Here is a 144179-nt window from a genome sequence, read left to right as displayed (position 1 = left end):
CAATAAGACTAAGCTGATTCCCTACGATGCAGCAGGTGACCTGTTCCTTGTGAACAGACCCGCCTTCGTCCTCAGCTAGTCTGAACGCAGACCTATAGAATAAAGGGAGGGGTCCCTAAAAGAACTAAGGACTGGGACAAAATTGGACACCTCCTAGCAGATGTTGTAGCGGAGCAAAAGACAAACAGACAAAAAGTACTTAGAGGTCCAAAGGACCAAACGAACTAGAGAGATAGGTACAAAAGCACCTGGCTAGATAGACAGTCAAATAACACTGAAGTCCAGCAAAGCCAGAAGGGCAGAGCTGGAATAAATAGGCAGCAGGTCACGTGACCAAAATAGAAAAAAACTAACAGGAGAGTTCTAACAGTGACCTCTTCCATCTTGCCTTCAGGAGCAGCTCCCAGGCAAGAAGTTTCCACCGGTTCCCGGTCCCGCCATGGCTTGAGCAAGTTCACATGGTATACTTGGTGCGGCTTGCTTCAGCCAGGCTGGTGGACTTGGTAGTTCACTTCACTGAGTTTCTCCACCACCTCATACTGGCCTTGTCACTTGACCAGGAACTTACTTTCGACAGTGGGAATGAGAACCAGGATGCGATCCCCAGGCTGGAACTGTCTCTGCCTTGCTAACCGGTTATACATCCTCTCCTGGGCTTCCTGCTCCCGGAGGAGATGTTCCTTCATGATGGGCATCACTTTCGCCATTCTCTCCTGTAACTGGGCGACATGTTTGATGATGCTCCGGGGGGGGTGACCTCGGCCTCCCAGGTTTCCTTGGCGATATCTAGGAGATCCCTTGGATGCCGGCCATATAGACGCTCAAACGGAGAGAAACCAGTGGAGGCTTGGGGAACTTCCCTGATGAAAAAAAGTAGAAACGGAAGCAGGTAGTCCCAGTCTCGACCATCCTTCTTGACGACCTTTTTGAGAATTGCTTTCAGAGTATTATTAAAGCGCTCCACCAGGCCATCAGTCTGCGGATGGTAAACGGAGGTTCGCAGCTGAGTAATTCAAAGCACTTTACACAGCTCCTTCATCACCTTACTCATGAATGGGGTTCCTGGTTTTGCCAGGATTTCCTTCGGCAGGCTGGTCCTGGCAAAGATGTGAATAAGTTTCCGAGCTATGCTCCTACTGGGCAAGTTCCTTAAAGGTACCGCTTCGGGGTACCGGGTCGCATAGTCCATGATGACCAAGATATATTGGTGGCCCTGGGCCGATTTAAATAAGGGGCCCACAGGGTCCATGGCAATCCTCTCAAAGGGAACTTCTCTCACAGGTAGTGGATCTAAGGGGCTACAGAAGTGGGAGGTGGGCGCGGTTATCAGGCAGGTGGGGCAGGACCTACAATAGTTTTAGATCTCCCGGTAACATCATGGCCAATAAAACCTCCTCACTATTCTCTCCTGGGTTTTTTCCACCCCTAAGTGTCCCCCCAGAATATGGGAGTGTGCCATATCCAGTACCCTCCGTCGGTAGGGTCCCGGCACTAACAGCTGTTCCACTGTCTCACCGCCCCTTAGATTAGCCACCTGATAAAGCAACTCCCCCTGAACTGCAAAGTGGGGGAATCTTGGGCAACCCCATTACATACACTAACCTGGTCAAACGCTCCCTTTAAAGTCAGGTCCCGAACTTGATCAGTCCCAAAGTTTTCTCCAGACACATCTAGGTCGGCCTCCTCGGTCACCGTCTCGCCCACATCGCTGGCAAGGATGCACAGTGGGAACTCATCCACTTGAGACTTCGTTGGGGGTTCTTCTCCAGGTACCTGTTTTTTCCCCATGCTACTTAGTCCGGTTCCATTCCCACACAAGTCCCAAAATAAAGAAAAATCACGGCCCAGTGCTGTAATGCACACGCCCGGGCTGAGCGGCGTGTGCGTGTGATTGTAGTGATTCCACTGGACCGTGCCGGAGAGTGAATGCCTGGAGGGGCGTAACTAGGTATTCACCCGATCCGACCAGGGTCGCACGACGGCATACCACGCCAGTGCACCAAGGAGGAACCGAGCAGAGGGACCAGGTGCTACTCCAGGACAGACCCCGGACACGGCTGTTGACCCACACAGGGGAATACAGGAACAGACTGGTAGGCTGGCACACAGACTGGTGGGTATAGGACCCAGTACACATTGGGACTCAGGAACAGAACCACAGATGTGGCGGACAAACACAGCAGAGTGAGGCCGCCCAGAGAGGTGAGCGAGAGCAGGGCAGGACGAGGCCGCCTGGAGCGGTGAGCAAGAGTAGAGCAGGACAAGGCCGCCAGGAGCAGTGAGCAAAGGGTCAGAGCTGAGCGAGACTGCCGGAGCAGTGAGCAAGAGTAAAGCAGGACGAGGCCGCCTGGAGCGGTGAACAAGAGTGGAGCAAGACTGCCGGAGCAGTGAGCAAAAGGATAAGAGCGGAGCGAGACTGCCGGAGCAGTGAGCAAAAGGGTCAGAGCGGAGCAAGGCTGCCGGAGCAGTGACCAAAAGGGTCAGAGCGGAGCAAGGCTGCCGGAGCAGCGAGCAAAGGAGTCAGAGCAGGCTAGAACCGCCGGAGCGGTGAGCAAAGGAGTCAGAGCAGGCTAGAACCGCCGGAGCGGTAAGCAAAGGAGTCAGAGCAGGCTAGAACCGCCGGAGCGGTGAGCAAAGGAGTCAGAGCAGGCTAGAACCGCCGAAGCGGTGAGCAAAGGAGTCAGAGCAGGCAAGGCTGAGCAGGGGGGACAGGGCTCTGTTCACACGGAACAGACAGGAAGGGAAAGGCAGAGCCAGATACCCACAGGGTACTTGCAGTGAAGTAGCGAGTGGACCACAAACTCACAAACGGGAGAACAGAGACAACAAGCAGGAGTTAGGTACGAGTTCAGACTCTGCAGAAAAAGGAAGGGAATGGACATAGAGGCAAAACAGGTAAAGGATAGGAGAGAGTTCAGACTGGAACTGAGTGTACGGAGGAGACTGAACACTGCAGCGGAATACAGGAGCGGGTCTGGGAATACGGCCCCCAGAGAGGCAGGACGAACAGGCAAGGAGCGTGTTCAGACAGGACAGACAAGATACAGGAGCGGGTCTAGGTAATCGGCCCCTAGAAGGCGGGAGGAACAGGCTGGGAGCGTGTTCAGACAGGACAGACAAGATACAGGAGCGGGTCTAGGTAATCGGCCCCTAGAAGGCGGGAGGAACAGGCTAGGAGCGTGTTCAGACAGGCCTGGAATTACAGCCTCCAGGATAGGCAGAGAAGAGAACACAGACAGGACTCAGTTCAGACACGGGAACTGATACCGCAAGGCAGGAGACATAGACAGGACTCAGTTCAGACACGGGAACTGATACCGCAAGGCAGGAGACAAAGACAGGACTCAGTTCAGACACGGGAACTGATACCGCAAGGCAGGAGACAAAGAACGGGACCTGGCACCTTCAGAGTGCAAGCACACACTGAATGAAACACTATGCTCAGGCAGGGATTGATTGGGGCAGCTGGGTTATATACCAGGTGACAGACAGCAATAGGCTGAGGACGCACAAGGGGTGTGACCCACAGCAGGTACAAAAAGCAGGAAGTGATCGGGCGCCGCCCTTAAGCAGCAGAAACAGACACAAGCAGACAGCATGGAGGGAATCCAGAGAGACATTCTGGACTGGAGATCAAGTGCGCGCTCTTGCACAGTGGGAGATGGACCACTATGCAAGGACGCCGCCAGGTATGTTACAAGTATGATGGGATGTAGCAGGTCCTTAACCAACCCGACCTCATGGGACTGGGCGCCACAGTCTGTTCCCACTGTCACTGTGGCCACGGGATAGTCCCTGGCATCTCCATGGATGCACCGAACGCCCACAATTTTGGAAGGGATCAACTGGTGGGGAATGGTAGATCTGATTAAGGTCACCAGACTCCCAGAGTCCAACAGTGCAAGCACTTTTTCTCCATTAATGGATACGGCACATGCCTGTGGCCCCTCGCCGGGTAAATAATCCGCACTGCAGGCTGGATAAGCATAATAGGAACCCTGTCTTCCTAGGCTGCAGTCCATGGGTTCAGGGGACATATGACACCGGGCGGCTAGGTGTCCAGGGTTGTGACACCTCCAACAGACTATATCTTTAACAACAGTCCATGTGGCACCTTCAGTGGGATTGGGATGCCCCCCAGTGGTGGCTCTGGACCCCTTCCGTGGTAAACCCGTCCCCTTGTGATTATCCCAGTACAGAGAAGTGGCTATATCCGGTTTCCCGAGGGATTTCTCAACCACTTGATACCTCTCCACTAGGCCGATGAAGTCATCTGCGTTCTGGGGATCGCCCTGGGCAACCCAAGTCTCTTACGACTTGGGAAGGGAGTGCATGAATCTATCAATCACCACCCATTCGATCATCTGGTCTGGAGTGGAGGACTCTGGCTGCAACGACTTTTGAACGAGATGCAATAAGTCAAACATCTGCGAGTGAGGGGGTTTGTTGCTGGCATACGCCCAGTGGTGGACTTGTTGGGCTCTTACCGCCATATTCACTCCCAGGGTGCTAAGATCTCTGTCTTTAGCTTGGCGTATTCCTTGGCATCCTGCAGTGCCAAGTCCTTCTATGCCTTTTGGGGTTCACCCGACAAATATGGCGCCATAACCTCTGCCCACTGTTCTGGTGGAAGTCTCTCCCAATCAGACACCCTCTCAAAGATAGTCAGAAATGCTTCTACATCATCCCCAGGGGTCATCTTCTGCATAGACTGTCTTACCGCCTTCCTGACATGGGAGTCATCAGTCGGCCCTGTGGTTGAGGCGGCTGTCCTGCCCTGGATGGCGTCCACCAGACTCTGATTCTGCTGCTGCTGCTCCTGCGCCTTTTGCTGCAACTGGATCTGTTGCAGCAACAATTTAGTCATCTCCTGGTGCTCCTGCTGCATGCTCTGCAGGTGCTGCTGCTGGTACTGTGTCTGCTGTTGCTGTAGCTGCTGCTGGAACTGCGCTTGCTGCTGCTGGTGCTGAGTTTGTTGCGCGTCCTGTGTCTGCAATAGATCCTTAAGCAGGACCTCCATGTTTCTGGACATCTCTGGCTGGCGGACTGCCTTCACCCAGGACATCCACCATTCTCTGTGACAGGTACACATGTTCCTGGAATCTTGACAGCACCCTCACACCAACTGTGGTAGGACGACTCGCTCGGCCACTTCCGGAAGTAGACTCAGGAACCCGTGTTTTCTTTGTGGGCTTTATTAACCAGCATAAAGCTCCACACTCCAGCAAAATATATACAGCCTTACATGGCAAAACAACAAAACAAAAGATAAACTGTAGGACATTTCGCCCACACAGGTTATGTTCAGCCTTCAGTTCCCTCCTGAGCTATGGCGGTCCAGTCTGGAGACCTTGCCTCTCCAAACACAACACAGAGGAAAAAAAACAGGACTGAACATTTAAACGTTGCTCAGCCACACCCTGAGGTGGAGGTATGGGGAATGACGTCCCTCCCATCACTATGTCATTCCCCTAAAACCACGCCCTTTAAGTGAGTTATCCCTCCAGCATATAACATGCTGGCAGAAAGTTTATTGGCTTCAGTTCACACAGGCTAGCAACCTGTGTGACACATACCTCCCCTCATAAATCATACCAGTGACTCTGTCACACCAGGCATTCACTGTGTACCTTTCTATAAGGCACTCCTGTTTCATTTTAATTGGTTTTAGATGTGTTTTTTTTAATAAACATATCTTTTCGTACTATTTCATGGTTTTCTTCTTTTCATAAAAAAGGTATTTATATCCCTAGATTGTGGTTTATTCTAGCTCTATGGAAGTGCCATGTATTATTGATGATTATTCAAAGATTCTGTCAGTAAAAAAAAATTGGTCATCAGCACTGCCTCATGGAATAACATTGGTATAAAAATCAGATAGCACCCTTAGGGTGAATTCATATGATGCAGTCTGGAGGAAGCAATATGTGAAACACACGTCGGGTCATGGGTGGCTACCTAATTCTCAATATACCTCTACTCTGCTGCATGCTTTTACTTATTAACATTTTTTAGTACCACTTTGATTTATATGTAGTCCATGCCTAAATCTGACTTCACCGTAGCATGTAAAAGTTTGGGCACCCATGGTCAAAATTACTATTATTGTGAACACTTAGGCTATGTGCCCACGATGCAGACTTGAAGGAGAAAATTTCCGCATCGTTTCTGCATGTCCTTGGCGGTAAAAATGCTAGCGCATTTTACACGCGTTTTTTAAGTGTTTTTGCAGCGTTTTTACATGCGGATTTGACTTGCATTTTTCAAATGCATTGTGACCTCAAATCCGCATGCGGAAACGCACAAATAATGGACATGCTGCAGATTTTTCAACAAGGAAAATCCGCTGCGGAAAATTCCGCAGCATGTGCACAGAACATGCGGATTTTCATTGGGGACCATGGGGCATGGATTACCAAGCGGAAATTCCGCATCAAAAACGCTTGAAAAATGCATAGTGGGCACGCAGCCTCAAGCATGAAGATAAAATGATCTCTAAAAGGCCTTAAGTTAAATATGATAAAGATTTCCTTTGTATTTTAGGCAAAAAATATATATACTTTAATCTTTTACATTTTAAAAATTACAAAAAGGATAATGGGCCGTTACAAAAGTTTGGGCACCCTTCATGGTTAGTATCTAGTAGCACCCCCTTTTGAAAGTATAACAGCTTGTAAACGCTTTTTGTAGCCAGACAAGTGTCTTTCAATTCTTGTTTGAGGGATTTTCATCCATTCATCCTTGGAAATTTCTTCCAGTTCTGTGAGATTCCTGGGTCTTCTTGCGTGCACTCCTATTTTGAGGTCTAGCCACAGATTTTCAATGATGTTCAGATCAGGGGACTGTGAGGGCCATTGTAAAATCTTCAGCTTGTGCCATTTGAAGTAGTCTATTGCGGATTTTGATGTGTGTTTAGGATCATTATCAATTTGTAGAAGCCATCCTCTTTTCAACTTCAGCTTTTTTACAGATGGTGTTATGTTTGTATCAAGAATTTGTTGAAATTTCATTTAATCCATTCTTCCCTGTACCCATGAAATGTTCCCCGTGCAAACGGCTGTAACATGACCCCAAAGCATAATTGATCCACGCCCATGCTTAATGGTTGGCGAGATGTTCTTTTCCTGAAATTCTGTGCCCTTTTCTCTCCACACATACCTTTTATCATTGTGGCCAAAGAGTTCTATTTTAACCTCATCAGTCCGCAGACTTGTTTCCAAAATGTATCAGGCTTGTTTAGATGTTCTTTTGCATACTTCTGATGCTGAATTTTATGGTGAGGACTTTCTTCTGATGACTCTTCCATGAAGGCCATATTTGTGCAGGTGTCTCTGAACAGTAGAACAATGTTCCACAACTCCAGAGTCTGCTAAATCTTTCTGAAGGTCTTTTGCAGTCAAGCGGGGTTTCTGATTTGTGCTCTAGCAATCCTACGAGTAGCTCTCACTGAAATTTTGCTTGGTCTTCCAGACCTTATCTTGATCTCCACTGTTCCTGTTAAATGCCATTTCTTAATTACATTTTGAACTGAGGGAAGGGCAACTTGAAAACGCTTTGCTATCCTCTTATAGCCTTCACCTGCTTTGTGGGCCTTCACCATTTTCATTTTCAGAGTGCTAGGCAGCTGCTTAGAAGAACCCATGGCTACTGTTTTTGGCACAAGGTTAGAGGAGGCTGGATTTTTATAAAGCTGCGAAATTTGCATCACCTGGCCTTGCCTAATGATGATAGTGAACAAGCCAAAACTCTAACAGGCTAATTAAGGTCTGAAACATTTGTCAAAGTTATCTGAGCACACAAATTTCCAAGGGTGCCCAAACTTTAAAATATAAAATATGACAATATACAGTATTTGTTTACTTAAGTAAAAAGGAATTGTGTCATCTTTAACTTTAGGATTTTTAAAGATCATTTCATCTTCAACTTGCTTAACTGTTCACAATAACAGTAATTTTGACCAGGGGCGCCCAAACTTTTACATGCCGCTGTATGTATATTTACATTTAATGTAGTGTGCGCTGCTTGGACTTGTCTCCCTTTCTTGCTTCATCCTTGTGCAATGTCATTTTTGTATATCTTTTATGTCTCAACAAAGATTGCTTTTAAGATGGTAATAATTCTGTGTCTTATGCCTTTTCTATCTATGGTGTTGACTTCATGTCTTACACCTTTTTGCATTAATTGCATATTGAGCATGTCAGTTTTGTAGGAGCTTTATTATTAGACTTCGCTTTTTTATATGGTTGCATAATCTGAGCTGAACTTACATGCTTATGAGATGATTGGGAAGAATTGCCAAAAATGCAAAATACTCTAAAGAAATGGGTTTATTCCACCTTATACACCTATCTGGAAAGTGTCATAAACTGAAATATTTTGGTGTAAATATATACCAGTTATGAGATAGCATAAGGAAGCAAAAAATATCAGTGAGCTGTGCCAAGTCTATTATGTCAAGTCCACCATTCTAATAAATTTGCAGCAATGTGCATCAACCTCTATGGCACTATAAAGAGAGATAAATCCTTTTCGGATGCATTTTATTGGTAGTATGATTTTCTGATATAAGCAATGTTTTATTACCATCATCTCCAAACACAATTCTCTAGGCTAGAAAAGTTAGAAAATGTGTAGGTATGTTGGGTAAGTGCCAAATATCTCTATAAGTGCTGACAAGAAGTCTTATGTAAATCGATGTGAAACAACTTATGTAAATTGTGCTCACAGAGACACCTTGTGTTAGGATATGTGCCCACGATGCAGAAATACTGCATATTTTTTACGCTTCTCCCTGGCAGGAAAAACGCATGCGTTTTTTACATGCGTTTTTCCCGCCAGGTAGAAGCGTTTGTCAAGCGTCTTTGCATGCATTTCTGCATGCGGGTTAGCAAGCGCTTTTCCAAGCGATTTTAGCATCACTTGGAAAGTGCTTGACAACTTGTTCGCACTATATAAATCCATGTAACCGGCATGGATTTATAGTAGTGTGACCAAGTTAGTTAAAAAAAAAAGAATAAGAATGGTAAAAAAAAAAAAAAAAGATTATACTTACCTTCCGGTGCCCTCCCGGTGTTATCTCCGCCATGTCCGGGCTCTTGCACTGCTCGCGGTGGTATGAAGGACCTGCGGTGATGTCATTCAGTCATGTGTCAGGTCACAAGACTCAATGACGTCATGGCAGGTCCTTCACAACAGCGCGAGCAGTGCAAGAGACCGGACGGAGCGGACAAAACAACGGGAGGACACCGGAAGGTGAGCATAATCTTTATTTTTTATTTCAAATTCTTTTTTTTACAGTTTCTATGGTACCCAGGTCTGGATGAGAGTCTCTTCTCCTCCAGACCTGGGTACCATCCGCACATTGAACTGTGTGATATCCGCTTATCCACATGTAGTGATGCGGATGTCACGCGGTCCAATGCAAGTCAATGGCGGCGATTACGCTGCGTGTCCGCAAAATTAATGGACATGCTGCGCATTTTTGAAAAATCCGCAGCATGGGCATTGACATTGCGGCTTGTCATTGGGGACCATGGGGGACGGATTACCAAGCGTTTCCCAAGCATTTACGCTGCGTAAATTCCGGCAGCATAAACGCTTGCAAAATGCTTCGTGGGCACGCAGCCTTATCTCCTGGCTGTACATTGACAGATGAACCTCCGCCTAGATGATTGGGAAAACGTGAGTGTGGTGGAGTCATGACTAGTGTTGAGCGAGCACTAAAATGCTCGGGTGCTCGAAGCTCGGGCCGAGCTCACCGTGATACTCGGGTGCTCGACCCGAGCAACGAGCCCAATGTTAGTCTATGGGAGACCCAAGCATTTTTGCGGAGGCACCCCCGGCAGTCTGTAGAAAGCCTAAAAAGTGCCCAAAACGATAGTGACAGTGCTCAAATGACATGGGGACAGCATGGGGATCGCCCCAGTAAGCATTTCTGACCCCCAGGTCACTGCTGTCAACAACGTGGTCAGAGGTATTAAGCCACATTTATCAGCTCACAATAAAACGCTCAAAAACTAAACTGAAACTGCTTTCCTGTGAAATATGTTAAGGAACATCCTTTCCATGGTAAAGACTTCTGTATAAGGTAAAATAAATAACCAAAAACAAAAATACTCCTCCACACCTTGGGCTATGTTCACAAGTAGCATTTTTTATGCATTTTTGCACTTTTGTATTGCTTTCAACTGTGACAAATGCATTCACCGGGAAATGTCATTTTAACATTTTACAACCTTATCTGGCCATGTGCTGTGTGACACATGCATACAGTGCTGAAAAGACATGGGAACAGCATGGGGAAGACCCCTGGAAGCATATCTGACACCCAGGTCACTGCCTAAAAGTGTGCCCATCAGAAGTGATCCTTGCCGCATCAGAAGATGCAGACTTGCAACTATCCCCGTGCAAGTCCTTGTCCCAGGGCAGTGTTCAATTGTACCTCCCCCATTCCTTGCAATGCAAGCGCAAGTATGCAGCCTGCCACCCACCCACCCCCAGGCTACAATGCCATACTGCTTGCTTGCATTTGAAATTGGGCCTTTTAGGCATGTGGAGGCGGAATCTGGCCACCACGTCATGGCTGCGTTGGCGGCCTGCTATCCATACTCAGTCCCCAGCCGCCCGGCGGCCGGGTGTCCACGCTTGGTCGCCAGCTGCCAGGGGGCGGCCGGGTGTCCACACTCGGTCCCCAGCTGCCCCGCGGCCGGGTGCCCACACACGGTCCCCAGCTGCCTGGGGGCGGCCGGGTGTCCATAAATGGTCCCCAGCCGCCCCTATTTGAAGGACAGCCTAACCACAAACACGTGGACAAGTGAATATGGCCAGGGATGGTCCATCTGACTGGCGCCGTCACACTGGGTTAATATTGTGGAAGCCGGGACACAGTTGGACACTGGGATGCAACACGTCCTCCAGACATAGAGGATTGCGGGTCCTGGGTCAATCAGGCTTCAACACAAAGTTCAGAAGGTAGACAGCAGCAGTGGTCGGCCTCCTACACAACGAGTAAATTATTCATGATAATGAGGCCATCCTTCTCCTTAGCTTTCTGTTCCTTGGAATGCAAGCGCATGTATGTAGTAGCGGCTAGGCCTGAGGTGGTCAGCGTTTTGGCGCATATCCTACCTCCTCCGAGGATTTCTGGATGTTTTCCTGCTACTATCCCAGTTCTATGACTCCCGTTAAAACAAAGCTTCAGGTGATGAATGATGAATGAGGTGGTGGCAAAGGAGAAAGAGCAGGAGGAACAGGGACCATTCACATCAATATCAGGCCAGTCAACCACACATGTCTTGTAGGATATGTTTCTGTACCAAAAGGACCAGTTCGGGTACACAGTTATAGGGCATACAGCGAGTGCAATGCCTACCTACCAAAAATTTCGAGGCACTTCAATGGCCCTCGGAAGTGACATGGAGGTCAGAGGGCCTTAACTAAACCGTTTTTTCCATTTATAGCAACTGGGTCTCCTGTACACTGTTGGCCTAAGCAGTGAATGGAAGGCTTTCTAAAAATTATGAGGAACTGCAATGCCCCTTGAAACAGACGTGGATTACAGCGTACTAAAAACCTTCTACTCATTATTGGGGAGTGGGTCTCCCTTAGTGTTCACCTATGCATTGAAAAGCAAAAGCTGACTAAAACTAGGAGGAAATGCAATGCCCGTTAGAAGAGTCGTGGAGGATAGAGTTAATTAAAAACAACATTTCAATGCCCCTTGGAAGATCTGTGGAGTTCAGAGTGGTTTGACAAGATGCTTTTAATGCACCTTGGAAGGGACGTGGAGGTCAGAGTGGTTTAACAAGACGGTTTTAATGCCCCTTGGAAGAGACGTGGAGGTCACAGTAGCTTAACAAGACGGTTTTAATGTCCCTTGGAAGAGTGGTGGAGGTCACAGTAGCTCAGCAAGACAGTTTTAATGCCCCTTGGAAGAGTGGTGTAGGTCACAGTAGCTTAACAAGATGGTTTTAATGCCCCTTGAAAGAGTGGTGGAGGTCACAGTAGCTTAACAAGACAGTTTTAATGCCCCTTGAAAGAGTGGTGGAGGTCACAGTAGCTTAACAAGACGGTTTTAATGCTCCTTGGAAGAGTGGTGGAGGTCACAGTAGCTCAACAAGACAGTTTTAATGCCCCTTGGAAGAGTGGTGTAGGTCACAGTAGCTTAACAAGACAGTTTTAATGCCCCTTGAAAGAGTGGTGGAGGTCGCAGTGGAATAAAAAGACAATATCAATGCCCCTTGGAAGAGTGATAGAGGTCACAGTAGCTTAACAAGACGGTTTTAATGCCACTTGGAAGAGTGGTGGAGGTCGCAGTGGAATAAAAAGACAATATCAATGCCCCTTGGAAGAGTAGTGGAGGTCACAGTAGCTTAACAAGATGGTTTTAATGCCCCTTGGAAGAGTGGTGGAGGTCGCAGTGGAATAAAAAGACAATATCAATGCCCCTTGGAAGAGTGGTGGAGGTCACAGTAGCTTAACAAGACAGTTTTAATGCCCCTTGAAAGAGTGGTGGAGGTCGCAGTGGAATAAAAAGACAATATCGATGCCCCTTAGAAGAGTGGTGGAGGTCACAGTAGCCTAACAAGACGGTTTTAATGCCCCTTGGAAGAGTGGTGGAGGTCACAGTAGCTTAACAAGACGGTTTTAATGCCCCTTGGAAGAGTGGTGGAGGTCACAGTGGAATAAAAAGACAATATCAATGCCCCTTGGAAGAGTGGTGGAGGTCACAGTAGCTTAACAAGACAGTTTTAATGCCCCTTGGAAGAGTGGTGGAGGTCACAGTGGAATAAAAAGACAATATCAATGCCCCTTGGAAGAGTGGTGGAGGTCACAGTAGCTTAACAAGACGGTTTTAATGCCCCTTGGAAGAGTGGTGGAGGTCACAGTAGCTTAACAAGATGGTTTTAATGCCCATTGGAAGAGCTGTGGAGTTCAGAGTGGTTTAACAAGACGGTTTTCATGCCCCTTACAAGAGCCATGCAGTACAGCATATTAAAAACATTATTCCCATTATTGGGGAGTGGGTCTCCCATAGTCTTTGCCTATGCCTTCCAAGCAAAAGCTGCCAAAAATTAGGACGGAGGAACTTGCAATGCTGGCAAACAAGAGCCATGCAGTACAGCATATTAAAAACATTATTCCCATTATTGGGGAGTGGGTCTCCCATAGTCTTTGCCTATGCCTTCCAAGCAAAAGCTGCCAAAAATTAGGACGGAGGAACTTGCAATGCTGGCAAACAAGAGCCATGCAGTACAGCATATTAAAAACTTTATTCCATTATTGGGGAGTGGGTCTCCCATAGTCTTTGCCTATGCCTTCCAAGCAAAAGCTGCCAAAAATTAGGACGGAGGAACATGCAATGCTGGCAATACGGACCACGGTCACCCTGGTGGTATAGTGGTGGTAGAGGCTGAGGATAAGGAAAAGAGCAAAATACAGCCAAAATGAGGAAGCGTATACCCATGTGTGGGTGTGAAGCGGTGCATGGGAATACACCTCCCGAAATAACGCAGTGGATTTGACTTTATGTTACTCTGCTGTCATTTGGTGGTGATGAGAAGTCTGGCCCAATCCAGCCCTTGTTCATTTTGATAAGGGTCAGCTTGTCAGCATTGTCAGTTGACAGGCGAGTGTGCTTATCAGTTATAATTCCCCCAGCGGCACTAAAATCACGCTCCAATAACACGCTAGGGGCAGGGCAGGCCAGGACCTCCAAGGTGTACAGAGCGAGTTCATTCCAAGTGTGCAGCTTGGATACCCAATAATTAAAAGGCACAGAGGAATCACGGAGGATGCTAGTACGGTCGGCAAGGTACTCCCTCACCATCTTTTGAAACTTTCCACTCCTTGTGAGAGTACCCCATGCCTCAGGGCCTGTAAGCTGGGCGGGTCTCAGAAAACTGTCCCAGAATGTTGACAGTGTTTCCCTGCCTCTGCTGCTGAATTGGAGTTGCGTCTCTCTCGCCTGTACGCCTTGGTTGGTCAACGAACTGTGACCTCTGCCGCTAGCGTGTTCAGATGGGAATTTTTTTAACAGTTCTGCAGCAAGGGCCTTCTGGTACTGCCCCATTTTTGTAGACCTCTCCACCTCAGGAATAAGAGAGTGAAAGTTCGCCTTGTAGCGGGGGTCTAAAAGTGTCACCAACCAGTAATGACTGTCACCCAACATTTTGACAACGCGAGGGTCACAGTTAAGGCAGCGTAACATAAAGTCAGCCATGCGTGCCAGACTGGTAAAGGGCAAAACTTCCGTGTCCTCACCAAGATGACGACTGACCATGCTCTCCTCCTCCTCCTCCTCCTCCTCCTCCCCCCTGTCCTCAGGCCACCCACTCTGAACCGACGGTATGAGAGTTGTACAGGTACTACCGTCTACAGCGCATGATACCTGCTCCTCCTCCTCCTCCTCTCCCTCATTGTCCCTCAATGCACATTATGAGATGAAGCTGGGCTGTGTGTTATAGCCCATTACGGCTTCTTGATCCATCTCATCATACTCTGGCTGCAATGCCTCCTCTTTAATTCTCTGCAGAGAGCGTTGCAAAAGACAGACAAGTGGGATGCTGATGCTAATGATGGCGTCATCGCCACTCACCATCTTGGTGGACTCCTCAAAGTTTGTCAGGATGGTACATATGTCAGACATCCAGGTCCACTCCTGAGGTCTTAGGTGTGGAGTCTGACCTGAATATCGACGGCCTTGTTGCAGCTGGTACTCCACAACTGCTCTCTTCTGCTCACAAATCCTTTGCAACATGTGGAGGGTAGAGTTCCAACGTGTGGGGACATCACACACCAGTCGGTGTGCCGGAAGCTGCAAACGCTGCTGCAACACAGCAAGGGCGGCGGAAGCTGTAGCCGACTTCTGAAAATGAGCTGACAGGCGGCGTACTTTGACGAGCAGATCTGGCAACTCGGGGTACGATTTAAGAAACTGCTGAACCACGAGGTTAAGCACATGAGCCAGGCATGGTACGTGTGTGATCTCGCCTTGCCTCAGAGCCGCCACCAGGTTATGGCCATTGTCACACACGACCATGCCTGGATGTAGGTTCAGCGGTCTCAGCCACAGATCTGCCTGCTCTTTCACAGCTGTCCACAACTCACAAGCAGTGTGAGGTTTATCATCTAAGCTTATGAGTTTCAGCACAGCTTGTTGACGCTTAGCTGAGGCAGTACTGCAGTGCTTCCAGCTTGTAACTGATGTGGTGATATCTGAGATGGAGGCTGAACATGAGGAGGAGGAGGAGGATGATGCGCAGGAGCTGTACACTGTGGGGGCAACTCTGACTGACATAGGGCCCGCAATCCTCAGTGTGGGGAGGATGTGTTCCGTCCCAAGGTCCGACTGGGTCCCGGCTTCCACTATGTTTACACAGTGTGCCGTCAGGGAGATGTACCATCCCTGGCCACAAGCACTTGTCCACGTGTCCGTTGTCAGGTGGACTCTCCCAGTAACTGCGTTGTTGAGGGCACGGCAGATGTTTTGGGACACGTGCTTGTGTAGTGCGGGGATGGCACACCGTGCAAAATAGTGTCGGCTGTGGACCGAGTACCGAGGGACGGCCACCGCCATAAGGTTGCGGAAGGATTCCGTCTCCACCAGCCTAAAAGGCAGCATTTCCAATGCAAGCAGTCATGAAATGTGCGAATTTAGGACTGTGGCCTGTGGGGCGTTGGCTCCAAATTTGCTCTTTCGTTCAAAGCTCTGGGATATGAACAATTGAACGCTGCGGTGGGACGTGGACGTTGATGCTGTTTCTTGAGAAACTGCCATAACAAGTGAAGACTGAGAGGAGGGGGCATCTTTGCATGCACAACAGGGGGTTCTCTTACATGCACAACAGCGGAAGAAGCAGTGGTGACACCCGCTGACACTGGTCGTGGACCCTGGGGTTCGCCCCACAAAGTCGGGTGCTTTGCTGACATGTGCCTGATCATGCTGGTGGTGGTCAGGCTGCTAGTTTTGTCACCCCTGCTGATGCTGGCATGGCAGATGGTACAAATGGCCTTTTTGGGATTATCAGCAGAGTCTTTAAAAAAATTCCAGACTCTGGAAGACCAACCGGTTGTCCTGGCAACGTCCCTCGTGTTCGTGTTACGGGGAACTGTTGCCCGCCTTCTGTGTGCGGCCACCACACTGCTTCTTCCTGCCTGTTGGGGTACTCTGCCTCCCTCCCCCTGTGTGCTGCTGGCCTCGCTCTGCGTGTCCCCCTGCCACATTGGGTCAGTTACTAGATCATCCACCACCTCCTCCTCTTCCACTTGCGCACCACGATCCTCCTCCTCACTTCGTGGCAATTGTGTCTCATCATCATCCACCTCTTGTGACAAATTGCAAGCGTCGACTTCCTGTGGCCGTGGCTGTTCAAATATTTGGGCATCGCTACATGGGATCTCCTCTTCCACCACTTCAAGCGGAGCAGGCGAGGGGCACAAATATGGAAATGGACCAGTGAACAGCTCTTCAGAGTGTCCAAGTGTGGGATCAGTTGCTGTCTGACGACACTCGGCATGGCGGGAGGAAGGAGCATCAGGGTGAGGAGGAGTATGTGGTCGAGACTCACGGCTACTAAAACTTGACCGTGTGGAAGACAGACCGGAGGTGGTGGTGCCCAGGTAACTGGAAGCATTATCTGCTATCCAATTAATAACCTGTTCACACTGATCTGTTCGCAATACTGGTGTTGTAGTGTGCTTCCCTAGTAATTCGGTCATGAAGTGGGAGCGAGAAGATGTGGCTGTTGGTTGTGGCACATTTTCACCTTGGCCACGGCCCCGTCCTCTACACGCACCATCACCAGAACGTCCAGTTCCACGTCCCTTGCCACGCTCCTTGCCCATTGTAAATTAAGTAAAATAGCTTACACTCGCACTATCAATGGAAAAAGGATAATAAAAAGGAGATTAGAACCGTGGAAGAGAAAAACCACAGTTCTTTTTCTCTGGCCTACACCAGAATCTTTCAAACAGATGTATTTGTGTCTGAACACTGAGCGAGACACTCAATTTTTTTATTTTTTATGTAAAAAAGGCAAAAAGGTGGATAATACAGAGATTTGAACCGTAGAACTGCAAAACCACAGTTATAGCTATGTGGCCTACCCAAGAATCTTTTAAACAGATATATTTGTGTCTGAACAGTCAGGGAGACACTTATTTTTTTTTTTTTTTACAGAAAAAAGGCCAAAAGCAGGATAATACAGTGGTTTGAACTGTGGAACTGCAAAACCACAGTTCTAGTTATCTGGCCTACACCAGAATCTTTTAAACAGATATATTTGTGTCTGAACAGTCAGCGAGACACTATTACTGTTTTTTTTTTACAGATAAAAGGCCAAAAGCAGGATAATACAGAGGTTTGAACCGTGGAACTGCAAAACCACAGTTCTAGTTATCTGGCCTACACCAGAATCTTTTAAACAGATATATTTGTGTCTGAACAGTCAGCCAGACACTATTACTGTTTTTTTTTACGGAAAAACGGCCAAAAGCTGGATAATACAGAGATTTGAACCTTGGAACAGCAAAACCAAAGTTCTAGTTATCTGGCCTACACCAGACTCTTTTAAACAGATATATTAGTGTCTGAACAGGCACAGACACACTCAATTTTTTTTATTTGGGGGGGGGTGGATACCAAAAGGTTAATAAGACGCGTATTTGTACAGTCTGACTGAGGGAAAAAAAATACAGGATTTAGATGAAAAAAAAAAGGATTTTTCCTGGCCCCTGAGACCGGGGGATAAGTCTAGCAATTTGACCAGCAGGAGCACACAGGACTGTAATGCAGTGTTTGTTGGTATAACCACTGCGTCTCCTATACAGCCTGCCTGCCTGCCTAATATCTGGGATGGATATTAGTCCTGAGAAGGACTGTTTGTTTGCTTTGGCAGGCTTTAGAGACCCTACACTACCTATTTCGCACTATATATCTCTCCCTAACTCAGCAGCACTGACCCTACACTGTCTGATCCCGGGTTTTAAATACTCGAGGTGACGCTGTGCGGTCAGCCAATCACTGTAATGCCCACAAACAATATGGCTGTGGCATTACAGTGACTGGCTGGCAATCCCTGCATGTTCATTGGCTCTGTAAAGAGCGCCAAACGTGCAGGGCGGAGACCCGAGCTCCCGCCCGAGTAACCCGGAAATGCTCGGTGCTCGCCGAACATCCCGAGTAGTGAGATGCTCGGGCGATTACCGAGCAGTGTCGAGCATGCTCGCTCAACACTAGTCATGACGTATAGTTTAGCAGATTGCATATGTATCTGTATCTCTCATTCAGATGCAGGTATTCGGTAAGTAATGGTTCACAACTGATTAGTACATTCTCAGTTCTTCATGTGAATCCTATTGTGATGATAAATTAGTTGGCAAAATGAATCCTGAATTGTTTTGTGTGCTACGTTTTACTAGGACTCACACAATTAGATCAGTTTACAAAGTTTAGCTATAAAAGGAACCTCTGAAATCTTTTTTGCTGCCCAGTTGGAGCATAACATAAAGTCGTGACAGACATGTGGATTAAATCAATCAGTCTGTTACTTATGTGTATTTGTGAAGAAGTTATAGAACTTTCCTAAACTTTGTAGCATGAGCTCAATACTGTGAAGACAGGAATCATATGTATTCATGAGCTGCAGGCTCGCTTTGCCTTCCAGGGCTCGCACTGACAAAAATCCAAACATGATGGATTTGAAAAAGGCCATATTCACTATCATCAACTGATAATTTATGGTGACGTCCATTTAGTATTTGACATAAACTTATGAATTGGGGAGCCCAACTGATTGTGACACCTCACTACCAAGCTTTGTTATCGGCCCTACTAGTCACTTCTAAGCTCACCTACCTGGGTGAACCTCTTTATGGTTTCTTTCTAGAAGTATCCACACATTCAAGCTTCATAGGGTTTGCTTTTTTTAGGACTCAACGTACCAGTAAGTGAAATTATGGGAACACAGTAGAAATAACAGTAAACAGTTTTGTCATGACTTGATTACAAAGGTTCCAAATTAATTACATATCAATGCCTTGCTTACAAGTTATTTCCTTAAACTCTAAACTAGTTATTTCCCAAAAGAGTAACTGATTGCCAGTGTTCCAAATGCTGTGCCCTCTAGTGATTTTGAGAACAAGGCTCTTGGACCTGAAAACTGGGGTCTGTGTTACTCATCTGTCCGGGCTCTACATCTTTCGTCTTGGTTTGCTGCCCTCTGTTGTACTCTGCATCTGGTTTTGCAGTTTGCCTGGTGTGGCTTGGTGACGTCACCTCCCTAAGGCTGCATGCACACAATGCGTTTTTCATGCGTTTCCGCTGCGGAATTTCCGCAGCGGAAACGCATCAAAAACGCATGGTAATCCGCACCCCATGGTCCCCAATGGCATTCCGCAATGTCAATGCACATGCTGCGGATTTTTCCGCAGCGTTTCTGCAGCGCTCATAAATCCGCAGCATGTTCATTAATTTTGCGGAAGCGCAGTGGAAGCGCCGCCATTGACTTGCATTGAGACGCATAATATCCGCGTCTGTACATTTGTACAAGCGGATATCATGCGTCTCTAGGTGCGGATGGTACCCAGTTCTGGAGGAGAGAAGACTCTCATCCAGACCTGGGTACCATTGTACCTGTAAAAAAAAGAATAAAATAAAAAATAAAGTTATATTCACCTGTCCGGCGGCTTCTCTCTGCATGCCGGCAGCGCTTCTCCTTCCAGGACCTGAGATGACGTCGCGGTCATGTGACCGCAGGCTGTCTCGCGATAGCCCGGCAACCCGGAAGAAGCCAGGACGAGCGCTGCAGCACATGCCGGGGCATAGGGGGTGAGTATAACTTTATTTTTTTATTTTTACGGTCACACTGTATAAATCCATGCCGTTTGCATGGATTTATACAGTGTGACCTAGTTGTCAAGCACTTTCCTAGTGATGCTATCGCCTGGAAAGTGCTTGTCAGTGCGCATGCGGAAACACATGCGTTAACGCATGTGGATACGCATGTGAATCCGCATGTATTCTGCAGGAAAAACGCATTCACAATCTGCATGCGTTTTTTCTGCCAGGGAGATGCAGAAATGCTGCAGAAATTTTCTGCTTCATTTCTGCATCGTGGGCACATAGCCTAATACTATTTAAGGCCCACTAAGACACACACCTGTGTCTTAGTATTAAGACTAGTTTCCAGTGTTTGGTGAGCTCTACCATTTGTGCTCCAACTCTGATCATGCATACCCACAGCTCAGCAGGTTAACCATCCTTTTGCCATCTCTACATTCACTCTTGCTTTGTTCCACTACACCTATACTTCTGGTCCTGATTCTCCTGTTTGGGATGAGTCCTTGCCTCTAGCATGCCTTTCCTGCCTGCTGCACCAGGGCCCATGTGCCCACCCGAACCTGGGGTTTGGAGGATCATCCAGGTCTGTGGAGTCCCATTTCACATGGAGTAAATGTGCTCATGCTTGACTATCAATCCATTCCTTGTCTGTGGAACTGGCTGGAAATAGCTCTGTGTTCGGCTCCATTGAGGTCACCTCCATTCAAGACAGGGTTCTGCAGTGCCAGGTTTAGATGATTGCAGTAAGCTGATCTACAGTGAACAGTTAAATAACTTACTATTTTGAGAATATTCTGTTAGGTGTCCATCGCCTCCTTTGATTTTTGACACCTGACCTGTTATAGTGACAATCCTCTTTTAATTCCAGCAAGCATGCAGAAACAGCACCTTAGGTCAATTTCTATAAGTGCACCCTTTAGTACCATGCCACTGTAGCGGGAAAATGTAATAGATGCATTGACAGTAGAGAATATATAATAATAAATAAAGGGCTTCCCAATTTCTACCACAGTTTATAAGAAATAATAGCATATAATACATGCACAGGATGTCTTTAATGAAGTTGTATCTAAGGACTACGATTTCCAATGTTAATAGAAGAGTGCAGATTAAAGCCCTGAGTATATTCAGGACAGGTTGTGCCCCTACGAGACCTGGAAAGACTGGCATAATTGTAACTCAAGCAAAACACATTTTGCAGAGTCATAAAAAAATATTGGCTGCTAAAATGCAGAGTGTTTGTTTACTACTGTCTAGATTATTAATCGAAGTAACGTAAAACACGGCAGTGGGGAATAATATTATGGATTACATTGCATTATTTTTTCATAAAGGTATCAATTTAACATGTGTTTTGCCAACAACAATAAACACTTATTATAGTGCCTGATTCCATTGTGCAGAATACTCTAGCAAGAATGATTTACTGGTTTATTCTGCATATACCCTTTAATTTCCCATTGATGTTAATGGCTTTTTGATAGCTTTGCTATATCCAGTGCATTTCTTCATGAACATAGAATTAACTGATTAACATGTAACCCTTAATTTATTTATTTTTTTCATTAAATGGTTTTCTGAAGATCTTCCATTCATTAAAATTAAATTATTCAGAGGTTATAGGATTAAAAATGTAACTCGCTAGAAACATTTCTGCTGGATGTGAATGTAATTGCATCATTTGGATGTTTTGAAAAAGACACGAAAAGATCCATTGACCGCAGCCTTCTATATTTACAAACCCCAGTTGATCCGAAGAATGGCAAATTTACTGTTATCCTCAGTGTAAAAGAAAGGTTGGGTACATCACCATTTTGTTTTTCTTAAAATACATAATTTCCAAGAAGGGGCAATCTTTTTCTTAAATTAGGATAAAAAAAATAGTACAACTACAAGAAGAGAAAAACACATCCAAAGTAAAAAAGAAAAAAAAAAGAGAGTTGCTATCACAGATAGGAACAATGTACAAGAAAGTTCAACTATGTATACCATCAGTAATGAATAGGGGTACCACATGACAAGGGGCCAAGTGTGAAATGTATCTGATTCTCTAAGTGTTACATGGATTGATATATATGTTTCTGTGCATTTGCTCAAGAAGAGTGAGTGCATGACAAGCTACTCCATAAGACAGAGCAACATCTCAAAAACATTCCTCTAAAGAGGAAGGGCTATTACTTTTTCAATGAAAAGAAAGTTGAAAAGGCTGTAAGGTGTATAGAGCAGTACCAAGGTTATTTAGAAGAGAAAGTCAGGATACATTGTAAATCATCATATCTCGTGCGAACATGCAGAGCATTATTCCTAGAAGACAATGCTACTAGATGGTGTCCTCCACAGGTCACTAAACTTTCACAAATCACTTGCACATACTGAGGTCTGAGGCCCAATACCAGTCACAGATAATGTTACATTTTGTTCCCTGATCTCCTGTGGAGATGACCATTTTCATGGATATGTTGTTATAACTTTATATAATTTATGAAATATTAAAAGTGCTGAAATATTATGCTAGATATCACCCAGAAACATGACTGGAAACAGTGGTTATGATTAAGGATGAACGGACCCATAGAAGTTCGGATTCTGGTACACGATCTGAACTTTAGTCCAAAGTTCTGCTTGGGTACCAGAACTGCACCCGAACTTGAACCAGAACCCGAACCCCATTGAAAACAATGGTGACCAAACTTTGGAGAGGGAAAATTCTCTCTCTCTCTCGTCTGTCTCTCTCTCCTCCCGGACTTCCCCCGGAGCTCCAAACATTAAAACCAGAAGTCCGTGTTCGAACTTTAGCACCGGACCCTAACTGTCCGGTACAAACCCCGAACTTTTAAATTTGGGTTCGCTCATCTCTAGTGATGATCATTACTCTCAACTAGAGATGAGCAAAGAAATTGGCAGGACTCTATTCATGTGGCTATATATCACTATTCCATGGTCTCTATCCAGGAGCACTTTAAACTGCCTCCTACCTGCTGGCACCCCCAGCTCTTCAGTTGAGTAGCCAATCTGGCATGACATTGTGTGTACGTCATGCTGCAACAATGACATCTCGCCAGGACAGCTAATTAAAGCAGAAAAGAGATGATTTCAATGCGGAAAAAGAATATAGCAGCATTCACCATTGTAATAGAAATTCTATTTATTCCAATGCATTAAAACATATTGGCATATTGGAAGTATGCAAGGTGCAGTCAGACGTCGACTGTTTCACGTGTTCAAATACTTCTACAGGTTCACAGGTTGGTTCACAGGTCTTCGATCCAGCGGCCCTAGAGTACTGACATGGCCGCTGGACCTGGGTCCTGCAAATCGATTCGCACATCTCTACTCATAACAGTTATTCAACTAGTCAAAGCTGATTTAACGTAGAGGTTCATAGACAACACATATCAAAAAAAAAAATGTTGCAGAAATGGTATGTAAACATTAAGTTTTATTTTAATTTGTGTTTTTCAGTTTTTCAATACAGTATGCAAATAGCATCTTCAGGTCTTGAACTTTATCCTAAGTCATGTGGCAAGAGGATCGATATTGATGAGGCTTTTTTCATACTTAAATTCCCACAGGACCATTGCTTGGTCTATAAATCTCTTTACAATAGCCAGAAACACATCCACAAATGGAGCCTCTGGTTTGGCTTATTATCCCAAGTCATGTGTTAAGGTTCCTTAAAGGGTTGATATTGACTTTTAGGATTGCTACTTCCAATAGGTGGCGTAAGAGTTCAAATCCTCTTCCATTCTGAAGAGGCAATTTGTGTATTTAAAGTCCCAGAGGAGCATTGCATGGCCTATGAGTAAGTTAGTGTGAATGTGTTAATAAACTCACCTACTGTTGCTCTCTCCTGTGTACAGCGCCGTTCTACTCCTATTCTCGATGACATCCCACAATTGCGACTAGCCGGCTCACTCTATGTGTGTGATCTGGAAGTCTCTTTTACAATGAAATCCTATGGAGCCTCATTTTGACACTACAGTCATGGCCAAAAGTATTGAGAATGAGACAAATAGTAATTTTTCCAAAGTTTACTGCTTCATTTTTTGTAATGGCAATTTGCATATACTCCTGAATGTCAAAGAGTGATCAGCTTAACAGCAATTACTGTACTTGCAAAGTCAATATTTGCCCAGAAAATGAACTTTAACCCCCAAAACACATTTCAACATCATTGCAGTCCTGCCTTAAAAGGAGCAGCTAACATCGTTTTAGTGATTATTCCATTAACACAGGTGTGGGTGTTGATGAGGACAGGGCTGGCGATCAATCAGTCATGATTAAGTAAGAATGACATCACTGGACACTTTAAAAGGAGGCTGGTTCTTGGTATCATTGTTTCTCTTCAGTTAACCATGGTTATCTCTAAAGAAACACGTGCAGCCATCATTGCACTGCACAAAAATGGCCTAACAGGGAAGAGTATCGCAGCTACAAAGATTGCACCTCAGTCAACAATCTATCGCATCATCAAGAACTTCAAGGAGAGAGCTTCCATTGTTGTCAAAAAGGCTCCAGGGCGCCCAAGAAAGACCAGCAAGCGCCAGGACCGTATCTTAAAACTGTTTCAGCTGCGGGATCGGACTACCAGCAGTGCCGAGCTTGCTCAGGAATGGCAGCAAGCTGGTGTGAGTGCTTCTGCACGCACTGTGAGTTGGAGACTCTTTGAGCAAGGGCTGGTTTCAAGGAGGGCAGCAAAGAAGCCACTTCTCTCCAGAAAAAAATCAGGGACCGACTGATATTCTGCAAAAAGTACAGGGAGTGGACTGCTGAGGACTGGGGCAAAGTCATTTTCTCTGATGAATCCCCTTTTCGATTGTTTGGGACATCTGGAAAACAGCTTATTCGGAGAAGAAGAGGTGAGCGCTACCACCAGTCTTGTCTCATGCCAACTGTAAAGCATCCTGAAACCATTCATGTGTGGGGTTGCTTCTCAGCCAAGGGAATCGGCTCACTCACAGTCTTGCCTAAAAACACAGCCATGAATAAAGAATGGTACCAGAATGTCCTCCAAGAGCAACTTCTCCCAACCGTCCAAGAGCAGTTTGGCGCCCAAAAATGCCTTTTCCAGCATGATGGAGCACCTTGCCATAAAGCAAAGGTGATAACAAAATGGCTCATGGAACAAAACATAGAGATTTTGGGTCCATGGCCTGGAAACTCCCCAGATCTTAATCCCATTGAGAACTTGTGGTCAATCATCCAGAGACGGGTGGACAAACAAAAATCAACAAATTCTGGCAAAATGCAAGCATTGATTATGCAAGAATGGACTGCTATCAGTCAGGATTTGGTCCAAAAGTTGATTGAGAGCATGCCAGGGAGAATTACAGAGGTCTTGAAGAAGAAGAGGCAACACTGCAAATATTGACTTGCTGCATTAACTCATTCTAACTGTCAATATAACCTATTGGTACTCATAATATGATTGCAATTATATTTATGTATGTGATATAAACATCAGACAAACACTAATAAAAACCAGAGGCCAGCAGATCATGTGAAAATATAATTTTGGTGTCATTCTCAAAACTTTTGGCCATGACTGTACATAGGCTTACATTGTAAAAGTCACTTCCGGGTCATGCATTGTGACCTTGTGTGTCTGCACATGGGTGAGTCACTAAGGACGTGCTCAAATACAGCAGTAATGCACCCTCATCAGTGGCACCAATATAGTAGTAACATGTACCTTTTCTTCCTCATACAATAAAAACGTCCAGCTTTTATGCCTTGATACAGTTAGAACATCCCAAATTGTTGCCTCATAAATTAATAATAATGTATTATTAGTGTATTGGGCTACAATTAGGGGCACCATTAATATTCTCCACTGTGGCCCACATACATTAATAAAGTCTTTAATTGAATCCCCAATTGGCACCCAAATAGTAATAATGTCCCCCGTACTGGCCTTAATATAGGGATATTGTCCTTCATTCTGGCCCTAATATAGCAATATCCCATATTCTGGTCCCGATGTAGTAATAATGCCTCCCAATCTTGCCCCAATGTAGTAATAATGTCACATATTTTTGCTCCCATATAGGTATAATGTTCTCCATTCTTGCCCTAATACAGTAATATTGTTCCATATTTTGCCCCTCATATAGTGATAATGTCTCCCATTCTAGTTCCTATATAGTAATAATATCCCCCATTTAGGTCCCCATATTGTAATAATGTCCACCATTCTGTTCCCATTACAGTGATAATGTCCCCCATTCTGTCCATCATGTAGTAATGTCCACTATATTATCCCAATATAGTAATAATGTCCTGCATTGTGGACCCCAAACAGTATGATGTCTCCCATTATGGCATTCTTCACATAGCGAATAAACAAAATAATAATAAAAAAATATATTCCTCTTACCAGCCCTCGCTCTCGCCTTCTTCTTTTTCCTTCTTCTCCTAGCAATGCAGTGACGTCATTGCACCATTTACAACAAGATGTCGATTTCAGTTGTGCGCCTCTAATAGGCCATTGGCATGTATAAGTATTGCAGGACAGGGAACTACCGACTTTCTGCTCCACAAAATTTTGCTGGCAACAGTGAATCCCCTCTGCTCTGGGTCCAGTCACACCATCTGCAACCACAATTATGCTCAGGAGCCCACCAGGGATTCACTCGTAACACCGGTGGGCCAGTCTTTGCCTGAATGTACTTAACATGCAGTAAGTATGAGATACTATATACACATGACATTCGATAAACATTGTTGTATAAGTGTTATGAAAACGTAACCTTTATTTTCTTACTGCCCCATTATATGCATACCAAAGTGATTGTATAATTGTACAACTTGTGTAAGCTTCTTTTGTAACCTTAGTGCTTGTATAAGACACGACACGTGTGGGGTAATGTTAAGGGGCGTTCCAGAAAATTCTTGTGTTTATGTAAGGCTTTTAGCTATGTATTTCACAGTTTAAGTTTATACAATATAACTCATCATAAAAGTTGATGTGTAAGGTGATAAAATCTCTGAATATTGCAGATCATTAAAATATTCAGAAATTAAGCAATATTTTTTTGCTGAAAAAGTTTTTTCAAAAGTGACTTGTAATTTAAAATACTATATCAATCAATTGTCAGAAAAATCTAAGTCAGGAAACAGTACTGTTCAAAGCCAAGCGTGCAAGCAATAAACACCTTAAAAAAAGAACAGGAAACAAGGAACCTTATTCATCAGGCATGTTTTAGCAATTCTGACCAGGTTTAAAGAGAATCTGTCACCTGGTTCTTGTTACCCCATCTGACAGCAACATAAGACCCTGATTCCAGCAATGTGTTACTAATCCTGGCCAGTGTCATAAAGCTGTGTATCACACCACATACAAGGTCCTGAAGAAATCTTTGCAGGACAAAAAAGTTGTGCAATTTTTTTTTCCAGCTTAAAAAACTGATTACAACTAGATCTGTTTTTCTTTTTTTACTTTGAAGTGTATGGAAAATGGATATGCATTTCTTATGTGTACAGAACTACACAGTGTCAGAACCTTGTTACCAGTTAGCAGAACCCAAAAGGCAGGAGAAGTCGGGAGTAAGGAGAGATAAGTAAATACCTGTTTTTTTTTGCCTGACCTAGGATCCTCTTTATTTTGAAGGTTTAAATAATTTAGGCATTTTGGTTTTAAAGGGGTTGTCCAGTCCAAATCGATAAGTCTGTAGTCACTCTGCGGGGATTCGTTGGTTTCTGAACTGGGGGCCGGAGGGTATGTATGAGTTATACATACTCCCGGCCAGTCGGCCCGGCCTCGCTTCCATACACTTGTATGGAGCGAGGCTGCACCCTCTAGTTGGTCCTACTGGACGGCTGCGTGACTAGATGGGACGTGGCCTCACTCAATGCAAGTGTATGGAGCAAGGCCACACCCACTAGATGGGCTGTGGAGTGCAGTGTGACTGCAGACTTGGACCGGACAACCCCTTTAACTTAGCCGTCTGATCAGGGGTCTAATTTAGAGATTGCGTTATAGTCTGAACTGCAGTCTGATTGAGGGGCCTAGTCTGGGATCTAAATTAATTGATTTTTTTTTCTGAGATCTAAATTAAGGGTTTAGTATCACACATTTGATGGGTGTATGAAGTCAATTGTCATTGCTTGTCAAAATGGCTTTGTAAACTGGGGTCTAAACCCTTCCTGCAGATGGACAGATCCAAATTGTGGTGTTCTAAAAGGAGTTTTCCACTACTGGACAACTCCTATGTGAAGACACGGGAGTCAGTGGGTGCTCTTGTCCGCTGGCCCGGTTATCTTTAGAAAGACCGCATGGGCCAGGCCTTATACCACTGAACACTCGCTCTCTTTTACTGTGGTCACAACACTAGTCAGACAACACATGTTGATAAACAGTGTGGTAATAATTTATTGAACCACCAGCAATCAATAGCATATAGAACAGTCCCAGCAAAACACAAAATGGTGCAAATTACAAAGTCTCACCCTTCTGCTGGCCTGCCGGGTTTAGGGCAGTGAGATATGTGGCCAGGTGACCTGATTGTCCCAACCTGGATTCTTCACATCGTCTGAGAGTTCAGCAATGGTCAATAGAGCAGTTCTGTATTTTTCCAGCCAGGGCTGTGGTCCCTTAGGCTGTCAACCTGTAGTGTCTCTCAGAACAGACGCAGAGACCCCCTTTTTATTGTTCACATTTGTACTTTCAAGCCATCATTCACAGGTCAAGAGTCAGGGATCATGATATTAATTTACAATGCTTGAGTAGCCACAGCTCAGGCCCCAATGTTGACTGGCAACCACCCTACAATAGCATTTAACTTATCTAGCCAACATCCATTGTTCAACAACCCTGAGTCGCTGTATTGCAAAACTGGCAGACAATACATTGTAGATAACAGTCATTCATCAATTACCAAATATCAACTCAAGTGATCAACATTCAGGATTATTCAAACAATAGCCTGTGTTGACCAACCAAAGAAGAAAACAAGTTCAAAAGCCAACATAAAAATATGGTATGTATGTCTGGCATAATTAAGAAGAAAAGCTGTGTCATCACACCCTCCTTAATTGTTTCAGGAACTCAATTAAAATAAAACATACAGACATGCACTACTCTGTTACATGCCCATAGACATACACAGATGTTACATGCCCATATAGACATACATAGCTCGGGTACATGCACATAGACGTACAGAGCTCTGCTTCATGCCCATAGACATACACAGCTCGGTTACATGCCCATGTAGACATACACATATGGGCATGCAGAGCTCTGCTACATGCACATAAACATACAGAGCTCTGCTACATGCACACTACATGCACCTATAGACATACAGAGCTATGCCACATGCACACTACATGCACATATAGACATACACAGCTTTGTTCCATGCACTCTACATGCACATGTAGATATACACAGCTCTGTTGCTACATGCACACTCCATGCACATATAGAAATACACAGCTCTGCTGCATGCACACTACATACACATATAGAAATAAACAGCTCTGATACATGCACACACATACATACACACATATTATACATTACCACATCCTGCAGTTTCTGATCAGGACCTGTACGGAGACTGCATGAGCTGAGCATTTGCAGGACCTTGCACTTGATTAACTGAAGCCCTTTCAAGTCATGTGATTAATCACATGACCTGAAAGGTCCTGGAATTATTTGTGCAGAAGGTCCTACACCTGCTCAGCTCCTGCAGCCTCCGTTCAAGTCGGTAGCTTCCTCTACTGCTCTGCGCCAATCACATAGATCAGTGTCAGACAGGAGGGGAGACAGCAGATCTCTGTGATCGGGAAGGATGTCGTGTCAGCGTCCCCCTCCATCAAAGGAAGCTCCTCTGGACTATAAGACGTATACACTTTTTAACAAGTTTTTCTTGTTAAAAAATGTGTCTTATTCTGTGTGCACAAGCTGCCATTGTTCTTGGCAGCACATGGACTGTTTACACAGGATGATGTGCTGCCAAGAATGATCATTTTCAAGCTTGTTTAAGAATCATTTCATCCTACAAATGAGAGTTTTTCCACATTTGTTGGGCAATCGACATCCTTTTTATACTGCCGGATTATTATAAAATGAGTGCTCATAAGAATGTTCGTTCACCACGATCGGCTAGTGTTAACCTAGTTTAAGGCTGGATTTTTTTTGCAGTGTTCCTTTTTGCTTTACAATTAAACAAAACTGATTGAAAATTTGATGACGGATATCAGTTTCCAGTCATTTTTCAGTATGTCAGAGAACCATCAAGTATGCTGCTATAGTCAGTATAGACAAAACTGTCAGAGAGAAATGATAGCTTTGACTGCTATATTATTAGACGCACAATAGCAGATTCACACACTGAGAATAAACTGTATGAAAATGTAACTTTATTTCAATATCAAGAGTCTTATTTAAATCTAAATATGCATTTAAGTTTTACTATAGACTAAAAGTGTCTTAATACCAGTCTTTTGTGGCCCCTAATTCTAAATGATATGCTAACTTATACTGTAAAATTCCTGCTGTAGATCTTATTTTCATTTTGTCTGACAACGAAAGAACATTATCCCTTGGAGGACAATTGTTTGATTCTTTAATCAACTGCTCTTTTGGCTTTAGATTAACTTGATTGCTTAGTGTGTTGAATTATCTGATCACTTAACTAGATATATGTGCAGATTAGGGTGCCTCCGAAAATACATAGAGTGTGGATGTAGCAACCTCTGAGCGGAGAAAATATCCTCCGAAAAGCAATTCGTTTTGTGATAATGTTTGGCCTACAGACACAGGTTCACAATGTTCTGATGAAGCAGAACAATGTTCTCATTATCGGGAAACATCTGCATTGCAGTCAATAGCTTGCAAAGAATCTCAATTTAACCTGAGTATTCAACTAATTTAAAACAAAAAAAGTGTAAGAAAAAAACATTAAAACTATGAAAAATATAGAGCAACAATGAATTTTATATTCCAAATTTCAAATATGGAAAACACAAGCATCAATAGATTGCCTAAATATAGTGTCGTAAAGTGTGGGGGGTGGCTCATGGGGCTGTTGCCCAGGTTGTCAAATTCCATTGTGGCTCAAAAGTTCTTCTTCCACTCTAATGCCGCTTCCTTGGAGCAGTGCGAGGTTGCAGTGAGTGTCCACCCAGCAGCCAGCAAAGTAGATAATTAAAGTAGCCTCTGTATGTGCCCAGATTCTTATGCAGAGTGAAGTAACTTCACGAACTTGTGATTTTCCGTTTTTGCGTTTTAGTTTTTTGCTCCCTTTCTTCCCAGAGCCATAACTTTTTTTATTTTTTGTCAATATAGCCCTATGAGGGCTTGTTTTTTTGTGGGACTAGTTGTACTTTTGTATGACGCTATTGATTTTACCATATAAGGTACTCGAAAATGGGAACAAAAATTCCAAGTGCAGTGAAATTGAAAAAAAAATGCAATTCCACAATTGTTTTTTTTTTTAATTTATTTACCATGTCCACTAAATGCTAAAAATGACCTGGCAATACAATTCCCCAGGTCAGTACAAGTACGCAGATACAGGAGTTTGTAGAAAAATATATGGTATGTTCAGTCCCTGTGATGCAGTCCATGTATCTAATCCTGGCACATGTATCTAATCCCAGCATGTCATACAGCAAGCTGCACTAACTAACAGAATCGGTGCTGTCAGCCATCCTTGGTGACACTGTCTACATCTTGGTATCACTTTGCAGTCACCAACAAAAAGTCCTTGTGTTGTGATCCTAAACTTCATCCTCCCCTATCCTTTTGCGAACCCAGAGAAGGGGAGGAGTGACATCACACACATGTGAGCAGATTCCGCCCACTTTTACTGCAGTCGTAATGCGAACTAGCCGTACACTAGATTTTCATGGCAAATTTCAGCAGCTGCTCCACCCATTGTTTAAAAGTGGAAAATAGCAAACCTTTTAAAATGATTTTTCATATTTTATATCATTTAAAAAAAAAATGTAAACATTAATACTTTACATTTTTTTTAATTTTTGAAAAAAAATTTTGATTACACATTTCCTGTAAATGAGTTTGCCCTGGCTGCTCCGCTGTGCAAAAGCAACAACCAAGATGACAAATCTCTCATTATGAGAGTGGGTCAGTGAGCATTGTCATCTTGGTCCCTGCCTATGCAATAGCCAAACATATTGATTCCTGTGCTATGCAACATCACATTTCTATATTTATTATTGCTATATATGAAGGGTGTACCAAAAGTCTAGACACAGGAATTCTCATTAAAGAAGTTGTCCACCACTTTTATATTGATGCCTTATCCGTAGGATAGGGCATCAATGTATGATCGGTCGGGGTCCAGCACACGGCACCCCTGCCGATTAGCTACTATCGGTGCCGGCGGCTGCCGGCCGGAAGTGCTCGTCTGCGGGGCTCCGCTGTCATGTGGTAGTGGCCGCCGCGGTGTACTGCACATCCGCCTCCTATTCAATTGATAGGGCATCAATGTAAAAGTAGCGGACAACCCCTTTGACTAGAATGAATTTGCTAAAATTGATGACAATGTGGATTTATTACATTTAGTTCATGTGAATTTTGCAAATAGCATCAACCATTTCATCGTAAATGATGGAAATCATATTGAAGAAGTTATTTAATACTTCAATTTCTTAAAATTTTGTTAATACATTTAATTTCTTGAAAATATGTATTTTTGCCTATGTGTCCAGTCTTTGCCTTCACAGTTTAATTTTCACTTTTACGCTTCAATTTTTCCCAAAGCCATAATGTTTATTATTTTTCAATTCACATAGGGTATTTTTTGTGGGATGAGTTGCAGTTTTTAACCACTTCGCGCCAGAGCCTGTTTTTGCCTTCGTGACCGGGCCAATTTTTACAATTCTGACCACTGTCACTTTATGAAGTAATTACTCTGGAACGCTTCAACAGATCCCCCTGATTCTGAGATTGTTTTTTCGTGACATATTGTACTTCATGATAGTGGTAAAATTTCCTTGATATCACTTGCGTTGATTTGTGAAAGAATCGGAAATTTGGTGAAAATTTTGAAAATTTAGCAATTTTCAAACTTTGAATTTTCATGCCCTTAAATCAGAGAGATATGTCACAAAAAATAGTTAAAAAATAACATTTCCCACATATCTACTTTACATCAGCACAATTTTGGAACCAAAATTTTTTTTTGTTAGGGAGCTATAAGGGTTAAAAGTTGACCAGCGATTTCTCATTTTTCCAACAAAATTTACAAAAACATTTTTTTAGGGACCACATCATATTTGAAGTCACTTTGAGGGGTCTTTATGACAGAAAATGCCCAAAAGTGACACCATTCTAAAAACTGCACCCCTCAAGGTGCTCAAAACCACATTCAAGAACTTTATTAACCCTTCAGGTGCTTCACCGGAATTTTTAGAATGTGGAAGAAAAAAATGAACATTTAACTTTTTTCACAAAAATATTACTTTAGACCCAATTTTTTTTATTTTTGCAGGGGTAACAGGAAAAAATGAACCCCAAAATTTTTTGTGCAATTTCTCTTGAGCGCGCTGATACCCCATATGTGAGGAAAAACCACTGTTTGGGCGCATTGCAGGGTTCAGAAGGGAAGGAGCGCCATTTGACTTTTTGAATGCAAAATTTGTTTGAATAATTAGCAGACGCCATGTTGCGTTTGGAGAGCTCCTGATGTGCCTAAACAGTGGAAACCCCCCACAAGTGACACCATTTTGGAAACTAGACCCCTTAGGGAACTTATCTAGATGTGTGGTGAGCACCTTGAACCCCAAGGTGCTTCACAGAAGTTTATAATATTGAGCTGTAAAAATAAAATTTTCACATTTTTCCCACAAAAATGTTTTTCATCCCCTAATTTTGCATTATCATAAGGGTAATAGGATAAATTGCACCATGAAATTTGTTGTGCAATTTCTCCTGAACACGCCGATACCCCATATGTGGGGAAAACCATTGTTTGGGCGCACGGCAGGGTTTGGAAGGGAAGGAGCGCCATTTGACTTTTTGAATGTAAAATTTGCTTGAATAATTAGCGGACGCCATGTTGCATTTGGGGAGCCCCTGATGTGCCTAAACAGTGGAAACCCCCCACAAGTGATACCATTTTGGAAACTAGACCCCTTAGGGAACTTATCTAGATGTGTGGTGAGCACCTTGCACCCCCAGGTGCTTCACAGAAGTTTATAATATTGAGCCGTAAAAATAAAATTTGCACATTTTTCCCACAAAAAATGTTGTTCATCCCCTAATTTTGCATTATCATAAGGGTAACAGGAGAAATTGCACCATTACATTTGCTGTGCAATTTCTCCTGAGTATGCCGATACCCCATATGTGGGGTAAAACCACTATTTGGGTACACTGCAGGGTTCGGAAGGGAAGGAGCGCCATTTGACTTTTTGAATGTAAAATTTGTTTGAATAATTAGCGGACGCCATGTCGCATTTGGGGAGCCCCTAATGTGCCTAAACAGTGGAAACCCCCCACAAGTGACACCATTTTGTAAACTAGACCCCTTAGGGAACGTATCTAGATGTGTGGTGAGCACATTGGGAGACATAATAAACAAATCAGTAGCAGGTGAAGAATTGGTTTCATTTATTTTTTACGCCGTTTTTACTTTATTCTTTGGGTCGGTGTGATTACAGAGATACCAGATTTATATCAGGCTTTTATGATTGACAGCTGTCACACACTAAAAGACGCTTTTTTTTGCAAAATCTAGTTTTTGCATCGCCATATTTTGAGAGCTATAATTTTTCCATATTTCGGCTGACAGAGTCATGTGATGGCTTGTTTTTTGCGGGATGAGTTGACATTTTTATTGGTACCATTTTTGGGTACGTGACATTTTTTGATCACTTTCTATTCCGTTTTTTGGGAGGTAAAATGAACAAAAACCAACAATTCAGAAATTGTTTTTTGAGGTTTTTTTTATGCCGTTCTGCGTGTGGTAAAAGTGATAAGGCAGCATTATTCTTCGGGTCAGTACGTTTACAGCGATACTACACTTACTGTATATTTTTTTATGTTTTGGCGCTTTTACACAATAAAAAATTTTATAGAAAAAATATCACTTTATTCTGAGCGCTATAACTTTATTTTTCGGCTGATGGAGCTGTATGGTGGCTTTTTTTTTGCGGAACAAGATGATGTTTTCAGCGGTACCATTTTTATTTCCATTTTGCTTTTTGATTGCATTTTTTTCCACTTTTTGTTTGGCGATATGAGGAAAAAGCATAGTTTTTTGCCCCATTTTTTATTTATTTTTATTACGGTGTGCACAGAAGGAGTTAATTAGTGTGACAGTTTTATAGCTCGGGTTGTTTCGGACGCGGCGATACCAAATATATGTACTTTTTTTGTTTTTGCATAAATATACGGATTTATCAGTTTAATATTTTATTTATTTATTTTTATTTATTTTGTGATTTTTTTTTAACAGTTTCAAAACATTTTTTTGACTTTTTTTTTACATTTTTACTTAGTCCCTGTATGGGACATTAATTTTTATTTTTCTGATCACTGATCTCATCCAATGTAATAGACATATATTACATTGTATGAGACCAGTGCTGACAGTTTCACACTGTGTCTCCTGCTGGACTCAGCTTGCAGGCTGAGCCTAGCAGGACACCATATATGGCAGATCTGGAGGCGGTCATGTGACCTCCAGCTGCCATAACAACGCCAGGTCCTGGAAGTTATCAGGGGTTGTCGTAGAGGTAAGTAGATCGCGGCATATAGAAAATAGTAAAGGGTTAACATCACTGGGACCTGATCCAATCAGGTTCCGATGATGCTCCCTGTCAGAGCTATCGCTCTGCACTGCACCTGCAGCGCTTGCAGGACCCTCGGGGTCCTGAGCGCTGTGGGACCACCCACCGTTTTTAAACATCGGCGCTGCACAGAGCCCAGGCAGCACCGACGTTTATCTACAGTGGGCGGTCTTGAAGCGGTTAATGAAACCATCCATTTTACCATACAATATACTGAACATGGGAAATTGTTTTCAAATGGTATTAAATGGTGAAAAAAAATTAATTACGGTACTGTTCTAAGGGTTTCATTTTTATCGTACTCATGGTATGGTAAAAATGACCGTTTTCCAGGTCAGCGCAATTACAATGATACCAAACTTGCAAAGACTGCTATTATGTGGTGAAACAAAATTCAGGAGTTTGTATAAAACAAAATATGGTATGCTCGCAATTTTCTGAGACCAATAGTGTTTTTATTTTTCAATAGATGGAGCTATGCAAGAACATATTAATTTTGTGGCGAGCTTATGGATTTCTTGATGGCAATTTGGGGTGCATATGATGTTTTGATCAATTTTTAATGCATTTTTCTAGGGAGATGTGGAGACAAGAAAATAACTATTATAGTGATTTAATTTTTTTTTCACCTTATGGCATTTACCAAATGCGTTAATTCATTTTATATTTTAATAGACCAGACTTTTACAGTCATGGGGATACCAAATATGCTTTCTGTTTTTTTTATATCTTTATTTTTAATAGGGAAAAAAAAGGTGATTCAAATTTTTGATGTATTTTTTGACTTTTTTTTACTTTATTTTTTAGTCCTTTGCAGGTTGATAGCTGTCTCGGACTGGCCACAGGAGAACAGGAGAATCCTCCAGTGGGCCCCTGTGCAAGAGTGGGCCACCACCCTCTCATATGAGTAAGACTTGGCACTACACACTTGAATCACTATGTACAAAGGCAGCATCTTATTCATTCAACAATCTACCCAGTTCATTGTTTTTAACATTTGTGATTGAGGATAATGTCACATTTGCATGAAGCTGAAAAGTGGGATCCTGGAGTTGGTTACTGGTGGGCCCTTTTCACCCCAATAAAACACTGGTTAATAATGTTATGAAGGTGCCCGGCCACCATACTGAAAGTGCGGCCCATGGAGAAAAAGAACTTTATTGCTCCCGGAAGCCATTTGCTTTCAGTCATACAGGCATGTCGGAGCGACAGCTATAAGCACACCCCAGCATTTTGACAACTGGCTCAGCAGTGCATCAATACAGAGCTGGCTGTCAGTCAGTGCTGTGGTGTGCTTAAAGTTGTCACCCACAGTGCTATGAGTGATGACTGTGGCTGCATCGGCAAACCTGTGTGATTCAAAGCCGGCGGCTCCCAAAAGGAATAAAGTTAATATTTTCATGGGTGCCGCACTTTCAGTGCTGCAGCTGGACACCTACATAACGATATTGACTTGCAGATTAACCTTATTTCTGAAGGTTAAGAGCCTTATTCTATCTGACATGTTCCCTTGAACTGACTTGAATCTGCAATAATCTGATTGCTTGTACTTTACACTGCAAAACTTATTGCAGTATATACTGTTGTGAAAATTGTAGTCTCCTATGAAGTTCATATTCTAGAGTTTCATTATGCACTATAGCCAATAAAGTAATACCTCACTCCATTAAAGAAACATATGGTTAAAAATTATTTGTGCCAGATTCATCAAGGTGTATGTAAAGGAGGGTGGCGGGCTGAAGAAGACTCCGTGGCAACATAGGTTGTTTGTTGCAAGTTATATTTTATTAAGTGTGTTGTGATGTTATTTGTTTGTGTGATAAAAAGTGAGTTAAATGCTATCCCTATAGCCGGTGTTGTATGTCAGTTCTCCTCTAGGCTTTGCCTTAAGACTGTCCCTGGGAGGTCTGTCCTCTAGGGGAACCATACAGCAGATAGGAACATAGTTACACACATAGTATATTAGATAGTTAACAGTTGGGATTAACATATAGTGTGGGAAGGGCTAGGACAGTTTGAAACATAATGTTTTTTCCAATGAGGAAGTCAGTTGGTGAGAGTCCATGATTTGCACAGCACATGATCAGTGTGGGACCTGTAAAAGAGAGTGGAGTGGGAGAAGCAAGGCTGAACAGCAGGAAAACATGTTTTTGGAAGCGGCTGCGGTACGAAAAGAAAGTCTTCTGTTGGTGTGCGTTTTCTGAATAAAATGGTGACACATTTGACACTGAATCTGGACACCAGGACAGTCTTGGGCTTGAGGCCCGGAAGAGGGTCTGAGAAATAGACCTCTGTCCCCCTGATGAGGAAGATGTCAGCCGGGTCACAAAGAAAGAGGAAGATAGTAGATCTAAGGATAGGATGGGGACAAAGACTGTTAGGACATGGTACCAAGGGAATATCATCACAAAAGACTCTGTCTTAATCTGTATGCTGCAGCCCTGTGTAAATGAATTGCACAGTCAAGACAAACCTGCTAATCCGGACCCAAGGTCTCCTGTTTAGTTTGCAGCTAGTTCCGGTCTTAAAGACAGGGAGGTAAAGAGGACTCTCAAAGTAACAGTAAGTAAAGAACAAATCCCATCACACAGTACACTGCACTCTCATTCCTACAGTGGTGGCCAAAAGTATTAGCACCCCTGCAATTCTGTCAGATAATACTCAGTTTCTTCCTGAAAATGATTGCAATCACAAATTCTTTGGTATTATTATCTTCATTTAATTTGTCTTCAATGAAAAAACACAAAAAGAATTGTCCTAAAGCCAAATTGGATACAATTCCACACCAAACCTAAAAAAGGGGGTGGACAAAAGCATTGGCACTGTTTGAAAAATCATGTGATGCTTCTCTAATTCGTGTAATTAACAGCACCTGTTACTTACCTGTGGCACCTAACAGGTGTTGGCAATAACTAAATCACACTTGCAGCCACTTAACATGAATTAAAGTTGACTCAACCTCTGTCCTGTGTCCTTGCGTGTACCACATTGAGCATGGAGAAAAGAAAGAAGACCAAAGAACTGTCTGAGGACTTGAGAAACCAAATTGTGAGGAAGCATAAGCAATCTCAAGGCTACAAGTCCATCTCCAAAGACCTGAATGTTCCTGTGTCTCCCGTGCACAGTGTCATCAAGAAGTTTAAAGCCCATGGCACTGTGGCTAACCTCCCTAGATGTGGACAGAAAAGAAAAATTGACGAGAGATTTCAACGCAAGATTGTGCGGATGGTGGATAAAGAACCTCGACTAACATCCAAACAAGTTCAAGCTGCCCTGCAGTCCGAGGTTACAACAGTGTCAACCCGTACTATCCATCAGCATCTGAATGAAAAGGGACTGTATGGTAGGATACCCAGGAAGACCCCACTTCTTACCCCAAGACATAAAAAAGCTAGGCTGGAGTTTGCCAAAACTTACCTGAGAAAGCCTAAAACGTTTTGGAAGAATGTTCTCTGGTCAGATGAGACAAAAGTAGAGTTTTTTGGGAAAAAGCATCAACATAGAGTGTACAGGAAAAAAAAGAGGCATTCAAAGAAAAGAACAGGGTCCCTACAGTCAAACATGGCGGAGGTTCCCTGATGTTTTGGGGTTGCTTTGCTGCCTCTGGCACTGGTCTGCTTGACCGTGTGCATGGCATTATGAAGTCTGAAGACTACCAACAAATTTTGCAGCATAATGTAGGGCCCAGTGTGAGAAAGCTGGGTCTCCCTCAGAGGTCATGGGTCTTCCAGCAGGACAATGACCCAAAACACACTTCCAAAAGCACTATAAAATGGTTTGAGAGAAAGCACTGGAGACTTCTAAGGTGGCCAGCAATGAGTCCAGACCTGAATCCTATAGAACACCGGTGGAGAGATCTCAAAATGGCAGTTTGGAGAAGGCACCCTTCAAATATCAGGGACCTGGAGCAGTTTGCCAAAGAAGAATGGTCTACAATTCCAGCAGAGCATTGTAAGAAACTCATTAATGGTTACCGGAAGCGGTTGTTCGCAGTTATTTTGGCTAAAGGTTGTGCAACCAAGTATTAGGCTGAAGGTGCCAATACTTTTGTCTGGCCCATTTTTGGAGTTTTGTGTGAAATGATCAATGATTTGATTTTTGCTTCATTCTCTATTGTGTTTTTTCCTTGCAAGCAAATTAAATGAAGATAATAATACCAAAGAATTTGTGATTGCAATCATTTTCAGGAAGAAACTGAGTATTATCTGACAGAATTGCAGAGGTGCCAATACTTTTGGCCACCACTGTATGTAGTAAAGGGGTTTCAGAGCGAAGAGAATACAGTTTCGGCCCACAGCAAACCGGCCCTGTGCCCCCCTTCATGTGCACCAGAATCTTGGGTAAAACACCCTGAAAAGTTGTAAATTTTGTGTAATTCGAAACTGAGCAAATGTTTTGCAACTTATGGCATTTTTACACCAAAATTTGCAAAGAGATGTGTGCCTCTTATTGAATTAGTCCAATTCTACTCCTGCAGTGTTTTAATTAAGAATGGCATGCAAAACATCAGTCTTAATGAATCGGGCGTTATGTGTGAAATCACCCCAAGATTATGTTCTTATATGGTGTCCGAACAGCAGAGAATCTGCTGAGTTTTACAGTAACAGGATCGTAAATGAGATTTCACAAAATTTCAGTTTACAAACTGAAGAGAACATCTGTAGCATGATTGTTGTTGAAGTCAATGTAGTTTTAAATCTTTGTAAAATCCACAAAATTTCCACAACAATATCCACTATTTCTGTTTTAGATTTGGTTGTAATTGTTATCAATACATCTTTGCATTATTTGGATTTTTTGGTTCTTTCTTCTTTAGTTGTAAATTCTGGGGTGGACATTCATTGGTTGAACCTGCATAGAGGCCCAATAGAAAAAGGAGCCCACTTGCACCTCCAAAACTGCAGATATAGGTGGGTAACTTGATGGACTGTGAAGGGCCCATATACAGTTTTTGCACAGGGACCTTCTTTCATCTGTGTCCATCCCTGTGTAAATTAATAATACATGAAGAAAGCATCTACATATATAGAGCCCAAAAAACATGTGAATACAGCTTAAGGGTTTGTTCACACTAGTGTATAAATAATCAGTCCCATTCTCATCCAGAAAAGTAGGATGAGTGAAATCCGTATGTTATTCCGTATGTCATATGTGTGCAATTCAAGCATGCGATTTTTTTTCTCGTATAACATCTGCATGACATATATATGCAATGCCTTTTTAATCCATCTTTTTCAAATTTAAGAGCCTATTATTGATGGGCCTTTTAGATTGCTAACCCTATGAAAACACCATCACAAAGGACAGATGCTGAGCACATCCATATTTTTTGGGAGATCCCCATATCATATTATTCTTCCTGCAGTTGTTGTTTATCCTACCTGCAGATATACCCATTATTAATTTGTCATTCAATACAACTGAATGAGTCCTGTTTAACTGCCTGCTGTCCCATGAATTTGGGACAAGGTACCCAGTCCTCACTGTTCTGAGGAGGCATCGCAGAGTCTGGGTCCATCCTCTCCTCAATTTGATACAAGAGGCTATTTTGTACATATTGTAACATCCCTGGCGGCGTGCTTGCATGGTGCACCACCTCCCACCATGCAAGACCGCAATCTTACCTGTCAGTCCATGCTGCACTCTTTGCTCCAGTACCTGCTGTGTCCATGTCTCTTGTCTGATTGCTTAGGGCATTGGCGCGGCTTTCTGCTTGTTTCTTATAGCTACTGTGTGCACAGTCCTAATGCGTCCCCAGCCTATTGCTGTGAGTCACTGGATACTTAAACCCCCTCCACTCAGTAGGAGGGGCCTGAGCAACACTTTCTCTCAGTTTGTGTTTTGCAACTGAGTTGCCAGGTCCTGTTCTGTATCTAGTCTGTTCTGCCACCCTGGGGGCTGAGAACACAGGGCCGCTACCTGTACCTCTGACTTTTAGTCTGTTCCCGCCACCCTGGGGGCTGAGTACCCAGGGCCGCTACCTGTACCTCTGACTTCTAGTCTGTTTCCACCACCATGGGGGCTGAGTTCCCAGGCTCGTTCCTATATCTTGCTCCCGGTTCAGTTCCTGTCTGAACAGTGTCCTAGCCCGTTACTTGTTTCTCTCTATGTCTGTACCTTCCCTTTTACTGCAGTGTCTGAACCTGCACCTAACTCCAACTCATTGTCTCTGTACTTCTGTTTGTGAGTTTTGTGTCCACTCGCTACTTCATTGTAAGTACCTTGTGTGTATCTGGTTCTGCTAGTCCCCTTTCCCTGCCTCCGTATCTGCCTCCTGTGTTCTAACCATCTTCCTGTATTTTCCAGTCTGTTCCATGTGAACAGAGCCCTGTCCTGTCTGCCTTCACCTTCTGCTCTGTTCTGCTCTGCTTGTTCACCGCTACGGCGGTTCCGCTCTTCCCGCTTGTTTACCGCACCTGTGGTTCTGTTCTGCTCTGCTTGTTCACTGCTCCGGCAGTTCCGCTCTGCTCCGCTTGTTTACCGCACCTGCGGTTCTGTTCTGCTCTGCTTGTTCACCGCTCCGGCGGTTCCGCTCTACTCCACTTGTTTACCGCAGCTGCGGTTTTGCTCTGCTCTGCTTGTTCACCACACCTGCGGTTTTGCTCCGCTCTGCTTGTTCACCGCACCTGCGGTTTTGCTCCGCTCTGCTTGTTCACCGCACCTGCGGTTTTGTTCAGCTCTGCTTGTTCACTGCACCTGCGGTTTTGCTCCACTCTGCTTGTTCACCACACCTGCGGTTTTGCTCCGCTCTGCTTGTTCACCGCTCCTGCGGTTTTTCTCCGCTCTGCTTACTCACTGCTCCTGCGGTTTTGCTTCGCTCTGCTTGCTCACCGCACCTGCGGTTTTGCTCCGCTCTGCTTGTTCACCGCACCTGTGGTTTTGCTGTGCACTGCTAGTCAACCGCACCTGCGGCTCTGTTCCTGTATCCCAGTCTGTACTGGTCCCTATCCAGCCTGCATTCATACCTGCCAGTATCTGCCTGTCTGCATTCCAGCCGTGCCTGCCAGTACCCACCTGCCTTCATACCAGCCGTGCCTGCTAAGTACCCACCTGCCATCATACCAGCCATGCCTGCCAGTGCCCACCTGTCTGCATGCCAGCTAACCTACCTGTTCCTGCATTCCCCGGTGTGGGTCAACAGCTGTGACCGGGGTCTGACCTGGAGTAGCACCTGGTCCCTTGGCTCAGTTCCTCCCTGGTTCACGAAGTCGACTGAGCCGCTGTGCGACCTTGGTCGGACCGGGTTGATACTTAGTTACGCCCCTCCAGGCACTCTTCGGTTCATGGTCCAGTGGGATCAATAATCACACTCACGCCAGTCAGTCCGGGCGCGAGCGTAACACATATGTACGGGGAGTTACGCAGGAGCCAGACTATTTTTTGCTTACTGCATCCCGGCCTTCGACCGGCTATTGGAGGAGCTTCGGTGAGGCATCACTTACCAGAACACACGTTTCAGGCAATGTATTGAGGCCGAAGAGCGACTGATGGTGACCCTGAGGTAATTGAATAATCCATGCAGTTATTTTTCTTGTTATTACTGTTAAACAATGATGTTACATCCATGTGGTGCTATTTTTGTTATGCGCTTTGCAGAGAGACCCAGCAAGACTGGCACCAAACCAGCAAAGGAGCAGCCACAAATGCACTTGGCACAAGCTCCAAGCTAGGCGAGCTCTTGAGGTCCTAGAATACTCTTCACCCAGCTCCCAGTAAATGGAAGGGGGACTTTGCCAGAGCCCTTCCCAGGCCCACTGTCGCCGGACAGCTGGCATCTGGTGACGCGGTCGGTGCCTAGTCAAGAATCAGATGAGTACCTCTGCAAGAACCTCAGGAAGTGTAACTAGAAGAGAAAAAGGGAAAACCCTTGAAAAGATAGCAACACTATGCTACCAACACTCACCATATAGCACATAAGAACTGCAATAAACAGCAAAGGATTGAGCAGGGAGCAGGATTAAATAGCCCACCTAATGATCAGGTGTTCAATACCTCCCATTCATCCCCAGACAGTCACTCACTGCTAGCTTAAACAGCAGAATGAACAACATCCCAACACAGCATAGTGGCAGACAAAGCAGTGTCCTGCGTTGCCTGGCAACCAGAGAAATCAGTAAAAGACACTGCATTGTGCATCCTCACACATCCTACAACACCAGAGCTTGATGCTCCATAAGATTTGGACAGTCTTTGTGCACACATTTTAGCTCCGCCTTCAGTGTCAGGACAATGGCGGCGCCCGCGACCAGAGTAGCATAGCACCGGACCTGCTCCGTTCCCCGGTGGGAGCACAGAACCATGATTCCTAACAATTTTTCCTTGTTGAAAGTTTGTTGATTTTTTGGGAAATTTTGTGAGAATGAACTTATGTTGTTCCGCTTACAATACTAGAGGGCTCGTTATAGTGTTTGTGATTTTAGCTTTAGCCATAACTTCCATGTTTTGGGACTCACATCATGCCTCTTGTATTTGCTAAACTGGCTTCCAGTGCAAAATTCTGTCCTACCACGTTTAAAACTGTAATAAAATGGCTTGGCCTTTTTTTTCGCTATCATTACAGGCTGCATGTTTATTGGGTCTGCTTTCATACTCTCAAATGTGCAAATGTGTGTTTTGCATTTTTTAGGGGCAAATATTAGTTTTTTAACGCTGCAACTGAGACCTTTACTTAATTTAATTAGAAAGTCAATTCATACAAGGACTGCGGCAACAATCAGTATACCAATACCACACGTTATATATTTCCCAGCTATGAGCCTCTTTCAGCAATCAGGATGGTAGTGGTGCTATTGCTCAACAAGCATGAAAATGAAAACAAGTAACAAAAAAGAAAGAGCAGCACTCTGGACACAGGAACCCATAAAAACACTGGAAGGGCGCGAAACTGCCATAGTCCATGAGCACTCCTCTTATCCCTCTGCCTGCCGCATAGATGTCCAAAAGACTGATGAAATAAAGGATGTTTTAATTTTTGTATATCACCGCATAGATGTCCAAAAGACTGATGAAATAAAGGATGTTTTAATTTTTGTATATCAGGAATGGTGAGTGCTGCTCTTTCTTTTTTGTATCTTGTTTAATTTAATTAGACATCTCTGCCTGTTTATATTTTCCTTTGTGTGTTAGAGATTTTTGCTAATTTTTTGGCTTTCATTTTCCTCTTTGGATTTCTTTCTACTGGCCTCTCCTTTTTGGCACTGCCTTTGGGAGTTTCTTCTCGGGAAATTGACTGTCTCCGGCATCGTGCAAAATACCTGCCAGCAAATCTGGGACTGTCTACAGCCCAAAGTCATGCGTGAGCCATCCCCTGAAGACGGAGTCCATATTTCCTGGGGATGTATACCATATGCCAATTCCCTAACTGTATTGGAGCAGTTGCCGGAAATCTCATTCGTGTAAAGAAACCACTGAACTCAGGGTCCCAATGCTATAATTACAAACAATATTTTTTGGTAGTGCTGTTAGCCTTGGTTGACAGCAACTACTGGTTTGTAATTGTAGATATTTGAGCCTATGGAAGAACTGGAGACTTGCAAATCTTAAATTTTCCCTTAATGGGCTAGTGGCTCCTGAAAATGAAATGGGTGTGCCTCCCCACGGATACTCCCTGGCTTAAGTGGAGAAGCTGTCACGTTCATCCTGGTTGTGGATGAGGCGTTAGCTGAGCCGTCATGTGATATGGCCTTATCCCGACTAAGGTAAGGACTGGTGACAGCAGTTTTTTAATTATAGGCTTACTAGGGCCATAATTATAGGCCATCTAGTCGAGTGCGCATTTGACATTTTGTGCGCTAAATGGAGGGTATTGATGAGTGCCTCCCAATTAATCGAGTAAAATGTGGGCACTTGGGCCATATGCTGTCTCCTGGTGGTGGTCCCCCAAACAGGGACATATGGATGGTACTGTGGGCCATGGTGCCATCCTTTCCCTGGGTTGCTGGGGTGGTGCTGCTTAGAGTGTCCAGCATGGTATCCATGGGAAGATGGTGGTGGTAGTGGCTGGGAGACAATAGTGCTGGCTGGTTGATGCTTATGGCCACATGTCAGCTGCTTGTGTTCTAGCTGTTATGTTCTGCAACTTAGAACTAAGGAATAGGAGGGAAAAGCTGTCCCTGCACTGAGACTCAGCTTTACCCTACGCTGGGGTGGGTGCCCGATTCCTTATGAATAGCCCCACCAAAACTCCTGCACTGAACTCAAATAAAGACCTGTAGGAAAGGGGAAGGGGTCCCTAAAAGATCTAAGGACTGGGAGCAAAAGCAGGAGACCTCCTAACAGAAAAGTTAGTTGCAGAAACGAAAATTACAGGAAACAAAACTGGTGGAACAAGAAGTCACAGGATAACAATAGTCCAAAGCAAGAAGAACTAAACAAGGCTACTTAGCCAGAGCACGAGCGTTACAACACTGATGTCCAGCGGAGAATGGGAGCCAGGTGCTGAGTAATAAAGAGTGCAGAGATCACGTGACCAAGAAACCCAGCACCAGAGGAAAAAACTAGAAGCCTGCAAACCACAACAAGATGGCCGATAGTAAAACAACATAGATTCTAACATCACCTCCCCTTTTACGAGGATCCTCCGGATCCTCTAGGCTGAGCCTTACCAGGAAATCTCCTGTGAAAAGCCTTAATTAGCCTTGAGGCTGAGACGTCCTCGGCCTTCACCCAGGAATTATCCTCGGGGCTGAAACCTCTCCAGGATACAAGATACTGTAATCTTCCTCTATGCCACCTGGAATCCAAAATGCAAGAAATCTCAAATTCACCGTCCTCATCAACAGGAGGAACAGTAGGCTTCGCCTGCTTATCAAGCATGTCCGTCTTCTTAAGTAACATCATATGAAACACAGAATTAATCCTCCAGGACGAGGGAATGCCCAACCTCACCGCTGCCGAGTTGACAATCTGACCCACAAATTTAAGCCCCAGTTTTTTAGAAGGAATTTTCAAACGAAGATTCCTAGAGGACAACCAAACCATATCCCCAACAGCAAACAAGGACTCCTTTCTTTTTTTGTCAAAATACCTTTTTGATCTCCTGTTAGCCTCTTTAAGGTTCAGGCGTACACTGGTCCAAACCCTCCCCAAATCACCAGAAAAATTGTCCTCCTCCGGTACAGCAGCCCCAACTTTGGAAAATGGACCAAAAGATGGATACCTGCCAGTACAACAAAAAAAGGAGAACAACCAGCCGAGGAAGAAGTATGATTATTAAGGGCAAACTCCGCAAGTGGTAGAAATTCTGACCACATTTCCTGATTGTCTGCCACAAAACATCTCAAAAACTGCTCGACATCATGGTTCTTCCTTTCAATCTGTCCATTGAACTCTGGATGATACCCCTACGAGAATAACAAATGAATTTTCAATCTGTCACAAAAAGCACGCCAAAAGCGAGCTACAAACTGTGGTCCTCTATCAGAAACAATGTCCGTGGGAACACCATGGAGCCTGACAATCTCCTTTACAAAAGCCCTAACAAGAGTCTTGGCGCAAGGTAACTTGTTGAACGGAATTTTTTTTACAGGATGAAAATGGTGAAATGGTAAGAAAGGTTGTTGAGAAGGCCGAACTTTTTAATTCCTATTTTGCATCAGTTTTCTCTCAGAAAGAAAATGTAACATCAACTGATCTTCACTGTCCTATTAAAGGAATAGAAGAATCCAGGTTATCTGTGAACAGAAAGATTGTGAGGAAATATTTAGCTAGCATAAATGAGTTCAAGTCTCCAGGTCCAGATGAATTACACCCCAGAGTACTGAAGGAGATCGTAGAAGACATTTTAGAACCACTCTATATAATCTTTGAAAATTCTTGGAGAACAGGAGAAGTCCCAGAAGACTGGAGAAGAGCAAATGTTGTTCCTATCTTCAAAAAGGGGAAGAATGTGGACCCAGGGAACTATAGGCCGGTGAGTCTGACTTCTTTACCAGGAAAGATATTTGAACAAATTATTAAACAACATGTATGTAAGTACCTGATTAACCAGAGTCAGCATGGGTTGTAACTAACAAGTCATGTCAGACTAACTTAATTTCCTTCTATGACAGAATCACTGACTGGGTGGATCAGGGAAATTCTGTAGATATAGTATATTTTGACTTCAGCAAAGCATTTGACAAAGTATCTAACACCATCCTTAATGAAAAAATGACCAAGTATGGAATGGACAAGGCAACTGTTAGGTGGATTCATAACTGACTTAGTGATCGGACTCAAAGAGTGGTCGTAAATGTCTTCACATCCAGTTGGATGAATGTCTCAAGTGGGGTACCACAGGGCTCTGTCCTGGGACCTGTATTGTTCAACATCTTTATCAATGATTTAGATATTTAGATGAGAGAATTGAGGATAAACTGATTAAATTTGCTGATGACACAAAGCTAGAAGGCATAGCTAACACTAGAGAAGAGAGAGAGAGGATTCAAAAAGACCTAAATAAACTGGAGCAGTGATCAGCAACTAACAGAATGGTTTTTAACAGGGAAAAATGCAAAGTACTACATCTGGGCAATAAAAATGAAAAAAGCATATACAGAATGGGAGGAATAGAGCTAAGCAACAGTACATGTGAAAAAGACTTAGGTATACTAATAGATCATAGACTGAACATGAATCAACAGTGTGATGCAGCAGCAAAAAAGGCAAATACAATTCTGGGATGTATTAACAGAAGCATACAGTCTAGATCACGTGAAGTCATTATCGCACTTTACTCCTCTTTTGTCAGACCTCATCTGGAATACTGTGTCCAGTTTTGGGCACCACATTTTAAAAAAGACATTGATAGACTGGAGCAAGTTCAGAGAAGAGCGACCATAATGGTGACCGGTCAGCAAACCATGTCCTATGAGGAACGATTGCAGGATTTGGGAATATTTAGCTTGCAAAAAAGAAGACTGAGAGGAGATTTAATAGCTGTCTACAAATATCTCAAGGGCTGTCACATTGTAGAAGGATCATCTTTATTCTCATTTGCACAAGGAAAGACTAGAAGCAATGGGATGAAACTGAATGGGAGGAGACACAGATTAGATATTAGAAAAAACTTTTTTACAGTTAGGCTATGTGCCCACGATGCAGAAATGAAGCAGAAAATTTCTGCAGCATTTCTGCATCTCCCTGGCAGAAAAAAACGCATGCAGATTGTGCATGCGTTTTTCCTGCAGAATACATGCGGATCCACATGCGGGTTCACATGCGTTTCCGCATGCAGATTGACAAGCACTTTCCAGGCGATAGCATCACTTGGAAAGTGCTTGACAACTAGGTCACACTGTATAAATCCATGCAAACAGCATGGATTTATACAGTGTGAACCGTAAAAATTAAAACAAATAAAGCTATACTCACCCCCGAGGCCCCGGCGTGGCTGCAGCGCTGCTTCCTGGCTTGTTCCCGGCTGACGGCATATCGCGAGACAGAGTGGTGAAGGGCCTGCGGTCACATGACTGTGACGTCACCGCAGGTCCTTCAGCGCTGCTGGCATTCAGAGAGAAGACGCCGGACAGGTGAGTATAAACTTTATTTGTTATTTTATTCTTTTTTTACAGGTACAATGGTACCCAGGTCTGGATGAGAGTCTCCTCTCCTCCAGAACAGAGTACCATCCGCACATAGAGACGCATAGAAGCCGCTTGTACAAATGTACAGTCGCGGTTTCTATGCGTCTCAATGCAAGTCAATGGCGGGAGTTCCGCTGCGCTTCCGCAAAATTAAATGACATGCTGCGGATTTTTGTACGTAGCATAAACGCTGCGGAAAAATCCGCAGCATGTGCATAGAACATGCGGAATCCCCTTGGGGACCATGGGGTGCGGATTACCTAGCGTTTTACAAGCGTTTCCGCTGCGGAAATTCCGCAGCATAAACGCTTGAAAAACGCTACGTGGGCACACAGCCTAAGGGTGATCATTGAGTGGAACAGGCTGCCACGAGAGGTGGTGAGTTTCCCTTCAATGGACGTCTTCAAACAGAGGCTGGACAGATATCTGTCTGAGCTGATTTAGTGAATCCTGCTTTGAGCAGGGGGTTGGACCAGATGACCCAGGAGGTCCCTTCCAACTCTACCATTCTAAGATTCTATGATTCTATGAACCAGATGACACATTTTACTAAACCGGTCCACAACAACCCAGATAACAGAAAAATCCTCCGATAAAGGCAGATCGGTGATAAAATTCATGGCAAGGTGCATCCATGGCGAATTAGGAACTTCCAAGGGGAATAGCAACCCCGCAGCCGGAGCGTGAGAGGCCTTCAACCTAGTGCACACCAGAAACACCGACCGATAGACTCTACGCACAAACAATTTACCACACGGAGCTCCTAGGATGCTATTCTCCAGCTCAGAATCCAATGCGGCCACCACCACCCCTCTCTGCAAAATACACTCCTCCCTCTCAGCATTCACCGCTGGAGAGAAACTACGAGACAAAGCGTCAGCCTTAACATTCCTTGTCCCCGGGACAAAGGTTACGGAAAAGTTGAACCGGGCAAAAAACAGTACCCACCTAGCCTGACGGGCATTCAAACGTTTAGCTGCGTCCAGATAAATCAAATTCTTATGATCAGTGAAAACCTGTATAGGATGTCGAGCCCCCTCCAAAAAATGTCGCCAATGTTCGAACACGAGTTTAATAGCCAACAACTCACGATTCCCAACATCATAGTTGAGCTCTGTCTCAGAAAATGTATTTGAAAAGAAAGCACAGCGATGCACCCCATCCTCACCCTCCTGGGACAGAACTCCCCCTACGCCTATAGATGAGGCATCCACCTCAACCAAAAATGGCTTGGTCTCATCCGTCTGGATAAGAACAGGAGCAGAGCTGAACCCCTCCTTGAGATACTCAAAAGCTTCAATAGCCTCAGTGGACCATTGGACTGTATTAGCACCCTTCTTGGTGAGATCAGTATTGGGTTTAGCGATGACAGAGAAATTCTTTATGAATTTCCTGTAATAATTGGCTAACCCCAAAAACCTCTGAATGGACTTCAAACCCTCAGGCCTCGGCCACTCCAGCACAGACTGAACTTTCACGGGGTCCATCTCAAAACCATCACAAGAGACAAAGTAACCCAAAAAACTAATTTTCCGGACAGCAAACTGACACTTCTCCAATTTAGCAAAGAGTGTGTCATCTCTTAGTATCTGAAGAACTTTGCGGACTCTCTGCCAATGAGACTCAAGATCCGATGAATAAATCAAAATGTCATCCAGATAAACAATAACACTCCTACCGATCAAGGGTCTCAGAATGTCATTGAAGAAATTTTGAAAAAATGCAGGAGTGTTAGTAAGCCCAAAAGGCATCACCAACACTCAAAATGTCCTTTCGGGGTGTTAAAAGCTGTCTTCCATTCATCTCCGTCCTTCACCCGCAGAAAATTATATGCCCCATGAAGGTCAATCTTAGAAAACCATTTAGCTCTGGTCAATTGGTTAAACAAATCCGGAATAAGTGGTAACGGTTAAGGATTGCGCACAGTGAACTTATTAATCTCCCGAAAATCCAGACATGGCCTGAGACCCCCATCCTTCTTTTTGACAAAAAAGAACCCAACCGTTACAGGAGACTTAGAGGGTCATATGTGACCTGCAGCTAAACTAGTCTGAAGGTACTCCTTCAAAGCCTCCCTCTCAGGAATTGTAAGATTAAACAACCGACTCTTAGGGAGCTTAGCATCAGGGACGAAGTCAATAGCGCAATCGTAATCTCTATGAGGTGGTAAAGCTTTCGACTCCACCTCTGAAAAAACCCTCCAAAAATCCTGAATGGGTTCAGGTAACTCCCCCGTCACAACAGCCGCAATGTGAACACTACAACACTTACCATAACACCCCTGACCCCAGGATCTTATGGAACCAGACGACCAGTCCACCAAAGGATTATGCACTTTTAACCATGGCAACCCCAGGACAACCGGGGAAGGCAACTTAGCAAGTACAAATAAGTCAATCTGCTCCTGATGTTCCATATTCATAGTAAGCTGAAACCCAGTGACCTTTCGAAGAATGCTCCCATGCTCCAGGGGAGTATTATCAATCGCCACCACAGGAAAAGGAGATGACAAAGGTTCAGAATCAAACTTATACTTTTCAAGAAATTGTTGATCAATCAAATTAAGTGCAGAACCACAATCCACCATAACCTGAAACTCAATCGAACAACCCTGACAGGTGGTATTACCAGGAAAAAATACCCCAGCAGAACGAAAAAACGCAATTCGAACGGAAGTGTTATTTCTACTGACCATTTTTTTTTCTTTCCTTAAGCGAACCTCACATTGCTTTAAAAAATGATCAGCCTTACCGCAATACAATCAAAGTCCCTCAGAGAACCTCCTGTCCCTCTCCTTGGAACGGGATGACATAGCCCCGACCTGCATAGGTTCCCCAGTGTCGGCAGGAAAATTGTGAGAAACAGAATCCAGCAATACAGGAAACTTCTCATTCTGTCTAGCCCTCAACCTTCTATCCACACGGATAGCTAACTGCATGGCATCTTGCAGAGTATCAGGTGCAGGGAATGCAATGAGCAAATCTTTAACCCTTTCACTCAAGCCTGCCAGAAACTGAAACTTGAGTGCAGGGTCATTCCACCTGATGTCTGCAGACCATCGTCTGAACAAGGTGCAATAACTCTCAGCATCAAGAGAACCCTGTTTGAGCGTCTGAGCTCTGCCTCAGCTGATGTAACCCGATCAGGATCATCATATAGCAAACCCATGGAATCAAAAAATGCCTCCACAGAACTCAAACAATAATCATCAGGAGACAAGGAAAACACCCAGATTTGAGGTTCCTTATGCAATAGAGACATAATAATTCCTACACGCTGTAGTTCACTACCAGAAGATCTAGGTCTGAGCCGAAAATACAACAAACAAGCATTTTTAAATGAAAAAAAATCCTGTCGTTTCCCCAAGAAACACTCAGGTAATCCTACCTTAGGTTCTTCATAGCGTTCTGCAGGGTATTTACGCACGTACTGCTGAAGATCGGCAACCTCCAGAGTCAGCCCTTGCAGGTGTTGAGCAAGCTCCTGGATGGTACTCATACTGAAGAAAGTCCAGGAAGAGGAGAGGACAAGAAACCCCCCCCTTTTTTTTTTTTTAAACATGGCTGGACATACTGTTATGTTCTGCAGCTTAGAACTAAGGAATAGGAGGGAAAAGCTGTCCCTGCACTGAGACTCAGCTTTACCCTACACTGGGGTGGGTGCCCTATTCCTTATGAATAGCCCCACCAAAACTCCTGCACTGAACTCAAGCGAAGACCTGTAGGAAAGGGGAAGGGGTCCCTAAAAGATCTAAGGACTGGGAGCAAAAGCAGGAGACCTCCTAACAGAAAAGTTAGTTGCAGAAACGAAAATTAAAGGAAACAAAACTGGTGGAACAGGAAGTCCCAGGATAACAATAGTCCAAAGCAAAAAGAACTAACAAGGCTACTTAGCCAGAGCACGAGCGTTACAACACTGATGTCCATCGGAGAATGGGAGCCAGGTGCTGAGTAATAAAGAGTGCACAGATGACATGAGCAAGAAACCCAGCACCAGAGGAAAAGACTAGAAGCCAGAAAACCACAACAAGATGGCCGATAGTAAAACAACATAGATTCTAACACTAGCACCTAAAAGACATCCTGGGGATTGTTGGGTAGTATAGCTGTGTCGATGAGGAGCAGCATGGCCGACTTTAAGCGGAGCTTCATATCTGAGGGGACCTCGCTCAGATGTTGTGCCATACAGCAACAAAAGGCCTCCTCTCCATCATCATTCACAGTGCAAGAAAAATAGTCAATGACTCGACTACCTCATGGTGTGTGGTGTTGAGGAAGGGCTCCCTCCTTTGCTGGGTGCGGTAGGTATAGGGGGTCCTGACTCCTCTTCTGATGAGTCTACAATGTCGGACCCATATGGTGTGTCTCTGTCCCGTAAGTTGGCATCAGTTCTAGAATTGAAAATTGGCATCATAAGTAACAATAATATGAGTAAAAAGCACATTTGCAAACAACAGCACTGAGGTTTCAACTTATGGTCTGAGCTCCATGATGGGCATAAGGAAATTGAGTCTATCCATATAGACATAGGGTCCTTTTTTTACGGGCTCCATCTCCACTCTTGGCTTGCTGCTGCCGCTCCCTTCTATACTGATCCCTGCAGCTGCGCCATCATCCTGTCACATCAGTCACTGAACTGGGTACAATAGAAAACACAAAAGATCAGGACTCCTAAACTCCAACATGTGTAGGTGTTTTGTCCTAATGTGTATATTTGACAATATAGCAATTATATGAATACTCTTTGTTGTACCTTATTTTAGGGCGGAAATCAGATTTCCCGATTGAGGATTCCCTTAGGCAAGAATTATTGGATGTTATTTTTTGAAAAATTTGAATTTCAGCCATAAATTAAGGGAGGAAAGAATCAGTGGTTGGTCATTTGATAACATGCGACATTACAAAGACAGAATTTTTGAAAATTTCCGACAGAAAAATTACATATGAAAGTCTTTATGCAAGTTATCTGGCCCAAAAAAAAATACATGTCGGGGTGCATGAGGTGTGTACGACTTGTAGTATGTGTTATGATCTGCAACATGTACTAAGGAAAGATAGGGGAAAGCTGTCCCTACAGTAAGACTAAGCTGAATCCCTACGATGTAGTGGGCTGCCTGTTCCTAGTGAACAGATCCGCCTTAGTCCTCGGCTAGTCTGAACGAAGACCTATAGAATTAAGGGAGGGGTCCCTAAAAGAACTAAGGACTGGGACAATAATGGGACACCTCCTAAACAGAGAAGTTGTTGCAGAACACAAAAAGACAAACTGACAAAAATGTACTAGAGGTCCCAGAGGACCAAGCAAACTTGACAGAGAAAGGCACCGAAGCACCAGGCTAGCGAAACAGTCAAACACTGAAGTCCAGCACAGCCAGAAGGGCGGAACTGGAATATAAAGGCAGATGGTTACGTGACCGCAAAACACAAGATAGAAAAAACAAACAGGAGGGTTCTAACAGTACCCCCTCTTTTATGAGGATCCTCTGGATCCTCCAGGCCCAGGCCTATCCGGAAACCTCCTTTGGAAAGCTTTAACAAGCCTCGGAGCAGAGACATCATCCGTCCTTACCCAGGAGTTGTCTTCGGGACCGAAACCCTTCCAGGAGACAAGATACTGTAATCTCCCTCTATGCCATCTAGAATTCAAGATACAAGAAATTTCATATTCGCCGTCTTCCACCACAGGAGGAACTGTGACAGTGGCGTCCCTATCAGATACGTCAGCCTTTTTCAACAATGAAACATGAAACACAGGATTAATCTTCCAGGAAGTAGGGACATCCAGCCTAACAGTAGACGGGTTAACAACCTGAAGCACTTTGAATGGACCCACAAACTTAGGACCCAGTTTTTTAGAGGGAATCCTCAACCGCAGGTTCTTCGAGGACAACCAAACCATGTCACCCACAGTAAACAAAACCTCTTTACGTTTCCTGTCAAAATACTTCTTGGACTTCTTGTTAGCATCTTGAAGGTTACAACGTACATTAGTCCAAACTCTCTCCAAATCACCAGAAAAATTCTCCTCCTCCGGCACCGCCGACCCCAATTTGGAGAACGAACCAAAAGATGGATGTCTCCCAGTACAATGAAAAAAAGGAGAACACCCAGCAGAAGAGGATGTATGATTGTTAAGAGCAAATTCTGCGAGAGGCAGGAACTCCGACCACACCTCTTGATTGTCCGCCACAAAACAACGCAAAAACTGTTCAACATCCTCGATCTTTCTTTCAGTCTGTCCATTAGACTCAGGATGATAACCAGACGAAAATGACAAATGGACTCCCAACCTGTCACAAAAACCATGCCAAAAGCGAGCCACAAACTGAGGTCCTCTATCAGAAACAATATCCGTGGGAACGCAATGGAGCTTGACAATCTCCTTAACAAACGCCTTAGCGAGTGTCTTGACGCAGGGCAACTTAATGAATGGAACCAAATGACACATCTTACTAAAACGGTCCACGACCACCCAGATGACAGTAAAACCCTCGGACACAGGAAGATCAGTAATAAAAATCCATTGTGAGATGAGTCCAAGGCGCACTAGGAACCTCCAGAGGGCAAAGCAACCCCGCAGCAGGAGTATGTGAAGCCTTTAACCTAGCACACACAGTACACTGACGCACCCACTTGATGACTTCCTTCTGCCATCCAGGCCACCAAAAACTGCAACTGATAAGTCTCTTAGTCTCCGAAATTCCTGGATGACCTGCCAACCGAGACTCATGACACTCCACAAACAAATCTCTCTTAAAGGCTCTAGGCACGAACAACCTCCCATGGGGAGAGTTAGATGGAGCATCATCTGGAGCTTTCAGAATCCCATTCTCCAAAATGGAGTCCAAAGCCGCCACCACAACTCCTTTCTGTAAAATGCTCTCCTCCTCCTCGGCACCGACCGTAGGAGAGAAGCTGCGAGATAAAGCATCTGCTTTAACATTCTTAGTACCAGGGATATAGGTAACAGAAAAATGAAACTGAGAAAAAAAAAGTGCCCACCTAGCTTGACGTGCATTCAAGCGCTTGGCAGCATCCAGATAGATCAAATTCTTATGATCTGTGAAAACCTGAATAGGAAATCTAGCGCCTTTCAAAAAATGACGCCAATGTTCAAACGCAAGTTTAATAGCCAGCAACTCCCGATTTCCAACATCATAATTCAGTTCGGTTTCCGAAAATTTTTTCGAAAAGAAGGCACAAGGATGTACTCCACCCTTGTTCTCCTGAGACGAAACTGCTCCGACCCCACCACCGATGAAGCATCGACCTCGACCAAAAAAGGCTTGGTCTCATCAGGCTGCATAAGGATAGGGGCAGAACTGAACCTCTCCTTGAGATACTCAAACGCTTCAATGGCCTCAGTAGTCCACTGGGCCGTATTCGCACCTTTCCTGGTGAGATCGGTTAGAGGTTTAACAATTACAGAAAAATTCTTAATGAATTTCCTGTAATAATTGGCAAAACCCAAAAATCTCTGTATAGATTTCAAACCAATAGGCCTAGGCCATTCCTGCACAGCCTGAACTTTCACAGGGTCCATCTCAAAGCCCTCGCTGGAGACAATGTAGCCCAAAAAACTAATTTTCTGCACAGCGAACTCACATTTCTACAGCTTAGCAAAGAGTGAATTATCACTCAATAACTGCAAAACTTCACGTACACTCCGCCAATGGGACTCTAGATCTGGTGAATAAATCAAAATGTCATCCAAATACACAACCACATTTTTACCAATCAAAGGTCTCAGGATGTCATTAATAAGGTTCTGAAAAAATGCAGGTGCATTGGTAAGACCAAAAGGCATCACCAGATTCTCAAAATGACCTACCGGAGTGTTAAAAGCAGTTTTCCATTCATCACCCTCCTTCACACGTAACAAATTGTATGCCCCCCGGAGATCAATTTTGGAGAACCACTTGGCTCCCACTAACTGGTTAAACAAGTCAGGAATTAACGGCAATGGGTTGGAATTGCGTACTGTAATCTTATTAATTTCACGAAAATCCAGACATGGACGTAAACCACCGTCCTTTATTTTAACAAAGAAGAATCCAACTGCCACAGGCGACTTAGAAGGTCTAATGTGACCAGCAGCCAGGCTAGTCTCTATGTACTCCTCTAAGGCCTTTCTTTCAGGGATAGTCAGATTAAACAAGCGACTTTTGGGAAGAGTAGCACCCAGAACAAACTCAATGGCGCAATCATAATCCCTATGAGGAGGTAAAACTTGCGACTCCTCCTCCGAAAAAACCTTCCAAAAATCTTGAATAGGTACAGGTAATTCCCCTTTTTCCACAGCTGCAATACGACCATTGCAACATTTATCATAGCTCTTCGGACTCCAAGACTTAATCACATTAGTAGACCAGTCCAATAAAGGATTGTGCAGTTTTATCCAAGGCAATCCTAGAACAACTGGAGAGGGCAAATTATCCAAAACAACCAAGTCCAAAATTTCTTGGTGAACTCCATTGATAGTGAGGGGAAATGCAGAAACCTTGTGAGTAATACATTTCAAAGGAGTATTATCAATTGCAATCACAGAAATGGGTGATGACAAAGGTTTGGATTTCAATGTAAGGTTTTCCAAAAACCGTTTATCAATCACATTAAGTGCTGAACCACAATCCACAAATACCTGAAATTCAATCAAATCTCCCTGCAGAGTAGTACTCCCAGAAAGAAATGCTCCTGCAGAGCGCAAACAAGCTATACAGGCATAACTGACCTTTTTTTTTCTTTACTTAAACGACGCTCACAATACTCAATCAAATGGTCAGCTTCACCACAACAAAGACACAATCCCTTGGCGAACCTCCGGTCTCTTTCCTGAGAGCGGAGCAACATCCCCCCAACCTCCATCGGTTCCCCGCCATCAGAGCAGATTTTCTGGGGACTAGGAACTGACATTACAGGAGTCTTTACCTCATTGAGCCTGCACCTCAGTCTCCTGTCTATACGATCAGCTAACTGCATAGCATCCTGCAGAGTCTCAGGTGCAGGGAATGCAATTAGCAAATCCTTAACCCTTTCACTCAGACAAGCAAGAAATAAACATCTCAACGCAGGATCATTCCACTTAACTTCTGAAGCCCATCTCCTGAAGTGTGTGCAATAATTTTCAACATCATCTGACCCCTGATTCAAACATCTAAGTTCTGATTCAGCAGATGAGATTCGATCAGGATCGTCATATAATAGCCCCATAGCAGAAAAAAATTCTTCAACAGACCTTAAACACGGATCATTAGGCTGGAGAGAAAAGGCCCACCCCTGTGGTTCATTGCGCAAAAGTGACATAATAAAACCAATGTGCTGTGATTCATTCCCAGAGGATCTTGGTCTCAAATGAAAATATAACAAACAAGCATTTTTAAATGAAAAAAATCTTGCTGTTTACCATAAAAAACATCAGGCAGTCCTACCTTGGGTTCGACAAAATGCGCTCCAGGACAGCTACTCACGTGTTGCTGAAGCTCGGCCACCTCCAGAGACAATCCCTGCAGGCGTTGAGCCAAATCCTGGTTGGAAACCATACTGATCCCCGAATTTCTTTCCTTTTAGTTTTTTGGGCTGGACTTACTGCTATGATCTGCAACATGTACTAAGGAAAGATAGGGGAAAGCTGTCCCTACAGTAAGACTAAGCTGAATCCCTACGATGTAGCGGGCTGCCTGTTCCCAGTGAACAGACCCGCCTTAGTCCTTGGCTAGTCTGAACGAAGACCTATAGAATTAAGGGAGGGGTCCCTAAAAGAACTAAGGACTGGGACAAAAATGGGACATCTCCTAAACAGAGAAGTTGTTGCAGAACACAAAAAAACAAACTGACAAAAATGTACTAGAGGTCCCAGAGGACCAAGCAAACTTGACAGAGAAAGGCACCGAAGCACCAGGCTAGAGAAACAGTCAAACACTGAAGTCCAGCACAACCAGAAGGGCGTAGCTGGAATATAAAGGCAGATGGTCACGTGACCGCAAAACACTAGATAGAAAAAACAAACAGGAGGGTTCTAACAGTATGATGTTGGATGTGGCATTAGATAAGTTTGCCCAAATATACGCAAAAATGGACTCAAACGAGATATGCTGCCAGAAAAAAATAACATATGTGGGACAGAAATGAAAGTAGCAAATAATACAGTAAATAAATGAAAGCAAAATTGCTAATTCCAATTTGGACATCCTGTGGCCTGTCGTCATACTGCGGCTACATTTGTCTGCATATTTACGTTCAGGAGGCATCCTGCTTCTGCTTATCATTGTACCCCAAGTCTCTGATGTCCCATAATTCTGGCCGCTCATAAACAAGGACCAGGAGCATCTCCACATTGATAGGCCAAGACATCCTATTTTCACTTGATCTCCATAGAGACGTGTATGTAATCAATTGCCTCAGGTTTGTAAAGGGTGCCAACACTTCCTTGTGTGTTGATTTCCTGTCATGGGATGATTGAATATCCTGTGTCTTTTTGATTTACGATGCCTAAAAATTGGACGCCATATGGATACACTTGCATTGGCGTGTCTCGTCTGATATACACGGCCACTCCCAGCATGCTGTGATTCTTTCCTCATGCTGAATTCATCTGGGGAAAAAAATCTCAGATCAGTACTGAGTCATTGAATAACATTGGTCCGAGTGCAATCTGATTTTTATTGAATTGCGCTCGTCCATTTTATACACTAGTGTGAGCGAGCCCTTAAACAGAGGTCATCAATTTATGGCATGAGTGACATATTTGCGCACCCCACACACATACACAAGTACAGTTTCGCAGATAAATTGGTCAGAAGAGGGATTTTCACATGGGAGAGTTATACGAATGCCCAAGTCCCTGCTCTCCACTGGGACACTGTTTGCTTTTATGCCTTACATAGTTGTCAGCCTATATTTGTAGCTGGTCACAACAAGAACTCAGAACCTATGACATGAGGGCCCATGAACAATTAGTGACCAACTGTTATGTACATGAAGATTTTTCTCTGCCTAGAAGCAAGATCTCATATAGTACAATATATGTAAAAAAGAAAGTTGTAACTTTTGAATATGGGATTGGGATTGTGCCTTCTGAACAAATACATTACTAAAATTTAGTAAACGGATTAAGTTACAGATTTTGCAACATAAAGTTTACATATTGCACCTTATAGTATATTTCAATCTTTCTGTAGCTCATCTCCAGTATGCTTTGGTTTCACTGGTGTGGGATATAGCATACCATTTCTTTATCCTTTAGGATTATTGGGGTATTATTATATGGTGTCCTCTATATGCATTATGCATGGCTTAGAGTAATTCTATGTACCATTGCTAGCAATATCTACAAAAAACTGTGTATTATTATGCTGTTATGTCTACCTTTTGGTATGTCATCTTGGTCCATGTTCACACCTATGTGGGGTTCAGGCTGTTTCATTGATATTTTATATATTTTTATGCTTGTACACCAATAAAAGTTGTTTTTATTTAGGTGTGCTCATCAATAGTGTATTTCTTTTTTCTCCCTCATCCCATTCAGATTTGAATGGATTGTCACTCAAACCTGTCGCTCAAACATTAGTGTAATGTGTATAGTGACTTTAAGGCTCTGTTCACAACTGCATAGATAATGTCTGCACATGTACCTTATTTTTCAGACTATAAGACGCACTTTTTTACCCCAAAATTTGGGGGGAAATGGGAGTGCGTCTTATAGACAGAATGTAGCTTACCGGGTGGCCGCAGCAGCAGGAATCGGGCGATACTGTTGGCCCTGGGCTGGGAGGAGGTGTGTTCAGAGGTGCAACATTGCGGGGCTATGCTGCAAGCCCAAGCAGGTGCTAGGCGTTGCTTGATGCTGTGGGGTGATGCTTCAAGTCCCATCCCAGGCTGGTAGAAGGGGGTGTTCAGCGCTACTCAGTGTTGCGGCAGTTCCGCCAAAATTTTATGCAGTGGTCTCCAGGAAAATGGTCGCTGGAGGTGGCGCTTCTACAGATTGAGATCTCAGGAGACAATATCTCCACCTCCAGCGGCCATTTACCCAGACACCACCGCATTGAAACCATGTAAGTTCCGGGCTTTCACAAAATGTCGGCGGAACCCCCAAACCACCAACTACCGCCGAACACCCCCTCCTACTCTTCTACCAGTCTGGGATGGGACTTGCAGCATCACCCCGCAGCATTGCACGTTCTGTAACCCTGCTCCATTACTGCCGCCACTCCCCCTGCCAGTAAGCTGAATTCGGACTGTAAGACGGACCCTCATATGACGCATTAAATTTTTTCCCCTATTTTCCTCCTGAAAATTTGGGGTGCGTCATATGGTCCGGTGTGTCTTATGGTCCGAAAAATTTGGTATATGCGTAGGTAGATACGGAAGGGACATGACAGTCGTGGGTGCCATACACACATCCTGTATACTTCACTGTCAGTTACCGCCTCTGGATGTGTAGACAGAGGAGGAGATGTTCAGTTGTGTATACAGTGTTTAACACATATTTCACTCTCAGCATTGCATGAAATGTCAGGCTACTGATGTCATATCTGTATATCTTCTTCTTAGCTTATGAATGCCATTTCATAACATTTCAAAAATCTTATCTACAATGCTGGAACTGTAATATGTAGCAAATTAGCCTCGTGGAAAATTTGCAGCATATATGACCCATATTATTATTATTATTTATTATTACAGCTCCATTAATTCCATGGCGCTTTATATGTGAAAAAGGGGTATACGTAGCAAACAATAAGTACAGTAGTTTGAACAAAAACAAGTCACCGACTTGTACAGGAGGAGAGAGGACCTCCATATTGCATAGTACAATGAATACTTCAAGTATCTTCTTTTTTTTTTTTAAATCGTCACTCCACACAAAAAATAAGGTGCCCTTAAAGGGGTATTCCCATCTCCAAGATCCTATCCCAATATGTAATAGGTGTAATAATAGTAATATTAGCAAATATCTCCAATTAGAAATGTAGTATATTTTTTCTGATTTGCTATCTCTTTCCTCATGTGCAGGCATTGCAGGACCTTAGGATCCATGGTTACGTCCACTGATAAAGTCACAGTTAGTTAGCTAGTGGCTAGTGGTCGTAACCATGGATACCTAAGGTCCTGAGATGCCTGCACATGAGGTAAGAGAGATAGCGAATCAAAAATACTATATTACATTTCTAATTGGAGGTATTTGCTAATATTATTGTTATTACACCTATTACATATTGGGATAGGATCTTGGAGATGGGAATACCCCTTTAACTGTAACTAGCTTGCACTCACATCCACCTGCTTAACATCAGAAAAACAATGAAAACATAAAAGAACGTCTTTATTTAAGTGTAAGCATGTCAGCCCTTTCATGTCTGTAACACGACACATTTCACACTTCCTGACAACTTCATCTGTTTGCTTGTATCATTAATGCAGCCACCTTGCTGTTATATATTTTGTTTGGATTCAACAACTAGAAATATTTGGATGGCAGCGATTGTTCGTTAGACAGAAACATATGTTATATTCCTCTTCTCAATATAAAAGGTTGGAGTTTCGGCTGTAACATTTTCCGTGTAAGACAATCTAGACAGCTCGCTCAAGCTGCAAATTTACATAACTCGGCGTGCTTTAATGTAATATGGCTGTTAAATGGACCGTGTTATACAAGTAAAATAAACACGTATCAGGGGAAATCTTTGGCATCAATCAGCTTATTTCCAATTTTCATCATGTTTCATATCAAAGGGACTGAAAATTCTTGCAGATAGACTAAAAAAGGCTATTATTAGGGAACAACATTTTGAGCAATTCCCTAGTTCCCTAGTTTAATGTAATTACCATTATTTCATCCTTTAAAGTGCTGTGGGAGATATTAAAGTGGATTTCTCTGGCCTTTGATTGACAGGTCACTGCTGAGATTTCAAACAATGGAGGCCCGTCATTCACAGACCGGAGGCAGCAAAGGGGCAGATGAATCACACATGGAGAGGAGAAGACCCCGTGTACAGTCCGGCCCCTGTGTACCAACATCTAATTAAAAGAAAACTTCAAATGGTGTTTAAAGAAGAAACACAAAGTGGATTTCTTCACCAAAGGTATCAATGTAATAGTCACTTCTGCCATGTTTGTACTTTACATTACAAAATCGTTCTGACAGGTTTTCTTTAACTATTGATATTGTGGGTGAAGGCCCTTGTCTAAGACCTACAAGTGCCATGAAAGTAATGGCTCTCTTAGGCTCCCTATACATACTGAGACAGTTGGGAACGACTGCAACAAAGTGTAAACTGAAGGAAAGAAGGAAGCGATGGCAGCAGATATATGTTCTCACCCTTCAATTTTGTTGGATTTAAAGGGATTCTGTAAGTAAGATCAACCCTCCTAAATGGTCTATATGGGTATGTACACTGTAGGTCATACAAAGTTGAATAAAATGTTTGAAATCTGATGTCTTATTCCAGAGAAATCCACATTTTGATTAATATGTAAATGAGCTGTTAAGATCTATGAGTTTGACACAGATTTCCCCTGGAATATGTCTCTATAGCTTATATTAAATTAAATGGGGTGTTACCAGTGTGAAACATGTAGACTGTCAATCATTACCTTAGAACACAACCAAAAAGAAAAATGGAGCCAAAAATCCCCAATAAAAAGAGGATGTAAAGTATGTTTTATATATAAAAGTATAAATTTTATTATTTCATTATTAAAACATATTCTAGTAGTATCATGTAACAAGCATGGATGTTTGTAAGGTGAAGACACAAGGATAATATGACAAAACAGGCGAAAAAAAAAAAAATATATATATATATATATATATATATATATATATATCAATACCAGGTGGCTAAATGGGTAAATGATCATATAAGAGATGTAGCATTTAATAAGTATTCAACACCCAAACGTGTTGGAACAATGATATCTCTTTAATAGGATATTTATTCAAAATGATTACCACATAATCACAGGGGGAACTTGTTTCCAAGATGATATTACTAAAACAGCTTTTTTTATCCAAGTCAAAAATAAAGTGGCAAGTGCAGGCATATAGACCTAGTATGAAAGTAAACTAACAAAATGGAATGGGTGATAAATGTACCCTATAATAAGACCATCCTTACCCATATATGAGCAAATTCGTCCTGCGTGTCAGACTGCCCCGATGCTCATTTCGCATGAGCTGCTTCCTCAAGGGACTTATGTGTGTCATCTGTGTCTGCCTGTATATATACCCCCCAGTATTCATTAAATTTCCAGGTGTGTCCACTAATGTGCAGCACCGCATCAAGCCGGCGCATGTGAGCGGGACAACCAGCGAGGCACACGTCACTTCCGGCGGATCTTGGACACCGTGCCTTCCAGGAAGTATACATTCTGTGACGTCATGTGGAACGCACGGCTCCATTCAGTTACCCTATATGACGGGAATCAAAGGAAGTCCTATTGCACATGCGCACCCAGCGTCAATCATTACATGTCTCACACTGGTAACGCCCCTTTTAATTAAAAATAAGCTCTGGAGGCAGATTCTCAGGGAGATCTGTGTCCGGCCCATAGATCTTAACAGCTCATTTACATTTAAAGAAAAATTTGGATACTGTGGAATAAAAGATTGGATTGCAGATATCAAGCTAACATTTCATTCAACTTTCTATGACCTGCATGCCCTACCCCAAAAAAGTACTTATATGTACATTTACCACTTTCAAAGACAAGTCCAACAATACCTTTACATGGCTAGTCTGCTTGACTGACAGTCTCTATGCTGTGTGATATTAGGCAAAGGAGGAGGCAACGCTGGGCGGGAAGTAGAGCTGGAGTGACAGATGCTTTAGAGCTACAATACCATTTGCATATCAATTCAAAACACTGATTTCTCAGTAGCAGGGGAATGGAATGTCCATGTAAAGGAATTGCTAGACTTCTTTTTAAAAGAGCTACATGTGCATATAAAGAGTTGGGGAAGGGGGGTGTAATCCTGCAAATTTGCCTTTCCACTCAAAGCGGTATTCCCATCTCCAAGATCCTACTCCAATATCTAGTAGGAGTACTAATAATATTAGCAAATAACTCCAAGTAGACATGTAGTATGTGTAGCATCGGCGTCTCTGCCCCTTGCTAGGCAGAGACGCCGTCCCTCTCACCTCCCCGCTCCTGGCGCGGCGTCCTCCCGCACTTCTCTCCCCGCTGCTTCCGGCGCGCGCTCCTTCCCCGACAGTGTGCTTAGGGCGCGCGCGCTCCCCCTCTCTTAAAGGGACCGCGCGCGCCGTCCTAAGGAGTCCCCGGCCAATTGCCGGAGGACCTCCCATATATAAGGCATCTCCTCCAAAATGGAGGTGCCCGAGCAAAGTTGTTTGCACTGTGTCTGTTCTTAGCTTCAGCCCTCAGGTTCCGCTGCTAGCCTGACTCCTAGTCCTGTCTGCCAGCCTGTTATCTGCCCGTTACCTGTCGAGCCTGCCAGCCAGCTCACCTGGAGCGCTCAGCTGTTACCTGCCTTGGCTGGCTGTCCGCTCACCTGGGAGCACCCGCCTGTTATCTGCTGTGTCCGTCAGCCCACTCACCTGGGAGCGCCCACCAGTTACCTGCCAGTTACCTGCCTCGTCTGTCTGCCCGCTCACCTGGGAGCACCCGCCTGTTACCTGCTGTGTCCGTCAGCCCGCTCACCTGGGAGCGCCCACCAGTTACCTGCCTCGTCTGCCTACCCGCTCACCTGGGAGCATCCGCCAGTTACCTGCCAGTTACCTGCCTCATCTGTCTGCCCGCTCACCTGGGAGCACCCGCCTGTTTCCTGCCAGCCTGCCTGGAGACCCTGCTGTCACTTTCTGTGACCACCTTCCTGGGAAACCTAAAGACTGCTACTTGCCCGGCTTTCTCGAACTGTGACCACCTGTCGGCTACCAGAGACTTCCGCCCGCTTGCCGTGTCCATCCGCCATACCGGTCAGTCCCAGCCATCTGACTCGTGGGAGCCACCTGCTCTCTTACAAGGTCGTCCCCAGAGTAGCACCTGGTCCCTCAGCCTGGATCCTCCCTGGTCACGGTGTCGTTTGCTGCCGTACGACCAGAGTCGGTTCGGGTGGATACTTAGTCACGCCCCTCTGGGTCCCTCCTTGCACCTCGGCACAGAGGTTCCACCACCCGGACCCGTAACAGTATGATTCTTCTGATTCGCTATGGAGGTTACCCTATATGCAGGGCAATGCAGTAGGTAGCTTAGGTATACATGGTTACGACCACTAACAACTAACTAACTGCCACTATATCAGTGGTCATGACCATGGATACCTAAGCTACTGCAATGCCCTGCATATGGAGTAAGCGACATAATGAATCAGAATCAAATACCTACATTTCTAATTGTAGGTATTTGCTAATATTATTATTATTACACCTGCTACATATTGGGATAGGATCTTGGAGATGGAAAAAATACACCTTTAAAGCTCCTGCCACTAGCTGCTCTGTTTGCAGAACGAGCGAGATTACCCCTATATTCCTGATAGGTGGATGCCCCAGTGTTGGGACTCATATTTAGAAAGTATTTGTGGTATATTCTGTGGAAATGGTTAAAATCGAAAAACCCTTTTTGGCCCCTAAAATCATCTGAATTCCTTGATTTTGGCAGACCATCAATCTGATTTACATTGTCACCTTAACTTATTTTCCTATTATAATGTGATTTCTGAACCATCATTGCATACAGTATATGGGGAGTATAATTATTTATTATTATGCACTATACTGTTTCCTATTTCTATCTGTTTTAACAATAAAAAATAATTAAATTATTTTAAAAAACTCCCTTTAGTTACCATCTAATCAGGAAGCTATATTATGTAAATGACAAGTTTTTGTCTTTTCTTACCTACAAATATTTTTACTGTTACACAAGTGGAGCTTATTGCCTGCAATAAAGTGAAGATCAGCTATTGATGTTTCATAAGGCTCATTACTACTTGAGTACAAAGTCTCCCAGATAAGCTCCAGATTTATACAAGTGACATATCCCAGCTCATGTATATAAGCCCAGCACGGAGATTCCACCATCTAGCCGGGAATTTTTGGTCTTCCAAAACCCATGTCTTTGGCCCTAATTGACCTGGCACAATGAAGACATATAACATAGTACTGATGTTCCTCATCTGCCTCTCGGTCATCTCTTACATCTGTACTGTGGTTTTCAATGTCTTGTCAGCCATAGCTCAAAAAGGTAAGCAACATATACAATTCCCTGGTAACTGGAATTAGATTGTTACATTTGCGTTTGGAGTTGCACAGGTTATTTAATCTTTACTGAAATGTTTGGATTAATACAGAAAATAATAATAGAAAGCCGGAAATGAAGTAGCAAACCATGAAGTCATGTGATAAGATCATTTCCGGGATTAGAAAGAGAAGTTAGTTTACAGTTTAGTTTGTCCTTTACAATGCTTTGGATTCATTATGGCTCTTTGTATAGAACAAATTGTACAGCCCTATAAAGTTAAAGAATAAATTCAGCACATTCAACTCCACTACATCTGTAACAGCCGCTGAATCAATGCTCTGGTTCTATATTGACCACTGCCAGTCATAGCCTGGCATATTATGCAGGAAGCAGCCTGTCATGAAGAATATTATTATTAAATAATATGAATATATCTCGAATATACAGCAGTAAAAAAATAGGAAAGTGACTATTCTATGCATTTCTTGCACAAAGTATGCAGCTCTTACCTTTTGCATGTAAATATGCAACATATATACAGTATATGTATAATATGTGTGTGTGAACAAATGTATTGGAACACACCTCTTAATCATTGAATTCAAGTTTTTCATTCAGTCCTATTGTTACAGGTGCGTAATATCCAGCCCGTAGCCCTGCCAGCTGCCTTTATAGACTTTTATGAAAGAATGGGTAGTTCTATAAAGCTCCTTGAATTCGAGAGTAATACCCTAATCGGATAACACCAGTGTAATAAGTCAGGTCATCCCTTTTAAATATTCAGCTGTGAGCGATATTATTGAAAAGTGGAAGCTTTTAGGAATCACAGAAACTTGGCTACGAAGTGGTAGACCAAGTAAAGCTTCTGAGTGGAGTCACCAAGTTCAGAGGTGTATAATGCATGTCGCCAATTTTCAACTGATTCAATAACTGCAGAAATGCTCTGTCATTAACATTATCACAAAACTGTGTGCTGGGAGCTTCATGGCATGGGTTTCCCTTCCCTAGCAGCTGCATGCAAGCCTTACATCACCAAGCACAATTCTAAACTTCAGATAAAGTGGTATGATGCCACACATCTCTGGACTGTGGAGGAGAGATAATGCATTGGGGCTGTTTATCAGGCATTAGCCTAGATCCTCTCTTTCCAGTGTAAGGAAATGTTAATGCTTCAGTATACCAGGACATTTTTTTACAGTTGTGAGCTTCCAGCTTTGTTGGAACAGTTTGGGGAGGGCCCTTCTCTGTTCCAGCATGGCTGCACCCCACTGCACAAAACAAGATCCATAAAGTCATGGTTAAGTAAGTTTGGTGTGGAAAAAGTTGACTTGTCGCACAGAACTCTGACTACAACCCCATCAGACATCTTTGAGACCAACTAGACTGGAGCTTGCAAGCCAGTCCAGCTCATCTAATATCAAAGCCTGACTTCATAAATGCTGTTCTGGATTACTGGGCAAAAATTCCTACAGACACACTCCAAAATCTTGTAGAAAACTTTCTAAGAGAACAGAATACACTGTTCATGTGTTTGATTGCCTTTTGATTTATTTATTTTTATTTGTTTTTGTTTTAAGCAGTCTTGTGTTAATAATAAATTCTAACTTTTTTATATAATTAATTAGACTTATTCATCACAACTGCCAGCAACATTTCTGCCAATTACCCACTTGATGCCACACCTGCAGGCTGGACGTTCTCCATATGGTCCATTATATATATTTGGAATGGACTCTGGATCATCTATGTGGTTTCGACTTTATTCAGAAGGTAATTTACAAAATCCACTAACTTGTTTTTACTTCCCTTCGTTATCTATATTTTGTGTTGTTTTTTAAAAGCGTGAACACTCTGTACACAAAGAAGAATTATTGTGGGTCACATTTCCAGTCGTACGGTAATAGAACATAGAGTTCTGAAGAACACAACATCATGGCTTTCTAGTGAAACATGTTAGAGAAGTAATATGTACATAGAAAATATTCCAGAAAAAGTTTTAGGTTATACAAGGTAGCAATTACAGTTATATGAAAAAGTTTGGGCACCCCTATTAATCTTAAGCTTAATGTTTTCTTAAAATTGGTGTTTTTGCAACAGCTATTTCAGTTTGATATATGTAATAACTGTTGGACACAGTAATGTGCAATCTGCATTCAAACAAAATTTGACAGGTGCATAAGTATGGGCACCCTTATCATTTTCTTGCTTTAAATACTCCTACCTACTTTTTACTGACTTACTAAAGCACTTTTTTTGGTTTTGTAACCTCATTGAGCTTTGAACTTCATAGCCAGGTGTATGCAATCATGAGAAAAGCTACTTAAAGTGGCCACTTGCAAGTTGTTCTCCTGTTTGAATCTCCTCTGAAGAGTGGCATCATGGGCTCCTCAAAACAACTGTCAAATGATCTGAAAACAAAGATTATTCAACATAGTTGTTCAGGGGAAGGATACAAAAAGCTGTCTCAGATATTTAACCTGTCAGTTTCCACTGTGAGGAACATAGTAAGGAAATGGAAGAACACAGGGACAGTTCTTGTTAAGGCCAGAAGTGGCAGGCCAAGAAAAACATCAGAAAGAAGAATGATGAGATAAGTCAAGGACAATCCTCAGACCACCTCCAGAGAGCTGCAGCATCAACTTGCTGCAGATAGTGTCACTGTGCATCGGTCAACTATACAACGCACTTTACACAAAGAGAAGCTGTATGGGAGAGTGATGCGAAAGAAGCCGTTTCTGCAAGCATGCCACAAACAGAGTCGGCTGAGGTATGCAAAAGCACATTTGGAGAAGCCAATTTATTTTTGGAAGAAGGTCCTGTGGACTGATGAAACCAAGATTGAGTTGTTTGGTCATTCAAAAAGGCGTTATGCATGGCGGCAAAAAAAACACAGCATTCCAAGAAAAACACTTGCTACCCACAGTAAAATTTGGTGGAGGTTCCATCATGCTTTGGGGCTGTGTGGCCAATGCCGGCACCGGGAATCTTGTTAAAGTTGAGGGACGCATGGATTCTACTCAGTATCAGCAGATTCTTGACAATAATGTTCAAGAATCAGTGATAAAGTTGAAGTTACGCAGAGGATGGATCTTTCAGCAAGACAATGATCCAAAACACCGCTCCAAATCTACTCAGGCATTCATGCAGACGAACAATTACAATGTTCTGGAATGGCCATCCCAGTCCCCAGACCTGAATATCATTGAACATCTGTGGGATCATTTGAAGAGGGCTGTCCATGCTTGGCGACCATCAAACTTAACTGAACTGGAATTGTTTTGTAAAGAGGAATGGTCAAAAATACCTTCATCCAGGATCCAGGAACTCATTAAAAGCTACAGGAAGCGACTAGAGGCTGTTATTTTTGCAAAAGGAGGATCTACTAAATATTAATGTCACTTTTCTGGTGAGGTGCCCATACTTATGCACCTGTCAAATTTTGTTTGAATGCAGATTGCACATTTTCTGTTAGTACAATAAACCTCATTTCAAGGCAGAAACATTACTGTGTCCAACAGTTATTACATATATCAAACTGAAATAGCTGTTGCAAAAACACCAATTTTTATAAAACATTAAGCTTAAGATTAATAATAGGTGCCCAAACTTTTTCATATAACTGTATAAAGTTCCATCTTGTGAGGCTGTTAGAGAGATGCCTGGAAGCTTGGTGGCCCAAAACCTCAGGAGGTACTGACACACTGCCATGGATTCCCTCTTGATAGAAAATGGGGAGTGCTAGGCAGGAACCCCCTATATGTTAAAGGAAATTGCAACAAACAAAGTTCATTTGAATACATAGATCTTGGAATAAAAATAAAGTTCCACAATTGGATGTGTTTAAAAAAATGTTCCTGTGCTGAGATAATCTTATAAATTTTCCCCTGCTGTCTACTGTGTAATGGATGTGTCTGACCATACAGGGACACAGTCTAATCATACCACATCTCCTGGCAGGGGAGGAAGCAAAAGAGAGTATACAGACAGGACCACAGGTAATTGCAAATGATTCTTTCTTTGAGGTAAAACATTACTTAAAAAAGAATCAGCTGTGATCCCTATGCTGTAATGTCTGTATTCTCTCTTTTGCGTCTCTCAATGCTCAGGAGCTGTGGTATGATCAGACCATGTTCCTGCATGGTCAGACACGGCCATTACACAGTAAACAGCAGGGGCACATTTATAAGATTATCTCAGCACAGGAACATTTTTTTAAAAACACATTCAATTGTGGAACTTTTTTTATTCCAAGATTTTATTCCAACATATTGATTAAAATAAACTTTCTTCATGGGAAAACCCCTTTAAATAGAATTTGACCTGGATATCTGTGTGCTGCAGGTTGCAACTCAGTCTTCTGGGGTAGAAGATCTCCGGGAATTGAGGTGGATACATGTCTCATGGAGGTTGTCATGTAAGCAGGAATTCACCAATGAAGCAGAGTTTCTGCCAGCGTGATTCTGGCTTACTTCCATGGCAGTGGAATTAGGATAGGATCTTTCCTATTTAAAAAAAATCATACTTCGGAGCTACCACAGGAGAAAATTAATTTACTTGGTGTCTGATGACTGATATTTAAATTATATACTTACCCAATAAATATAAGTAATAACCTCCCCTGAGGCCATATTTTTACAATAGTTCTTACATTTCTAATCTCTTCTAACAACCAAAATGTTATCAAGGCACTTATATGATTTTAGCGTGCACCCCTCATGTTGGTGCCTTGAAAGCAGTGGTTTAGCCATTGGGTCTCAGTTGTCACAAGCAGAGGATACCACCCAAACCCCCCTACTCAACACACCACATCTGTAAAACTCTTCCATTTGGACAACTTATCTGCCTTGGCCCTGTGTCAAATTGCCGCCAGTACCAGAACATGGTATGCACTTTACACACCATTTCCAAAGACTGATTGCCATCAGAAATCAGTGATGTGGCCACCAAAGCTAAAGAGAACTTGATGCAGAACCTAGGAGAAAAAATAAATGCTTAGATCTTGTCAGGGATATGTTATATTTTTAGTTCTGGACTAATCTGGTCTGCAAAGGGGGATTTTTAAAAGAATGTAGTTGTCTGATCTGATTTAACGTCTGAATTCATATTTGATTCTGTTCTAGAGTGTGAAAATCTCAGCAAAAAAAGGGTACAATAAAATGGCACAAGGACATAACTGTCAGTCTCCTTTAATCTCTGCTAAATATGGCATTATATTATAGAGGTATTTATCTGTAGAATACCTCCGTAATATGTCATACAATGTAACTACCATATTTTTTTTTACTATTATATGTATATAGAATCCACCAGAGAAAAATGCTGCATGCCATTGCATGGAATTAGGGGAATACACATGTATTGTAGGACCCCATAGAGTGATGTAAAGGCCATTTTACAGCTTCATACAAGTTTAATTGCAGCTAAACCCATGATGCCGGAATCCTCATAAATCACTTTTGTGGACTGTCCCTGGCAATTGTTTGGCGTTTAGTGTCCAAGAGCTCTATGGTCTAGAAATTCCCATTACAGCTGCGTAAGAGGAAAGCATTTTTTTACTAACCTATTATCAGTTTTCTGGTCATTATGATTTAATGGGAATATTTGTGATAATCATATAATATCTATCTAATGCATACTCCACACTATACTAACCAATCTCCATTTTGTTTCAGCAATAAGAGGGGCCGTATCTACCTCCAACCAGCAATTCATCCACCTGAATATTTTGCTTTGTGGATACTTAACAATCTCATTAATATTGGCTGGCTTTTCCTGTGGGACAGGGAGTAAGTATTACTACCATGTTATGTGAGGCCGGTAGTGGAGCGGGAGTCATATTATTGGGAAAATCTATGTTTAGCTATTATTGCTGAAGGTATATAAAGTGATTGCGTCATCTTGATAAATGGGTAAAATTGCAAAGTGCTTATAAAAACAAACAATCTTGCAGTTTACCTCTTATTAAAAATCCCCTCTGTTGTCCACAGTGGTGGGACTTTTTAATTTTATAGTATATTCTCGTTGCCAGGGTTACCAGCCACCACTGCAAGCTATCAGAGGTGGCCAATTTCGTAGGCAAGGAGTGCAAACTGCAGAAGCAAAGCTGTATCTGATTGTAGCATGCGAGAGCTCATGAGCTGTCACATTTCAGGAGTGCACACCCCTGGCAAACAGGAAGCAGAGAGGCAGGGTAGCGGTGTGCTCCTGAAGAAAATAAGAAGATAAGACGAACCCTTTAAAGCGGCATTTATATGTTATGACCTCGATGCAATTTTTCACACAATCACAGCAAAGACTCTTCATTTTGCAGCAATTTCTCTGTACTTTTGTGTTTCTACGATATGATCACAGCAAAAAAAGCAACTTGGAGGCAACATGTGAACGCAGTCCAAACCTTTACCTCAGCTTTATCTAAATTTTTAGGTATAGAGCATTTCCACATAAAAAAGGCGTAATGTTTGTAGATCGAAAGCTAAAGCACTCTCAAAATATGAGAAATAATTAAAGGGCTATTGTTTTTTTTATTCAATTATGACTTCCAGATGAAATCCAATGCCAAGAGATTATTACTTTAAGGCCACGTTCACACGTTCAGTATTTGGTGAGTTTTTTTACATCAGTATTTGTAAGTCAACATCAGGAGTGGAACAATCAGAGGAGAAGTATAATAGAAACACGTCACCACTTCTGTATTTATCACCCACTCCTGGTTTTTCGCTTACAAATACTGATTTAAAATACTGACCAAATACTGAACGAGTGAACATGGCTTTAGGCTAGGCTCATACCAGGCAGATATGCTGCAGATTTTCTCAGTCTGGCTTTGATTGCACACATTGCAAGGCAAAAGATTACTGGATGCCACTTCTACATCACAGCATAGTGCAAGTGAATGGTGTCATATTGCAACCAGCAATGTATCCTGACTGCAACAAGGGTCCCAGGGGACTTAAAACTAACTAATGGGTAAGGTGGACTCTCCTTAAATTACAATACTGCTTGTGTGTTACGACATTGAGGGTATTTTTGACCACTGTGTCTCCACTGGGAGATTCCACATTGGCCCAGTTGGTATACCACGATAACTACCTCATGTATGTCTATGTTTTACCAGCAACTGTGTTACTGACGCGCCCCCTGGGCCATATTCTTTAGGGGAATACCCGGATCAGATGGGGGTTGTAGTCTCCGAGTGGCTGTGACCCGGTCCGTGCCCAGGGTGTCAAGCTCAGAGTATGTGGCAGTCCTACAGATGTTACAAAGTTCGTTATGTCGACTACGCCACCCGTTGGATTGCGGTCACTACGGCCGCCGCTGCAGCAGGGTCCGCTGAGGCTGATGGTGTTGGTGCAGCTTTAGATAGTATAACCCCCAACGGGAGGGGTATGGCCTCAGGGGGTCAGGTGCAGAGGATGGGGGTTGTGGTGGTGCAGCGTGGATGATAATGAAAGACAGAGTCGGGTTGTGCAGTTCAGGGTGTTTACTTACTGCAGATATTCCAGTCACTCCGGCCTTAAGTGACCACCCGAGCCGTGCTGCGTCCACCAGGTCCTGGATTCAGCCAACCCCCAAGCAAGTCCGGAGCGTGTCCCTGAGCCCTCCTTCTTGTCCTTTCTTCTGGCCGTCCCCACCAGGGATCCACCTAGGTCCAGCTCCCTCGGACCTTCTGTTGGGAGACCCTTGGCCTTGGGTTCCCTGACCCTACATGTGGTTTGCCTTCAGGGTAGATGTGGTGGGTGGCCGTGGCAGATCCTGCCCACGGCCTCCGGTCTCTGGCTGAGGTGTGCTTTAGCCCCCACCAGTTTGGGATCCGGTACCCTTTTGCCAACTCTTCACCCTAGGTTTGTATGTGGGTTCTCAGAATTCCTTCTTGTTTCCCCCTCTGGGTCTCTCTTGCTCCACTCTCACTCTCTCTGGGGCTGCTCTGCTCTCTTCCTCTGACTGCTCTGCCAAGACTGATGTCTCTCTGGCTCATCACAGACTGACCCTGATCTTAGATGGTGCCCACCTTAAATACTCCCTCTATGTGTGAGCTCAGGTGACCAGCACCCAATGAGCTCCTATCTTTACCCAGGCTGCTCCCCCTATCTGCCCCTACACTGCTGGGATGTACCACCCCCCTCCCACTCCAGCCAGGAACAGACTCGGTCGTACCTGCACATTTCTAAGTGGGAGTACCGTTGGTCTGTTCCTCGGAAATGGGATGTGTGTAGTGCATGCAGCTTTCTGAGCTCAGTTCCACACTCCATCCTTACCCGGGAGTGGAATATCACACCTCTGGGTTGAGGTGCAATACCCCTGTAGCAGCCGAATCCTCAGGGTGCTACATTCCCCCCTGGTAAATCACAGCACGTCCTCGGGCTGTAAGACAAAAACATCCACAAACATACATTTTTTTTTTCATAAAACATAAACATATAAAACATATAAAACATCATCAGCAGCATAATACTCTTCATATAAAACTTTTCATTATAAACATTCTTGTTTCTTGGTACCTCCGGTCACGGTGCAACTTGTGACCGGGTAAAGTGCGACAGTCTCTTGTAGTAAAAACAACAGTTTCCTATAAAACCGGTAGGGGGCGCTTTAGGAAGCGCAACTATATACAAGGGATATGGCCGCTCTCAGTCCTCGGCCAGGTAATGGGAATAGGGATGACCGCTCTCAGTCCTCGGTCAGAGGGATTAAAGGAAATACGGGTAACAGTTCAATTCTCTGGTCCCAACGGGGACTATATTAGCAGCAACGGTTCACTGTGCCCCGACGGGCAACTATATACAGCTTGTACTCTGCTGTACTTAACGACGACGTCCTCCTGCTCTTTCTTTATGGTTACCTTTAGCTTCAGACCCGTCCGGGTCCGTAGGCTGGGCGAACAGATCTTCTCCCAGATGCGGCACTCTTGGTCTTATGGGCGCGGTGGTGGTGGCGCCCGGGTTGCCCAGGCCTTGCGGCCAGGCCTGGGGCACCTGGAAAGTGAAGGGCACCGTAAGGATGGCGGCGCCCTGGGCTACTTGGCCCTGCGACCAGGCCGGGGGCTCCGCGGAGGTAGGGGGCGCTGTTGGTATTGCGGCGCCCGGGGGTACTAGGCCTTGCGACCAGGCCGATGGTACTTCCTGCTTGGTCACGCTCGGGGTCGAGGCGTATGACGTCACAGGGGTCGCGGCCGCGGCTTCCGGTTGAGGCCTAGTCTGTGGCGGTGATGTTGCGGTTACGGGCACGGCAGGGGGTACTTCGGGCTCTGCGACGGGGAGCTGGGGCAGGTACGCGGTTTCCCGGTTTGGGGTAGAAACGTCCCCTTTACCTGCCTCCTTTCGTTCGGCTCCCTTCTCGGCGCCGTCTCCGGCCTTCAGTCCTCCTGCGCCATCCTCAGAGGCGGTCTGTCTCCTCGTCTCGGGTGGCGTGCTCCGCTGACGAGTCTCGGTCCGCTGGGCCATCTCTCGGCTCCACTCCGCCAACGTCTCTCGTTGCACCCGGGCCATCCTCCGTGTGAGGCCCTCCAGCGCAGTCTGTGCACACTCCCGATCTCGGGGGAGCTGTGCCAAGACCTCCACTAAGCCTAGTGGGGTCGTTGCTTCTAGCAGGCTCCTGACCAACGGGTCGGTGCTGCTCTGCTCTCCTTCCGTTGTCTCCAGCAGGCTCCTGGCCAGCGGGCCGGTGCTGCTCTGCTCTTCTTCCATCTCCGGGTAAGCTTCTTCTGGACTCAGCTCTAGGCTTCTTGTCTCCGGGTGCGCTCTCTCCAGACTGCTCCAGGCGACACCCATCTTTGCTCTCTCCTTCTCAGTCCTCCCACTTCGAGGGCGGTCCCGGGGCCACTTGGTGATTGTCAGCTCCAGGGGCAGTTCTTTCACGCTGACAGACACCTCTAGCATCACAGTCTCTGTTGGTGGGGGCGGTTTCCACTTTTGGCGCCATTTTCGGTCCTGGCCCACGATGGGAGGTGGCCTCTTGCCACCCTCTGGCACGCCCATAATGGCGTCCGCTCTTCCAAGGCGGGAAACCCTTGGAAATGGCGGGAATCGTCTCCCAGTGGCGGGAAACTCTGCAGATGGCGGGAAAAAGCTGTTAATGGCGGACAACCGGCGGGAATCGATCTGTGACGGAGTCCGATGGCGGGGACCCTCCGGAACCGGCAGGAGACTTGTTTTTGAGGTAAACTTGTTCTTTTCTTCAGGCACGCAGTACCCGGGTGTTGCGGGCACGTTATCCTGCCGACTACGCCAAAGTTGACGCGCCCCCTGGGCCATATTCTTTAGGGGAATACCCGGAGCCGGATCAGATGGGGGTTGTAGTCTCCGAGTGGCTGTGACCCGGTCCGTGCCCAGGGTGTCAAGCTCAGAGTATGTGGCAGTCCTACAGATGTTACAAAGTTCGTTATGTCGACTACGCCACCCGTTGGATTGCGGTCACTACGGCCGCCGCTGCAGCAGGGTCCGCTGAGGCTGATGGTGTTGGTGCAGCTTTAGATAGTATAACCCCCAACGGGAGGGGTATGGCCTCAGGGGGTCAGGTGCAGAGGATGGGGGTTGTGGTGGTGCAGCGTGGATGATAATGAAAGACAGAGTCGGGTTGTGCAGTTCAGGGTGTTTACTTACTGCAGATATTCCAGTCACTCCGGCCTTAAGTGACCACCCGAGCCGTGCTGCGTCCACCAGGTCCTGGATTCAGCCAACCCCCAAGCAAGTCCGGAGCGTGTCCCTGAGCCCTCCTTCTTGTCCTTTCTTCTGGCCGTCCCCACCAGGGATCCACCTAGGTCCAGCTCCCTCGGGCCTTCTGTTGGGAGACCCTTGGCCTTGGGTTCCCTGACCCTACATGTGGTTTGCCTTCAGGGTAGATGTGGTGGGTGGCCGTGGCAGATCCTGCCCACGGCCTCCGGTCTCTGGCTGAGGTGTGCTTTAGCCCCCACCAGTTTGGGATCCGGTACCCTTTTGCCAACTCTTCACCCTAGGTTTGTATGTGGGTTCTCAGAGTTCCTTCTTGTTTCCCCCTCTGGGTCTCTCTTGCTCCACTCTCACTCTCTCTGGGGCTGCTCTGCTCTCTTCCTCTGACTGCTCTGCCAAGACTGATGTCTCTCTGGCTCCTCACAGACTGACCCTGATCTTAGATGGTGCCCACCTTAAATACTCCCTCTATGTGTGAGCTCAGGTGACCAGCACCCAATGAGCTCCTATCTTTACCCAGGCTGCTCCCCCTATCTGCCCCTACACTGCTGGGATGTACCACCCCCCTCCCACTCCAGCCAGGAACAGACTCGGTCGTACCTGCACATTTCTAAGTGGGAGTACCGTTGGTCTGTTCCTCGGAAATGGGATGTGTGTAGTGCATGCAGCTTTCTGAGCTCAGTTCCACACTCCATCCTTACCCGGGAGTGGAATATCACACCTCTGGGTTGAGGTGCAATACCCCTGTAGCAGCCGAATCCTCAGGGTGCTACATTACCTGTCTGTCTTTTTTTATACTATGCAATGAATTATTCTCTTACTAGCTTTTGTAATAAATAAAATATGCTTTGTTGATCCATGCACTGTGTATTACAGTTGACTAAAAAATTTGTGCTGCCCTATTCCGGCATCTAGTCTGGTCCTCCATGGCAGCCGGACCAGGACAGTCCTCCAGTATCCTCGGCACCGGAATCCTGGGCGCCTCTTACTTTTTTAGGTCCCACAACTGTCATAATGTGTGTTGCAATGCGACATAATGACATCCTAGGAAGTGCAAGAGCTGCCCAGGATGCCAATATTAGGACTCCCGCCTATCTGATATTGATGACCTGTCCTAAATATAGGTCATGGATATGTCAGTCTAGGACAAGTATATGTTACTGGGTTATCAAAACTTCCTAATTTCCTTCAACTTTTTTTTCACAGGCTCCTTATATATGCGAATGTCTTCTTAGCTTTAATACCAATAACCATCTTCCTAATGCTTCACATGTCATACAGAAATTGTTACCGGTACGCAGATTGGATGTCACAAAATCAGCATTTCGATCTGTGGTGCATCAGAATATTGGTAAGCATACCTAAAAGGAATGTCTGCAGCTTCAGTTGAAAAGCTTTATATTGTCAGTATATTAGAATACCTAATCAACCAATGGTACGAATATTGTATTACAGTAAGGCCACGGCCCCACTATCAGTATTTGGTCAGTATTCGGTCATTATTTTTTCTCAGGAATAGGAGCCAAAACCAAGTGAGGAACAATCAAAGAAAAGGTATAATAGAAACAAGTCACCAATTCTGCATTTATCACCCACTCCTGGTTTTGGCTGCCACTCCTGAGAAAAAATACTGACCAAATACTGATAGTGGGGCCGTGGCCTAATTGTCTAAGATTAGAAAAATATGGCAGCATGTGTATCAGAGGTGGACTGAGACAGAAGAAGGCCTCTTTGCAAGAACAGTATGTGGGTCCATTAGAGTCTGGTAGTTCATCATTTGGAGGTCAAAGTGGACCCTTTATCTTTTGGGTCTCTGTGTGGCTGCACAGGCTACAAAAATAGTATGTACGCCCCTGATGTGTATAGTGTTGAAACTCAACCTCATGCACTTCAAGTGAGCTAAGCTGATAGGACAAGAGGCCCCCTGTGCTCTGCCACGGACAACTGTATCAGCATGCTCAGGACACAGATAAAATTGAATAGTATGGCAGAGCAGAGGGCCGTCCATGCCCCCCCACACCAAGGCTGTGTCAAAGGTGGGAGTGATGAAGTGATGTAATCCCGCTTGCTTGTGTCGTATTCATATTTTATCAGTTTGCCTATATAAAGCTCTAACATTTTTTAGAACTTTTTTAATGTGGCTAGGCTTCCTCGGTGTGCGTGGCAGCTCCGCTATACAGCTTCCATGACACAGTTGCCCTTTTGCCCTGCAAAGCTGCTCAGATTGTGCTGCCATTGACTGTATTGAATTTTTTTGTAATGAATATTGGAAATTGTATTATTGGAAAATACTGCTTATGTTTTTTTATCTGTAAGGTCACGTTCACACCTGTGCTTTTGAAATCCATTTATCTTTTCCTTTCTAAGCCACCATAATGGAAATCAGACGGATCACCTTCTGGTGCCGTTTGCATTCGCTATGTAACAGTTAAGTACCGTGCATGAATTATGTTTCTTTGTTCATAGAATAGAGTAACAGAATTAAAAAACGCAAGTGTGAACAGAGTCTGATTAGGATGTCACACAGAACAAAACATGCAGGAAAACTTCCCCTTTCTATAGAGGGAAGGTGCAGAAATTGTATCATCAATTCAGTTGTTTTAGGACAAAAAATCTAACATCCTGAAAGCTGAATGTGCATCACATAAAACATATCTGGCTATTTCAGCAATTCTTTACAAAACATATTAGAATGGGGTTGTGGATATGATCATGTATTAAAGAGGTTGTCTGGTCCTAAGTTATAAGTCTGCAGTCACAGGAGTGAGTGATATGCATACTCCCAGCCACATTCCGACTAGATGGGTGCTAGATACACTTGCATTTAGCAAAGCCGGAAACAGTCTAGTCAGAATGTGGCTAGGAGTATGCATATCACATAATTGCGGTCACAAGACTGCCCATTCCCAGCACCGGAGAATCATCAAAGCACGAATTGTGCACGATATGAGTATTCACAAATCTGCAGTCACATTCAGAGACTGCAGACATGTAGTGAAGATCGGAGAATCCCTTTAAGAAGATTAGGGAATTTCTATATGGCGATGTCCTACTTCTTGCCAGTCATGCTGAACCTTGGCTGTTATGGCCTGTAGCTTGCGCTGTGGGGAACTATTACCATTAAACACTATGGCCATAATTCATCATAGTAATTATGCCTGGCGTAAATCGCTTTAAAAAGTTGCAAAATTTTTATGCAGTGCTGAGTTGCACAAAAATGTTGTGACTTTTGAGGTTTCACACCAGTTAGCCATTTCGCCAGAGCTGGGATGGGACGGGGGTGTGATGCCATCGCTTGGGAAATTCATGACTAGCTGTGGTGTTCCTTATGATGGAAATCTTACTCCAGTCTCTGACTAATGTGAGATTTGTGACAAGGCGCACAGAGTTGGCAACTTGCATATTTTGGCCAACATAACGTCCAATACCTCGTGTGTTTCATACATCTTTTTCAATTGCTCATTTTTCATATTTTTCAGGATGCAGCCAGACCCTTTATTATTGACTTGGGTAATTGCGGTGTGGGGTGTGGGGTGCACCTACATAGTGGTGGGCAGCCCGCCTGATCCAACAGTATGGGTGTCACAAATAGGCTGTAAGCCGGATACTGTGCACTACACATATCTGGGTGACTGGTGCCCTATACAAGCCTTATTCGTGTGCATTTATAATATTAGGAAACCACCTCTCCATGAATGGTAGATGTGTGACTGGCTGTTTTACCAGTATTTTGCATCTGTTTTGCCTCCGTCTTTATCGTGAGGGCCTGCTCCATCCTGTAATGCATTATTATGACATGGTGTTGGTAAATATGGCTGACTTTCTTCTGTGCCGTTTTTTGAATCTCATGTCCTTTTCAGTGAGTTGTTTGAAATTACAGGTGCATCTCACTAAATTAGAATATCATCAGAAAGTTAATTTATTTCAGTTCTTCAATACAAAAAGTGAATTTAATATATTATATGGAGTCATTACAAACAGAGTGATCTATTTCAAGTGTTTATTTCTGTTAATGTTGATGATGATGGCTTACAGCCAATGAAAACACAACTGTCATTATCTCAGTAAACGAAAATAATTAACAAAAAACGCCTACAAAGGCTTCCTAAGCATTTAAAAAGGTCCCTTAGTCTATTTCAGTAGGCTCCACAATCATGGGGAAGACTGCTGACTTGACAGATGTCCAGAAGGCAGTCATTGACGCACTCCACAAGGTCCCAGAATTCCAATTTTCATTTGGAAATCAAGGTCCCAGAGTCTGGAGGAAGAGTGGATAGGCCACAATCCAAGCTGCTTGAGGTCTAGTGTGAAGTTTCCACAATCAGTGATGGTTTGGGGAGCCATGTCATCAGCTGGTGTAGGTCCACTGTGCTTTATCAAGACCAAAGTCAGAGCAGCCGTCTACCAGGAAATTTTAGAGCACTTCATGCTGCCTTCTGCCGACAAGCTTTTTAGAGATGGAAATTTCATTTTCCAGCCGGACGTGGCACCTGTCCACACTGCCAAAAGTACCAATACCTGGTTTACAAACAACAGTATCACTGTGCTTGATTGGCCAGCAAACTCGCCTGACCTTAACCCCTTAGAGAATCTATAGGGTATTGTCAAGAGGAAGATGAGACACCAGACCCAACAATGGAGACAAGCTGAAGGCTGCTATCAAAGCAACCTGGGCTTCCATAACACCTCAGCAGTGCCACAGGCTGATCGCCTCCACGCCACGCCACATTGATTAAGTAATTGATGCAAAAGCAGCCCCGACCAAGTATTGAGGGCATTTACTGAACATACATTTCAGTAGGCCAACATTTCGGATTTTAAAAACATTTTTCCAGCTGTTATAAAGTATTCTAATTTACTGAGATAATGACTTTTGTGTTTTCATTGGCTGTAAGCCATAATCCTCAACATTAACAGAAATAAACACTTGAAATAGATCACGCTGTTTGTAATGACTCTATATAATATATGAGTTTCACTTTTTGTGTTGAAGAACTGAAATAAATTAACTTTTTGATGATATTCTAATTGAGTGAAATGCACCTGTATATGGCAATTTTATCATTGGATATACCATTATACATAGACTGATTTTTACGACAGACTAAATTATTTGGGAGCAGGTCTATATATTCACATAAGCAATTTTCATTGTTAGGTAACATCCAGTAACAGGTCACTGCTGAGCTGTATCTCATACTATCAAGTCTCCTAAAATTTGCCAAAATATTGCAAATCTTGAACAGTTACTCCGCTTTGTACCTCTTTGAACATTACAGTACTCGCATTTATTTATCATTACGCTCCTGAATATAAAACAGTTCCTAGAGTTTGTGTTTGTTTTACTTTGGATAATGCCTTAGATTTGCTCTTACCAGCAAAAAAGACTACTATAGAAATCTGATGTGACTGTTGTGATATTTGCTCACAAATACTACTGTGATTTCAGCCCAGTTGAATGGTTTTAAACAGATCTGGAATTGAATATAATAAATGTGACTAGTACAAATAGTAACTATAGAAAGTTATCTTGCACCACCTGCTGGTTATCTGTGGCACTGCACTGCTTTGATGCAATCTTGTATTTTTGATGAGTGAAAGAGAGTTAAATGGATGTGTCCACCTGTACTTACAGCAGGTATGATCACTCCTATACTTTGGGCAGGCTAATAAACTGCTCTGGCTCTTTATATGACTGTAGTCATAAAGAATTAACCTGTCCTAGACTTGTCAGAGGATATACAATGACTTGTGTCTGTTTCCTAGGTACATAATGGATTAGCTACATATGCCACATGGACTTCCATTGCTACACTTGTCAACTTTGGCATTGTACTGAAATATAACGTTAGCCGTATAGATGACCCATACGTCAGCAGCGTGGTTCTCGGCCTTATTTTGTTTGCTCTCTTATTCTGGTAAGTTCTGATTACATTTTCATTGAGTGCAAGTTATTATTATTATTAATCATTATTATACCGCCATTTATTCCATGGCGCTTTACATGTGAAAAAGGGGGTATACATAGCAAAAGCATTTACATAATCTTAACAAAAAACGAGGGCTCACAATCTACAAGGGATGGGTGTGGATACAGTAGGTGGGGGTAAAGGAGGTCATGCAGTAATGTGGTGGAGCGGTGGTTACTGCAGGTTGTAGGCTTGTCGGAAGAGGTAGGTCTTCAGGTTTCTTTTGAAGGCTTCCACGGTAGGCGAGAGTCTGATGTGTTGGGGTAGAGAGTTCCAGAGTAGGGGGGATGCGCAGGAGAAATCTTGCATGCGATTGTGGGAAGAGGAAATAAGAGGGGAGTAGAGCAGGAGATCTTGTGAGGATCGGAGGTTGCGTACAGGTAGGTACCGGGAGACTAGATCACAGATGTACGGAGGAGACAGGTTGTAGATGGCTTTGTATGCCATGGTTAGCGTTTTGAACTTGAGTGTCTGGGCAATGGGGAGCCAGTAAAGGGATTGACAGAGGGGAGAGGCCAGGGAATAGCAGGGGGACAGGTGGATTAGTCAAGCAGCAGAGTTTAGGATAGATTGGAGGGGCGCGAGATTGTTGGAAGGGAGGCCACAGAGCAGGAGGTTGCAGTAGTCAAGGCAGGAGATGATGAGGGCATGCACTAGAGATGAGCGGTGTTCGACTAGAACTGTTCGCCAATCTCAAATTCGAGCTGTTTTGGGCGGTGTTCGAGTTGTTCGACGAACCCGAACGATTTGCAAAAAATTCGGCTGTTCGAGGTTATGTTCGATAACTGTTCCTGCACCAAAAGCGTGTCCTGCATGTCTGGCGCTATTTAGAGCACCAATCATGCAGGGATTGTCTGCCACTCACTGTAATGCCACAGCCATGGTGGTTGTGGCATTACAGTGATTGCCCAAATCGATGGGAACAGTGCTCACAGTGAAACATGAAAAGCCGGCAATTCAGCAGCGGCATACGGCATACACCGGTACCCGACAATTTAGAACAGAAAGAATAGAGAATCACACATAGATTAGATAGATAGAAACATGTCAGTCACATATATAAGAAGTACAGTGACAGTGTTGATTACTGTACTTGTCATTCAGTGTAAAGGATTTATTAAAAAAAATATTAGTGTTTTCATGCACCGTCTCTTTAAAAAAGCCGGCCGGCAATTCAGCAGCGGTACCCGACAATTTAGAATAGAAGGAATAGAGAATCACACATAGATTAGATAGATAGAAACATGTCAGTCACATATATATGAAGTACAGTGACAGTGTTGATTACTGTACTTGTCATTTAGTGTTAAAATAAAGGATTTATTTAAAAAAAAATTGGCGTGGGGTTCCCCATAATTTCAGGCTCTAGCGGAGGTTAAGCAGATGGCTGGGGCAGATGTTTGAAGCCAGGGAAGGGGTAATACCCACGGAGCTTCCCAGGCTACTAATATCAGCCCCCAGCTGAATGCCTAGCCTTTACTAGCTATTAAAATGGGGGACCGTCCAAAAAATTGACGTGGGGTCCCCCCTATTTTAATAGCTAGCAAAGGCTAGGCAGACAGCTGGGGGCTGATATTAATAGCCCAGGAAGGGTGCCATGAATATTGGCCCCCTCCCAGGCTAGAAGCACCAGCCGTCAGCCGCCCCAGAAATGGCGCATCCATAGGATGCGCCAATTCTGGCACTTAGACTCGCTCTTCCCACTGCCCTGTAGCGGTGGCAGTGGGGTAATAGGGCTGGGGTTGATGTCAGCTTATAATGCCAGCTGACATCAAGCCCAGGTTAGTAATGGAGAGGCGTCTATAAGACACCCCCATTACTAACCCCATAGTGAAAGTTAAAAAAAACACAAACACCCAGAATAAAGTCCTTTAATTGAAATAAACACACAATTCTTTATTGCTCTAAATTAAACCATACTTACAATCACGCCCATTCCAGCTGAAGCCAAAGATCCCCTGCAGTAAAAGAAAAATAATAAAGCAACATAATCCTTACCTTTCCATGGTTCCCACGACAGCTTCAGCTCTGCTACAACGAGTTGACAGGCTGGACCGCAGCAGAAAGCTGCCATACAGCCTGTCATCCCGCAGACACTGAGAAGCGCAGGCTTCCTTGCGCTCCTCAGCGTCTCCCTGTGACGGCATCCAGATGAGCCGAGTTCATGTCCAATGAACTCGGCTCACCTCATGTACGTCACTGACAGCGTGGGAAAATTCTCACGCTGAAGCGCTGAGTGCAGGAGAATTCTCCCACGCTGTCAGTGACGTGCATGAGGTGAGCTCATGTCCAATGAACTCAGCTCACCTCATGCACGTCACTGACAGCGTGGGAAAATTCTCCTGCACTCAGCGCTTCAGCGTGAGAATTTTCCCACCCTGTCAGTGACGTGCATGAGGTGAGCTGAGTTCATTGGACATGAGCTCACCTCATGCACGTCACTGACAGCGTGGGAGAATTCTCACGCTGAAGCGCTGAGTGCAGGAGAATTTTCCCACGCTGTCAGTGACGTGCATGAGGTGAGCTCATGTCCAATGAACTCAGCTCACCTCATACACGTCACTGACAGCGTGGGAAAATTCTCCTGCACTCAGCGCTTCAGCGTGAGAATTTTCCCACCCTGTCAGTGACGTGCATGAGGTGAGCTGAGTTCATTGGACATGAGCTCACCTCATGCACGTCACTGACAGCGTGGGAGAATTCTCACGCTGAAGCGCTGAGTGCAGGAGAATTTTCCCACGCTGTCAGTGACGTGCATGAGGTGAGCCGAGTTCATTGGACATTAACTCGGCTCATCTGGATGCCGTCACAGAGAGACACTTTGGAGCGCAAGCAAGCCTGCGCTTCTTAGTGTCTGCGGGATGACAGGCTGGATGGCAGCGTTCTGCTGCGGTCCAGCCTGTCATCTCGATGTAGCAGAGCTGAAGCTGTCGTGGGAACCATGGAAAGGTAAGGATGATGTTGCTTTATTATTTTTCTTTTATTTCATGAGATCGTTGGCTTCAGCTGGAATGGGCGTGACGGTAAGTATGGTTTAATTTAGAACAATAAAGAATTGTGTGTTTATTTCAATTAAAGGACTTTTTTCTGGGTGTTGTGTTTTTTTAAAATACTTTACTAGAAATTCATGGTGGTCATGTCTAATATTGGCGTGACTCCATGAATTTCGGGCTTAGGGCCAGCTGATAATGTCAAGCTGGCCCTAACCCCTTTATTACCCAGTGAGCCACCACACCAGGGCCCTGGATGAGTTGGGTACAGCGCCAGAAGATGGCGCTTCTATGAACATGCCATTTTCCGGGGTGGCTGCGGACTGCACTTTGCAGCGGGTGTGGCCCAGAAAGCTTGGGCCTCCCTGCACTGCGGATTCCAGCCCCCAGCTTCCTAGTTGTACCTGGCTGGACACATAAACAGGGCAAAGCCCCACGTCAATTTTCTTTAAATTATTTCATGAAATAATTAAGAAAAAAAGGGCTTCCCTATATTGTTGTGTCCGGCCAGGTACAAATAGGCAGCTGGTGGTTGGGGGCAGCCCGTTCCTGCCTGCTGTACCTGGCTGGACCCAAATATAGTGCGAAGCTCCACGTCAATTTTTTAAAAATTATTTCATGAAATAATTAAGAAAAAAGGGCTTCCCCATGTTGTTGTGTCCGGCCAGGTACAAATAGGCAGCTGGTGGTTGGGGGCAGCCCGTTCCTGCCTGCTGTACCTGACTGGACACAAATATAGTGCGAAGCCCCACGTCAATTTTTTTTAATTATTTCATGAATTTCCTGAAATAATTTAAAAAAATTGAAGTGGGGCTTTGCACTATATTTGTGTCCAGTCAGGTACAGCAGGCAGGAACAGGCTGCCCCCAACCACCAGCTGCTTATTTGTACCTGGCCGGACAAAACAATATAGGGAAGGTCTTTTTTTCTTAATTATTTCATGAATTTCATGAAATAATTAAAAAAAAAATACGTGGGGCTTCGCCCTATTTTTGTGCCCAGCCAGGTACAACTAGGCAGCTGGGGGCTGGAATCTGCAGCGCAGGGAGGCCCAAGCTTTCTGGGCCCCCCCACCCCCGCTGCAAATTGCAGTCCGCAGCCACCCCGGAAAATGGCGCGTTCATAGAAGCGCCATCTTCTGGCGCTGTACCCAACTCATCCATGGCCCTGGTGCAGTGGCTCACTGGGTAATAAAGGGGTTAGGGCCAGCTTGGTATTATCAGCTGGCCCTAAGCCCAAAATTCATGGGGTCACGCCAATATTAGACATGACCGCCATGAATTTCTAGTAAAGTATTTAAAAAAAACACAACACCCAGAATAAAGTCCTTTAATTGAAATAAACACACAATTCTTTATTGTTCTAAATTAAACCATACTCACCATCACGCCCATTCCAGCTGAAGCCAACGATCTCCTGCAATAAAAGAAAAATAATAAACCAACATCATCCTTACCTTTCCATGGTTCCCACGACAGCTTCAGCTCTGCTACATCGAGATGACAGGCTGGACCGCAGCAGAACGCTGCCATCCAGCCTGTCATCCCGCAGACACGGAGAAGCACAGGCTTGCTTGCGCTCCTCAGTGTCTCGCTGTGACGGCATCCAGATGAGCCGAGGTCATGTCCAATGAACTCGGCTCACCTCATGCACGTCACTGACAGCGTGGGAAAATTCTCCTGCACTCAGCGCTTCAGCGTGAGAATTCTCCCACGCTGTCAGTGACGTACATGAGGTGAGCTGAGATCATTGGACATGACCTCACCTCATGCACGTCACTGACAGCGTGGGAGAATTTTCACGCTGAAGCGCTGAGTGCAGGAGAATTTTCCCACGCTGTCAGTGACGTGCATGAGGTGAGCCGAGTTCATTGGACATGACCTCGGCTCATCTGGATGCCGTCACAGCCTGACACTGAGGAGCGCAAGCAAGCCTGCGCTTCTCAGTGTCTGCGGGATGACAGGCTGGATGGCAGCGTTCTGCTGCGGTCCAGCCTGTCATCTCGATGTAGCAGAGCTGGAGCCGTCCTGGGAACCATGGAAAGGTAAGGATTATGTTGCTTTATTACTTTACTTTTATTGCAGGAGATCGTTGGCTTCAGCTGGAATGGGCTTGACGGTAAGTAGAGTTTAATTTAGAACATTAAAGAATTGTGTCTTTATTTCAATTAAAGGACTTTATTCTGGGTGTTTGTGTTTTTTTTAACTTTCACTATGGGGTTAGTAATGGGGGCGTCTCATAGACGCCTCTCCATTACTAACCTGGGCTTGATGTCAGCTGGCATTATAAGCTGACATCAACCCCAGCCCTATTACCCCACTGCCACCGCTACAGGGCAGTGGGAAGAGCGAGTCTAAGTGCCAGAATTGGCGCATCCTATGGATGCGCCATTTCTGGGGCGGCTGACGGCTGGTGTTTCTAGCCTGGGAGGGGGCCAATATTCATGGCACCCTTCCTGGGCTATTAATATCAGCCCCCAGCTGTCTGCCTAGCCTTTGCTAGCTATTAAAATAGGGGGGACAGCACATCATTTTTTGGGGGGGGTCCCCCATTTTAATAGCTAGTAAAGGCTAGGTATTCAGCTGGGGGCTGATATTAGTAGCCTGGGAAGTTCCATGGGTATTACCCCCTTCCCAGGCTTCAAACATCTGCCCCAGCCGTCTGCTTAACCTCCGCTAGAGACTAAAATTACGGGGAACCCCACGCCAATTTTTTTTTAAATAAATCCTTTATTTTAACACTAAATGACAAGTACAGTAACAAACACTATCACTGTACTTCTTATATATGTGACTGACATGTTTCTATCTATCTAATCTATGTGTGATGCTCTATTTTTCTGTTCTAAATTGTCGGGTACAGATGCTGAATTGCCGGCCGGCTTTTTTAAAGAGACGGTGCATGAAAACACTATTATTTTTTTAAATAAATCCTTTACACTAAATGACAAGTACAGTAACCAACACTGTCACTGTACTTATTATATATGTGACTGACATGTTTCTATCTATCTAATCTATGTGTGAAGCTCTATTCTTTCTGTTCTAAATTGTCGGGTACCGCTGCTGAATTGCCGGCCGGCTTTTTTAAAGAGACGGTGCATGAAAACACTAATATTTTTTTTAATAAATCCTTTACACTAAATGACAAGTACAGTAACCAACACTGTCACTGTAATTCTTATATATGTGACTGACATGTTTCTATCTATCTAATCTATGTGTGATGCTCTATTCCTTCTTGTCTAAATTGTCGGGTACCGGTGTATGCCGCTGCTGAATTTGCCGGCCGGCTTTTTTAAAGAGAGTGTCTTCTGAGCAGTTTGTCAGCTTTTGGACACCTTTGAAGGTGTTTTCTATGTGTTTCTATGTGTTTTTGTTTGCCTGCCATTGGTTTTAACGGTGTTCGACAGTGTTCTAAGGTGTTCGACGAACAGTTCCTCGAACATCCCGGTGTTCGACGAACCGAACCGAACCCGAACACTACGGGGGTGGCTCAACACTAGCATGCACTAGTGTTTTTGCAGAGTCTTTGCTGAGGAATGTGCGCATCCGGGAGATATTTTTGAGTTGGAGTCGGAAGGAAGTGGAAAGGGCTTGGTATGTGGTTTGAAGGAGAGATCAGAGTCCAGGGTTACCCCAAGGCAGTGGGACTGGGGAGAGTGAATAGCCATTGACGTTAATGCATAGGTCAGATGGGGAATATGAATGACAGGGTGGAAAGATGATGAATTCTGTTTTATCCATAAGTTTTAGAAATCTGGCAGAGAAGAAGGATGAGATGGCGGACAGACATTGTGGGATTTTGGTTATTAGGGAGGAGATATCGGGTCCAGAGAGGTAGATCTGTGTGTCATCAGCATAGAGGTGATACAGAAAGCCGTGAGACTCTATGAGCTGTCCCAGGCCAAAGGTATAGATGGAGAAGAGCAGAGGTCCTAGAACTGAACCTTGGGGGACACCGACAGATAGGGGGCGAGATGAGGAGGTGGTGCGTGAGTGGGAGACGCTAAATGTCCTGTCTGTTAGGTATGAGGAGATCCAAGATAAGGCCAAGTCCGTGATGCCAAGAGATGAGAGAATCTGTAGTAAGAGGGAATGGTCGACTGTGTCGAAGGCAGATGACAGGTCCAGAAGGAGGAGGATGGAGTAGTGTCGCTTGGATTTGGCTGTTAGTAGGTCGTTGATGACTTTGGTCAGGGCAGTTTCAGTCGAGTGATGTGGTCGGAAGCCAGATTGTAAGCAGTCAAAGAGGGAACATGAGAGATGGGAGGACAGTTCAAGGTGGACATGTTGTTCTAGTAGTTTGGAGGCATAGGGGAGAAGTGATATGGGGCGGTAGCTAGTCAGAGAGGATGGGTCAAGGGAGGGCTTTTTGAGGCTGGGTGTGATTGAGGCATGTTTGAAACATGAGAAGACACCGGTTGTTAGTGACAGGTTGAAGAGGTAGGTTAGGGTTGGGATTAAGACTATGGTAAGGTTAAGGATGAGGTGGGATGGGATTGGGTCAAGTTCGCAGGTGGTGAGGTGTGATTTGGAGAGTAAAGAGGAGACTTGACCTTCTGTAATGGTGGAGAAGTGGGGTTTGGAGGAGGAAAGTTGAGTAGATATGAGGAGGGGTTGTGGGGACTTTAGGCAAAAGATTTGTCTGATTGTGTCAATCTTCTGCTTGAAGAATGAGGCACAGTTTTTGGCTGAGATGAGAGAAGAGGGAGGAGGCGCTGGGGGACGAAGGAGAGAATTGAAAGTGTTGAATAGCTGTTTAGGGTTGTGGGATAGGGACGATATGAGAAGTATGTTTGTTTTGCTGCAGTGAGTGTGGACTTGAAAATAGTGAGGGATTGTTTGAATGCGATGAAGTGCTCGATGGAGTGAGACCTTTTCCATCTCCGCTCCGCAATCCTGGAGGCCCATTGCAGTTCTTTAGTAAGGTTGGTGTGCCAGGATTGCCTTTTGATTGTGCGAGCTTTGGTATGTGTGAGAGGGGCGATCGAGTCGAGAGCGGCAGCTATTGTGGTGTTATATAAAGCAGCAGCAACATCTGCGTCATGTATGTGTAAAGAATTTATGTCTGTAAGAGGGAGGAGGGATTCAGAAAGTGAGTGTAGGTCAAGATGTTTGAGGTTTCTGCGAGGGTGTGTAAGTTTGTGGAATGGGGATTGTGGACCGGGAGAGGAGAGGGTAGAGAATGTGAAGAGGTTGTGGTCAGAGAGAGGGAGAGGTGAGTCAGAGAGGTTAGATAGGGAACTGAGGCGGGTGAAGATGATGTCCAGTGTGTGGCCATCTTTATAAGTAGCTGCAGAAGACCTTTGAGCAAGGCCGAAGGAGGAAGTGAGGGATAGGAACTTAGAGACAGATGAGTGGGAAGTGTCAATGGGAATGTTGAAGTCACCCATTATGATAGTGGGGATGTCAGCGGAAAGGAAGTGAAGCAGCCAGGTGGTGAAGTGGTCTAAGAAAGTGGTGGCTAGCCCTGGGGGTCAGTAAATGACGGCCAGTTGGAGGTCAGAGGGGGAATAGATGCGCACACAGTGCACCTCAAAAGAGGGGAGTGTAACGGAGGGTGTCAGTGGGATTTGAGTGAAGGCGCAGGTATCTGACAGGAGAAAACCTATGCCTCCACCATGTTTGCAGTTGGGGCGGGGGGTGTGGGAAAGGTGGAATCCGCCATACGAAAGTGCAGCTGGGGAGGCTGTGTCAGAGGGGGTGAGCCAGGTTTCGGTGATGGCGAGGAAGGAAAGTTTGTTAGTAATGAAAAGGTCGTGGATGTAGGAAAGTTTGTTGCAGACGGAGCGAGCGTTCCATAGAGCTCCTGTTAGTGCAACTGAGGAAGTGGGGATTAGTTGGATGGGTATGAGATTAGAAGGGTTGCGACAGTTTGTGGAAGGTCGTGGATAGGAGGTAGAAGTGACTGTGGGTATATGGCGAGGAGGACCAGGATTTGGAGAGATATCTCCAGCAGTGAGGAGGAGCAGAGAAAATGTTAGCAGGTAGGAGCAGGAGAGAGCATGAGGTGGCTGTCTGTGTTTGAAGATACAGGATTGAATGTTGAGGAATAATTCTGAGGAGGAGGTGAAATGAATGGGGAGGATGGAGGGAGAGATGAAGAGTTCCTTACTAGGTGTAGGGATTTGAGGGGTTACTAGAAATTGGAGGACTATAGGGGAAAAAGTGAAAGCTAACAGAAACATAGTTAAAAGAGAATAAGTGGTCAAAGTGTTGGTTACCTGACTCCTGCCCTGACTAACTGCCTCTGAAATAACTGCCACTTATCTCCAAAGCCACTTTGCACAAGAAGATGCGTGCACAACCCAGCACGCGTGCACCCCTTAAGGAGCTTCTAAATGTATAGGGCACACTAAACTATCAGGTGAGGGGCGTTGTGGGAGCTGCTTGTGGCTAAATTAGCAGCTGCTCACATAACCAGGAGATGGCTGGGTGATCAAAGACAGAACTATGACTCTGTAGGGTCTGCAGTTTAGCACCTCTAAACATCAGATAAAATCCACAGTGGGGAAAGAACAGACATATGTGAGTATTGAATGGAATGGGACAGATAAAGCAGAAATATCAAGTGGAGGATTGAACCAGTAAGTTGAATCAGGGAAGCAGAGCAATAGATGACGACATATACAGCGAGCAGAGGAATGTTGTGTGCACAGGTTGTGATTTAGGACTCCTAAAAAGTTTATATGATAATGCACAATAATACAGTATACTCCACTCATAATTAGCTGACTAACTGCTTTTTTGGAACAGTAAGTAGTACCTACCATTTTCATTTTATGCTGTGCATACTTAAACATGCTGATATTCAGAGAGGGTCCGTATTCCCAGACCTTCACTGCACGCGCACAACACTGCTATGATGAGCTCACAGAAACGTGTACAAACTTAATAGAAAGTCTATGAGCCCATACACGGAGTGGATTACTGTCTCGTAGGCCCTGATTCATCAAGCCCGGTATTATTCACACTAGTCTTGAGGTTACCTGCTGGAGTCAGAGGCTCCTGTTCATTGAGAGGCACACATCTTCAAGGATGAGCCCCGCTGCTTGCAGAAATGAGTTCATCAGAGCAGGATTTTGAGTGATCTGTGGAGGTCTCAGGACCCACATCCATACTTGTGGGAAGCAGATTTAAGTATGTAAAACATGTAATCTTTAAGCTAGTAAATGAATTTTTAAACTAAAAAAAAAGTAAAAAATTGTATAAAATGAAAAAACAACCATTACTTTTACCTGTTTAATATTTGGCAATTCCTGTGCCACCCCTTGGTGCCCATTCTTACTTTATTTGATGGCATCCCATCAGTCATTCACGTGACCACAGCAGTCAATCACTGGCTTCAGTGGTGACTTATCATGCATTTAAACATCACTGCTGAGCCAGATGAATGGCCACAGTGGTCAAGTGATTGATGGACGGCAGGGCATTTCTTAAGACACTTGGTGGGACCACCAGAAGTTCCGTGTTGGGAGTGGTGACAATTTTAAGTGATAAGTAATGGAGTTTTTTTATTTTCTAACATTTCCTACTAAGTATTGTCTAACTGTTTTTCAACAGCGACAGCCTTGGAAGCTTAGAATCACATAATACAACGCAATTTTTAGATATCTACTCCATCCCCTCTTATACCAGTCACATCTACAAAACCAGAAATGGTCTGACTCTGGTGATGCCAATAATGTTTTTGATCCTCCCAAATTGTAGGACAACAAGCATGTCACATTATTCCTGATATGTCAACCCATCATTCCTATGTGACTATGGGTACTATGTATTTCCAGTGTTGTGTAAACCTAATTATACTATTAATGATTCCTGAAAATTAATAAAAAAAATATGACTATATACCGTATTTGGAAATTGTGTAACATCCATTCATATGATCTGTGCTTATGATAACAGATAGATGGTTTCCACTGCTATAGCTGAAATGCAATATTAGCAATAAATTACTATGTCCCTGAATGTGGAAGACTTCTTTTGAAATGGTAACATGTGGTCTGTTGTCTTCTGCCTTGAACAGGGTATAAATAGCTAACTGAATCCTTGCCTGGTTGTAGCTCATTAAAAAGGCAGAAAACTCATCTTAACGAGGTACACTAAACAACCCAAATAATGAAATCCGCATGGTATACCGCAACTTTCAGGTTGGCATCCTCCAATGCTACCATGATCATATATGGGAGAACCTTGTACACTGACTTCTTGTGGCATTTAGCGACACTAATGCATCTAGAATAGGCGGTCCAGTGAATTAGTGCCACACACTGCTACATTTTGTGAATAATGAGTTTACGTGTAAGAAATGGCAGCTTGTTAACAGTTCAGTGTCTTTATTATTGTCTTCAAGGTTCCTAATGGAAACATTTATTTTTGAGAAGTATGTGCGCTACACAGTTACCATTTACCCTGTTGCTGTTGTTGCCTCAGTTGGCATCTTTCTTGGGGTTGATGAGACCACAGAATTTTCTGACAATGAAATGATGAATGGTAAGGCAGTTTTAATGTATGCTTTTTGATATCTATACCTACCTGAATGACAAGATTTATCTATTATCATTGACTCATCAAGCAGGAAAATAATTGAAGTAAAAATATTGGGGGAGATTTATATAAACTTGTGCCAAGGAGAAGATTTGTACATAGCAACCTATGAAAGTAAAGATGGGAGAATCGATTCTCAGGACCCCGGTTCACTGGTTGGGTCAGTAATATGTGACTGCTGGACAGGGGACCTGCGACTCTCCGCTGGAGGTAAGGAGATTTGCAATTTGTAGATTACTGACCTGGCTGATGGACAGTAGTCCTATGAATCAATGCTCCTTTCTCTAAAACAAATGCCACATTTCATTGGTCTAAGTCCTTTTTTACCTGATTAGTTGGGTACCGACTCCACTTTTTCCAGCCTTGGTAAATTTCTCCCATTTTCTATTGCAAGTATCTCTTACTGAGCTTCAGTGTTAAAGGGTTTTCCTACTCCATGTTTTTTTTAAACAACATATAAGGAAGTTAAAGAACAAAATGAGTATTACTTCACCAACATCCTTCTGCAGCCATGACTGTGCTTCCCTGGACCCTCAGATATGATGTGTGGATATGATATGTGACCACTGCAGGTGTGACACATCGCCGCTGCAGCTAGTGATTGGCTCCAGCAGTCACATATCATGTCTCATCACTAGAGATCTATGGGGCACTTGTGACTTTTGCAGGGCTTCCAGCCCCTTGAGTGGACAAAAAAGTCTCAGTATGGAAATATAAAATGTCCTAGAGCATGCACTGCTAAGTACTAAATAGATACAAGCTCTGTCTCCGCACTGCTTGTCTTTTTACTCAATATAATGGTGGAATGCAGCAAGACCTTATCAGGGAATCTCCTCCTGTGCAAGTATAAAGTGACCGCAGGCGGTAGCCATGACCAAGCTGCTGCTCCATATTGCCCTGGGACTTTACAGTGAAATCGTGTCCCAGTCTTAATGTGCTATCATGTGTGGGGTGAATCACACTCACTTGTAGGCTGCAAACTTTCGGCATCTTCGGGCCCCCATCTTCAGGAGCTGCCACACATAGATCAAAGGACCCCCAGTATGTTTCAACACGTAAAAGTTTACTGGACAGTTCAAGTTCATCAGATTTCAGTATTGGGCAACACACTTTCCGTTCCTCGCTTCCTTAATACAGCACGCCCTTAGCATCACTATCCGTTCCTTCTGGACTATCTTCATGTTCACTGGCTCTCTCAGCCCTGGGATTTCCCTGCCAAATCCTGCAGTCCACTCGGGATCCTTTACCTTCCCTTCTCGCAGTTCCATGTCAATCGTTCCCTGTACGTCAGAGGATAAGGAACTCTCCATAGTGCTGGTACCGAGCCATGAGCTCCGGACATTGCAGGAATGTCTGCAAAGGATTTTAGTAAGGCCTCCCACACACTGCGATGAATGATAGATACTTGCTGGCTCTAGCAGCCCACTGCTTTCGAACTTGACCTTGGTTACTGTACTTTCCTATCTGAGTCACTACCAGGAAACTGTCCTTTTTCTACTGGGACTAGCCCTTCCCATTATGGGCTAATCCCAACCTTTAACTATGTCTGTCCCTGCAGTAGGTAGCTGGCAGAACTTCCCCAAACATTATACATTAAGTATATTGCACCCAGCGTCAGGCTGGGGTGTCTGGGGCCCACAGGAGAAATTGACCCTAGGGGCCCACCCTAAGCTATATACAAATATCTGTTAGCCGTTATCCCCGTTATAGTGAAGCATCGACTGTAAAACACAGGCTGTTCCTGCACATCTACTGTGCGCACACTATAACTGAGGTGTACAATTCCGGTAGTTTGTATTAAAGGGGTTCTTTGGTTAAAACAAGTTCTCACCAATCAATGGGCTCCACAGGATAGGTGATACCAATACCAATTTACAGACACATGGGGAAGGCCTCGGTAACAAAATGTTCCCATTATAAAGGAGCGGTTCTGCCATACAGTTATTGCACATGCAGTGACTGCAACAGGTGCCTAAATTTAGGAAAAACCCCAATACCAATTTAAAGACATATAGAGGAGGGCCTTGGTAACAAAATGTTCCCATTATAAAGGAGAGGTTCTGCTATACAGTTATTGCGTATGCAGTGAATGCAACGGCTGCTTAAATTTAGGAAAACCCCAATACCAATTTAAAGACACATAGAGGAGGGCCTCAGTAACAACATGTTCACATTGTAAAGCAGCGGTTCTGCTATACAGTTATTGCGTGTGCAGTGACTGCAAGGGCTGACAAAAATTTGGACACACTCCAATGCCCCTTGGAAGAGACATAGAGGAGGGCCTCATTAAAAAAAATGTTCCTATTATAAAGGAGCAGGTCTCCTATACTGTTTTTGTGTATGCAGTGACTGCAAGGGCTGCCAAAAATTTGGACGCACTCTAATGCCCCATGGAACAGATGTAAAGGAAAGCCTCAGTAACAAAATGTTTCCATTATAAAGGAGCGGGTCTCCAATACTGTTCTTGCATATGAAGTTATTGTAAGGGCTGCCAAAAATTTGGATGCACTCCAATGCCCCTTGGAAGAGACGTAGAGGAGTGCCTCAGTAACAAAATGTTACCATTATAAAGGAGCGGGTCTCCTATACTTGTAATGCCCATGCACTTAGGGCATAGGCTGAAAAACATTTACCGCTGGGGGGTATACATGAACATACTGTATAACAAACATTTCCTACGGGCATCATAAACACCCTTAAAAAACTTAATGGGTGTAGCATCACGGTCACCCTGGTGGTATGGTGGTGGAAGATGAGGATGAGGAGAAGGAGAAGGAGGAGGACAACGGTGTCTGGGTGTGAAGAGGTGCATGGGAATAGACCTCCCAAAAAAAATACACTGGATTTGAATTTATGTTCCGCTGCTATTATTCGGTGGTGTTGAGAAGTCTGGCCCGATCCAGCCCTTCATTCATTTTTATAAGAGTCAGCCTGTCAGCATTTTCAGTTGATAGGCGGATGTGCTGTGCCTATCAGTTATAATTCCCCCAGCGGCACTAAAAACCGCTCTGACAAAACGCTAGCGGCAGGGCAGGCCAGGACCACCAAGTCGTAGAGAGCCAGTTCATGCCACATGTCCAGCTTGGATACCCAATAATTATAAGGCACAGAGGAAACACAGAGGACGTTGGACAGTCGGCAAGGTACTCCTTCAGCATTTTCGTACAATTATCCCTCCTTGTGAGAGTACCCCGTGCATCAGGGCCTGTGCAATGGGAGGGTCTGAGAAAACTCTCTCAGACCTTTGACAGTGTTCCCCTGTCTCTGCTGTATCGTATTTGTGTCTCTCTCGCCTGTACTCCTTGGTTGTCCATTGAACTGTGACCTCTGCTGCCAACGTTTTCAGATGGGAATTTTTTTAATAATTCCGCAACAAGAGCCTTTTGGTACTGCACCATTTTAGTAGACCTGTCCACCGCGGGAATGAGAGATAGAAAGTTCTCCTTGTAGCGTGGGTCTAGAAGTGTCACCAACCAGTAATGACTGTCACCCAAAATTTGGAGAACGCGAGGGTCACGGGAAAGGCAGCGTAACATAAACTCAGCCATGTGTGCCAGACACTGGGCAACATTTCCGTGTCCTCATCAAGAGGACGACTGACCATGCTTTCCTCCTCATCCTCCTCCCTCTCCTCAGGCATCCATGCTGAACAGACGGTATGACAGTTGTGTGAGTAGTACCGTCTATAGCGCAGGAAACTAGCTCCTGTTCTTCCTCCTCCTCCTCTTCCTCACCCAATTGTCACCCAATCCATGTTGGGATGAGATGAGGCTGGGCTCTGTAGGATCACCCTGTATGGTTCCTTGCTCCATCTCATCATGCTCCGCCTGCAATGCCTCCTCTTTAATTGTGAGCAGCAATTGTTTCAGAAGACAGAGAAGCGGGATGGTGATGCTAATTATGACATCATTGCCACTCACCATCTTGGAGGAGTCCACCATCTTGGAGGAGTCCTCAAAGTTTTGGAGGACGGCACAGATGTCTGACATCCATGCCCACTCCTGAGCTCTTATGTGAGGAGGCAGACCTGAATACAAATGGGAGTTTTGAAGCTGGTACTCAACAACTGCCCTGTGCTGCTCACAAATCCTTCCCAACATATGCAGCATTGAGTTCCAATGCGTCGGGGCATCGCACACCAGTCGGTGAGCTGGAAGCTGCAAACGCTGCTGAAGCACGACAAGGGCGGCGGAAACTGTAGCTGACTTTCTAAAATGGGTACACATGCGGCGTACTTTGTCAAGCAGATCCGGCAGATCCGGGTAGGTTTTGAGAAAGCGCTGAACCACTAGGTTGAGCACATGGGCCAGGCATGGTACGTGTGTGAGCTCACTTCGCTTCAGAGCTGCCACCAGGTTTCAGCCATTGTCACACATGACCATGCCTGGCTGTAGGTTCAGCGGTGACAGCCACAGATCTGCCTGCTCTTTCAGAGCTGTCCACAACTCTTCAGCGGTGTGCGTTTTGTCACCTAAGCATATTATCTTCAGCACAGCCTATTGCCACTTGGCCGAAGCAGTGCTGCAGTGCTCCAACCTTCTGGCCGATGTGGTCATTTCAGAGATGGAGGCTGAAGAGGAGGAGAAGGAGGTGCAGGAGTTGTAGAATGTGGGGGCAACCCTGATTGACCCAGGGCCCACAATCCTCGGCGTTGGGGGGACATGTTTCGTCCTAAAGTCCGACTGGGTCCCGGCTTCCACTATATTAACCCAGTGTGCCGTCAGCGAGATGTACCGTCCCTTCCCACAAGCACTTCTCCACGTGTCCATGGTTAGGTGGACCTTCCCAGTAGCTGCATTGTTGAGGGCACGTCTAATGTTCTGGGACACGTGCTTGTGTAATGCTTGTGTAATGCGGGGACGGCATACCGGTAGAAATAGTGGCAGCTGGGGACCGAGTACCGAGGGACGGCTGCCGCCATCAGGTTGCGGAAAGCTTCCGTCTCCACGAGCCTAAAAGGCAACATTTCGAGCGCAACCATTCGCGAAATGTGTGAGTTTAGTAGTGTGGCCTGTGGGGCATTGGCTGTGTATTTGCGCTTGCATTCCAAGGACTGGGGTAGGGACCACTGAACGCTGCGCTGGGACAAGGACGTGGACGTGGTTGCTGAAGGTGGTAGTTGTGAGTGTGCAACGACAGGTGCAGGGCGGGAGGCATCTTCGCATGCGCCATGGACAGGGGATTGGTGTGCACGCACAATAGTGGAACAAGCAGTGGTGTCACTCGCAGACACTGTTTCTGGACCTTGGCATTCGGCCCACCTTGTCGGGTGCTTTGCTGTCATGTGCCTGAGCATGGTGGTGGTGGTCAGGCTGCTAGTTTTGCTACCCCTGCTGATGCTGGCCTGGCAGATGGTGCAAATGGCCTTTTTGGGTAATCTGCACAGTCTTTCAAAAACAACCAGACTCGGGAAGACCTAATAGTTGTACTGGCAACTTCCATTGTGTTGGTGCTCTGGGGAACTGTTTACCGCCTGTCTGTGGCCACCACACTGCTTGTTCCTGCCTGTTGTGGTGCTACACCTCCCTCCCCCTGTATGCTGCTGTCCTCGCTCTGCGTTTCACCTTGCCAGGTTGGGTCAGTGACTTCATCATCCACCACCTCGTCTTCCACTTCCGCACCCTGGTCCTCCTCCTCGCCTTCATGTGACCGTGGCTGCTCAAATATTTGGGCATCGCTACACGCGTTCTCCTCTTGCCCCGCTTGAACCTGGCTGGGCGAGAGGCCAGAATCTATAAATGGAAAAGTGAACAGCTCTTCAGAGTGTCCAAGTGTGGGATCAGTTGTCTCCGGGCACTCGGCATGGTGGAAGGAAGGAGGATCAGGGTGAGGAATATGCAGTCCGGACTCACGGCTACTAAGACTTGAACGTGTGGAAGACAGGGAGGTGGTGGTGGTGGCAAAGTGACTGGAAGCATTATCTGCTATCCAACCAACAACCTTTTGACAATGCTCTGGGTTCAATAGCGGTGTTCTGCGGTCCCCTAGAAATCGGGACAGGGAGGTCGGGCGACAAGAAGTGGGTGTTTGTTGTGGCACAATTTCAGCTTGCCCACGGCCTCGGCCTCTGCATGCACCATCACCATCACGTCCACTTCCCTTGCCACGTGCCTTGCCCATTTTGGAGGATAATATTTTTCACGGTCTCTGCAAATGGCTGGATTTGTACCACAGTTATATGTGATACGTCTGACGGACGCCCACGGTTTTAAATAGCGGCCTTGTAGTTTACTATTATTGCCAGTGACCACATGTGAATAGCTTCACTGACACACTGCTGACAAACTTTAAAGGGAGTACAATATTTTACACGTTCACTACAAATGGCTGGATTTGTACCACAGTTATATGTGATGCGTCTGACGGATGCCCACGGTTTTAAATAGTGGCCTTGTATTTTACTATTATTGCCAGCGACCACGTGTGAATAGCTTCACTGACACACTGCTGCTAAACTGTAAATGGATTCTGATGATGGAAAAGATCTGGCTGTATTCTGCAGTGCTAAAAAGCAAATGGAGCAGTAAAATGTTGGACTCTATTGCTTTTTAATAAAATATTCATGATTAAGAGAAAAGAACCCTGATATCTATTCCAATGGATATCTGTAACAGGCAGCAGCAGCAGAAGCAGACAGAACGTGCAATGCAATGGACACTATTGTGCTGTATAGTGCTCACAAATTTCTCTGACTACCTAACTCCTGCTATCACCACTGAATATATGGAGCTGGATTAGTCCTCAGAAGGACTGTTAGTTCAGATGGATATGTATCCTGGTGTGGAATACCTATGCCTACCTATTACACTACCAATCCTGTCCCTCACTCAGCAGCACCTCTCCCTACTCTGCCTGTCTGAAGGTTAAATTGTGACGACCATAGCGTCACCAGGTCTTATATAGACCCGATGATGCTATGCGGCCAGCCAATCACTGTAATGCCACAACCAAGATTGCTACAGAATTACAGTGAGTGGCAGACAATCCCTGCATGTTCATTGGCTCTCTAAAGAGCACCAAACATGCAGGGTGGCGACCCGATCTGCCGCCCGAGCATCCCGGAAATACTCGCCGAGCACTGAGCATCTCGAGCAGTGAGATGCTCGGGCGAGTACCGAGCAATAGCGAGCACGCTCGCTCATCACTAGTCTTTATGTTTTAAAAAAATGACTGACCGTTGATTCTGTTTACTTAGTTGAGAGTGGTTCTTGCCATATTTGAGCTTAGAACCGTTGTAGAATACAGCTCAGAACTGTATGTACCAACACTGCCTCTGTGAAACACAACTGGTAGTCTAAAACACTTTCTAAAGATCTTTGATTCTTGACAAGGCATATCTGTTCATTGGAAGGTGACCCGCTGAAGTTGCTTAAAGGGAAGGTGCCACGATTTTTAATTTTGTTTGATTATATAATCAATTATTTTTAATAGAAAATTAAATGTACCACTTTATTAGTTTTTTATTTATTCATTTTTACATTGGTCACTGGGGGCTGCCATTTTTGATAGGGTCACCGACCCTACCTCTTTCATTAGAGGCTGCTCCTCCTGCCTCTAGCTGCGACCTGGGCACGCCCCCTAGGCTGTCCAGGTTGCATCCATGGGAGGAGATCGTGGCCATTTTTGTGGAGCCCACAGTGTAAGCTGTAAGCTGCGAGCTGCACATTCACTGCTTGTGCGTGCAATGACAGTCAGGAGCAGCTGGACAGCGTAGGTCCCAGGGAGCAGAGGTGCTGGGCGGCGGAGGTCCCGGGGTGAGTATGTGGTGCGGCGGAGATTTCTGCCTGTCAGTATTACACTACAGAATGCAGATCACCGCAGACCTGTTCAGGGCACAGCAGGGAGATCATCCATTTGCTGTGCCCTGATCACACTAAACTGGACGCAGCGCTGCGTGGGAGCACCGGGAAGGTAAATACAAGAGTTTTTTATTTTATTGAATATATGAAGCCATATAGAAGGAGGATGATGATGGGGTCAAATACAAGGAGGAGGAAGATGATGGGGGCAGTATACCAGGAGGAGGATGATGGGGCCATATACAAGGAGGATGATGATGATTGGGGCCATATATAAGGAGGATGAAGATTATGGGGCCATATATAAAGAGGAGGAGGATGATGGGGCCATATACCAGGAGGAGGATGATGATGGGGCCATATATACCAGGAGGAGGATGATGGGGCCATATATAAGGAGGAGGATGATGACTGGGACCATATATAAGGAGGCGGATGATGATGGGGCCATATATAAGGAGAAGGATAATGATTGGGGTCATATATAAGGAGGAGGATGATGATTGGGGCCATATATAAGGAGGATGATTGGGGCCATATATAAGGAGGAAGAGGATGAGGATGGGGGCCATATATAAGGAGGATGATAATGGGGCCATATACCAGGAGGAGGATGATGATGGGGCCCATATACAAGGAGGATGATGATGATAGGGCCATATACCTGGAGGAGGATGATGATGGGGCCATATACCAGGAGGAGGATGATGATGGGGCCATATACCAGGAGGAGGATGATGATGGGGGCAGTATACCAGGAGGAGGATGATGGGGCCATATACAAGGAGGATGATGATGATTGGGGCCATATATAAGGAGGATGAAGATTATGGGGCCATATATAAGGGGGGGATGATGATTGGGGCCACATATAAGGAGGAGTATGATAATTGGGGCCATATATAAAGAGGAGGATGATGATTGGGGCCATATATAAGGAGGAGGATGATAATGGGGCCATATACAGTGCTGGCCAAAAGTATTGGCACCCCTGCAATTCTGTCAGATGATACTCAGTTTCTTCCTGAAAATGATTGCAATCACAAATTCTTTGGTATTATTCTCTTCATTTAATTTGTCATCAATGAAAAAAAACACAAAAAGAATTGTCCTAAAGCCAAATTGGATATAATTCCACACCGAACCTAAAAAAGGGGTGGAAAAAAGTATTGGCACCCTTTGAAAAATCATGTGATGCTTCTCTAATTCGTGTAATTAACAGCACCTATAACTTACCTGTGGCACCTAACAGGTGTTGGCAATAACTAAATCACACTTGCAGCCAGTTAACATGGATTAAAGTTGACTCAACCTCTGTCCTGTGTCCTTGTGTGTACCACATTGAGCATGGAGAAAAGAAAGAAGACCAAAGAACTGTCTGAGGACTTGAGAAACCAAATTGTGAGGAAGCATGAGCAATCTCAAGCCTACAAGTCCATCTCCAAAGACCTGAATGTTCCTGTGTCTTCCGTGCGCAGTGTCATCAAGAAGTTTAAAGCCCATGGCACTGTGGCTAACCTCCCTAGATGTGGACGGAAAAGAAAAATTGACGAGAGATTTCAACGCAAGATTGTGCGGATGGTGGATAAAGAACCTCGACTAACATCCAAACAAGTTCAAGCTGCCCTGCAGTCCGAGGGTACAACAGTGTCAACCCGTACTATCCGTCGAAGTCTGAATGAAAAGGGACTGTATGGTAGGATACCCAGGAAGACCCCACTTCTTACCCCGAGACATAAGAAAGCCAGGCTGGAGTTTGCCAAAACTTACCTGAGAAAGCCTAAAATGTTTTGGAAGAATGTTCTCTGGTCAGATGAGACAAAAGTAGAGCTTTTTGGGAAAAAGCATCAACATAGAGTGTACAGGAAAAAAAAAAGAGGCATTCAAAGAAAAGAACACGGTCCCTGCAGTCAAACATGGCGGAGGTTCCCTGATGTTTTGGGGTTGCTTTGCTGCCTCTGGCACTGGACTGCTTGACCGTGTGCATGGCATTATGAAGTCTGAAGACTACCAACAAATTTTGCAGCATAATGTAGGGCCCAGTGTGAGAAAGCTGGGTCTCCCTCAGAGGTCATGGGTCTTCCAGCAGGACAATGACCCAAAACACACTTCCAAAAGCACTATAAAATGGTTTGAGAGAAAGCACTGGAGACTTCTAAGGTGGCCAGCAATGAGTCCAGACCTAAATCCCATAGAACACCTGTGGAGAGATCTCAAAATGGCAGTTTGGAGAAGGCACCCTTCAAATATCAGGGACCTGGAGCAGTTTGCCAAAGAAGAATGGTCTACAATTCCAGCTGAGCATTGTAAGAAACTCATTGATGGTTACCGGAAGCGGTTGTTCGCAGTTATTTTGGCTAAAGGTTGTGCAACTAAGTATTAGGCTGAGGGTGCCAATACTTTTGTCTGGCCCTTTTTTGGAGTTTTGTGTGAAATGATCAATGATTTGATTTTTGCTTCATTCTCTTTTGTGTTTTTTCCTTGCAAGAAAATTAAATGAAGATAATAATACCAAAGAATTTGTGATTGCAATAATTTTCAGGAAGAAACTGAGTATTATCTGACAGAATTGCAGGGGTGACAATACTTTTGGCCACCACTGTATATAAGTAGGATGATAATTGGGCTATATAAGGAAGAGGATGATGAGGGGGGCCAAGAATAAGGAGGATTATGATGGGGCCATATATAAGGAGGAGGAGGATGATGATGGGGGCCATATATAAGGAGGAGGAGGATGATGATGATGGGGGCTATATACCAGGAGGAGGAAGATGATGATGGAGGTCATATATAAGTAGGAGGAGGAGGAGGATGATGGGGGCCATATACCAGGAGGAGGAGGATGATGGGGGCCATATACCAGGAGGATGATGATGGGGCCATGTACAAGGAGGATGATGATGATGGGGGCCATATACCAGGAGGAGGATGATGATGGGGCCATATATAAGGAGGGGGATGATGATGGGGGCCATATATAAGGAGGAGGATGACAATGGGGCCATATATAAGGAGGAGGATGATGATGGGGGCCAAGAATAAGGAGGAGGATGATGATTGGGCCATACATAAGGAGGAGGATGATGATGGGGGCCAGATATAAAGAGGAGGAGGACGATGATGATGGGGCCTATATACCAGGAGGAGGATGATGATGGGGGCCGTATACCAGGAGGAGGAGGATGACGGGGCCATATCCCAGGAGGAGGATGATGATGGGGCCATATACCAGGAGGAGGATGATGATGGGGCCATATACAAGGAGGATGATGATGATGGGGGCCATATACCAGGAGGAGGAGGATGATGGGGCCATATATAAGTAGGAGGATGATGATGGGGGCCATATATAAGGAGGAGGATGATAATGGGGCCATATATAAGGAGGATGATGATGATGATTGGGCCATATAAGGAGGAGGATGATGATGGGGGTCAAGAATAAGGAGGAGGAGGAGGAGGATGGGGCCATATATAAGGAGGAGGATGATGATGATGGGGGCCATATATAAGCAGGAGGAGGAGGAGGATGGAGGCCATACTCCAGGAGGAGGAGGATGATGGGGGCCATATACCAGGAGGAGGAGGAGGAGGATGGAGCCATATACAAGGAGGAGGATGATGATGTGGCCATATACAATGAGGAGGATGATTATGGGGCCATATACAAGGAGGAGGATGATGATGGGGCCATATACAAGGAGGAGGATGATGATGGGTGCAGTATACCAGGAGAAGGAGGATGATAGGGCCATATACCAGGAGGAGGAGGATGATGGGGCCATATACCAGGAGGAGGAGGATGATGGGGCCATATACAAGGAGGATGATGATGATGGGGGCCATATACCAGGAGGAGGATGATGATGGGGTCCATATACCAGGAGGAGGAGGATAATTGGGCCCTATACCAGGAGGAGGAGACTGATGGGGCCATATATAAGGAAGAGGATGATGGGGCCATATATAGTTAGTAAAGCCGAATAAAGACTTGCGTCCATCAAGTTCGACCTGTTAGTTCTGTAATTGCTAAAGTTGATCCAGAGGAGGGCAAAAACCCCAAATGATTTGGCCAATCTTCACCTGAGGAAAAATTCCCTCCCGACTCTGAAACCAGCAGTCAGAATAAATCCCTGTATCAACCTACTATTTTATTTTATTTTTAAGTATATGCTGAAATCTGCCTGGTATCTAGAAAAGCATCCAGTCCCCGCTTGAACTGGTTTAGTGAATCCGACATTACCGTCTCCTCACTCAGTGAATTCCATATTCTCACTGCTCTTACCGTAAAGAACCCCTTCCTATGCTGGTGCTGAAACCTTTTCTCTTCCAGTCTTAGTGAATGCCCTCTTGTTACCGTAATATTCCTCCTTTTGAACAAATCCCGGGCAAGGTCTCTATACTGTCCCCTAACATATTTGTACACATTTATTATGTCCCCCCTCAACCTTCTCTTTTCCAGGCTGAATAGTCCTAGTTTTGCCAACCTCTCTGGGTATTGCAGTCCCTCCATTCCCTTTATTAATTTTGTTGCCCTCCTTTGTACCTTTTCAAGCTCATTTATATCCTTTCTATATATTGGGGCCCATAACTGAGCACAGTATTCCAAGTGTGGTCTGACCAGAGCTTTGTACAGTGGAAGAACAATGTTCTCCTCCTTTGCAGCTATACCTCTTCTGATACATCCCATTACCCTGTTTGCCCTTACAGCAGCCGCCTGACTTTGGGCACTCCAATTTAGTTTGCTATCAATCAAGATGCCCAAGTCCTTCTCCATCTCTGAATTCCCCAATGATTTCCCATTCAGTGAGTACTGGTGACTTCCATTTTTCCTTCCCATATGTATGACCTTACATTTCTCCTCGTTAAACCTCATTTGCCATTTAATGCTCCACCTACCCAGCTTATCCAAATCCCTCTGTAGGTCTGCACTGTCCTCTTTTGTATTAATTGTTTTACATAACTTTGTGTCATCTGCAAATATTGATATTTTACTATTTATCCCGTTGATTATGTCGTTAATAAAGATATTAAATAACATTGGGCCTAGTACAGACCCCTGTGGTACCCCACTAGTGACGCTTACCCAATCTGAGTATATTCCATTTATAACCACCCTCTGCCTTCTATCCTTTAGCCAGTTAGCTACCCACTTGCAGACATTTTCCCCCAGCCCCATCATTCTCATTTTGTATACCAACCTATTATGTGGCACGCTATCGAACGCTTTTGAGAAGTCGAGATACACGACATCCACTGGTTCCCCCTGATCTACTCGAGAGCTAACCTCCTCGTAGAAGTCAATCAGGTTAGTTTGGCAGGAGCGATTCCTCATGAATCCATGTTGGTTCGGGGTTAATAGATTATTAGCATCAAGATGCTCCGTAATTGCCTCATTAATAAAGCCTTCAAAAATTTTGCCCACAACGGACGTCAGACTCACCGGCCGATAGTTTCCGGCGTCACTTTTCGCTCCCTTTTTGAATATTGGCACTACATTCGCCTGTCGCCAATCAAGTGGCACAGACCCAGTCTCAACAGAGTCCTTAAATATAAGATATAACGGTTTGTCTATCACATTACTTAGTTCCCTTAGTACCCGTGGGTGTATGTCATCAGGTCCTGGTGATTTGTTTATTTTAATGTTACTGAGGCGTTTCTGTACCCCAGCTTGGGTTAGATTTGTCATACTTAGTGGAGGATTAAGCTTGTCACTTCTCATTTCTCCTGTTAGTTCGATTTCCTTTGTGAAAGTTGACGAAAAAAAATTATTTAATAGATTAGCTTTATCCTCATCTTTCTCTATGATTTTGCCTTCATCACTTTTTATATAAGAAGGAGGATAATGATGGGGCCATATATAAAGAGGAGGAGGAGGATGATGGGGCCATATACCAGGAGGAGGATGATGATGGGGCCATATATACCAGGAGGAGGATGATGGGGCCATATATAAGGAGGAGGATGATGACTGGGACCATATATAAGGAGGCGGATGATGATGGGGCCATATATAAGGAGAAGGATAATGATTGGGGTCATATATAAGGAGGAGGATGATGATTGGGGCCATATATAAGGAGGATGATTGGGGCCATATATAAGGAGGAAGAGGATGAGGATGGGGGCCATATATAAGGAGGATGATAATGGGGCCATATACCAGGAGGAGGATGATGATGGGGCCCATATACAAGGAGGATGATGATGATAGGGCCATATACCAGGAGGAGGATGATGATGGGACCATATACCAGGAGGAGGATGATGATGGGGCCATATACCAGGAGGAGGATGATGATGGGGCCATATACCAGGAGGAGGATGATGATGGGGCCAGATACAAGGAGGAGAATGATGATAGGGCCATATATAAGGAGGATATATAAGGAGGATGATGGGGGCCATATATAAGGAGGAGGAGGATGACGATGGGGCCATATAGCAGGAAGAGGATGATGATGGAGCCATATACCAGGAGGAGGATGATGATGGGGCCGTATATACCAGGAGGAGGATGATGATGGGGCCATATATACAAGGAGGAGGATGATGATGGGGCCATATATACCATATATATACTATATATACCCATAGAAGTGGACAGAGCAGGGTCACACATTACACCAGTGTTCCCATAGAAGTGGACGGAGCGGGATCACACATTACACTATTGCTCTCATAGAAGTGGACGGAGCGGGGTCACACATTACACCACTGCTGCCATAGAAGTGGATAGATCGGGGTCACACATTATACCACTGCTCCCATAGAAGTGAATGGAGTGAGGTCACACGTTACACTACTGCTGCTATAGAAGTGGGGAGAGTGGGGTCACACATTACATGACTGCTGCCATAGTAGTGGACAGAGTGGGGTCACACATTACACCATTGCTCCCATAGAAGTGAACGGAGCGAGGTCACACATTACACTACTGCTCCCATAGAAGTGGGCGGAGCGGGATCACACATTACACCACTGCTACCATAGAAGTGAATGGAGTGAGGTCACGCATTACACCACTGCTCCTATAAAAGTGGATGGAGCGGGGTCACGCATTACATCACTACTCCTATATAAATGTGTGACCCTGCTCCACTCATTAGCTACTGTGTATATATTCCTATACTGTGTGATACACTCCGCTGAGCTCAATATCTAATCCCATAATGTGATACACTACACTTAGCCCTGTATCTAATTCCAGCGTATGCTACTCTAAACGTATCTAATCGTCCACGTGATGCACTCCACATATCTAACCTGTTAGAAAATATTAAAAATTGCTGAAGTCTCTCTTCCTCCCTCCCCTATCCCATTTGCAGTAATGATGGGAAATAGCTATGTAAAAAGCTGCTTCTATGTAAAATGGCAGTGTACACAGCAAGCGACAAACTATCATATGATCAACATTTTGCTTTATTTGCATTATCAAAAGCTCTAAGGAAGCTGAGACATTGCCAACACTCCACATTTCTCGACTCGATATTAAGACACATATCCTTTGAAAATTACATGTCTGCTCTTCAAGAAAGCCTGAGGTTATTTTATGGGCTTTCCATAGTTATAAGACTCTCTCAGTAAGGTACAGCTGATGATGGCACAGGTAGTAATGACAAGCACACCTTCCTATTCTCAAACATAAATACTTTGTGCTTATCTCAAACCAAACACCTTCATGTATATGGAGCATACAGAGTTTCATATCATGTATAGTTTGCTCTTAAAAAAGCACTGGCAAGAATTTTTTTTATTGCCTAAACCTGACTAAATCTGTTTGTGATGTAGTGTAAGTGTGGGATCGCCATCTTCCCTGGTTTCCAAGGCCAGTCTTCTTCTAACGGATCACTCAGGGGTTTATATGTGAGCCAGAAGTTGCTTTTATAATGTATGTTAACCTGTGGAGCCTCATTGTAAGGGCTCGCTCACACTGGCATATAACACGGCCGATTGCTACGCGATGTTTTATTGGATAGCACTGGGACCAATGTTATTTTATAGGGCAGTGTGGATCTACTATTTTTTTCTCATAATGATTCGGCATGAGAAAAAAATCACAGCATGAAAATCAGAGCACATGCATCCACACAAGTCGGAATTCCGGTCACATGAGTGAGCAGAGGACCAGAGTGTTGATGGAAACCAAGGTAGACGGCGATCAGTAAGTAAGTGTTTTATTGTACTCGCACTTCATTACATGTACATTTAAACAGGTTTAGTGAATTAAAAAAAATCATGAGAATGCTTCTTTAACTGTCAGACTGTTTGTGCCTTTAGACATAGCAGTTATTGATGTCTGCTGCACATTTGCCACAATTGCAATACACATTTTTTAGAGCTGAACTTATACCACTGCAATTAGTTCTTTAATAGTGTTGAGCGAGCACTAAAATGCTCGGGTGCTCGAAGCTCGGGCCGAGCTCACCGTGATACTCGGGTGCTCGACCCGAGCAACGAGCCCAATGTTAGTCTATGGGAGACCCGAGCATTTTTGCGGCGGCACCCCCGGCAGTCTGTAGAAAGCCTAAAAAGTGCCCAAAACGATAGTGACAGTGTTAAAATGACATGGGGACAGCATGGGGATCGCCCCAGGAAGCATTTCTGACCCCCAGGTCACTGCTGTCAACAACGTGGTCAGAGGTATTAAGCCACTTTTAAGGGCTCACAATAAAACGTTCAAAAACGAAACTGAAACGGTTTTCCTGTGAAATATGTTAAGGAACTTCCTTTCCAGGGTAAAGACTTGTGTATAAGGTAAAATAAAAAACCAAAAACAAAAATACTCCTCCACACCTTGGGTTATGTTCATAAGTAGCATTTTTTATGCGCTTTTGCACTTTTGTATTGCTTTCAACCGTGACAAATGTATTCACCGGGAAATGTCATTTTAACATTTTACAATCTTATCTGGCCATGTGCTGTGTGACACATGCATACAGTGCTGAAAAGACTTGGGAACAGCATGGGGAAGACCCCTGGAAGCATCTCTGACACTCAGGTCACTGCCTAAAAGTGTGCCCATCAGAAGTGATCCTTCCGCATCAGAAGATGCAGACTTGCAACTATCCCCGTGCAAGTCCTTGTCCCAGGACAGTGTTCAATTATACCTCCCCCATTCCTTGCAATGCAAGCACAAGTATGCAGCCTGCCACCCACCCACCCCCAGGCTGCAATACCATACTGCTAGCTTGCACTTGAAATGGGGCCTTTTAGTTTGGAGGAGGCCGAAGCTGGCCACTACCTCATGGCTGCTTTGGCAGCGAGGTATCCATACTCAGTCCCCAGCCGCCCGGCGGCCGGGTGTCCACACTCGGTCCCCAGCCTCCAGGGGGCGGCCGGGTGTCCATACTTGGTCCCCAGCTGCCCCTATTTCTCCTTGGAACTTCCCCCCACACTTTTCTTAGCCCGGCCTGCTTTAGGGCAGCATTGGACAAGCCCACCAGAGAACCAGACTCCTCCAGTGGGCCCTGGCTTCTCCATCAGGGGAGTTGAGAGTACCAAGGTGAGGAGCATGATGATGATGATAGAAGTTAGTTGGAATGCAAGCGCATGTATGTAGTAGCGGCTAGGCCTGAGGTGGTCCGAGGATTGCTGGATGTTTTCCTGCTACTATCCCAGTTCTATGACGCCCGCTAAAACAAAGCTTCAGGTGTTGAATGATGGATGAGGTGGTGGCAAAGGAGAAAGAGCAGGAGTAACAGGGACCATTCACATCAATAACAGGCCAGTCAACCACACATGTCTTGTAGGATATGTTTCTGTACCAAAAGGAGGGGTTCGGCTACACAGTTATAGGGCATGCAGTGAGTGCAATGCCTACCAAAAATTTCGAGGCACTCCAATGCCCCTTGGAAGTAACATGGAGGTCAGAGGGCCTTAACTAAACCGTTTTTTCCATTTATAGCAACTGGGTCTCCTGTGCACTGTTGGCCTAAGCAGTGAATGGAAGGCTTTCCAAAAATTATCAGGAACTGCAATGCCCCTTGAAACAGACGTGGATTACAGCATATTAAAAACCTTCTACCCATTATTGGGGAGTGGGTCTCCCTTAGTGTTTGCCTATGCATTGAAAAGGAAAAGCTGACTAAAATTAGGACGAAATGCAAAGCCCATTGGAAGAATGGTGGAGTTCGCAGTGGAATAAAAAGACAATATCAATGCCTCTGGGAAAAGTGGTGGAGGTCGCAGTAGCTTAACAAGACGGTTTTCATGCCCCTTGGAAGAATGGTGGAGTTCGCAGTGAAATAAAAAGACAATATCAATGCCCCTTGAAAAAGTGGTGGAGGTCGCAGTAGCTTAACAAGACGGTTTTAATGCCCCTTGGAAGAGACGTGGAGGTTGCAGTAGCTTAACAAGACAGTTTTAATGTCCCTTGGAAGAGACGTGGAGGTCGCAGTAGCTTAACAAGACGGTTTTAATGCCCCTTGGAAGAGACGTGGAGGTCGCAGTAGCTTAACAAGACGCTTTTAATGCCCCTTGGAAAAGTGGTGGAGGTCGCAGTAGCTTAACAAGATGGTTTTAATGCCACTTGGAAGAGACGTGGAGGTCGCAGTGGAATAAAAAGACAATATCAATGCCCCTGGGAAAAGTGGTGGAGGTCGCAGTGGAATAAAAAGACAATATCAATGCCCCTGGGAAAAGTTGTGGAGGTCGCAGTAGCTTAACAAGACGGTTTTCATGCCCCTTGGAAGAATGGTGGGGTTCGCAGTGGAATAAAAAGACAATATCAATGCCCCTTGAAAAAGTGGAGGAGGTCGCAGTAGCTTAACAAGACGGTTTTAATGCCCCTGGGAAAAGTGGTGGAGGTCACAGTAGCTTAATAAGATGGTTTTAATGCCCCTTAGAAGAGACGTGGAGGTCGCAGTGGAATAAAAAGACAATATCAATGCCCCTTGAAAAAGTGGAGGAGGTCGCAGTAGCTTAACAAGACGGTTTTAATGCCCCTGGGAAAAGTGGTGGAGGTCACAGTAGCTTAACAAGACGGTTTTAATGCCCCTTGGAAGAGACGTGGAGGTCGCAGTAGCTTAACAAGATGGTTTTAATGCCCCTTGGAAGAGACGTGGAGGTCGCAGTAGCTTAACAAGACGGTTTTAATGCCCCTTGGAAAAAGTGGTGGAGGTCGCAGTAGCTTAACAAGATGGTTTTAATGCCTCTTGGAAGAATGGTGGAGGTCGCAGTAGCTTAACAAGACGGTTTTAATGCCCCTGGATTAAAAAGACAATATCAATGCCCCTGGGAAAAGTGGCGGAGGTCGCAGTAGCTTAACAAGACGGTTTTCAGGCCCCTTGGAAGAATGGTGGAGGTCGCAGTGGAATAAAAAGACAATATCAATGCCCCTGGGAAAAGTCGTGGAGGTCACAGTAGCTTAACAAGACGGTTTTCATGCCCCTTACAAGAGCCATGCAGTACAGCATATTAAAAACATTATTCCCATTATTGGGAAGTGGGTCTCCCATAGTCTGTGCCTGTGCCTTCCAAGCAAAAGCTGCCAAAAATTAGGACGGAAGAACTTGCAATGCTGGCAAAACGGACCACGGTCACCCTGGTGGTATAGTGGTGGTGGAGGCTGAGGATAAGGTGAAGAGCAAAATACAGCCGATATGAGGAAGCGTATACCCATGTGTGGGTGTGAAGTGGTGCATGGGAATACACCTCCCGAAATAACACAGTGGATTTGACTTTATGTTACTCTGCTGTCATTTGGTGGTGGTGAGAAGTCTGGCCCAATCCAGCCCTTGTTCATTTTGATAAGGGTCAGCTTGTCAGCATTGTCAGTTGACAGGCGAGTGCGCTTATCAGTCATAATTCCCCCAGCGGCACTAAAAACACGCTCCGATAACACGCTAGCGGCAGGGCAGGCCAGGACCTCCAAGGCGTACAGAGCGAGTTCATTCCAAGTGTCCAGCTTGGATACCCAATAATTAAAAGGCACAGAGGAATCACGGAGGACGCTGGTACGGTCGGCAAGGTACTCCCTCACCATCTTTTGAAACTTTACACTCCTTGTGAGAGTACCCCGCGCCTCAGGGACTGTAAGCTGGACGGGTCTCAGAAAACTGTCCCAGAATGTTGACAGTGTTCCCCTGCCTCTGCTGGATTGGAGTTGCGTCTCTCTCGCCTGTACGCCTTGGTTGGTCAACGAACTGTGACCTCTGCCGCTAACGTGTTCAGATGGGAATTTTTTTAACAGTTCTGCAGCAAGGGCCTTCTGGTACTGCTCCATTTTTGTAGACCTCTCCACCTCAGGAATAAGAGAGTGAAAGTTCTCCTTGAAGCGGGGGTCTAAAAGTGTCACCAACCAGTAATGGCTGTCACCCAACATTTTGACAACGCGAGGGTCACGGTTAAGGCAGCGTAACATAAAGTCAGCCATGCATGCCAGACTGGTAACGGGCAAGAGTTCCGTGTCCTCACCAAGATGACGACTGACCATGCTCTCCTCCTCCTCCTCCTCCACCCCCCTGTTGAAGCGTTCCAGAGTTATTACCTCATAAAATGACACTGGTCAGAATTGTAAAATTTGGCTTGTTCATTAAGGACATAATTGGCGCGGTCACTAAGAGGTTAAAGAATAGTGTTGAGCGAGCATGCTCGACACTGCTCGGTACTCGCCCGAGCATCTCACTACTCGGGATGTTCGGCGAGCACCGAGCAATTCCGGGTTACTCGGGCGGGAGCTCGGGTCTCCAACCTGCACGTTTGGTGCTCTTTACAGAGCCAATGAACATGCAGGGATTGCCAGCCAGTCACTGTAATGCCGTAACCATGTTGTTTGTGGGCATTACAGTGATTGGCTGGCCGCACAGCGTCACTTCGAGTATTTAAAACCGGGCACCGCCATCTTGGACACAGTCGCTCTGGATCAGACAGTGTAGAGAGGGTGCTGCTGAGTTAGGGAGAGATATATAGTGCGAAATAAGTAGTGTAGGGTCTCTAAAGCCTGCCAAATCAAACAAACAGTCCTTCTCAGGACTAATATCCATCTCAGATATCAGGCAGGCAGGCAGGCTGTATAGGAGATGCAGTGGTTATACCAGCAAACACTGCATTACAGTCCTGTGTGCTCCTGTTGGTCAAATTGCTAGACTTATGCCCCGGTCTCAGGGGCCAGGAAAAATGCTTTTTTTTTCATCTAAATCCTGTATTTTTTTTTCCTCAGTCAGACTGTACAAATACATGTCTTATTAACCTTTTGGTATCCCCCCCCCCCCAAAAAAAAAAAAAAAATTGAACGTGTCTGTGACACCAATATATCTGTTTAAAAGAGTCTGGTGTAGGCCAGAGAAATAGAACTGTGGTTTTGCATTTCCACGGGTCAAATCTCTGTATTATCCTGCTCTTGGCTTTTTTTGCCGTAAAAAAACTGTAATAGTGTCTCCCTGACTGTTCAGACACCAGTATATCGATTTAAAAGAGTCTGGTGTAGGCCAGAGAAATAGAACTGTGGTTTTGCAGTTCCACGGGTCAAATCTCTGTATTATCCTGCTTTTGGCATTTTTTGCCGTAAAAAAAACCTGTAATAGTGTCTCCCTGACTATTCGGACACGAATATATCTGTTTAAAAGAGTCTGGTGTAGGCCAGAGAAATAGAACTGTGGTTTTGCAGTTCCACGGGTCAAATCTCTGTATTATCCTGCTTTTGGCATTTTTTGCCGTAAAAAAAAACTGTAATAGTGTCTCCCTGACTGTTCAGACACGAATATATCTGTTTAAAAGAGTCTGGTGTAGGCCAGAGAAATATAACTGTGGTTTTGCAGTTCCACGGGTCAAATCTCTGTATTATCCTGCTTTTGGCATTTTTTCCGTAAAAAAAAACTGTAATAGTGTCTCCCTGACTGTCCAGACACAAATATATCTGTTTAAAAGAGTCTGGTGTAGGCCAGAGAAATAGAACTGTGGTTTTGCAGTTCCACGGGTCAAATCTCTGTATTATCCTGCTTTTGGCATTTTTTGCCATAAAAAAAACCTGTAATAGTGTCTCCCTGACTGTTCAGACACCAATATACAGTACAGACCAAAAGTTTGGACACACCTTCTCATTTAAAGATTTTTCTGTATTTTCATGACTATGAAAATTGTACATTCACACTGAAGGCATCAAAACTATGAATTAACACATGTGGAATTATATACTTAACAAAAAAGTGTGAAACAACTGAAAATATGTCTTATATTCTAGGTTCTTCAAAGTAGCCACCTTTTGCTTTGATGACTGCTTTGCACACTCTTGGCATTCTCTTGATCATGCTCCTCACCTTGGCACTCTCAACTCCCCTGATGGAGAAGCCAGGGCCCACCGGAGGAGTCTGGTTCTCTGGTGGGCTCGTCCAATGCTGCCCTAAAGCAGGCCAGGCTAAGAAATGTGTGGGGGAAGTTCACAGGAGAAATAGGGGCGGCTGGGGACCGTTTATGGACACCCGGCCACCCCCAAGCGGCTGGGGACCGTGTGTGGACACCTGGCCGCGGGGCGGCTGGGGACCGAGTATGGACACCCGGCCGCCCCCTGGCAGCTGGGGACCGGGCGGCTGGGGACTGAGTATGGATACCTCGCTGCCGAAGCAGCCATGAGGTAGTGGCCAGCTTCGGCCTCCTCCAAACTAAAAGGCCCCATTTCAAGTGCAAGCTAGCAGTATGGTATTGCAGCCTGGGGGTGGGTGGGTGGCAGGCTGCATACTTGTGCTTGCATTGCAAGGAATGGGGGAGGTACAATTGAACACTGCCCTGGGACAAGGACTTGCACGGGGATAGTTGCAAGTCTGCATCTTCTGATGCGGCAAGGATCACTTCTGATGGGCACACTTTTAGGCAGTGACCTGGGTGTCAGAGATGCTTCCAGGGGTCTTCCCCATGCTGTTCCCATGTCTTTTCAGCACTGTATGCATGTGTCACACAGCACATGGCCAGATAAGATTGTAAAATGTTAAAATGACATTTCCCGGTGAATGCATTTGTCACGGTTGAAAGCAATACAAAAGTGCAAAAACGCATAAAAAATGCTACTTGTGAACATAGCCCAAGATGTGGAGGAGTATTTTTGTTTTTGGTTATTTATTTTACCTTATACACAAGGCTTTACCCTGGAAAGGAAGTTCCTTAACATATTTCACAGGGCGATGCCCATGCTGTCCCCATGTCTTTTGAGCACTGTCACTATTGTTTTGGGCACTTTTTAGGCTTTCTACAGACTGTCGGGGGGGCCGCCGCAAAAATGCTCGGGTCTCCCATAGACTAACATTGGGCTTGTTGCTCGGGTCGAGCACCCGAGTATCACGGGGGGCTCGGCCCGAGCTTCGAGCACCCGAGCATTTTAGCGCTCGCTCAACACTAGTCTTAAGTCCTGATCCCGTTTTGCGTGGAGTTCGGACATAAGCCCTGACGGGACCAGCGAGCGTGTCCCTATACACAATGCGAAAGTACCCTAACTCAATAATAAAACAGTATACAGTTAGCTCTTAAGCTCCCTCTAGTGATGGCTGAAGGTGGACGGAATTAAATTGTTCATTATGCTAATACAGAGGGTTACGAGCTTTGTATCAATTTTCTGTATTAACTTTTTCCTTGCAGATTTGAAGCAGTTGCAAATCTGAAGCGTGTCATTTCTTTCAGCATTTTTCACACATTCTAATGAATGTGAAAAAAAATGAAGAAAAAATGTACAAACTCACATTTCTCTTTCCAAGAGAAACATTTTTGAGGCGGAAACATCTACAACAAATATTAACGTGTACACATGCCCCAAAGGTGTCCATAGTATTTAAAGCAACACTGTGTTCAATGGTGAAAATTTCCAGTACTTGAAGTGTGAGTTATTGATTGATGTTCTCAGAAAGGATATTAACCATATTATTCTGATGTTTTTTTTTTCTCTTTCGGTTTTCATTTGTAAAATGTAGATAACGCAAACATTTATATTATGTGTTCTAACACTGCTTTTACCTTTTACAGCTGTGATCATCGCTGTGAGCTCTATGGCCTGTCTGTTACGGTTTATTCTCATCTTCTCATGTGATAAGTTAAGGCCGATGATAGCAGAAGATGACACAGATCATCCCAAAGAATTTCAAGCTGCAACATCACCATCATTACAAAACAATTGCCATACAAATCCAATGGTTCTGGAAATGGAGGAATCATGAGCTGTCTGTATTATACACCAGTGACATGCTGAGTGCATGTATTTATATCAAAAATATTATATTGAGTTGATGATTATGACTTGAGAACAAACAAAGGTCACTTGCTGTCGGAGGTCTAAAGGATTTTTGCTAACTTGACCAATGAAAGAATTTTATAATGGTGATGACCTCTCTGTCTAGTTAGAGATGCAACTTACTGTATGCATGATTTGTTGTTATAGTGATATTGCATTTTCAAGTATTTTTTTAAATAAAATTGAAGCTGTTTACAATGCTTTGAAATAGTTATAGTTAATGTAATCGAAAAAAAAGACAAATGTCCATCAAGTTCAGCTGACGGATGGGAAGTGGCACAATCAGAACCACAATGTATTGTACAGTCCGCCCCAAAGAGCTAATCTTTCTCTCCTGATTCTAATTGTTGATCCACTAGACCAAACATTCAAAAATGAGCTTTACTGATTTACATGAACATTTGTTATATTGGTCTAAAAAAAGCCTTTTTTGAAACCATCAAGGGTTCTCGCTGTGCCCAGCGCCTGAGGTAGGCTGTTCCACATATTAATAGTTCTTATGGTAAAGAAGCCTTATCTCCGCTTGACATTGAACCTTTCTTTCACCAGGTGGAGGAAGTGCCCACTTGTCTTTTTAGACATGAAATGGCTTTTGACCATATTTTTTGTATTGGCCATTTCTGTATTTAAACCTGAAGTTAAAGAACCACAATATTTACTCTGTATTGTTATCAATATGCCGTTTGTATGCCATCCAAATGGCATTCACATGGAATTTGTTTTTATACATCACCAGTTGATAAAATTTACAAAACTAAAAATACTTTCCTAAGTTAAGAATTGCAATATACACAGAAAAATTGGATGTAATCCGGCTGTTCGATATGGAATCCGATTTTTTTTTTTTCAGCCATAGACTTGAATAGGTGAGTCTCATCTGAAATATAGAGAGAATAGTGCATGCTGAAATTTTTTTTTCAGGTGGACAATTGGTCCATGTAAAAAAAAATCGTCATGCCAGTAGTCCAATTGAATAACATTGGCCCTAGTGCTGTCCATGTGATGTCATTTTTTCCCATGGACACCATTCAGACCGAATATACGGTCTTGTACACTGTAAGGTAGCGGCTTTCTCGTCCATGCGGTAATTGGGCAGTGACCCAAGAAAGTTCAACATAAAGTCTTTATTTTCAAACTCACAAAATAAATACAGAACTTTTATCTGCGGGTTCGCAGCCAGAGCAGCCGCATCAGTCTGTATCACTCGTGGGTGCGTCAGTTGCTTTGCTTTCTCTGGCTCTGGCCTGTGTTCAATCTCACACAGACCTGACCTGCACAGAGTTCAGACTCGGATGCTTGCAAACCAAAAACTGAGACACTGAAAGTTTAAATGGAAATCATGGACATGGGCCACTCCCAAGACCCAGAGTGGAGGGAAAGATCCATCCCACTACCACCCTACAGATCTCTCAAAAAATAAAAGCCCATGTCAGGTTTTCTTAAAATTGACTTAGTCAAATAGTTTGACCAAATCCACACTCTCTTTTATTTTGCATTGTAACCACAGCTGTGGCTGTAATTACAATGGTCTCCAGCAGGTTTAGTATGCTTCTATACACATCCTGGGGGACACCCTCGCATATGATTTCCCTCACTGCCTCACATACACCCTCCCTCTATTCAAACTTGAGGGGTTGAACACCTGTTACCATACGGGGTGCTCATGACAGGGCATCCGCATTTCCTTCTGCCTTCCCAGCTCGATGTTCCACCGAGAACCTAAAGTTTTGCAAAGAAATATGGTGACTTGGGCATTCCTCTCCTTGACATTTCTCATCCAGACCAAGGGTGAATGGTCCGTTACCAAGCAAAACTGTCACCCAAGTAAATAATAACATAGGGACCCCAAGGCCCACTTAATGGCTAAACACTCTTTCTCTACTACTGTATGCTATCATTTTTCTCTGCCGGGGTAAGTTTCCTACTCAAGTAGGTGACCGGATGTTCTTCTCCGGTCACCTCCTGTGACAGAACTGCTCCTTGGCCTACATTTACACGATAAAGCCTTTTTTGAAGTTGGGGCTGGTGAGGACAGGCTGTCCTCACAACGGCAACTTCATGAATTGGAATGCTTCCTCCGCCTAAGGGTTCCACCGAACCATGACCGATTTTCTTCCCTTTACAAGATTGGTCAAGGGTGCCGATCTCCCAGCAAAATTAGGTAGAAATTGTTGGTAATGCCCAATGATGCCAAGGAACGCTCTTACCTGTTTAGTAGTAAGAGGCTGGGGCCAGTTTTAAATGGCCTCGATTTTGTTTATTTGGGGTTTGATAACCACATGCCCAATCACGTACCCCAAGTTCCCGGGCTTCTTCGAGACCTATGCACATTTTTTGGGGTTCGTCGTCAAGCCCGCGGCGCAGAGCGAATCCACTAGCGCTTGCACCTGGGACAAGTGGGTATGCCAGTCGGCACTAAAGATGATAATATCATTCAAATACACCAATGCATACTTCTGATGGGGCTCTAAAACTATGTCCATCAGCCTCTGAAACATGGCCTTTGCCCCATGTTAACCAAAAGGCAAGATGACATAGTGATAGAGACCCTCCAGCGTTATGAAGGCAGTCTTTTCTTTCGCCGACTCTGTCAGAGGCACCTGCCAGTAATCCTTGGTCAGATCGAGCGGTTTGAAGTACTGGGCCTGCCCCAGTATCTCAATCAGCTCATCATTTGTAACGTCACGTCGTGGGGGGAAAAGTCCGGCAACAACAAAGAGAGGGCCTGCAAGTCTCCCACGTGACAGCCCTTCCCCCGGAAGCCAGGTCGTCCATCTGATTGGCAACTGACTCATAACAACTGCTTTATATCTTCTGCAACCATACTATAGTGTATGCAACTCTGACCATTGTGTATGTATAACCATTATGTATATAGTGTAATGTCTGGTGCGCCCTTATGGCGATTAAATATATAATTTAACCCTGGACTGTTCTTTTATCTTGATCCACGAACTCTCACGTCCATTGTTCGGGTTTCTAGCCCGATATAAGTCCATTATATCTAATAGAAACTGGTGGCAGCTCTCCCAGGCCGACCAGGCTCTACTTCACTGGAGCTAGTGAAGGAGCCTCTCAGCCTGTCAGGGGTGTGAGCGAGTGTGGTGCCACGTCAGTGACTAAGTGGGCCACTTCTTCTCAATCCCTGATGCCTTACTGTACCCATGTGGAAAGGGGGTGTCTGTCTAGAACTGTACCAATCTGACCTTACGTATCCTTGAGGGGGTGCGGAACATCACATTGGTGCAAAGGGCAGATCCGTATCACGTGCTCCATGTGACATAATTGTGACGTCAGGCAGGTGGCGGGGTGTGGATCCATCACATTGGTGGCAGCGGTGGGATTCTGCGGGGTCCCTCTGTTGCCATTCCGTCACATTGGTGGCAGCAGTGGGATTCTGTGGGGTTACTCTGGTGCCATTTCTTCACATTGAACCTGTCACCTGAATTGAACCTGAAGGGAACTGAAGGTAACTGGATACTTGGACACTGTAAACAATGTTTGTGTTTGTTTTCACTCTCACCCCCATAGTCCTCCACTTTCTACTAACCCCCTAATCCCTACACCTAGCAATGAACTCTTCATCTCTCCCTCAATCCTCCCCATTCATTTCACCTCCTCCTCAGAACTATTACTCACCATTCAATCCTGTGTCTCTAAACACAAACAGCCACCTCACGCTCTCTCCTGCTCCCACCTCCTAACAATTTCTCTGCTCCTCCTCAGTGCTGGCGATGTCTCCCCAAATCCTGGCCCTCCTCAGCACATCCCCACAGTCACTTTCACCTCCTATCCACGATCTATCACAAACTCTCACAACCCTTCTAACCCCATACACATCTGCCCAGCCCCCGCTTCCCCAGTCTCACTAACAGGAGCTCTATGGAACACTCGCTCTGTCTGCAACAAACTTTCCTACATCCATGATCTTTTCATCACTAACAAACTTTCCTTCCTCGGCATCACCAAAACCTGGCTCACCCCCTCTGACACTGCCTCTTCAGCTGCACTTTCATATGGTGGATTCCACCTTTCCCACACTTTCCGCCCCATTGGCAAGCATGTTGGAGGAGTAGGTTTTCTCCTGCCAGATAACTGCTCCTTCACCCAAATCCCACTGTCACCTTCCGTTACTCTCCCCTCTTTTGAAATGCACTGTGCACGCATCTACTTCCCCTCCAATCTCCAACAGGCTGTCATTTACCGCTCCCCAGGACCAGCAACCACCTTCCTAGAGCATTTCACCACCTGGCTACTTAATTTCCTTTCCGCTGACATTCCCACTATCATCATGGGTGACTTCAACTTCCCCATTGACACTTCCCTCTCAGCTGTCTCTAAGCTTCTATCCCTCACTTCCTCCTTCTTCCTTACTCAATGGTCTTCTGCAGCCACTCACAAAGATGGCCACACTCTGGACCTCATCTTCACCCACCTCTGTTCCCTATCTAACCTCTGTAACTCACCTCTCCCTCTTTCTAACCACAACCTACTTACATTCTCTACCCTCTCCTCTCCATGGAAACAATCCCCAACCCACAAATTGCATAGTCTATCAGAAATATTAAACACCTTGACCTACACTCATTCTCTGAATCCCTCCTCCCTCTTACAGACATCAGTTCCTTACATGATGCAGATGTTGCTGCCACTTTATATAACACCACAACAGCTGCAGCTCTCAATTTGGTCGCCCCCCTTACTTATACCAAAGCTCGCACAATCAACAGGCAACCCTGACACACCAGCCTAACCAAAGAACTGCGACGGGCCTCCAGGGTTGCTGAGCGTAGATGGAAAAGATCCCACTCCAATGAGCACTTCATCGCATTCAAACAGTCCCTCACTACCTTCAAGTCTACACTCACTGCAGCAAAACAAACATACTTCTCATCTCTCATATCCTCCCTGTCTCACAACCGTAAACAGCTATTTAACACTTTCAATTCTCTCCTCTGCCCCACAGCGCCCCTCCCTCTCCTCTCATCTCTGCCGAAGACTTTGCCTCATTCTTCAAGCAGAAAATTGACTCCTTCAGACAAAGTTTTTGCCTAAAGTCCCCCCTGACCCTCCTCACACATACTCAATCCTCCTTCTCCAAAACCAGCTTCTCCACCATTACGGAAGATCAACTTTCCTCTTTACTCTCCAAATCACACCTCACCACCTGTGAACTTGACCCAATCTCGTCGCACCTCATCCCAAACTTACCACTATCTTCATCCCGACCCTAACCCACCTTTTCAACCTGTCACTAACAACTGTTGTCTTCTCCTCATGCTTCAAACATGCCTCGATCACGCCCATCCTCAAAAACTCCTCCCTTGCTCCATCCTCTCTGACTAGCTATCTCCTCATATCACTTCTCCCTTACACATCAAAACTACTCGAACAACATGTCCACTTTGAACTGTCCTCCCCCTTCTCCTCCTGCTCTCTCTTTGACCGCCTCTAATCTGGCTTCCAACTGCACCATTCTACTGAAACTGCCCTGACTAAAGTCACCAATGACCTGCTAACCGCCAAATTCAAGCGACACTACTCTGTCCTCCTCCTCCTAGACCTGTCATCTGCCTTCGACAGAGTGGACCATTCCCTCTTACTACAGACTCTCATCTCCCGGCATCACAGACTTGGCCCTATCTTGGATCTCTTCATACCTAACAGACAGGACATTCAGCGTCTCCCACTCACGCACCACCTCCCCCCCTATCTGTCGGTGTCCCCCAAGGTTCAGTTCTAGGACCTCTGCTCTTCTCTATCTACACCTTTGGCCTGGGACAGCTCATGGAGTCTCACGGCTTTCAGTATCACCTCTATGCTGATGACACACAGATCTACCTCTCCGGACCTGATATCTCCTCCTTACTAACCAAAATCCCACAATGTCTGTCCGCTATTTCATCCTTCTTCTCTTCTAGATTTCAAAAACTTAACATGGATAAAACTGAATTCATCATCTTTCCACCATCTCATTCATCACCCAACGTCAATGGCTGTTCACTCTCCCTAGTCCCACAAGCTCGCTGCCTTGGGGTAACCCTGGACTCTGATCTCTCCTTCAAACCACATATCCAAGCCCTTTCCACTTCCTTCCGACTCCAACTCAAAAATATCTCCTGGATGTGCACATTCCTCAACCATGAATCTGCAAAAACAATACTGCACGCCCTCATCATCTCCCGCCTCGACTACTGCAACCTCCTGCTCTGTGGCCTCCCTTCCAACACTCTCGCACCCCTCCAATCTATCCTAAACTCTGCTGCCCGACTAATCCACCTGTCCCCCCACTATTCCCCAGCTTCTCCTCTGTGTCAATCCCTTCACTGGCTCCCCATTGCCCAGAGACTCCAGTTCAAAACCCTAACTACGGCATACAAAGCCATCCACAACCTGTCTCCTCCATATATCTGTGACCTAGTCTCCCGATACATACCTGCACGCAACCTCTGATCCTCACAAGATCTCCTGCTCTACTCCCCTCTTATCTCCTCTTCCCACAATCCATACAAGATTTCTTCCGTGCATCCCCCCACTCTGGAAATCTCCACCCCAACACATCAGACTCTCGCCTACCGTGGAAACCTTCAAACGAAACCTGAAGACCTACCTACCTCTTTCGACAAGCCTACAACCTGCAGTAACCCCTCGCTCCACCATACCGCTGCAAGACAAGCTCTACCCTCACCTACTGTATCCTCACCCATCCCTTGCAGACTCTGAGCCCTCGCGGGCAGGGTCCTCGCTCCTCCTGTACTACTTTTTGTTCAAGATTATTGTAATTGTTTTTGTATGTATTCCCATTTTTCACATGTAAAGCGCCATGGAATAAATGGCGCTATAACAATAAATAATAATAATAATAATAATCCACCCGGGGCATTGGATACACGTCAAATTTTGACACTTCATTCAATTTTTGGAAATCGTTACAAAATCGTAACGACCCGTAAGCATTCAGAATCAGTACAATGGGGCTAGCCCACTCACTCCTGGACTCCTCAATAACTCCTAGCTGGAGCATTCGTTTCACTTCAGCAGCGATGTCTTGCCTCCAAACCTACGACACACTGTACGATTTCATTTGTACTCTTACCTGAGGCTCGGTGACAGTGTCATGTTGGATTATAGATGTGCAGCTGGGCAGTTCCGAGAATACGTCCGTATTCTGCTGCACCAATTTCCGAGCCTCCCGTTGATGCTGTTTAAAAAGAGCGTTGCTTATCTTTACCTATCTCCTGGTCTCCTCCGAGGCCAGTGTCGGAGGGTTCACAGATGAAATGACCGGAGTCGTATCTGTAATCATACATTCCTGATCTTTCCATGCTTTTAGTAGATTTACATGATATAGTTGTTTGGGTTTTCTCTTCCCGGGCTGATACACTCTGTAATTCATCTCCCCAACCTTTTCCCAGACTTCAAATGGCCCTTGCCACTTGGCCATGAGCTTACTTTCTGCGGTGGGCACTAAGACTAATACCAGATCCCCTTTTTTAAAGGACCTGTCTGTGGCCTTTCTATTATATGCTCGGAGTCCTGTCTCTCCTGTGGTAACCTGCTCCTTGCGTGTCCGCACCTGCGGTTACTTGCCTGTCCGCACCTGCGGTTAATTGCCTGTCCGCACCTGCGGTGCTGTACCTGTCTGCATCGGAGGTTCCCTGCCTGTCCACACCTGCGGTTCCCTGCCTGTCCGCTTTTGCTGTACCTTTCCTGCCCGCATCTGCGGTTCCTGCCTGTACGCATTTGCGGTTCCATGCCTGTCTGTATCTGCGGTTATCTGCCTGTCCGCATCTGCGGCTTTCTGCCTGTCGGTTCCCTGCCTGTTGGTTCCATGCCTGTTCGCATCTGCGGTTCCTTGTTTGTCCGCATCTGCGGTTCCTTGTTTGTCTGCATCTGCGGTTCCCTGCTTTTCGCATCTGCGGTTACATGCTTGTCTGCATCTGCGGTTTCCTGCTCATCCACATCTGAGGTTTCCTGCTTGTCCGCACCTGCAGACTGGAACCTCTCCTGCCATTAAGCTAGTTCTCCCTGAAGCTGTTCTGGTCCGTACTGTCTGAACTGGGGTCTATCATTTCCTTTTGCTGAAGCCGTACCTGCCTGCCTGTATCTCAGCAGTGCCCGCCAGCACCTGCCTGCCTGTATATTAGCCGTGCCCGCAAGCATCTGCATGCCTGTATATCAGCCGTACCCGCCAGCACCTGCCTGTCTGTATATCAGCCATGCCCGCCAGCACCCGCCTGCCTATCAGCCGTGCCCACCAGCACCTACCTGCCTGTATATCAGCCATGCCCGCTATCACCTCCCTGCCAGTATACCAGCCGTATCTGCCAGAACCTGCCTGCCTGTGAATCAGTAATGCCGGTCGGTATACCTGCTGTACCTGCCAGCATCTGCCTGCCTGTAAAGCAGCAATGTTGGCCAGTACCTCCCTGCCTGTAAATCGGCTGTGCCAGTCAGTATACCTGCTGCACCTGCTGTGACTGTCAGTATCCCTGCCATTCCTGCCAGCACCTGTCGTTACAGCTTCTTATTCCTTTGGGGGTCAGCTGCTACTGTCGGACGCCGCCCTGGCGTGGTACCTGGCAGTTACCTGCTGCACAAGCCTGACCTCACCACTAGAGGCTCCAGTGAACACCGAGGTAGCTGTTTAGTTATGCCCCTCCAGGGTAAATATGGTTTGTGGCACAGTGGGTTCACGATCCACGCATTCGCTTAACAGTCCAAGCATAACAGGATTAATGACATTATCTCCCTAGACCTATTTAAAACCCATTGACATACACACCTGTGTCTATCTTTATTTGTCAATATAGCTTCATCACCTGCTTAACTACTTCAGATTCTATCTTTCTGAGTATTATAATCGTAAAGCATGGAAAGATTCATTAAAACATAAACTTTTAATAGTAAACTTAAAAGATAGCAATAGCCCTGAATACAATAACTAAATAATTTAGAAAATACCTAGGTCCACTTGTGGATTGGCACCCACACTGTTAAATACTAGTACCTATAAGTACTAATCTACTAGGTATAGACACTTCTAATCCAACTGGAGAAATTTGCTTATACCACAGCAAAATATGACAAACAATAAATAGAAAGTGTCATAGTGCATGCAAGAGTGCAAAAATGTATCGATCTCACCCATTTCATCCATAGAGGGAAACCATATTGGACCATTTCATCTGAATATCCAGGATCTGCTGTGGATAGCGGTAGTACCCAACAATGCCAAGGAACGCTCTTACCTGTTTAGTAGTAAGAGGTCGTGAACAGTTTTTAATGGCTTTGGTTTTGCTTATTTGGGGTTTGATAACCCCACGGCCAATCACATACCCTAAGTATCCGGCTTCCTCGAGACCTATCACACATTTTTTTGGGTTCGCTGTTAAATCCGCAACTCTGAGCGAATCCAGCGCCGCTTGGACCTAAGACAGGTGGGTATGCCAGTCAGTACTAAAGATTATGATATAATCTAAATAAGCTGATGCGTCCTTCTGGTGAGGTTCTAAGACTAAGTCTATCGACCTCTGGGACGTGACCGGGGCCCCATGTAATCCAAAAGGCAAGACGATAGTGATAGAGGCCCTTCGATGTTACAAAGGCGGTCTTTTCCTTCGCCGATTCTATCAGAGGCACCAGCCAGAAACCCTTGGTCAGATCGAGCGTGGTGAAGTACTGTACCAGCCCCAGTCTCTCAATTAGCTCGTCCACAAGGGGCATTGAATAAAGGTCAAACTTTGACACCTCATTCAATTTTCGGAAGTCGTTACAGAATCGTAACGATCCGTCCAGCTTCGGAATCAGCACACTGGGGCTAGAGCACTCACTCCTGTATTCCTCGATTACTCCTAGTTTCAGCATTTGTTTTACTTCAGCCGCGATGGCTTGCCACCGTGCTTCTAGTACACGGTACAGTTTCATTCTTACCCTCACCCGACGCTCGGTGACAATGTCATGTCGGATCACCGAGGTCGCTACTGTTTCGTGAGAGCGTCACTTATCTTAACCTCACCCCCGGCCTCATCCCTCGCCAGTGTCAGAGGGTTCCCAGATGGTACGACCGGAGACGCATCCGTAATCATACACTCCGGGTCTTTCCATGCTTTTAGCAGGTTCACATGATTCAGTTGTTCGGGTTTTCTCTTTGTGGGCTGGTACACTCTTTAATTCATCTCCCCCACCTTTTCCCGTACTTCATAGGGCCCTTTCCTCTTGGTCATGAATTTACTCTCTGCGGTGGGCACTAACACTAACACCTGATCCCCTTCTTTAAAGGACCTGGCTTTTTTATTATATGTTCGGCTCTGCGTTGCCTGGGCACGCATTAGATGCTCTTTTACTGTACCGCCGTGATCCGATCCTGCATACTTGCCACGTGCTCAATTAAACTCTTATGCGGAGTCGGCTCCTGTTCCGATGTCTCTTTGGCTACGTCCAGCAACCCCCTAGGATGCCTGCCATACAATAGCTCAAAGGGTGAGAACCACGTGGAAGTCTGTGGTACTTCGCGGACAGCGAACATCAAATAGGGTAGTAGCATGTTCCAACCCCCCCCCCACCGTCCTTTGAGACCACTTTTTTTAACATAGATTTAAGTGTCTTGTTACATCTCTCAACTAACCCATCGGTCTGTGGGTGGTACACCGATGTGCGTAAGTGTTTTATTCGGGGCAGCTTACATAGTTCCCTTGTCACCTTGGACATAAAAGGAGTTCCCTGATCTGTAAGGATCTCCTTAGGTAGCCAAAGGCGGCAGAACATGGCAAGCAGCTCTCGGGCAATAAGTTTTGCCGCAGTGTGGCGGAGTCGTATTGCCTCCGGGTAACGAGTGGTATAAACTATGGGTGAATTTTACTATAGGCCTCACCAGATCCTTCGCAATCCACTCAAAAAGTACCTCTATTATGGATATTGATACCAATGGACTCCTGAAATTTGCAGTGGGTGTGGTAAGTTGACACTTGGGACACAACTCACAATACCTCAGCACCTCGGCATAAATCCCGGGCCAAAAGAACCGCTGCAAAATACGTTCTTGTGTTTTTTTCACCCTTAGGTGTCCACCCAACATGTGTGTGTGGGCCATCACTAGCACTGCTCGACGGTACGACTGGGGCACTACCAGCTTTTTACCACTTCATACCGGATTTTATCAACCCTACATAATAAATCCTGGTTGACAGCCATGCGTGGGAAAACCGCCCCTGCACCCGGTTGCTGAGGCACCCCATTTATTTCAACTACCCTTTCTCATGCCTGGGCTAGAGTGGGATACTGGAGCTGAGCTGTCCCAAACGTACCAGGGGACACTTCCAGCTCTGGGATCGACGGGGTCTCCTTGACCTCTCCTGCTAATACCTCCAAGGGAATCCTAATGGGGTTACACTCTGTTCCTAGGTTGGTGACCCCTACAACAGGTATCCCTGACTCGGGATCTTCGGGTTCCGCACCCGGAAAGACATTAGCCCTGAGAGGGTTAATTTTATTCTCCCACAGGGACCAGAATAGGGGCAAGTCTCTTCCCAAAACAGTCCCATAAGGCAGGGTCTTCACCATTCCCACCACATGTTTCATCTCCCCACACGAAGTGGAAAAAGCAACCTCCGCGGTCGGGTATTCTCGGAGGTCCCCATGTATGCAAACAACCCCGACTTTCCGTCTACTTGGGTTGTCCCCGGCAACAAGGTACCCATAGACCAGAGTCACTAGGCTCTCTGAGTCCAAGAGATCCTCCGTCTGGTACCTGTTGACGAGTACCTGGCACAGTTGTGGTTCGCTGCGTGCAGCCTCTGCAGTCACGGTGCAGGCTGTCTGGGCATACACCAAGACTCTGCACGTAAACCCGCAGTCCATCTGTTCAGCCGTCAGGGGGCAGTTGGCAGCCACATGTTCTGGCCCTTGGCATCGCCAGCATCTGATAGGGGAGGCACCGTTAGTCCTTGAGACCGTTTTAGGGGAAATTGGTCTAATGCTACCCTCACTCTGGGGTACCCCCTCAGTATGGGCTCGGATCTGACTGTCTCAAGCAGAAGAACGTGACCCTTTCCCAGGCTTCTGGGCTTGCAGGGTCTGGCGTGATAGTCGCAATGGGGCAGAGTCCCTTATGAATCCCTGGTTAGCCGTGTACCATGCGATCAGGCTAACCACCTTGTCTAAAATACCCGGCTCCCCTTGCCCCACCCTGTATAGTGTCTGGAGAGTTCTCTTTAGCAGGTCGACCACCACCCTCTCCATCATCTGGACCGGAGTCAAGGTCTCAGGCTAGACCCACTTTTTAACGAGCTGAAGCAAGTTTGGCCTCCACAAAGGTCCATGAAAACACCCGTTGGGCTCTCACATAGGTATTAACCCCTAGTCGTGAAAGGATCTCACCTTTCAGCTTCCTATAGTCCTAGGCATCCTCCCGACTGAGGTAAAAGTAGGCCTTCTGAGCGTCGCACATCAAAAACGGAGCCACCACTTCAGCCCACTGGTCTACTGGCAGGTTCCCCAGCTCCGTGGTGTGCTCGTAGACGGTGAGGAAGGTTTCCACGTCATCTTCTGGACTCAGCTTCCTCATGCGGAACAGACCTTTTCCCGGGCCTCATAACATTCCTGGGTCGGTGATGGGGGTGCCTCACACAAGGCCGCAATCTGCTGCAGCAACAGGTTATTTGTCTGTTGTTACTGTTGCTGTGTGAGGACCAACTGTCTAAGGATTTCCTCCATCTTGTCAGCGCGGATAGGCTGCAGTGTGGCTGGCCTAATGACAGACATGCAGCTGGCGTTGGGGTATGCCTCAGTTCACACTGCCCGCTTTCTCCACCAAATTGTAGTGCGGCGGTGTTCACACAGTGCGATTTAACAGGCAGTGACCCAAGAATGTCCAACTTAAAGTTTTTATTGTCCAAAAAAACTCATAAATTAAAGGCAGCTTTATCCTCCGGATCGCAGCCGGGACCTCCAATACAGTCTGTATAACACAACCTCGTTGCCATGGGTGACTGCACCGCCGTGTTACTCAAGGTGCATCAGGTACGTTGCCTTCACGGGCCTGTGTTCAGCTTCACACAGGCTGTTAGTGCAGAGCCTCCTGCTCTGCTGCTAGCAAACACAACACTGACACACCCAAATCTTTGCTGCAGGTTTTTAAATGGAATCTGTGGCCATGAGCCACTTGTAAGACCCGGCTGGAAGGAGTGAACCGCCCCACTGCCATCCTGTAGTTGATGCCAAAAATAAAAGCCCATGCCGGGTTTTCTTAAATCCAACTTGGTCAAATAGCTTGACAAAGTCCAAACTTACTTTTATTTTCCATTGTAACCACAGCTATGTCTGTGACTGAAATGCACTCCGGCGGGTTCAATAGTTCTCTATGCGCATCCAAGGGGATACATACCGTCCCTCGTATATGATCCCCCTCACTACCTCACAACAGCTACCACCATATTCCTGAAGAGGCAGGGAAAAAAAATCCCTCAAATGACTGCAAAAGCTCTCCAGCAAGATTGTTAGAAGCAGGCACTGAGTTTTAAGTTTGAACAATAAGAAGGACTCCTTACCCAAGTTGTACACCTCTACTGACATCCAAAAGCACAAGAAAACTCAGCTCCAATATGCTCAAAACCATATAAATAAGCCAAAGAAACTCTGGGATTCTGTAGTGTGGAACGATGAACCAAAACTGGAACTTTTGGGCCTAAGAATCAGTATAGATACTGGAGGAGGAAAAACGAAGCATATGCTGAAAAGAACACCCTGCCTACAATGAAGCATGGAGGTGGCTTGGTGACACCCTGGGGCTGCTTTGCTGCTTCCTTTGTCATTGGAAATCTGCAACACTTGGGGAAGATAAGATGGGTTCAATCAAGTATCAGAAAATTCTGGGTGAAAACATCATACCTTTTGTGAGGAAGCTGAAGCTTGGATATCATTGGACCTTCAAACAAGACAATAATCACTAGCATATACATCAAATATCACCAAGGCTTGATTTCAGAAAAAGCCCTGGAATCCTGATTTCAACCCTGTAGAAAATCTCTGATGGGATTTCTAAAAGGCAGTTGTAGCATGCAAATTCAACAATATTAGTAAACTGGAGGCCATTATACATGAGGTATGGGCTAATATTCCTCAGTAGCACTGTCAGAAACTGGTGTCTGGCTATGCATCACATTTGCAATAGGTCATAACAGCCAAAAGTGCTCTACCAAATACTAAAATGATTGTCATGAAGTGGTAGAATAATTCCAAGTCTACAATAATCATTAAAAGTGGCATTCTGTGTTGAATTTGGAGAAACAACTTTTTGTAGTTGATGTGTTGAGCTATTTAAATTGTTCTTTTTGACTAGTATATTGAATTTTGCTAATAAACCTAATTTTCAATGGTGTCTGAATACTTTTGACTTTAACTATGTGCAGATTACAGTATTTCTATCAATAACGTGGGAAATAATGCTCAGTGATAAATGACAAATGTTATATTTACTCTAGTCAAAGGATGACCATTATTCCTGTTTTAAAAAAATGTTGTTGAGCCACTAGTGATGGTTTATGGTTCGTCACTTATACAGTCCTGCTTATCGTTTTTGGCACCCATGAAGTTTAAGTACATAATGTGGAATATCTACTGAAAAAAATTAATCAAGTGAAACAGTTTTTTTTGTATAGATCTTTTTGGCAATGCAAAACAACAGGTTTTTTTTTACAGACGGCGCAATGAAGCTTATAAGGAAAAGAACACCTTACCAATAGTTAAACATGGTGGAGGATCCATAATGCTGTGAGGTTGCTTTGCTGCGTCTGGTACTGGAGGCCTTGACCATATCACATGAATCATGAAATCAGAGAATTATAAAGAGATTTTAGAGCGAAATGTACAACCCAGTGTAAGAAAACTTGGTTTCAGTAAAAGATCATGGGTCCTGCAGCAAGACAATGACCAAAAGCACACATTCAAAAGTACACATGAATGGTTGAAAAAGAAAAAAATGGACTGTTTTAAAATGGCCTGCAATGAGTCCTGACCTCAATCCCATTGAAAATCTTTGGGGTGAGCTGAAATCTAACATTGGGAAAAGAACCCTGCAAACATTCAAGAGCTTGAACAAACTGCAAAGGAAGAGTGGGAGAAAATTCCAGCTGAGAAGTGCAAGAAGCTTATAGAGGCTTGACTAAATGGTGAGCAAACATGCATTTTGTTCAACAATGGAGTCTTGTGTGGTGATTGTGCATACAGGCCATGGAGGGTGAGTGCATTACTTACTTGTTGTTTTCATTGAAACAATAGTACCTGCTGATTCCAGGTTTATCAGTAGCTCTCCACAGGTGGCCTTTGTCTCTTGCACAACTCTTCTGATAATTCTCTTCACTCCTGTGTCTGAAATATTACGGGGAGCACCGGGTCGTGAAATGATGTTCTTTTCACTTCCGGATTATGGCCCCAACAGTGCTCACAGGAACCTTAAGTAGTTTAGAAATTCTTCGGTAACCAATGCCATCAGTATATTTTGCACCCATAAGGTTGTGAAGGTCTTGTGACAGCTCAATGGTTTTACTCATCATGAGATGCTTCTTGTGTGGCACCTTGGTAATGAGACACCTTTTTATAGGCCATCAGTTGAACCAGCTGATATTATTTTTCACTAGGTGGCTGGATTGTTTTCTAATTTCTGATAGATTTCAACTGGTGTCATGATTTTCTGTAGAGCCGGCGTCCCTGCCCTCTGCTAGGCAGGGACGCTGTTCCCCTCACCCCTCTGCTCCGAGCCCGGCGTCCTCCTCCCGCTCTGCTGGCAGCGCGCGCTCCTTCCCGGCCACTGTGCTTAGGGCGCGCGCGCGCTCCCTCCCTCTTAAAGGGGCCGCGCGCGCCGTCCTAAGGAGTCCCCGGCCAATGGCCGGAGGACTTCACCATATATAAGGCACCTCCTCCAAAATGGAGGTGCCCGAGCAATGTTGTTGCACTGTTCACTACTCTGCTTCAGCCCTCAGGTCCCGTTGCCAGTTACCTGCCAGATTCCTGCCAGTTTGCTGTCTGATTCCTGCCTGATATTCTGCTTACCTGCCTGCTAGCCTGAGGTCTGGCGGTCTGCCTACCGACTCCTGTCAGTCTGTCTAAGGACCAGCTTGCCCGCTCACCTGGGAGCGCTCCTCTGCTACCTGCCTGCTAGCCTGAGGTCCGACGGTCTGCCCTCCAACTCCTGTCAGTTTGTCTATGGACCAGCTTGCCCGCTCACCTGGGAGCGCACATCTGCTACCTGCCTGCTAGCTTACCTGGAGGCTCCGCCGTCACGTGCTGTGACCACCTGCCATTCCAGAGACTCCTGCCCGCTCACCTGGGAGCGCACACCTGTTACCTGCCTGCTAGCCTACCTGGAGGCTCCGCCGTCACGTGCTGTGACCACCTGCCATTCCAGAGACTCCTGCCCGCTCACCTGGGAGCACACACCTGTTACCTGCCTGCTAGCCTACCTGGAGGCTCCGCCGTCACGTGCTGTGACCACCTGCCATTCCAGAGACTCTCGCTTGCTCACCTGGGAGCACACATCAACCATCTGCCTGCTAGCCTACCTGGAGGCTCTGCCATCACAGGTCGTACCTACCCTTTACCCAGAGACTGCCCCGGTCACTTGCCGTGACCTCCTGCCCGTTCATCCAGAGACTGCCCCGGTCACTTGCCGTGACCTCCAGCCCGTTCACTCAGAGACTGTCCCGGTCACCTGCTGTGACTGCCTGCCCGTCTTCCCTGGTCGCCACCCGCTCCCTTACAAGGACCGCCCCCTTGTATAGTAGCTCAGAGGTTCCGCCTCCCAGACCCGTTACATTTTCCATGACTTTTTGCATCTCTTCCTTCATGTGTTCAATACTTTTCTCATGTGTCATTTCTCATTATTACACATAACTTAATTTTGGACATCTGTGGTGTTTTTGCCTGCGTGGGTTGGATGGGTTGTTACCGACATCTACTGAGAATTTCATGTCAATAGCACTTTACAAATGGTTATTTTCATACACTATTGCTATTTATTTACTGCAGGGTATTTGCTCATTTTGTCTTTATCTTAGGTTTTGTCAGTATAATCAAGAGTAGATCCTGAAAAATAATAACTAAGACACCCAGACGTCTAAACAACTTCATTCTTCTGTAATCATACGATTGTATCTTCATCCTTTCTGGATCTAACAGTATTGTGCATTCAAGGTTCATCAGCAACCCACCATAAGGACCTAAGTTGTACACAAAAATATTCCCAATATAGTCTTCTGCATTTTTGCTCAAGTAGGTAAGGGCATGGCTGTCAAAGTCTGCCCCAGCTGAGGTGGCTCCACTTGATTATTTTTTCAAAGAAGAACTCTGCCCTCAAAATTTCAGTATGTGAATAACATTTTACTTTAATGGCAATCCAAGTACCTAAGTCGCTGCAGCATGCATGAGCGCTATCCTGCAACTTAGGTCGCACTAACTCTGCATATCACAGTTCTCACATTGCAATTAGTTTTTGCTGAAGGTCTGTGTTATGTGATCAAAACATTAAAAAAAATAACTTGGATTGCCATTAAAGTAAAACGTTATTCACTTACTGCAATTTTGAGAGCAGGGTTCTTCTTACCACAAACGGGTTGGACCCCTACTCGAGCACCTTCTCCCTTATTCCCACAAGTGCCCTATATTTCTACAGTTGATTATTTTTTCAGCCATAACCTAAGGAATCAAGTGGTGAAGACACTCGTTGAATACGTTGTGCTTGGGCATGGAGACTTGGCTTCTCTTACAACTTCTTTGCTAGTTAGAAACGTCTCTACTACAGTAGAAGAAGCAGCTTTTGAATCATGGCCTTAGCCTAAACTTGAGAAACAATTTGAATATATATTGCAGTTCTGTATAAATGGAGCACATTAGAGGGCATGATGTATCTCTCCATCACATAGGGTGGAACATAACTCTGCGGTATAGCACAAAATATTTCAGTGGCCAATTATATAAATATCAATGTTTTCCGATCTATTGTAAGAGTCCCTTACACACTTGCTACACGGCTTCTGCTGATCATCATTGCAGGATTCCATGACAGCCTGGGTATTCTGTTGGGATTACGTAATGTATGCTGTTATTTCATTACTATGACAACTGAATATGATGTGAAAAATTGTGTGTGAACCCAACTATTTAATATAGAGTCAGTGTGCAGACAGTTGTGCTTGAAAACTAGTGGTAGTATAAATTAGTCCTTAACTTACTAAACTGCTCAAAAAAATAAAGTGAACACTTAAACAACAGAATATAACTCCAAGTAAATCAAACTTCTGTGAAATCAAACTGTCCACTTAGGAAGCAACACTGACAATCAATTTCACATGCGGTTGTGCAAATGGAATAGACAATAGATGGAAATTATTGGCAATTATCAAGACACACTCAATAAACAAGTGGTTCTGCAGGTGGGGACCATAGACGACATCTCAGTACCAATGCTTTCTGGCTGATGTTTTGGTCACTTTTGAATGTTGGTTGTGCTTTCACACTTGTGGTAGCATGAGACGGACTCTACAACCCACAGAAGTTGCTCAGTAGTGCAGCTCATCCAGGATGGCACATCAATGCGAGCTGTGGCAAGAAGGTTTGCTGTGTCTGTCAGCGTAGTGTCCAGAGGCTGGAGGCGCTACCAGGAGACAGGCCAGTACACCAGGAGACGAGGAGGGGGCCCTAGGCGGGCAACAACCCAGCAGCAGGACCGCTACCTCCGCCTTTGTGCAAGGAGGAACAGGAGGAGCACTGCCAGAGCCCTGCAAAATGACCTCCAGCAGGCCACAAATGTGCATGCGTCTGCACAAACGGTTAGAAACCGACTCCATGAGGGTGGTATGAGGGCCCGACATCCACAGATGGGGGTTGTACTCACAGCCCAACACCATGCAGGACGCTTTGCATTTGCCACAGAACACCATGATTGGCAAAGTTGCCACTGGCGCCCTGTGCTCTTCTCAGATGAAAGCAGGTTCACACTGAGGACATGTGACCATAGGCCGGATTATAATGAGGTCAATCTGGGCTACCGGCCGGGGCTCCGGGGTGTCTATGGCCAGATTACCCTCATTATATGTGCGGCGCCGCGGCACATACCGGCAGACAGTGGGGGGGGGCCCCCGGACCGCTCCCCCAGCAGCGGCGCACTGCCACTTATTCTTCTTCGGCCGGGCCAGCACTGCAGCTGTTAACTTCCCTGTGCTGGCCCGGCCGCGTCACTGCTAGGAGACACGGCCCTGTGCACAGCTGTGTTTCCTAGCTGTGAGGTCACACAGTGCGCGCCCGGCCTGCACTGCTGAACCGGAGAAGAGCAGGTGGACTGGAGCCGAGCCGGTAGATGGTGAGTGTGAGAGAGTGTGTGTGTGTGTGTGTGCAGGCAGATATCATTGTGTGATGTCTGTTTATATGTATTTTTGTGTTTCAAATGTGTTTCTGCGTGTATGTATATGTCTGTATATGTTTGTGTGTGCGTGACTGCGTGCGGCCTCCCGCTGTGTCTGGGGGGGGGGTGCCGTGCAGCCTCCCGCTGTGTATAGATGGCGCCGTGCGGCCTCCCGCTGTGTATAGATGGCGGCGTGCGGCCTCCCGCTGTGTATAGATGGCGGCGTGCGGCCTCCCGCTCAGTATAGATGGCGGCGTGCGGCCTCCCGCTCAGTATAGATGGCTACGTGCGGCCTCCCGCTCAGTATAGATGGCTCCGTGCGGCCTCCCGCTGTGTATAGATGGCTCCGTGCGGCCTCCCGCTGTGTATACACTTTGTTCCAAATTATTATGCAAATAATATTTTCTCAGATTTTCCCAAATTACCTATATGAATTGCAGTCATTGTAATTTTCCAGTCAAATAACTATTAGAGTACAATTGAAAGGTTTTTGTACAAACTGCCTATGATAACAGTATATTTAAAAAAAAATAAAAAACTCAAACTGCACTCAAAATGCATGTTCCAAATTATTATGCACAGCAGAGTTTTCAACCTTTTCATTTTTATAAAGAACAAAAAAATGGTCATTTTTGAAATTATAAGCATTAGCAGGTTATTACAAACTGAAATCAAACAGTTTTCAACTCAAAAGTTTATTCTAGGTGATGTAACATTTGCACATAGGACCCCTTGTTTGAAAGGGGCTTCTGAACTCTCTCATTCATTGAATTTGTCAGGTTTTGGATGGTTTCTGCTTCAATTGTTTTGCATGAGGACAGAATACCCTCCCAGAGCTGTTGCTTAGATGTGAACTGCCTCCCGCCATCATAGACACTCCTTTCGATGATGCTCCAGAGGTTCTCAATGGGGTTGAGGTCAGGGGAGCATGGGGGCCACACCATAAGTTTGTCCTCTTTTATGCCCACAGCAGCCAGAGATGCAGATGTCTTATGTGCAGCATGAGACGGGGAATTATCATGCATGAAATGATCTCGATGGTCCAGATGGATGGAGTGGAGGACGGCTGGTTCATGGACACCCCATGCAAACACGGATACGGCGCCAACAAGGAGGAGGTGGAGTAATGTTTTGGGCTGGAATCATGGGGAGAGAGATTGTCGGCCCCTTTAGGATCCCTGAATGGGTAAAGATGAACTCCATAATGTATGTTGAGTTTCTCAAACAGCACTTCCTGCCATGGTTCAAGAAGAAGAACCGTGCATTCCGCAGCAAGATCATTTTCATGCATGATAATGCCCCGTCTCATGCTGCACATAACACATCTGCATCTCTGGCTGCTGTGGGCATAAAAGGGGACAAACTTATGGTGTGGCCCCCATGCTCCCCTGACCTCAACCCCATTGAGAACCTCTGGATCATCATCAAAAGGAGTGTCTATGATGGCGGGAGGCAGTTCACATCTAAGCAACAGCTCTGGGAGGGTATTCTGTCCTCGTGCAAAACAATTGAAGCAAAAACCATCCAAAACCTGACAAATTCAATGAATGAGAGAGTTCAGAAGCTCCTTTCGAACAAGGGGTCCTATGTGCAAATGTAACATCACCTAGAATAAAGTTTTGAGTTGAAAACTGTTTGATTTCAGTTTGTAATAACCTGCTAATGCTTATAATTTCAAAATGACCATTTTTTTGTTCTTTGTTAAAATGAAAAGGTTGAAAACTCCGCTGTGCATAATAATTTGGAATATGCATTTTGAGTGCAGTTTGAGTGTTTTATTTTGTTTTAAATATACTGTTCTCATAGGCAGTTTGTACAAAAACCTTTCAATTGTACTCTAATAGTTATTTGACTGGAAAATTACAATGACTGCAATTCATATAGGTAATTTGGGAAAATCTGAGAAAATATTATTTGCATAATTATTTGGATCACAGTGTAGATGACTACGTGTGCTCAATATTGAGTCATACAATTAATGTAAGGCTATGTGCCCACGATGCAGAAATGCTCCGGATTTTTTTTTAGCGTTTCTGCATCTCCCTGGCAGAAAAAACGGATGCGGATTTTACTTGCGTTTTTCCTGACAGGGACATGCGGAAGTGAAGCGTTCTTCACATACATTTCTGCATGCGGGTTGACAAGCGCTTTCCAAGCGATTTTAGCATCACTTGGAAAATGCTTGACAACTTGGTCACACTATATAAATTCATGCAACCAGCATGGATTTATATAGTTTGACCGTAAAAGAATGGTAAAAAATAAAAAATATAATTACCTTCTGATGGTCAAGTGACCTGTCACATGACTAAATGACGTCACGGCAGGTCCTTTTCAGACCATCGCGAGCTGACGCATCGGATAAAGACACCGAAGGCCATCAGAAGGTAAGTATAATATTTATTTTATTCTTTACACGTTCTATGGTACCCGGGTCCGGAGGAGAGTCTCCTCTTCTCCAGACCTGGGTACCATTCGCACATTGAAGCGCATGGAATCCGCATGTACAGATGCAGTGATGCGGATTCCATGCGTTCCAATGCAAGTCAATGGCGGCGAAAACGTCGCGCTTCCGCAAAATAATTGGTAATGCTGCGGATTTTTCCGCAATGATAATCCGCAGCGGAAATTTCCGCAGCATGTGCACAGCACATGTGGATTATCATTGGGGAACATGGCAGACCTTCTACCAAGCGTTTTTTTAAGCGTTTCTGCAGCGGAATTGCCACTGCGGAAACGCTTAAAAACGCATAGAGGGCACACAGCCTAAATAAAATTATTATAATTAATATTGTGCCAAATTAATTTCACGTCAACTATCACATGATCTATCACAGGGGATCATGTGACATGTGATACATCAGGTGTGTGTTGGGGAGGGGGGGGCCGCGCCTTCTAAACTGCCCGGGGCCCTTGCTACTCTTAATCCACCCCTGCATGTGACAGATGTGACAGAGTCTGGAGAGCGATCTGCTGCCTGCAACATCCTTCAGCATGACCGGTTTGGCAGTGGGTCAGTAATGGTGTGGGGTGGCATTTCTTTGGAGGGCCGCACAGCCCTCCATGTGCCCGCCAGAGGTAGCCTGACTGCCATTAGGTACCGAGATGAGATCCTCATACCCCTTGTGAGACCATATGCTGGTGCGGTTGGCCCTGGGTTCCTCCTAATGCAGGACAATGCCAGACCTCATGTGGCTGGAGTGTGTCAGCAGTTCCTGCAAGATGAAGGCATTGAAGCTATGGACTGGCCCGCCCGTTCCTCAGACCTGAATCCGATTGAGCACATCTGGGACATCATGTCTCGCTCCATCACCATCATGTTGCACCACAGACTGTCCAATAGTTGGCGGATGCTTTAGTCCAGGTCTGGGAGTTGATTCCACAGGAGACCATCCACAACCTCATCAGGAACATGCCCAGGGGTTGTAGGGAGGTCACACAGGCACGTGGAGGCCACACACAATACTGAGCCTCATTTTGACTTGTTTTAAGGACATTACATCAAAGTTGGATCAGCATGTAGTGTGTTTTTCCACTTTAATTTTGGGGGTGACTCCAAATCCAGGCCTCCATTGGTTAATAAATTTGATTTCCATTGATGATTTTTGTGTGATTCTGTTGTCAGCACATTCAACTTTGTACAGAACAAAGTATTCAATGAGAATATTTCATTCATTCAGATCTAGGATGTGGTATTTGAGTGTTCCCTTTATTTTTTTGAGCAGTGTATATTAATAAAGACATTATTTTCGGTAATTATATTTGCAAACATTTCTAATATAAATTAGCATACAGTAGGAGACAAATGTAACAAAATATTACTGAAAAATTAAAAGGGGATTCTTCAGGACTTTTTTTTTATTATTTTCTAGCAAACCACCAATATAGGCAAAAAAAAGGGTTGACAATTTATTTTCAGCACACTTTGTGTTAAGTTTTTGATTCATTTTGCATCGTTAGATTTATGCAAATTAGCTCACCTCCAGAAGGTAGAGAACAGTTTCTATATTGCTACCTTAAAGTCCAGTTCAAGAAAGAGCCTTAAAGGGGTTCTCCCACGAACAGAAGCAAAAGAGAGTATACAGACATTACTGCAGGGTATCAGAGCTGATTCTTTTTTCATAAGTTAAAATATTTCACTGCCTGTTTTTAAACAATGTTTCACTTCAAAGAAGCATTTGCAATCCCGTCTTGTAATGTCTGTATACTCTTTTGCTTCCTCCCCTATCCAGGAGATGTGATCTGATCAGACCATGTTCCTGCCCGATCAGACACAGCCATTACACAGTACACAGCAGGGGCACATTTATAAGATTATCTCAGCACAGGAACATTTTATTTAAACACATCCAATTGTGGAATTTATTATTATTCCAACATCTATTGATTAAAATGTATTATGTTCATGGGAAAACCCCTATAAACAAAACCAGCCAGTCATTTACAGACAGCTGTTTCAGAGTAATTTCTCATTAATGCTGGCTTGTTGCCAGGGCTTTGATGCAGACCTCTGTGGTGCAGGGTCTTGTAGATATCCAGCTGATATAATTTCTCCCTGTTTTGCACTGATGAGTAGCAATTAATCCTAAATAGTCTATGCATGGGTATCGATACCCAAGCCATATCAATTGAAGACAGCGCTTATCAGGAAGTCTCGCATATGAATTTTATTGCTCCATATAAGTGCATTAATAATGCTCTTTTTCAAGCCAACATATAACCCACTACACACACTTAAATATACCCCCATCTTGTAATTAAGCAATCAGTTTGGATACACCCACAATACATTGACATGCAAATATAACACATAGCTAGATGTCAATATGACAGTGATCATCATAAAACAAACACATATGGTGAGAGATAAATGATACACCTTAAGCATAATTGATCAGCCATATTAAGAAAGATGCCCTACTTGAAATATAACGTGTGTTCCAGCTCCACCCACAGGAAAAAAAGTGTTGTGCTACGTAGTTACAAGAATCACGATTTCTACTGTAGCGTCCGGCTGCCCACGTGATGGCAATATCGGCAAGAGCAATCCTTTTCCATAGTTAGTCTACCTCGCAGTTGTAAGTAAAAAGGTCTTAATTAAGCAGTATATTCTATAGAAATGCAGATCTAATGTCCCCTTAAAGAAAACAATAATGTTATATTAGCTACATTTTCCCAAAAGGTTCAAATTTGTATCTCTAGACACAACTAAGCTCAAATGTT

The 144179-nt window shown here is 44.9% G+C and overlaps 1 protein-coding gene across 1 annotated transcript; it reads left to right on the top strand.

The window, feature by feature from the left end:
* Window positions 1–67123: 67123 nt before the first annotated feature.
* Window positions 67124–119761, top strand: LOC141264405 (uncharacterized). The gene is made up of 7 exons (XM_073676697.1): window positions 67124–67376; window positions 68999–69143; window positions 73046–73159; window positions 79244–79388; window positions 83804–83955; window positions 95355–95494; window positions 119299–119761. Exons 1-7 carry the CDS (start codon window positions 67274–67276, stop codon window positions 119487–119489), a joined length of 990 nt encoding a protein of 329 aa, XP_073532798.1. The 5' UTR covers window positions 67124–67273; the 3' UTR covers window positions 119490–119761.
* Window positions 119762–144179: the final 24418 nt, after the last annotated feature.

Source organism: Phyllobates terribilis, unplaced genomic scaffold, assembly GCF_046119375.1.
Source record: "Phyllobates terribilis strain yellow unplaced genomic scaffold, ASM4611937v1 Scaffold_4__5_contigs__length_816908805, whole genome shotgun sequence".
Taxonomy (NCBI): Eukaryota; Metazoa; Chordata; class Amphibia; order Anura; family Dendrobatidae; genus Phyllobates; species Phyllobates terribilis.
The sequence above is the reverse complement of the archived record's forward strand: the minus strand, read 5'-3'. Positions and strand labels throughout refer to the sequence as shown.

Excerpts from the sequence above, each read along its gene's own strand:
- LOC141264405 (XM_073676697.1), top strand. The coding sequence starts at position 67,274 with ATGAAGACATATAACATAGTACTGATGTTCCTCATCTGCCTCTCGGTC. Across the intron at positions 67,377-68,998 it reads GTCAGCCATAGCTCAAAAAG|ACTTATTCATCACAACTGCC; the intron begins GTAAGCAACATA and ends ATAATTAATTAG. Across the intron at positions 95,495-119,298 it reads TGACAATGAAATGATGAATG|CTGTGATCATCGCTGTGAGC; the intron begins GTAAGGCAGTTT and ends TACCTTTTACAG.